This window comes from Haematobia irritans, chromosome 3, assembly GCF_050003625.1.
Source record: "Haematobia irritans isolate KBUSLIRL chromosome 3, ASM5000362v1, whole genome shotgun sequence".
In the NCBI taxonomy this organism is placed as follows: domain Eukaryota; kingdom Metazoa; phylum Arthropoda; class Insecta; order Diptera; family Muscidae; genus Haematobia; species Haematobia irritans.
In genome coordinates this window covers 23,393,029-23,537,207 of record NC_134399.1, presented here as the reverse complement: position 1 = coordinate 23,537,207, position 144,179 = coordinate 23,393,029, and the positions used below count along the sequence as shown (strand labels likewise).

At 31.0% G+C, this 144,179-nt stretch overlaps 3 protein-coding genes and 1 long non-coding RNA gene across 4 annotated transcripts; 1 reads left to right on the top strand and 3 right to left on the bottom strand.

Moving 5' to 3' along the window:
• Nucleotides 1–43,462: 43,462 nt before the first annotated feature.
• On the bottom strand, nt 43,463–91,773 carry LOC142229437 (glucose dehydrogenase [FAD, quinone]). Its single transcript, XM_075299998.1, has 3 exons — nt 90,857–91,773; nt 45,229–45,479; nt 43,463–45,170 (listed from the first exon to the last, which is right to left on the bottom strand). The coding sequence occupies exons 1-3, from the start codon at nt 91,312–91,314 to the stop codon at nt 43,789–43,791; spliced, it is 2,091 nt and encodes a 696-aa protein (XP_075156113.1). The 5' UTR covers nt 91,315–91,773; the 3' UTR covers nt 43,463–43,788.
• Nucleotides 73,266–75,322, bottom strand: LOC142229438 (glucose dehydrogenase [FAD, quinone]-like). Its single transcript, XM_075299999.1, has one exon. It carries the CDS (start codon nt 75,277–75,279, stop codon nt 73,426–73,428), a length of 1,854 nt encoding a protein of 617 aa, XP_075156114.1. The 5' UTR covers nt 75,280–75,322; the 3' UTR covers nt 73,266–73,425.
• Nucleotides 91,774–120,855: 29,082 nt separating the features above from the next.
• On the top strand, nt 120,856–122,085 carry LOC142230446 (uncharacterized). Its single transcript, XR_012720688.1, has 5 exons — nt 120,856–121,115; nt 121,209–121,272; nt 121,343–121,509; nt 121,605–121,846; nt 121,914–122,085. It is a non-coding gene; the product is annotated as an uncharacterized LOC142230446 (long non-coding RNA).
• A 17,534-nt stretch (nt 122,086–139,619) lies between these two features.
• Nucleotides 139,620–142,246, bottom strand: LOC142229436 (glucose dehydrogenase [FAD, quinone]-like). The gene is made up of 2 exons (XM_075299997.1): nt 141,491–142,246; nt 139,620–141,425 (listed from the first exon to the last, which is right to left on the bottom strand). Exons 1-2 carry the CDS (start codon nt 141,800–141,802, stop codon nt 139,857–139,859), a joined length of 1,881 nt encoding a protein of 626 aa, XP_075156112.1. The 5' UTR covers nt 141,803–142,246; the 3' UTR covers nt 139,620–139,856.
• Between the last annotated feature and the right edge of the window lie 1,933 nt (nt 142,247–144,179).

Below are 144,179 nucleotides of genomic sequence, written 5' to 3'. Positions count from 1 at the left end.
TTAAACTTTTTTCAATGAGATAAAAATATTTTTGCTTTTATATCGGCAGTTTAAACATTGACCATGCGCGTAAAAGTGATCTACGTGACTTTATTAAGGTGTCTCCTGGAGTAATGCGATCATTTTATATTTGCCGCATCATGGATCACGGAAACTCTGGGTGCGCCTGACATGTGCGATATTTATTGCATACGGAATGATATTTAAAATTCACCAAAGATATATAAAGAAATTGCAATATTTGGATACAAAATAAATATGAGAGAGTTGATAGGGTTGCATCATTTCTAAAATAGATATCAGATTTGATAAAATATTAGTAATTCTGAACCACGGTCTATAGAAATAAAATTTTGGAAAACAAAATTTGAGAAATTTTTCTATAGAAATAAAATTTTGATAATAAATTCTATAGAAATAAAATTTTGAGAAAAAAATCCAAAGAAATAAAATTTTGAGAAAAATTTTTATAGACATAATATTTTGAAAAAAAAATTCTACAGAAATGCAATTTTGACAACATTTTCTATAGAAATAAAATGTTGACAAAATTTTCTACAGGAATAAAGTTTTGACAAAAAATGTTTATAGAAATCTTTGTTTGGTAGATTTGTGGTAATTTGTAGTAATCTTCAAATTTTGTTACATTTTTTTGGCACGTGTGGTAACTATTGTTACCACACATTGTTAAAGATCAAGCCTTGCCGGCTTCTAATTTCCTAATCTAGAGCCACCAAAGTGTAAAAATTATTACAAATGGTGTTGAGTGAAAATGTCCCTACATTGTGGCCCTACGTCCTACAAGACGCTAAATATTAGATAAAACCTACATATAGGGAATTTCCCCTACTTCTAGACAGGGTTGCTAGAAGTAGTTGATATTGCACCTACGGGGTTAGTAACATATGTCACTAATATTGAGTCCATTATTAAAAAAGAGAAAATCGCTCAATTAGTGTGGGTAATATATCCAAATTTGTAAAAATCGAGCAATATTCTTATGTAAGAGCTACAAGTACGTATAAATACGATCGGCTCAAAATTTGAAATTTGAGTAACATTGGTTAATAAAATATAAATTGGTTAATAAAATATAAATAAAAGTATTATGGTCAAATTTGGCAAAATCGAGCGATGCATATATATGGAAGCAATATGTAAATCTGATCCAATTTGCATAATACTTTGCGGGTTTGATTAATACCACAAAAGGTTACCTTGTGTAAAATTTAAGTAAGATCAGTTAAGAAATTCGGCCTCTATGGTGAAACATAAGGTTATTAGGGGAAATTTTTCAAAATCGGGGCGATACATATATGGGAGCTATATCTACATCTGAACCGATTTCGATGAAATTTTGAACATACCGCTAGTACTATAGAGGACTAGATCTAGCCAACTTTGAGTAAGATCGGTTAATAAATAAGGGTTCTATGGGCAAATTTGGGAAAATCGGGCTATACATATATATGGGAGCTATATCTCAATCTGAACCGATTTCGATGAAATTTTGAACATACAGTTATTGCTATAGAAGATTACATTTGGCCAAATTTGAGTACTATCGGTTTATAAATAACGGTTTTATAGCCAAATTTAGAAAAATCGGGCGGTACATATATATGGGAGCTATAGCTAAATCAGAACCGATTTCCATGATTTTTTTGCACATATAGTTAAGGCTATAGAAGATTACATTTAGCCAACTTTGAGTAAGATCGGTTGGTAAATAAGGGTTTTATGGCCAAATTTAAAAAAAAATCGGGCGGTACATATATATAGGAGCTATAGCTAAATCTGAACCGATTTCGATGATTTTTTGCACATATAGTTAGTACTATAGAAGATTACATTTAGCCAAATTTGAGTAAGATGAGTTGATAAATAAGGGTTTTGTGGCCAAATTTGGGAAAATCGGGCGATACATATATATGAGAGATATATCTAAATCTGAACCGATTTGGATGAAATCTTGCAGACTTAAAGGGCGATGAAAAAGATTATTTTTTGCCAAATTTGGTGACGATCCGTTTGTAAAAAAGCGCAATGTAACCCCATTTGTCGAAATCGGGCGATACATATATATGGGAGCTATATCTAAATTTGATCCGATTTCTTCCAAATTCAATAGCTGTGCCCAAAAAACTCCCTGTACCAAATTTCATAAAAACTGGTTAATAATTGCAACCGGAATCCTGTAAACAACAAATACATGGACGGACGGACGGACACCAAGCGCTAAATAGATCGACTCAGGAGTGAATTCTGAGTCGAACGGTATATATTTTATGGGGTCTAAAATCAAAATTTCTGGTAGGCACATTTTTTGGCAGATCCATCTTATTATACCCTGACCACTATGTGGTTTAGGATATAAAAATGAAAAGTAAATTAATCTAAATTCATGTATGACTTTTGTTTGATTTCATGATTTTTCCTTATTTTTGGATTGCCAAGCCACCATTTTGTTATCGATGTTATTTCATGATATGTGATGTCATTGCTCCTCATAAATGGTCAATCTCTTATGTTATATTTTCATAGTTGGCTGCTCTTCAAAATTCACATCAAGATTATTTGACTCAACAAATGCATGACTATTTACACCATAAATTAATCCATTTCAATCATCAACTCCTACCGGACATACAGCTCAGCTCAGCCAAGCGAACATCTGCCTTATCATTGCTGTCCATCTTGAGGTTTACATTACAATTAGAGGTACCATCATGTTTGGCACTTGTTTCTTGTCCAACTTGTTAATAGTGCTTGCAATAGTTTTCTTTTTTTTTAATTTTAAAATATTTATTTAAGTATGACTATGGTCATATAGCTAAAGAAAACAAAAGCTTCTGTATTTTTCGATGCCAAAACAGTGGGTTAGACCTTCAATACTTTGTAAATATTTGATTTATTTTATGTTAAGTTGATTTATTTTAGCTAAAACCAGTGGTTTTTCTCTTAAATAATTACCTTCAAATATAAAGCGTTGCGCTGTATGGTTGCCTCACATTTCAGTTGTCCATAAAATAATTTCAAATACCATCAAACCATCATTCCTTGGGTGTGATGTGCATGTTCGAAGTTCCCCATATGGCCATGAGTGACGTTTTGTCACTGATAGAAGTGACGTTTTAGCAGTGGTATTTTTTTCCAAAGCGCCTGTTATGTGTCTACTTTTGTGATGCCTGGAAAATCTTATATATTTGAGCTTTGATAATTGTCTAATATTAAATTAATGATGACATTAATTGTTTCTCGCCTTGTGATAAAGTATTTTTTAATTAGAAACGACATTTGTGTTTTTTTTTTGTAGTCATATTTATATTTCTTTTGACATAATGAAAGATGTGAAATTGATTGCTTTCATATTTCAATTGATTTTCTTATAATGGAAAATCAGCTAAACATATTTAGCACTTGGTCGGTTTTGATTTTGTATGCGAAAATACACATTTTATGCCAAATTTTATATTACATCCATCGAAATATCATATTTATCGATTTTTATAAACTTCTATAACACTAAACGAAAAATACGAAATTTTGAGACTATTTTTCTACCATAACAGGTTGGTTGATAACTCCCCTGTCTAACAAAGAGAAACAATTTTTTTTTGTCAAAATTCGTTTTTATTATTCAACATAGTTCCCTTCAAGAGCGATACAACGATTATAACGACCTTCCAATTTTTTGATACCATTTTGGTAGTACTCCTTCGGTTTTGCCTCAAAATAGGCCTCAGTTTCGGCGATCACCACTTCATTGCAGCCAAATTTTTTCCCTGCGAGCATCATTTTGAGGTCTGAGAACAAGAAAAAGTCGCTGGGCGCCAGATCTGGAGAATACGGTGGGCGGGGAAGCAATTCGAAGCCCAATTCATGAATTTTTGCCATCGTTCTCAATGACTTGTGGCACGGTGTGTTGTCTTGGCGGAACAACACTTTTTATACCCTCCACCATAGGACTTTGTCATTCCGTTTGTAACACATCGAAATATTGCTCTAAGACCCCATAAAGTATATATATTCTGGGTCGTGGTGAAATTCTGAGTCGATCTGAGCATGTCCGTCCTCCCGTCCACCTGTTGAAATCACGCTAACTTCCGAACGAAACAAGCTATCGACTTGAAACTTGGCACCAGTAGTTGTTATTGATGTAGGTCGGATGGTATTGCAAATGGGCCATATCGGTCCACTTTTACGTATAGCCCCCATATAAACGGACCCCCAGATTTGGCTTGCGGAGCCTCAAAGAGAAGCAAATTTCATCCGATCCGGCTGAAATTTGGTACATGGTGTTAGTATATGGTCTTTAACAACCATGTAGAAATTGGTCCATATCGATCCCTAATTATATACAGCCCCCATATAAACCGATCTCCCGATTTGACTTGCGGAGCCTCTAAGAGAAGCAAATTTCATCCGTTCCGGCTGAAATTTAGTACATGGTGTCAGTATATGGTCTCCAATGACCATGCAAAAATTGGTCCACATCGGTCCATAATTATATATAGCCCCCATATAAATCGATCCCCCGATTTGACTTGCGGAGACTCTAAGAGAAGCAAATTTCATCAGATCCGGCTGAAATTTGGTACATGGTGCTAGTATATAGTCTCCAATAACCATGCAACACTTGGTCAACATCGGTCCATAAGTATATATAGCCGCCATATAAACCGATCACCAGATTTGACCTCCGGAGCCTCTTGGAAGACCAAAATTCATCTGATTCAGTTCAAATTTGGTACGTGGTGTTAATATATGGCCTCACACACCTATACAGAAATTGGTCGAAATCGGTCCATAATTATATATTGGCCCCATATAAACCGATCCCCAGACTTGTCCTGCGGAGCCCCTTGAAAGAGCAAACTTCATCCGATTCGGTTGAAATTTGTTACGTGATGTTAGTATATTGTATCCAACAACCATGCAGGAATTGGTTCATATCAGTCCATAATTATATATAGCCCCCATATAAACCGATCCCCAGATTTGACCTCCGATGCCTTATGGAGAAGCAAAATTCATCCGATCTGGTTGAAATTTGGTACGTGGTGATCGTATATGATATTTAACAACCATGCCAAAAGTGGTCCATATCAATCCATAATCATATATAGCCCCCATATAAACCGATCCCGAGATTTGGTTTTGGAGCCTCTTGGAGGAGCAAATTTCCTACGAGTCAGTTGAAATTTGGTACATTGTGCCAGTATATGGCCGTTAACAACCATGCCTAACTAGATCCATATCGGTCTATAGTTATATATAGCCCTCAGATAAATCGATCCCCAATCACACAAAAATTGGTCATAATTGTATATAGTTCATAATTGTATATAGCCCCCACATAAGCGACCCCCATATTTCAATTCTGGCTCTCTACGTATCGTGCAAAAAGTCCATATCGATTCGTAATTATTTGTAGACTTACCTATGCATAACTTTTTTATCTGATAAAGGGTGATACGGTCAAAATTTGGTCAATATAAACTTGACGTATTTCTTTCAAATTTACATTTAAAAAACCTGAACACCCCTCATTTTGAAGGTGTGTGTGTGTAGAATGTTGCTCCTATTTTGAGTTTGGAATTCACTCTTCAGTTGTCAAAATGCCGTCCAAGCAAGAAGAGCAGCGTATCAAAATTTTGCTCGCGCATCGCGAAAATTCGAGCTACTCGCACGCAAAGCTGGCAAAATCGCTCAAAGTTACCAAATCAACCGTTACAAATGTAATTAAAGTGTTTGGGGAACGTTTGTCGACAGCCAGGAAGTCTGGATCGGGGGGAAATCGAAACCCGGAAGCCGCTGAGACGACAAAGAAAGTTGCCGGTAGTTTCAAGCGAAACCCTAACCTCTCTCTCCGAGATGCCGCAAATAAGCTGGGTGTATCGTCTACAACCGTGCATCGAGCCAAAAAACGAGCCGGACTATCGACTTACAAGAAATATCTGGTTTGGCAAGCCATCTGTACCTGTGGCTTGAAAAGCAGCATTTTCATAGCTTCCGGGACTATCAACCAAGAAATTTACGAGAAAGAGTGTTTGAATAAACGTCTGCTGCCTTTCCTGAAGAAACACGGTTGTTACGTACTGTTTTGGCCGGATTTGGCATCTTGCCATTACGGTAAAAAGGCCATGGAGTGGTACGCCGCCAACAACGTGCAGGTGGTTCCCAAGGACAAGAACCCTCCCCACACGCCAGAGCTCCGCCCAATTGAGAAATACTGGGCTATTGTCAAGCGGAACCTAAAGAAGACCAAAAAAACTGCTAAGGACGAGCAGCAGTTCAAGGCAAACTGGCTTTCTGCGGCGAAGAGGGTGGATAAGGTGGCTGTACAAAATCTGATGGCAGGTGTCAAGCGTGAGGCCCGGCAATTCGGATTTGGAAAAGCGAAAGCCTAACTGAATATTTTTCCTGAATTTTATACTAATTGAACTTGAAAAAGAAATTTAATTTGATTAAAAAAAAAAACTATTTCAGCGATTGACACGCGTTTTCCCTTGACCAAATTTTGACCGTATCACCCTTTATATACCACGTATGGACTAACTCACAATTTAGAAAATGATGTTAAGAAGTTTTAAGATATCACAACCCAAGTAATTCGATTGTAGATGACGGTCTTTCATAGAAGTTTCTACGCAATCCATGGTGGAGGGTACATAAGATTCGGCCTGGCCGAACTTACGGTCGTATATACTTGTTTCTTCTTCTTCATATGGGGCCGTTTTGCCGCGATTTCGACCTTCAAACGCTCCAATAAGGCCATATAATAGTCACTGTTGATGGTTTATCCCTTCTCAAGATAATCGATAAAAATTATTCCATGCGCATCCCAAAAAACAGAGGCCATTACTTTGCCAGCGGACTTTTGAGTCTTTCCACGCTTCGGAGACGATTCACCGGTCGCTGTCCACTCAGCCGACTGTCGATTGGACTCAGGAGTGTAGTGATGGAGTCAAGTTTCATCCCTTGTCACATATTGACGGAAAAACTCGGGTGTATTACAAGTTAACAGCTGCAAACAACGCTCAGAATCATCAACACGTTGTTGTTTTTGGTCAAATGTGAGCTCGCGCGGCACCCATTTTGCACAGAACTTCCGCATATCCAAATATTGATGAAAGATATGACCAACACGTTCCTTTGATATCTTTAAGGCCTCCGCAATCTCGATCAACTTCATTTTACGGTCATTCAAAATGATTTTGTGGATTTTTTGATGTTTTCGTCGGTAACCACCTCTTTCGGGCGTCCACTGCGTTCACCGTCCTCCGAGCTCATTTCACCACGCTTGAATTTTGCATACCAATCAATTATTGTTGATTTCCCTGGGGCAGAGTCCGGAAACTCATTATCAAGCCAAATTTTTGCTTCCATCGTATTTTTCCCCTTCAGAAAATAGTATTTTATCAAAACACGAAAAATCCTTTTTTCCATTTTTTTCACAATTTTGCCTCACAAAAGACGCTCTATTTCACAAACTAATTGACTTACAGACGTCAAATTTTGACACGAATCATTTGAAGGTTGGTACTATATAAAAATAATATGCATTTAATACTAGCAACGTCATCTATGTGTCAGATCGGGAACTTATCAGCCAATCTGTTACAACAGACAGACAGACGGACATGCTTATATCGTCTTAGAATTTCTCCCTGATAGTCGGAGATCGATATTTCGATGTGCTACAAACGGAATGACAAACTTATTATACCCCCGTCACCATTCTGTGGTGGGTATAAAAATTATATCAGAGCAATACGTCTTATATGCTAAACAAAATTCGCATTCGTAGTTTAAAGAAAAGAAATCGTTGGCGTCACGACCAGATAATGAAGCCGCCGAGTCGCGCCGCCGATTTTAGCCGCCGCCGACTAGTTTTTACCAGTCGAAGCCATCGCCGAATTCAAATTTCAAATTTCAATTTTAGGGCAATGTTTAATAAATAAAATAATGATATAAATACCCATCATAACATGAGAAGATACTAACAGTATATGTAAAGGGTGATTTGTTAAGAGCTTGATAACTTTTAAAAAAAAAAAAACGCATAAAATTTGCAAAATCTCATCGGTTCTTTATTTGAAACGTTAGATTGGTCCATGACATTTACTTTTTGAAGATAATTTCATTTAAATGTTGACCGCGGCTGCGTCTTAGGTGGTCCATTCGGAAAGTCCAATTTTGGGCAACTTTTTCGAGCATTTCGGCCGGAATAGCCCGAATTTCTTCGGAAATGTTGTCTTCCAAAGCTGGAATAGTTGCTGGCTTATTTCTGTAGACTTTAGACTTGACGTAGCCCCACAAAAAATAGTCTAAAGGCGTCAAATCGCATGATCTTGGTGGCCAACTTACCGGTCCATTTCTTGAGATGAATTGTTCTCCGAAGTTTTCCCTCAAAATGGCCATAGAATCGCGAGCTGTGTGGCATGTAGCGCCATCTTGTTGAAACCACATGTCAACCAAGTTCAGTTCTTCCATTTTTGGCAACAAAAAGTTTGTTAGCATCGAACGATAGCGATCGCCATTCACCGTAACGTTGCGTCCAACAGCATCTTTGAAAAAATACGGTCCAATGATTCCACCAGCGTACAAACCACACCAAACAGTGCATTTTTCGGGATGCATGGGCAGTTCTTGAACGGCTTCTGGTTGCTCTTCACTCCAAATGCGGCAATTTTGCTTATTTACGTAGCCATTCAACCAGAAATGAGCCTCATCGCTGAACAAAATTTGTCGATAAAAAAGCGGATTTTCTGCCAACTTTTCTAGGGCCCATTCACTGAAAATTCGACGTTGTGGCAGATCGTAAGTCTATTTATGATGAAATGTCAAAGCATACTGAGCATCTTTCTCTTTGACACCATGTCTGAAATCCCACGTGATCTGTCAAATACTAATGCATGAAAATCCTAACCTCAAAAGAATCACCCTTTATTTGTGGACTAAAATTATTGATACTATATCAAATCCTTTAGATTTGTTGCGAGCTATATAAAGGTTTATATTCCCATATGCATGAATTTGAATGTGAATCCATTTAGACAAAATTGTATATACTTCTACAAAATCTATGTACTTAAAATTTAAATCTAACGTTATGGGAAGTAAAACAATTTTAACAAAAAATAAAAATGCAAGGAAAGTCTAAAGTCGGACGGGCCGATTATAATATACTCTGCACAACATTGTATTTAGATCTACATTTTGATAAAATCTCAAATTTTCTACAGAATCTCGGGCAATATTTGGGAAATATTTATAATTGTTTAGACAATTTCGCAAAAATGCATTTATGATTCATTCACTGAAAAATTTGAATATTTGAGTCATTTCTACAAGTTTTCGACTAAGCAGTGAGTATCATTGAGTATACAATTTTGGAAAAATTTTTGTCTAGTAAAAAAAAATAAATTGCAAAATTTTATATAGAAATAAAATTTTGTAAAATTTTCTACAGAAACAAAATTTTGACTAAATTTTCTATAGAAATAAAATTTTGACCAAATATATAGAAGTAAAATTTTGAATAAAATTTTTATAGAAATAAAATTTGGCAAAACTTTTATAGAAATAAAAGTTTGAACAAATTATCAATAGAAATACTATTTAAATAAAAATTGTGTAGCAAACAAAATTTTGCAAAATTTTCTATAGAAATAAAATTTTGCAAAATATTCTACAGAAACAAAATTTTGACTAAATTTTCTATAGAAATAAAATGTTGACTAAACTTTATATAGAATAAAATATTTCTATAGTAATAAAATTTTGAATACATTTTTTATAGCAGTGAGCATCAGTAAGAAAAAAAATTTTGAGAAAATTTGCTATAGAAATAAAATTTTGAAAAAAATTATCAATAAAAATACAATTTTAGAAAAATTTTTGTGTAGTAAATAAAATTCTGCAAAATATTCTACAGAAACAAAATTTCGACTAAATTTTCTATAGAAATAAAATTTTGACTAAATTTTCTAAAGAAATAAAATTTTGACAAAATTTTCTATAGAAATAAAATTTTGACCAAATTTTCTAATAAAAAAGTTTATTACTATAAAATTTTGGCAATACTTTCTATAGAAATAAACTTTTGACTTAAATTTTTATAGAAATAAAATTTTGAAAAAAATTTTTGTGTAACAAACAAAATTTTGCAAAATTTTCTATAGAAATAAAATTTTGCAAAATATTCTATAAAAACAAAATTTTGACCAAATTTTCTAATAAAAAAAAAATCTATTACTATAAAATTTTGGCAAAATTTTCTATAGATATAAAATTTTGACTTAAATTTTTATAGAAATAAAGTTATCAATAGAAACAAAATTTTGAAAAACTTTTTGTGTAACAAACCAAATTTTGCAAAATTTTCTATAGAAATAAAATTTTGCAAAATATTCTATAGAAACAAAATTTTGACTCAATTTTCTATAGAAAAAAATATTTCTATAGCAATAAAATTTTGAATAAATTTTTTATAGAAATAAAATTTTGACAAAATTTGCTATAGAAATAAAATTTTGACAAAACTTTTTATAGAAATAACATTTTGACAAAATTTTGTATAAAAAACAACTTTGAAAAAATTTCTGTCAATATTCCACATATGTATATGGCCTTAAAATAAAATTTAAAAAAATAATTTCGATCGTTCGAAATATTTCAAATAACATAAATTGATATGGGCATTAAAATGGATCGATCCAGCCCATCTGCTAGTCTAACATTCTAGGAAACATAAAAAGATAGCCGTAATTGGAAGTTGATTTTCATTTACAATCGTGCTGTACATTGATCGAATGAATAACGCAATGGAAACTAATTTGCGTAAAAACTTGCTTAGTTACAAAAATGTGAAGTATTTTAAAAAATTTGGTTTAGCCGGAGTCGGAGTCGAGCAAAATTTTTACGACTCCGACTCCGACTCCAGCAAAATCTTCAGACTCAGACTCAGACTCCGACTCCAAGACTCCAAGACTCCGACTCCGACTCCGGCTCCACAGCCCTGGTTGCTATAATAATTTTGCAAAAAATTGGCTCAGAACATTTGAATTATGTGTAAATGTGATTGTAAGATAAGTTGTACAACTAATCTCATTACCATTCAGATAACATCAAATTGATTTTATTATGGATAATTGTCCGCCGTCGATAAGACATATTTATATCGGCTTAGCCATCAAGCCGCCGCCGCCGGAGGCAAAAAATTAGTATTAGCCGCCGCCGACAAAAATGGGTCGGCTTCATTCTCTGCTCACGACAATATTTTTGTTCAGTGTGATTTTAAAGGGACGGGCAATGCAAGGTTATAAATATTATCTGCTGTTGAATACTGTTTCCTAAAACCAGCTTGATATTCTTCCATAATGTTATTTTCCTCCATCCAGTTAATCAGTCTTTGAAATGTGTTCAATCACAGAAGTCAATCACCAAAGTCAATTAAAAATTAAATTAAATTAATTGTTCCAATTAAAACTTAATTAATTTTTGTGATTGCTTTTTGTTTCAATTAAAACAAAAATTGTTGAACCAATGAAATTCCAATTAAAATTTTAATTGGAAGAATTTGGTGATATTTCTTTCTGTGTACCGTGCATATTCATAGGGCACTCTATCTTCGTCTGGGACTGAGGGTTTATTTCATCCGATTTTCTTGAGCGCTTGAAAGATAACTTTAAAATTTTTCTAAAACTCAAAAAAAATGGTTCTTATAAATCCAGAATCTGAAAGAAATGTTTCCATACGTAGAAAAAATATATTTAACTTCTGGAATCGTACCACTAAAATCGATCTTTTTCTTCATCGACAAAGCTTTTGAAACTATTATAGCTGATCTATTGTGGTGTCTCTTTAAGATGCGGCCTAATCGAACTGACTGTCGCACATTTGTTATAGGGTATAAATGATCGTTAGTCAGACCGAATTCACTGCTATTATTGCCAGTTGCCAATTAAGTCACATTTTGAAATTTATTTTGGAAAATCTTTTAAATTCATTGTCAAAGAATTAATGACTTTTAAAATATTTTTTGTTTTCATCTCAATGATTACATCAAGAAAATTTAAACGCAATTATGAAGTTTCTTTGATTTAAAGCTCATTTCATTAATCACTAATGTAATCTTTTGGAAAACATATATTAATCGAATCATTCAAACGAAATCACAACACTGCATTAATGTTATTTTAAATTTAAAGTAAATTGCATTACATTTACGCATGCTCAAAATGAAGAAGCTTTAAAAATGCTCCAAAAAATATTGAAAGTTGTTGTGCCACTTTATACACAAAACTTGTGGCAAACTTGTATGAATGTGGCCTTATAATAATAAAAAATATTTGACTATGCTAAAAACAAAGACCGATTTAAATCAGAGTTCAGGTAGGAAGAAGTTGATTTTTTTTGTAAGCCATGAAGTCATCCGTGGTAAAATGCGGCAATAACCGACAAACTGACATGTGGTGCATGTTGTCTAACTTTATTTTTTTTTTTTTTGGTTTTCATTATTATAACATTTGCAAATTGCAATATTTGCATTTTCCTATTCTCCTTACCGTATTGCCGGTTTCTATTACAACTTTTATTTTCTTTGGCCATGAAAACGTTTTTTTTTTTTAATTTTGTGGTTTTCCATGTTGTGATCAAAACGACAATGAAATAAAAAAAACCATAAAGAAACCATACGAGTTTGAAGTTGTGAATTAAATCAAAGCACTCTATGTTAAATATGACAATATTTTTAGTTTAGGCAATGATAGGCAACAGGGCAATAAAGGGATTACCATCACGGTTGCAAAAATTCTACCCAAAATGGTATGAACTTATTTTTATACATATTTTTATAGAAATAAAATTTTGAAAAAATTTTCTATAGAAATAAAAGCTTGAAAACATTCTCTATATAGATAACATTTTGACAAAATTATATATAGAAATATAATTTTGACAAAATGTTCTATAGAAATAAAATTTTGACAAAATTTTCTACAGAAATAAAATTTTGACACAATTTTCTATAGCAATAAAATTTTGACAAAATTTTGTATGGAAATAATTTTTTGATAAAATTTTCTATAGAAATAAAATTTTCTATAGAAATAAAATTTTCTATAGAAATAAAATTTTGACAAAATTTTTCTATAGAAATAATATTTTGCCAATTTTCTATACATGTAAAATTTTGACAAAATTTTCTATAGAAATAAAATTTTGACAAAATTTTGTATTGAAATAAAATATTGGGAAAATTTTCCTTAGAAATAAAATGTTGACAAAATTTTCTATAGAAATAAAATTTTGACAAAATTTTCTACAGAAACAAAATTTTGAGAAAATTTTCTGTAGAAATAAAATGTTGGCAAAATTTTCTATAGAACAAAAATTTTGACAAAATTTTCTGTAGAAATAAAATTTTGACAAAATTTTCTATAGAAATAAAATTTTGACAAAATTTTCTATAGAAAATAAGTTTCACAAAATGTTCTATAGAAATAAAATTTTGACAAAATTTTCTGTAGAAATAAAATTTTGACAACATTTTCTATAGAAATGACATTTTGACAAAATTTTCTATAGAAATAACATTGTGACAAAATTTTCTATAGAAATAACATTTTGACAAAATTTTCTATAGAAATAAACTTTTACGAAAATTTTCTATAGAAACAAAATGGTGCCAGGGTATTATAAGTTAGTGCATATGTTTGCAACACCCAGAAGGAGACGAGATAGACACATGGTGTCTTTGGCAAAAATGCTCAGGATGGGCTCCTGAGTCGATATAGCTATGTCCGTCTGTCCGTGAACACATTTTTGTAATCAAAGTCTAGGTCGCAGTTTTAGTCCAATCGACTTCAAATTTGGCACAAGTATGTGTCTTGGCTCAGAATAGATCCCTATTGATTTTGGAAGAAACCGGTTCAGATTTAGATATAGCTCCCATATATATATTTCGCCCGATATGGACTTATATGGCCCCAGAAGCCAGAGTTTTACTCTAATTTGCTTAAAATTTTGCACAAGAAGAACAATTAGTACTATAGTCAAGTGTGCAAAATTTTATTGAAATCGGTTCAGATTTAGATATAGCTCCCATATATAGCTTTCGCCCGATTTACACTCTTATGACCACAGAGGCCAATTTTTAACTCCGATTTAGTTGAAATTTTGCACAGGGAGTAGAATTAACATTGTAGCTATGCGTGCAAAATTTGGTTGAAATCGGTACAGATTTAGATATAGCTCCCATATATAGCTTTCGCCCGATTTACACTCATATGACCACCGAGGCCAATTTTTAGAGTAGAATTAGCATTGCAGCTATGCGTGCCAAATTTGGTTGAAATCGGTTCATATAGCTCCCATATATATGTTTCTCTGATTTCGACAAAAATGGTCAAAATACAAACATTTTCCTTGCAAAATCGCCACTGCTTAGTCGAAAAGTTGTAAAAATGACTCTAATTTTCCTAAACTTCTAATACATATATATCGAGCGATAAATCATAAATAAACTTTTGCGAAGTTTCATTAAAATTGCTTCAGATTTAAATGTTTCCTATATTTTTTTACTAACATTGTTTTCCACCTTAGTGCATTAGCCGACTTAAATTTTGAGTCTAAAGATTTTGTAGAAGTCTATCAAATTCTGTCCAGATTGAGTGATATTTTGACGGATGTGATATGGAATCGAAAATGTATATCTACAAAGTGGTGCAGGGTATAATATAGTCGGCCCCGCCCGACTTTAGACTTTCCTTACTTGTTTATAGAAATAAAATGTAGACAAAATTTTCTATAGAAATAAAACTTTGACAAAATAAAATTTTGGCAATATTTTCTATAAAACAAAATTTGGACAAAATTTTCTGTAGAAATAAAATTTTGACAAAACTTTCTATAGGAATACAATTTCGACAACATTTTCTATAAAAATAAAATGTTGAGAAAATTCTCTGTAGAAATAAAATATTGGGAAATTGTTCTACAGAAATAATATTATAACAAAATTTTCTTTCGAAATAAAGTGGTGACAATATTTAAACAAATTTTCTATAGAAATAAAATTTTAACAAAATTTTCTATAGAAATAAAATTTTGACAAAATTTTCTATAGAAATAAAATTTTGACAAAATTTTCTATAGAAATAAAATTTCGACAAAATTTTCTATAGAAATAAAATTTTGACAAAATTTTCTATAGAAATAAAATTTTGACAAAATTTTCTATAGGAATAAAATTTTGACAAAATTTTCTATAGAAGTAAAATTTTGACAAAATTTTCTATAGAAATAAAATTTTAACAAAATTTTCTATAAAAATAAAATTTTTGGAAAATTTTCTATAGAACTTTTTGACAAAATTTTCTATAGAAATAAAATTTTGACAAAATTTTCTATAGAAATAAAATTTTGACAAAATTTTCTATAGAAATAAAATGTTGACAAAATTTTCCATAAAAATAAAAGTTTGACAAAATTTTCTATAGAAATAAAATTTTGACAAAACTTTCTATAGGAATACAATTTCGACAACATTTTCTATAAAAATAAAATGTTGAGAAAATTCTCTGTAGAAATAAAATATTGGGAAATTGTTCTACAGAAATAATATTATAACAAAATTTTCTTTCGAAATAAAGTGGTGACAATATTTAAACAAATTTTCTATAGAAATAAAATTTTAACAAAATTTTCTATAGAAATAAAATTTTGACAAAATTTTCTATAGAAATAACATTTTGGCAAAATTTCCTATAGAAATGAAATTTTGACAAAACTTTCTATAGAAATGAAATTTTGACAAAAAAAATTATAGAAATAAGATTTTGACGAAACGTTTCTATTGAAATAAAATTTTGACAAAATTTTCTATAGAAATAAAATTTTGGCAAAATTTTCTATAGAAATAAATTTTTTACAAAAATTTATATAAAGCCAATATTAAGTCAACATCTTTAAAAATTTTAATTCTCGTTAGATCATACTATCATAGATCAATATGGATAAGGTCTCCCCTTTTTTAGAAGTAGCAATTTTCCCTTGTTGGAGCAAGCTAAAAATATTTAAAATTTCGATACAGGTATAATTCAAACGATATTTATACACCAAAATAAATATTCGCTTTTAGAAGTGATCATAAAATAATAAAAAAAACTTCCAAAATAAAATAGTAAATCATTTCTTTCGAAGAATAATAACCACATACATTGGATCAAAAGCTGCAAAATAAGATTTTTCATTAGAGAATTTTTTTGCTAAAAATGTCTTCAAATTTTTGTAGATTATTTTTGACCCGAGTGGCAGCCATGATTGCCAGTTCAATTGTCTTTACGTTTCGTCTTAACCCGGCAGTTTGGAAATGATAGACACTTGAGATTGGTTGCAATACATATCAGGCAGCCTGTATATTTTTGTATGTCTTATTAATTGTCGTTGATTTGGTTTCAAGATTGAAGGTATTTCAATCGTATTATTTTTTTTTATTGGACGGACCGATAACTTCTAGTATTTTTGTAAGTGAAGAAAATTGATTTCATAGAATGTACACAGTGTAGTGTAGGGTATAAAATTTAGTTATAAACTCTTAAAAGCAAATTAAAAAAAAAAAAAAAAAAACAAAACAAAAATAGATAACACCACAACTATTTATGTTGCATTTTTAGTGAATGTAGTCGTAGTTGGCAACCAATGTCAATGTTATGAAATCAAATGTGAACAGCCGGTAATAGGAGTTAATATTGAGATCTTTCTTTTTTCGTTTTACATATCATAGCATTTCGTTTTCATTACAATGTCATGCCAGCATATGTGTGATCGTTTGCATTTTGCAAAAAAAGAGTCATTAGAAAAGCGAGTAGGTCTGTTTTTTTTTGTAACTATTACATCTTTTGGCTGGTCTAAACAAAAACTCTCAAGATTATGGTACTGAGTTATATGGTTGTGAATTTATGGCCTAAAGTTTATTCAGGTCTACCTTCCTGTTGATATGAGGCAATTGCATGTTGCAAGTCCAAAAGGAAGCCGTTTGTGTTTTTTTTTTCAGAGGTTGTTATAACTCGGGAAAACAATGCATGTTATAGCATGAAGCTGCTGCTTAAAAGAAAAGCTGTGTAGACAAGTTAAAAAGTTGATATCCTGAGAGAATACTTTTTTAAATTTGACATCACTCTCAATATAGAAGAAAGGAAGAAATAAGGCACAAAAACAAACCGAGAATGCGGAACTAAACTGCAACGATGGTTAAATTTATGATGTTTTAGTATGGTGTATAGATAATAAGGTCGTTGCAAAACATATACAGATTCCTATAATGTCATATTACATTTGACTTTAATAGTGGGAGCGCAAATCAAAAATTCGGAATTTCTACAAATGTTTTGAAAATGTATTCGCAAAAAAAACTATGCCTAACTAATCAATCGAAGTATTGTACATCGATAGTCACTACTTTTTTCCATCTTCCTGGCAACATAAGAATACTGAAACGAAAACAAGACTTGTCGTTTAATTTAATCCGCGAAACGACCCAAGTTTTGGCTCTCTTATATGAACAAAAATGTTGATCAGACAGGTCAGGTATAGTTTGGTTAGGTTTGACATAGTGGCAGTCCGTTCGTCGCTCAACAAGGTTTTGGTATTTGGTCGAAGGTGGGATTGCAGGATGGTATGCGAATCTGGCATACTAACCAATGCATCACAGTGGCTTTAGTGATATTGTGGCCGTTTGTCATTTAATACTTGGCTCAATGCATCAATTGAGTTCGATACAAAACTCATTTCCTCTGTTGCGTTTAGACTGCGGTACCCAATTTCTTTGCTTTTGAATAATTCTCAATCGTTTGAATCGACGGGAAATGGATTGACGTGTAACTTTGAAAGAAGTGATGAGTTCTTATTGCGTTCCACACGAGCAGTGTTGCCAGCATATTTTCTGTCTCTTATCCACAAAGTGGGGCGATTTCATTCAAAAAATCTCCAATTAAAATTCAAATTTCTCAGAAAAATCCCCTATAGAAAATATTGTCAAAATTTTATTTCTATAGCAAATTTTCTCAAACTTATATTTATATAGAAATTTTTTGTCTAAAGTTTATTTCTACAGAAAATTTTGTCAACATTTTTTTCTATAGAAATTTTTGTCAAAATTTTATTTCTATAGACATTTTTTTTTCAACATTTTATTTCTATAGGAAATTTTCCCAAAAATTTTATTTCTATAGAAAATATTGTAGAAATTTTATTTCTGCAGAAAATTTTATCAACATTTTATTTCTATAGAAAATTTTGTAAAAATTTTATTTCTGCAGAAAATTTTCCCAAACTTTTATTTCTATAGAAATTTTTATCAAAATTTTATTTCTATAGAAAATTTTTTAAAAATATTATTATACCCACCACCATAGAATGGTGACGGGGGTATAATAAGTTTGTCATTCCGTTTGTAACACATCGAAATATCGATTTCCGACTATATAAAGTATATATTCTTGATCTGGGAGATATTCTAAGACGATATAACGATGTCCGTCTGTCTGTTGTAATCACGCTACAGTCTTCAATAATGAAGCGATCGTGCTGAAATTTTACACAAACTCGTCTTTTATCTGCAGGCAGGTCAAGTTCGAAGATGGGCTATATCGGTCCAGGTTTTGATATAGTCCCCATATAAACCGACCTCCCGATTTGGGGTCTTGGGCTTTTAGAAACCGCAGTTTTTATTCAATTTACCTGAAATTGGAAATCTAGAGGTATTTTATGACCATAAAGAGGTGTGCCAAAAATGGTGAGTATCGGTCCATGTTTTGGTATAGCCCCCATATAGACCGATCTCCCGATTTTACTTCTTGGGCTTTTAGAAACCGCAGTTTTTATTCAATTTACCTGAAATTGGAAATCTAGAGGTATTGTAGGACCACAAATACGTGTGCCAAAAATTGTGAGTATAGGTCCATGTTTTGGTATGGTCCCCATATAAAACGATCTCCCGATTTTGGGCCTTGGGCTTATAGAAACCGTAGTTTTTATCCAATTTGTCTGAAATTGGAAATCTAGAGGTATTTTCGAGTCATAAAGAGGTGTGCCGAAAACGGTGAGTGTCGATCCATATTTTAGTATATCCCCCATAAGCACCATCTCCCGATTTAACTCCTTGGGTTTCTAGAAACCGTAGTTTTTATCTGATTTGCCTGAAATTGTAAATATTCTGGTATTTTGGGCTCACAAAAAATGTGTATCGTTTATCGGTCCATTTGGTAATGCCTCCATATAGACCGACTTTACTTCTTGAGGGTATAGAAGGCGCACTGATCATGAAAATTGCTTGAAACTCAATGTAAAATTTCCAGATTTTACTTCTCGGGTGAAAATCTACAGATTTAGGATTTCAAATCAAGACGTTATTTTATAATTTTCTTGCACACTTACAAGAGATGTTAATGATTCCACTAAAACTCAAACAAAAATGGTTCTTATAAATCCAGAATCTGATATAGTCCTCATAGGTGAAATCTTTAAATTTATCTTCGGGAAGTGTCCTCAAGTCCTCAAGCCCTCCTGAAATTTCAAAGGAAACCCTAATATTTGGTTCATGGTGGTGGCTATTTAAGATTCGGCCCGGCCGAACTTAGTGCTGTATATACTTGTTTTTCTAGTAAATTTTTACTAAATTTTAATTCTTCGGAGAATTGAAATACCTCTTAATTGGAGAGGAAGTTTTCGCAAAATCTACCAACACATCAAGAATTCTTCCAATCTACCAAACAGAAAAAAAATCTACCATTTTTGCTACAATTCTACCAACTGTGGCAACCGTGCAACATTTTTTCTCCAAAAGAATAATTTTACTGTGATCTCATAGTTAAATAAAGCGACATTATAATTCCGATTAAAAGTATTTTTGTGATTCCCAATTAAAACTGTTATTGATACTATCATTTTCGTGATTGAAGACATTTCAATTAAAAAATTAATTAGATATTAGATATTGTGGCCGTTTATCACTCAATACTCGGATCAATGCATCAATTGAGTTCGATACAAACCTCATTTCCTGTGTTACGTTTAGAGCAGCTGCACATGTGTAATATCGCCTTTCGACGTCTCTCAGCTTCAACTTGTGCGGTACCCAATTTCTTTGCTTTTGAATAATTCTCAATCGTTTGAATCGACGGGAAATGGATTGACGTGTAACTTCGAAAGAAGTGGTGAGTTCTTATTGCGTTTCACACGAGCAGTGTTGCCAGTATATTTTCTGCCTCTTATCCACAAAGTGGGGCGATTTCATTCCAAAAATCTCCAATTGAAATTAAAATTTCTCAGACAAATAATTTCTATAGGAATAAAATTTAGACAAAAGTTTCTATAAAAATAAAATTTAGATAAAATTTGCTATAGAAACAAAAACTTGAGAAAATTTTCTTTCTATAGAAATTTTTCTAAAATTTTTATTTCTATAGCAAATTTTGTCAAAATTTTATTTCTATAGAAACTTTTGTCTAAATTTTATTACTATAGAAACTTTTGTCTAAATTTTATTCCTATAGAAAAATTTTTCAAAATTTTCTCAAATTTTTATTTCTATAGCAAATTTTGTCTAAATTTTATTTTTATAGAAAGTTTTGTCAAAATTTTATTTTTATAGACACTTTTTCTCAACATTTGATTTCTATAGAAATTTTTTGTCAACATTTTATTTCTATAGGAAATTTTCCCAAAAAGTTTATTTCTATAGAAAATTTTGTCAAAATTTTCTTTCTATAGAAAATTTTGTCAAAATTTTATTTCTATAGAAATGTTTGTCTAAATTTTTTTTATTTAGAAAATTTTCTCAAAATTTTCTTTCTATAGAAAATTTTCCCAAAATTTACTTTCTATAGAAAATTTTGTCAAAGTTTTCTTTCTATAGAAAATTTTCTCAGATTTTTATTTCTATAGCAAATTTTGTCCAAATTTTATTTCTAAAGAAAGTTTTGTCAAAATTTTCTTTCTATAGAAATTTTTTGTCAACATTTTATTTCTATAGGAAATTTTCCCAAAAATTTTATTTCTATAGAAAATATTGTAAAAATTTTATTTCTGCAGAAAATTTTCCCAAACTTTTATTTTTATAGAAAATTTTATTTCTATAGCAAGTTTTATCAAAATTTTATTTCTAGAGAAAATTTTGTCAAAATTTTATTTCTATAGAAAATTTTCCCAAAATTTTATTTCTATAGAAATTTTTATCAAAATTTGATTTCTATAGAAAATTTTGTCGAAATATTATTTTTATAGTAAATTTTTACTACATTTTATTTCTTCGGAGAATTGAAATACTTCTTAATTGGAGAGGAAGTTTTCGCAAAATCTACCAAAACATCAAGAATTCTTGCAATCTAACAACCGGTAAAAAATCTTCCATTTTTGCTACAATTCTACCAACTGTGGCAACCGTGCAACATTTTTTCTCCAAAAGAATAATTTTACTATGATCTCATAGTTAAATAAAGCGACATTATAATTCCGATTAAAAGTATTTTTGTGATTCCCAATTAAAACTGTTATTGATACTATCATTTTCGTGATTGAAGACATTTCAATTAAAAAATTTATTAGATCAATTAATTTTGTGATTGAATTAGAAAAAAACAATTTTTGTGTGTAGTAACCACGAACAACTACAGAATTTCAGAGCAACCTAAGAATTATTTTTTACATTTTATTTTTCAAATATTATTTTCTAGCACAAACATTTAAAAACCCTTAGGTTAAGTGGTTCATTTTGATGAAACCTTAGTTCAGTTAATTGAAGTATTACCATGTACTATTAAAGCCTTACAATCCCTCTAAGTGGTTGGAAACATTCAATTGTCTTTACAGTTCGATAATCATCAAGATCAATGTTCGCATTTATCATTGTAATAAATATGATTACAACTCCATGTTTTGTATTTAAAATTATTTAATCCAAATGCAATAACATCGCTAGTAGCTAATTAAAGTAAAAAACCGAAAAAGAGGTGTTTCTTGGCTATTTCGTTAACAAATGAAATATCGCACATCTCAAGCATTCATGCATTTCTATCGAAAAAGGAAAACAATCATACTCACGAATTTATGTCTTCAACAATGTGATGATGATTATGGCCTTAAATGGTATAAGACGAGAAAAGCTCTTCTTTACAAAACGGCCAGTCAATACCACACCATTCACATTTGTAGGTCATAAATAAAGAGATGTTCATGGTGTAAAATGATCATTATTTGGATGGTCAGGCACAATGTTTTCTGGCCGTTAATTATACACTGAACTTATGCGAGTGTATTATTGCATTTCAATTGAACATGCCAAATATCCACCCCGGCGATCAAATGGAGCTCTAGTGCGAAAATGAGAAATTCCACATTAATAGTTCATTAAATATTTTGTTAGTGGTGTGCTGATACTGGTGCAACAAAATGTTTCGGCTGAACGATTTAATATATCGGCATTATAATACCATGCATGGCTTTGCAAATTTCCACCAATAAGAAGATATTTAATTGCTTTATTATCCATCTTTGTCTGTTGTAGTTGATTTTTATTGTAACGCCTTCAGTATAGAAAATCACCGTTTTTTCTTATAGTAGGAATCATGTTTTTTTTTTATTCAATGTTCATATGTTTATTGGATACACTATTCTACAATCTTCGAAAATTTTGCATTGAATTTTCGAATAAATTTTAACTGAATAGTCGAGCATTCGTGAAGACACATGAGGAGCACCTTGGCTAATTTGCCAACCAGACTTATTGTATTAGAATGTGCGTAACAGAGAACTGCAACCGGTGGCTTTTTTTCGTATTGCAATCTTACCCACAAAATGTCGGTGGCAGTGAGTAAGACACCAATTACCATGCGATCTCTTACATTCATACAAATGTAAGAAAAAAACACCACCAGTATATACTCATGTTCGTTTGCAGTGTTTTGCGGTGTTAAACCAATCGGCATCGTAGCAATGTTCGGTAAACAAAAAGAAAACGAGTGTACATACACTTAAGTGTGATTGCACTCAAACACTACCAGCAGTTGGTATTAGCTTAAGAGAATTGAGAGAGTACCAAACTGCTGAGATATGAGATAACCAATTTGAGTGATTGTTTTTGAGAGACCAAAACTCATACTAACAATCACCGACAGTCGTTGGTTGCGTTGGATATAGGTGGTTGAAATTCATTTTACCAATTGGTGTTTTAAGATTGCAAATATTGGTATTTAGTAAATACACTGGTCGATTGCGGTAGATCGCGGCCGTTCTCTGGTGCATAGTCACATAATCGTTCTTCCGACATACATTTTGTGTCTAACATTTACAAAAAATTTACTTGGATCTAAAGATTTTGGCTTTACCTTTTGATATTGATTTCGAGCCAAATATGCGGCTTTTTTAAAATAAGGACTTTTTAGGACTTAGGTTTTGCATCCAATTAAAAAATTTATTAAAAGTCACGTACCAAATTAATTGATCCAATTAAATCAATTGATACTATTAATTTTTGTGATATATTTTTGTTTCAATTAAAAAAATTTTGAATCAATTAAATTTTTAATTGAACATTTTTTAAAACTCAATTAAAACTTTAAATGGAAAAATTTTAATGTTTTTTGCTGTGTATATATCGTAAAGTCGATAAAAAATTTTCTATTTCTGTAGAAATAAAATTTTGACATAATTAGAAATAGAAATACAGTTTTCTATTTCTATAGAAAAAAAATTTTGACAAAATTTTCTATAGAAATAAAATTTTGACAAAAATTTTCTACAGAAATAAAATTTTGACAAAAATTCTTATAGAAATAAAATTTTGAACAACTTTCGTAGGTTAGGTTAGGTTAAAGTGGCAGCCCGATTAAGATTCAGGCTCACTTAGACTATTCAGTCCATTGTGATACCACATTAACTAAAAGTACCTATTACATATGGGCACTTCTAGTTTTAACCGCTGAACCTTCTTGATTATTTTTCTTTGTTGAACCAACCAGATTGTTCCAAAAACATTAGCAGACTGCTTAAGTTAACGTTTTCCAGATCCGCCAGTAATCTGAAGCTATATGCTCCTAAAAGTTGCTTGCGCTTTACACAAAATGCAGGACACTCACACAAGAGGTGTTTAATTGATTCTTTTCCCTCCGCATCATGACAGCTCATACAATAGTCATTATACTTCGCGCCAATAGTTTTTGCAAAATCTCCTATCAGGCAGCGACCCGTTATAGCAGATATCAGGAGTGATATCTGACGTCTCGAGAACATTAGCATATCTAGTGTGCGGTTTAAGTTGAAATGGGGCCATATTTGCTTGGTGTCGTTACAACCCTTGCAATTCTCCCATCGAACATTTGCCATCATAACAGCCTTCTCACGCAGCATGAGCTTGCAGGTAGCTAGGGGCATGTCAACAAATTCTAGTTCCCCTGGAATATGTAAGGTAGTCCCTAGCCTTGCCAACTCATCGGCTTCGCAGTTCCCCGGTATGTTCCTATGGCCAGGCACCCATATTAGGTGAATATTGTACTGCTCAGCCATCTCATTGAGAGATTTGCGGCAATCGATGGCCGTTTTCGAGTTGAGGAACACAGAGTCCAAGGATTTTATTGCAGGTTGACTGTCTGAGTATATATTAATGCCCACATTTTTTGGAACATTACTTCTCAGCCAATTCGCCACCTCTCTTATTGCTAATATTTCAGCCTGAAAAACACTACAGTGATTAGGTAATCTTTTCGCTATTTGAAGTTCCAAATCATTAGAATATACTCCGAAACCCACTTGTCCATCCAATTTGGAGCCATCAGTGTAGAAATCTATATATTCTTTATTCCCCGGGGTCTGTGTGCACCACGCCTCACTGTTGGGGATTAGAGTCTCAAACTTTTTGTCGAAAAGTGGACTCGCCAAAGTGTAATCCACTACGTTAGGCACATCTGACATTGTTTTGAGGACAGAACTGTGACCGTAACCTTTTTCCGACCACAGCGATAGTTCGCGCAACCGCACAGCCGTTGTTGCAGCTGACTGTTTGGCCAAAATGTCTAAAGGCAATAGATGCAGCATGACATTAAGGGAATTTGTTCCTGTCTTGCTGAATGCGCCTGAAATACACAAACACGCCATACGCTGAACTTTATCTAAACCAGTCGGTTTCTGACTACAACACCATATAGCATTATAGGTCTAACCACTGCCGTGTATAGCCAATGCACAATTTTTGGTTTTAGTCCCCACTTTTTTCCTATTGCCTTTTTGCATGAGTACAAAGCTACAGTTGCCTTCCTCGCCCTTTCTTCAATATTAAGCTTAAAGTTCAGCTTCCTGTCCAAAATAACGCCAAGGTATTTTGCACAATCACCAAAGGGAATTTCAATACCCCCTAAGGAAATAGGCCTAACCGTGGGAGTTTTGCGATCTTTGCAGTACATGACTAATTCTGTCTTTGCGGGATTTACCCCAAGACCATTGTCTTTCGCCCATTTTTCAGTCATCCGGAGGGCCCTCTGAATAATATCTCTGATTGTGGATGGGAATTTTCCCCTGACTGCCAGAGCTACATCATCTGCGTATGCCACCACTTTTATCCTTTCTTTTTCTAGAGTAACCAGAAGGCTATTTATAGCAACATTCCAAAGAAGAGGTGATAGAACTCCTCCTTGGGGAGTGCCTCTGTTCACATACTTTTGTATGTTTGCTTGTCCTAGTGTGGCTGAAATACGTCTCTTCATTAGCAGTTCGTCTAACAGCCTGAGTATACATGGATCAACATTCAGAGTTGTCAGTCCATTTAATATGGAGCTCGGATGGACATTATTGAACGCCCCTTCGATGTCTAGAAACGCCACGATTGTGTATTCTTTGACAGATAGTGAGCTTTCAATAAAGCTGACTAGTTCATGTAGTGCGGTCTCAGTAGACCTGCCCTTCGAGTATGCATGCTGTCGTTTCGAGAACAAACTTGAATCGATGCTAGTTCTAAGATAAATATCTATCATCCTCTCCAGAGTCTTAAGTAGGAATGAGGATAAGCTGATTGGTCGGAAATCCTTCGCCCTCGAGTGAGAGGCTTTTCCCGCTTTAGGTATGAAGACGACTTTTGTTTCCCTCCACTTTCCTGGGATATATGATAAGTTGATACATCCTTTATATATCACCGACAACCAGGGGATAATTTTGTCAGTTACAGCTTGTAACTCCGCCGGAGTAATTCCATCAGGTCCAGGGGATTTGAATGGTCCAAAGCTATTTAGCGCCCATCTTATTCTAGTTTCCGATACAATTTCCTCGACAGGAAACGACCGCTGAGCAACTGTGGCACCGCCAGTACATGGTTCAACCGTCTGATTTCCAGGAAAATGTGTGTCCAATAGTACCTCCAGCGTCTCCTCACTGGACGTTGTCCAATTGCCCTCCGATGTTTTAATGAAACCTGGAGCGGAGTTGGTGGATGCTAGAACCTTCCGTAGTCTGGAAGCCTCGGACGTATTCTCAATACTGCTGCAGTAAGAATTCCAAGAGTTATGCTGAGCCTTTCTCAGTTCTCGCTTGTACCCTCTCAGAATCTTCTTGTAAGCGTCCCAGTCCTCAGAAGCTCTGGTGGACTTTGCCTTGTTAAAGAGCTTCCTGCAGGATTTCCTCATATTACTTAATTCCGTAGACCACCATGGTGGTCGATGTTTCCCCCTTGGCTTTCCTCTAGGGCATGCAGCTTTCAGTGAGATGTTGAAGGCCTTAGTAATCCGCTCCACTGCGTATTCGATATCTTGCACATTTCTCATATTTGTCTCTGGTATTTCGGGTATCATCATATTGAACGATTCCCTATACCTATTCCAGTCAGCTTTCCTTGCATTTGGCGGAAATATGGTCTTGGTGGTATGAACATCAAATTTGAAACTGATGTAGCGATGGTCTGAGAAGCTGTGTTCACTTAAAACATGCCACTCAGATATCATTTCATTCAGTTCTTGCGAGGCCAAGGTGATGTCCAAAACCTCTTGCCTGTTTTTAGTGACAAAGGTTGGTACATCTCCCTTGTTGCAAACTACCAGATTAGTACGCAAAATAAACTCTATTAGCGACTCTCCCCTTGCATTAGTATCACTACTTCCCCATATACTATGATGTGCATTCGCATCGCATCCCATAATGAGTTTCGTCTTTGTTTTCAGTGACTCCTCCACTAAGGTCTTAACGGCATATGGAGGCATCTCCCTGTCATGTCCCATGTAGACCGAAGATACCCAATATTTGCATTTGGCTATTTCTAAACTGGCAACGACAGTGTCTGTATTGCACATTGAAGGAAGCAGAAACAAGTTGAGCTCGTTTTTAGCAATTATACAGGCTCGATTTACATCATTACCACTATACTGCAATAGTTTGAACCCCGGAGTACTTAATTCACATATTTTGTTTTTATAAACATATGGTTCTTGAATAAGAACTATATCTATGTCCCCTTTCATCAGGAGAACTTTTAAGGCAGCACATGCAGCCTTACAATGATGAAGATTTATCTGGAGGATCCGTAGGACCATCGAGATTTTCAACAACCGTCACATCAGCCGCTTCAATCGAGTCATCAAGAATGTCCTCTTCAGAGATATCGGTGACTCTCGCAATAACCATAGGTTCAACTTTGGTGAGTTCTGAGGCAGTAGAAGCCTCCTCACGCATACGGTATCTATCCATGTCTTCAAATGTCTTGGTATCCCCCTCGACTTCGCAAGAGGATCCGCTTACTTCTGATTCAGACAGAGGCTTGTCCATTTCTGAATCCTTTAGCTGATCGTTTTTATACACCTTCATTTGGATATAATGAAAGCCATAACATACACGGCCCTGGGACTTTGCTAGATGTGGCAAAGACTGAGTGTTCAATATAAACACTGCATGCCGTCTTGGCCCATCCACTTCATCCAAACGGCCAACCTTCCAATCAGCTGTTGGAAGATCTGGATTGCATTGTTTCAGTCTATTTAAAATAGATTCAGGGTCAGGAGGGTTTGCAGGTATCCACGCATGTGCTCTTGGTCTAGCCGGTATGTCTTTCTTCTCGACTAACTCTAGAGCAGCTCCTTCCCAAACTTCACCAATTAGTATCAGAGCAGCTTTAAAACATTCTATAGACCTCTGGTCCTCAAATGCGACTAGCTTAAATCGTCCTTGATACCAACCAGCCTCTTGGTGTCGAGGATCTGGGCCGGGAAACTTTTCCAGCACCTGTGAGTAGACGCCAGACAAAGCATTCTCAATTTCCCCCCATTTTTGCTTTGGAACCATACCGTCCAATGCTCCTTTATTTATGATAGCCATCACAAGGCTGTCTTTAGCAACTGAGGCAAACGATCGTTGATCCCTTTTGGAGGATGGCAGCTCATCCGGTGATCGTTCCCTTTTTCCAGCCTCAAGAATTCCTTGAGCCCATTTTAAGGAATCGCTTTGTTTAGCCGACAACGTGCTTGGGTCGACTGATCCTAATTTCTTTAGGATAAACAAAGCATTTCTGCGTTCTTTGAATCTCTTTCGTGAGGGATTACCTCCTTTTGATGCCGTTACCTTAGAAAAAGTTCGACTTGTCAGTGTGTCGCCACCTGTCGACCCGTCTACAGGTCGACTAATTGGGCCTAACTCTTGGTCATTGCCCAAATCTATAACTCCAGTCGATACTCGTCCACTGGGCCCTGAAGTTAGCAACCCAGTGGATGTCTTTGAATTTCTCTGCATGGTGGCCTAATATCCCACCACACTTGAAATTCGTAGTAGGTACTTATTACGATGATTTTATCCGCTATTAAAAAAACACGTCCGTTCCGTTCGACGGTTGCAAAATTTTCTATAGAAAGAAAATTTTGACAAAATTTTCTATAAAAGTAAAATTTTGGCAAAATTTTCTACAGAATTAAAATTTGACAAAATTTTTTATAAAAATAAAATGTTGACAAAATTTTCTATAGAATTAAAATTTTGAGAAAATTTTATATAAAAATAAAATTTTTACAATATTTTCGATAAGAATAAATTTTCTATAGAAATACAATTTTTAAAATATTTCCTGTAAAAATAAAATTTTAACACAATTTTCTATAGAAATAAAATTATGACAAAATTTTCTATAGAAATAAAATATTGACAAAATTTTCTATAGAAATAAAACTTTTGACCAAATTTTCTATAAAAATAAAATTTTGACAAAATTTCCTATAGCAATAAAATTTGACAAAATTTTCTACAGAAATAAATTTTCTATAGAAATAAAATTTTTACAATATTTCCTGTAAAATTAAAATTATTTTCTATAGAAATAAAATTTTGACAAAATTTTCTATAGAAATAAAATTTTTACAATATTTCCTGTAAAATTAAAATTATTTTCTATAGAAATAAAATTTTGACAACATTTTCTATAGAAATAAAATTTTGACAAAATTTTCTATAGAAATAAAATTTTGACAAAATTTTCTATAGAAATACAATTTTGACAAAATTTTCTATAGAATTAAGATTTTAAGAAAATTTTCTATACAAATAAAATTTTGACAAAATTTTCTATAGAAATAAAATTTTGACAAATTTTTCTATAGAAATAAAATTTTGACAAATTTTTCTATAGACATAAAATGTTGAAAAATTTTTCTATAGAAATACAATTTGACAAAATTTTCTATAAAAGTAAAATTTCTTAATTAATTGTAAAATTAAAATATCATGCATTTGGACGTTAATCGCCTGTTTCGGTATCAGGCTAACATGAAAAATAAAAAATAAAATTTTGACAAAATTTTTTATAGAAATAAAATTTTGACAAAATTTTCTATAGAAATAAAATTTTGACAAAATTTTCTATAGAAATAAAATTTTGACAAAATTTTCTATAGAATTAAGTTTTTACGAAAATTTTCTATACAAATAAAATTTTGACAAAATTTTCTATCAAAATAAAATTTTGATAAAATTTTCTTTAGAAATAAAATTTTGACAAAATTTTCTATAGAAATAAAATTTTGACAAAATTTTCTATAGCAATAAATTTTTGACAAAACTTTCTATAGAAATAAAATTTTGACAAAATTCTATAGAAATAAAATTTTGACAAAAATTTTCTATAGAAATAAAATTATGACAAAATTTTCTGTAGAAATAAAATTTTGACCAAATATTCTATAGAAATAAAATTTTGACAAAAATTTCTATAGAAATAAAATTTTGACAAAATTTTCTATAGAAATAAAATTTTGACAAAATTTTCTATAGAATTAAAATTTATATAATATTTTCGATAAAAATAAAATTTTGACAAAATTTTCTATAGAAATAAAGTTTTGACAAAATTTTCAATAGAAATAAATTTTTGACAAAATTTTCTATAGAAATAAAATTTTGACAAAATTTCCGATAGAAATAAAATTTCGACAAAAGAAATAACAGTTTGACAAATTTTTCTTTAGAAAGAAAATTTTGAAAACAAATCTACAGAAAAAAAATGTACAAAATTATGTATAGAAATAAAATTGTGCAGAATAAGATATTTTTGTTTGATAGTTTCTTTGTAAAATTTTCTCCAAATTTTGTAAAAAATAATCTCACGAAATGTTTACGATTTAATTCGATTTTGTTTGGCGAGATGAATGTTGCTGCTGCTAACAACAAAAATAGCGGTCGTATGTCAAAACATTCTAGGTAGGTTAGGTTAGGTTAGGTTAGGTGGCAGCCCGATGTATCAAGCTCACTTAGACTATTCAGTCCATTGTGATACCACAGTGGTGCACTTCTCTCTTATCACTGAGTGCTGCCCGATTTCATGATAAGCTCAATGATAAGGGATCTCCTTTTTATAGCCGAGGCCGACCGGCGTTTCACATTGCTGTGAAACCACTTAGAGAAGCTTTGAAACACTCAGCAATGTCACCGGCATTACTGAATCGGGATAAACAACCGCTGAAAAACCTTTTTGGTGTTCGGTCGAAACAGGAATCGAACCCTCGACCTTGTGTATGCAAGGCGGGCATGCTAACCATTGCACCACGGTGGCTCCCTTCTAGGTATGTATATTCTCAAAACTTTCAAGCTTTACGATAGAGCAGTGAGTTGGGAGATTGCAACATTAGGGTTGCCCAATCCCGAAATATAAAAGAACTCCGTAAACTCTTCCCCATTCTTGATCCATGTTAGCATTATTACCATTTAGGACATATTATAGGCTTCCAGGAAAATTGCTTAGTTTCGTCTTGTGTAGGTTCACATTAAAGTACCTGGGTTAAGCTGGCAAAAAGAATGGCAACCGTTTTCTGGGGTTCACAATGTGGTACCCGCACAGAAAAAATGTTCACGAAAATTTTTCCAATTAAAGTCTTAATTGAGTTTTAAAAAATATTGATTCAACAATTTTTTTGTATTGAAACAAACATCAAACACAAAATTAATTGAATTAATTAAATTTTTAATTGGATCAATTAATTTTGTAATTGACTTTCAATTAATTTTGTAATTGATACTATCATTTCTATTATTGAAGACATTTCAATTTAAAATTTAATTGGATCAATTAATTTTGTGATTGAATCAACTTTTTTTTTGTGCGGGTCCATCATATGTTTACGGGTTATCTTATCACAGAGTTGTAATATTGGGCCTTTTCGACGATTTTCAACAATTTACTTCATTAAATTGTTTATAATTTTCTTGTAGGCTCTCTTATTTCCGCATATAGAATAACAATTATTTCCTCTTTTTTTGTATTTAATCAATGTTTCAATCTGTAAAGAGTTGGTGAACTTGCCTTTGCCTTATAGTCTCCTTTACAATTAAAGCATTCATTAAATCAGTTTATAATTCAAAATGGCAATTACAAGAAAATGCTTTTAATTTTTTTGTTTTTTTAATTAATTGAAGTATAATTTCTTTGAATTTTCTAAGGTATTTGCACTATCGCAAGAGCAAATAGATAAATCATAAAATATGTTTTTTTCTTTCATTTATTAAATAATTCACTCTTCTGCAGATATAGAAAAAAAAACAGTTGCGAAAAAAACTGTAATTGCCATTTCTTACACATGTTAGCCATAGCTAATGCGTTCAGTTTTTCTCCACCTTTTGCCTACAATGCGTTTTATTTTTTTCTTTTTCCTTCAAATGCCGCATTATCTGCAACTCTTGTACTTGGCATTGAATTGCTTTTTGGAAGAAAGCAAAATAGGCGTATAAATTCATGCATTTATTCTCTTTTTATTGGTCTGAATGCATTTAAACATTTTTCAGCAATTGTAATGGATTTGTATGTTATCTCAGTCTATTACGTTTTTTTTTCTTGTTTCATCACGTATAGCCAACAATAAGGAAATATCTGGAAGTGGTTACGCACAATATATATGGAAATTCCTTGCATTTGTTTCCCTGCAAACCTGCATGAATTATATGGTGTTTTCATGAAATTGCCATTGTCGGTGAATAGGCATTTTTTCTTTGATTGTAGCGTTTTACAACAATTCAATTGTAATTCGTTGCAAATTGCAGCGAATCTGCAACATTATGTTTTTTTTTTTTTTTTTTTTAATTTTGTTTAAACATTTCAGTAAGATATTTTAATACTACATAGTATGCAGGAATTCAAACTATTTTTTGCGAAAATTTGAACTTGAATGAAACTAAGACTGAACAAAGATATAGACCGATATGTTGGTTTATTCTAAATAAAAAAATAACTGATTATGATTGGTCAAAGTAAATACGTATGAGAAGGTCCATCTTGATCTAAAAGTTTAAATAAATTGTCAGCGAATTGAAATCGTAATAACCATAGGCTGGGTTAGGTATGGCAGTCTACTATTTTAGGCTCACTTAGACTGTTCAGTCCATTGTGATACCACAAATGTCATCTTATCAACGAGTGCTGTCAGCACTGACAAAAAAGCATGTCCGAATCCAGACGAATGATTTTGTTATTGATTCCGAACCAAAGAAGTGGAGAATTACAGTAAGGATACCTTTAAGACACAATTCTCTTTTAAATTTGAGTTTTGCTTACTTGATTTTAGGAAACAAGTTGGATCGATTCGTTTTTTTTTCAGCTTGTTTCTTCATGAGCTATCAAAGATATTTAGAAATAAAAAAAAAATATCATACCCGACTTCAAGTAGAAATAATGCTATGTTTCACAAAATTTTCTATAGTAATAAAATGTTGACAAAATTTCCTATAGAAATAAAATTTTAATAAAATATTTTATAGAAATAAAATTTTGACAAAATTTTCTATAGAAATAAAATTTTGACAAAATTTTTCTATAGAAATAAAATTTTGACAAAATTTTCTAAAGAAATACCATTTTGACAAAATTTTCTACAGAAATAAAATGTTGACAAAATTTTCTATAGTAATAAAATTTTAACAAAATATTTAAAGAAAAAAATTTTGACAAAATATTCTATAGAAATAAAAATTTGAAAATTTTTTTTTATAGAAATAAAATTTTGGCAAAATTTTCTATACAAATAAACATTTTGACAAAATTTTCTATAGATATAAAATTTAACAAAATTTTTTATAGATATAAAATTTCGACAAAATTTTCTACAGAAATAAAATTTTGAAAAATTTTTTATAGAAATAAATTTTGACAAAATTTTCAACAGAAATAAAATTTTGACAAATTTTTCCATAGAAATAAAAATATGACAAATTTTTTTATAGAAATAAAATTTTGACAAAATTTTCTATAGCAGTAAAAATGTTGATAAAATTTTCTAAAAAAATAAAATTTTGACAAAATTTTCTATAGATATTAAATTTTGACAAATTCTTCTATAGAAATAAAATTGTGACAAAATTTTCTATAGAAATAAAATTGTGACAAAATTTTCTATAGATATAAAATTTTGACAAATTTTTCTACAGAAATAAAATTTTGACAAAAGTTTCTATAGATATACAACTTTAACAAAATATTTTAAAGCAAAACAAATTTTGACAAAATATTTTATAGAAATAAAATTTTGACAAAATTTTCTATAGAAATAAAATTGTGACAAAATTTTCTATAGATATAAAATTTTGTCAAAATTTTCTATAGAAATAAAATTTTGACACATTTTTCTATAGGAATAAAATTTTGACAAAATTATAGAAATAAAATGTTGACAATTTTTTTTATAGAAATACAATTTTGACAAAATTTTCCACAGAAAAAAATTTTGACATAATTTTCTACAGAAATAAAATTTTGACACAATTTTCTACAGAAATAAAATTTTGAAAAATTTTTGTATAGAAATAAATTTTGACAAAATTTTCTACAGAAATAAAATTTTTGACAAATTTTTCCATAGAAATAAAAATTTGACAATTTTTTTTAAAGAAATAAAATTTTGACAAAATTTTCTATAGCAGTAAAAATTTTGACAAAATTTTCTAAAAAAATTAAATTTTGACAAAATTTTCTATAGATATTAAATTTTGACAAATTCTTCTATAGAAATAAAATTTTGACAAATTTTTTTATAGGTATACAATTTTGACAAAATTTTCTATAGAAATAAAATTTTGACAAAATTTTCTATAGAAATAACATTTTGACAAAATTTTCTATAGAAATAGAATTTTACCAAAATTTTCTATAGAAATAAAAATTTGAACATTTTGAAAATTGAAAATTTGGCAATTTTTTTTATAGATATAAAATGTTGACAAAATTTTCTATAGAAATAAAATTTTGACAAAATTTTCGATAAAAATAAAATTTTGGTAAAATTTTCTATAGAAATAAAATTTTTACAATATTTCCTGTAGAAATAAAATTTTGACAAAATGTTCGATAAAAATAAAATTTTGGTAAACTTTTCTATAGAAATAAATTTTGACAAAATTTTCTATAGAAATAAAATTTTGACAAAATTTTCTATATAATTACAATTTTGAGAACATTTTTCATAGAACTAAAATTTTGACAAAATTTTCTATAGAATTACAATTTTGAGAACGTTTTCTATAGAAATAAAATTTTGGTAAAATTTTCTTTAGAACTAAAATGTTGGCAAAATGTTCTATAGAAATAAAATTTTGACCAAATTTTCTGTAGGAATAAAATTTTGACAAAATTTTCTATAGAAATAAAATGTTGACAAAATTTTCTAAAAAAATAAAATTTTGACAAAATTTTCTATAAATATTAAATTTTGACAAATTCTTCTATAGAAATAAAATTTTGACAAATTTTTTATAGGTATACAATTTTGACAAAATTTTCTAAAGAAATAAAATTTTGAAAAAATTTTCTATAGAAATAACATTTTGACAAAATTTTCTATAGAAATAGAATTTTGCCAAAATTTTCTATAGAAATAAAAATTTGAACATTTTGAAATTTAAAAATTTGGCAATTTTTTTTATAGATATAAAATGTTGACAAAATTTTCTATAGAAATAAAATTTTGACAAAATTGTCTATAGAAATAAAATTTTGACAATTTTTTTTTATAGAAATAAAATTTTGACAAAATTTTCTATAGAAATAAAATTGTGACAAAAATTTCTAAAGAAATAAGATTCTGACAAAATTTTCTATAGAAATAAAATTTTGACAAAATTTTTCTATAGAAATAAAATTTTGACAATTTTTTTATAGAAATACAATTTTGACAAAATTTTTTACAGAAATAAAATGTTGACAAATTGTTTTATAGATATAAAATTTTGACAAAATTTTCTACAGAAATAAAATTTTAACAAAATATTTTATAGAAATAAAATTTTGACAAAATTTTTTATAGAAATAAAATTGTGACAAAATTTTCTATAGAAATAAAATTTTAATAAAAATTTTCTATAGAAATAAAATTTTGAAAAATTTTCTATAGAAATAAAATTTTGACAACATTTTCTAATGAAATAAAATTTTGACAAAATTTTCTACAGAAAAAAAAATTTACAAAATTTTCTATAGAAATAAAATTTAGACAAAATTTTCTACAGAAATAAAATTTAGACAAAATTTTCTACAGAAATTAAATTTTGACAAAATTTTCTACAGAAATTAAATTTTGACAAAATTTTCTACAGAAATTAAATTTTGACAATTTTTTTATAGAAATAAATTTTGACAAAATTTTCTATAGAAATAAAATTTTGACAAAATTTTCTATAGAAATAAAATCTTGACAAAATTTTTTGTAGATATAACATTTTGACAAATTTTTTATAGGTATAAAATTTTGACAAAATTTTCTATAGAAATAAAATGTTGACAATTTTTTTTATAGAAATAAAATTTTGACAAAATTTTTTAATGAAATATAATTGTTCAAAATAAGAATGTTTTCTTTGGTAGTTTTTTTGGTAAAATTTTCTTCAAATTTCGCATCTTATCTCTCTTATCAATGAGTGCTATCCGCACTGACAAAAAAGCATTTCCGAATCCAGACGCATGATGTTGGTATTGGTTCCGAGCCAAAGAAGCGGAGATTTAAAGTAGGGATACCTTTAAGACACAATTATCTTTTAATTTTGAGTTTTTTTACTTAATTCTAGGCAACAAACTTGAATCGATTCGTTTTTTCAGCTTTTTTCTTCATGACTTATAAAATATATTTAAAAATTTAAAAAAAATCATACTCCACTTCAATTAAAATTATGCTATGTTTCAAGTAAAAATGTCTTTAAAATTAAGTATTGAAAAACATTTTCTATTTCTGAACGCTTTTTTGCTTTGTAGTCAAGATACAAAAAATCAACAAACTTTAAGGTGATTTCATTAATTTTAAGGAATTTTTCAAAATTATTAAAGCCAAGTGGACCTTAGTCAAACAAAATGTTCTTTCATATAAAGATGTCCAGGTTTAAGTCGAATCATATCATAATCATAAGTCGTATCATAAGTCGAATCATAAGTCGAAGATATCACCACATCATTGAAAAGTTTATCGAGTTTCGGGCAGAAAAAAAATTATACCAAAGAAATGGTACGCAAATTTCGTATTTTAAGAACTTGAAATCTTTGGCCTCATGACAATATTTTAAGTGTAAAATCTCCTTAAATTTAGGGCCCATAAAACTTCATATTAAGTCAGTAGTATTATCGGTGTAAGCAAATATGAAATTTCTTTAAAATAAAACAATTTAAAAAAAAAATATCCCAAAATTCACCTAAATAGTTTAAGACGTTGAGAATGAATACGGTCTCCTTAAACATATTTCAAGAGCATACATTTTATTAAATCGTTTAAACTTATAAAAATTATAAATTTTACAAATAAAATTAAATAAAATTCTTGTAGTTGCTACCATTTTCAAACTCAATGCAGCCAATAATAACTGACATATTTTCTTTTCTTTATTACAGGTAAGCTTCATAAATGTTAACAAAAGCTTTTGTTAACATTTAACCGTGGTTTGTGTCTTGGATTAGAGGTGAGAAACTATACTGGGTGACACATAGTTTTTTTTTTTTAATATATGGAAAATATCTTAGATAAAAGGTTCAAAATAATTTTTATTAAAATTTGGTCTTTTAAATGGTTATTAGATATCGATGAATATCGGAGCTATATAAAAAAAGTACACAGAAAAAAATCATTAGTTAAACTAACGCTAAATTTAACTTATTTTTATTGGAAAAAAATCATTTGCTAGTAGCTAAATTGTATTATTTTTTTCGAAATTTTCCATAACTTAATGAAATCTTACTTTTTGTCTCAAACATTTTATGACCTAAACATGAGTATAAAGTCCAAGAAAGAAGAATTTTCTTTTCTGAGGAAATTAAAAAAAGAACATTTATTTCGAAGCTAATAATTTTTCATCGCCTATTCAAAATGCGGGTTTATTTGCTCTCATAGAAAATACTTCTTAAAAAAAAGGAAAATTCGTTGTTCCAAAATTTCGTTGCGAAGGAATGAGTTTTTGGAGTTCCTTAAGATATAAGAACAAAATTCAGAATCTTTCGACTCAATATTCAGAATCAATCAGAATCATGGCCGTGCACCTAATGTTAAGAAATCTGTGTTGTATATGAGCAGCTATAGTTGATGATGGCTGCGGATAAATGACCTTGGAGCACCACAAACATATCATTGAACCATAACGTTCTTCTTTCATAATAATTTACCATGGAGTAAATAATCATTCAAAATCGAGTTAAAATTGGAAAATCCAGGTTGCAGGAGAATTAGGAAATTCCTCTTAAAAAATGTGATGGCTAGTACCAATTTTTGATAATCAACCAATCAAACTCTTTTCGATTTTGCTACACGATTGACCTTTCAAATCCAACAATCGATCCACCGAGTGATCGAATACAAGATTCGTTACAATAACCTTGAACTAACAATAACTTTAAAATGGCTCTATCATATGGTGGGAAAAATAGTATTACACTAGGGCAACATATTTTTGCAGTAAAGAAATCACCTTTAGACAAATGAAATTCTCTTTTATTCTAAATCCTTTAGTAGTAAATAAACACCAATAATGACAAGCGTTACAACCAAATTCTGCAATTTTTATACTCTGCGCCACATTGTTACTTATATGGTCATTGAAATTGATACTCAAGTTTTTGAGACAATCCTGGAATAAAATATTTCAATAGGCTGGGGAAATTTGGAAAAATAAACTAAAAACAAAATATTTTTATACCCTCAACCACTATGTGGTAAGAGCCTATTATAAGTTAGTGCATATGTCTATAACATCCAAAAACGAGACGAGGCGATCTAGAAATATCCATCCGCCAGTCTGTCTGTGAACAAATATTTGTAACCATAGTCTAGGTCCAATCCAATAGACTTCAAACTTGACATACTTTGGGTCAGAAGAGAACCCTATTGAGTTTGAAAGAAATCAATTCAGATTTAGATATAGCTCCCATATATAATTTGTCTGATATGCACATATATACCCAGCAAAAACTCCTATTACCAGGTATGAGTACAAGTATGCCTGCGCCAAATTGGTAACAACTTCCTCGTACATATATCAGTAGTAATACTTTTACACGGGCATGACATTGGAGTAAAATACTTCCGTGCAAGCATACCAGCAGTCGAAAAATAAGTACTTCTTCGCAAGCATACCAGCTCTCCAAAAATAATATCTTTACCATAAAGATACCCAAAAAGTGCGAACTCACACCTGTTGTTTTGTAATTCAACACACTATTGCACGCTCCACGACATGGATCTATTCAATGATGTTATTTTGTAATATAAATTATGTACAATACAACTTTAGAAAACGAAGGTATATTTTATTGACAATTTTTTTCTGAAATGTAATTTGGCATTACTTATCGTACTATTAACGGTGCCCACTGTAGAGCCGAACCTGGACCTCAAGATATGATTTTGATTACCGGTATTACTGAAAGAATCACTAGTGCTTACCCAGTTTTTGCTGGGTAGGCCCAGAATTGCTTTACATTTTGTACAAGGAGTACAATTAGTAGTGTTGTTAAATGTGTTAAATTTGCTTGAAATCGATTAAGATTTCGATATAGATCGAACGCCATGGAAGTCTACGGAGTTAAGCAATATGAGGAAATCCTGCAGGAAGCTCTTTAACAAAGCAATGTCCACCAGCGGAGGATTGGGACGCTTACAAGAAGAATCTGAGAGGATACAAGCGAGAACTGAGAAAGGCTGAGTTCTGCAGCAATATTGAGAATACGCTCGAGGCTTCCAGACTACGGAAGGTATTAGCATCCACTAACTGCGCTCCAGGTTTCATTAAAACACCGGAGGCCAATTGGACAACGTCCAGTGAGGAGACGCTGGAGGTACTATTGGACACACATTTTCCTGGAAATCAGACGGTTGAAGTATGTTCTGGCGGTGCCACAGCGGCTCAGTGGTCATTTCTTATCGAGAAAATTGTATCGGACTCTAGAATAAAATGGGAATTACATAGTTTTGGACCATTCAAATCCCCCGGACCTGATGAAATTACTTCGGCGGAGTTACAAGCAGTTACTGACAGAATTATCCCCTGGTTGTCGGCGATATATACAGGATGTATCAACTTTGCATATATTCCAGGAAAGTGAAGGGAAACAAATGTCGTTTTCATACCTAAAGCGGGAAAGCCTCTCACTCGAGTGCAAATGATTTCCGACCAATCAGCTTATCCTCATTCCTACTTAAGACTCTGGATGATAGATATGATAGATATTTATCTTATAATAAGCGTCGATTCAAGTTTGCTCTCGAAACGACTGCATGTATACTCGTAGGGCAGGTCTACTGAGACCGCATTACATGAACTAGTCAGCTTTATTGAAAGCTCACTATCCGTCAAAGAATACACAATCGTGGCGTTTCTAGACATCGAAGGGGCGTTCAATAACGTCCATCCGAGCTCGATATTAAATTGACTGGCAACTCTAAATGTTGATCCAGGTATACTTAGGCTGTTAGACGAGCTTCTAATGAAGAGACGCATTTCAGCCACACTAGGACAAGCAAACATACAAAGTTATGTGAACAGAGGCACTCCACAAGGAGGAGTTCTATCACCTCTTCTTTGGAAAGTTGCCATAAACAACCTTCTGGTTTCCCTAGAAAAACAAAGGATAAAAGTGGTGGCATACGTAGATGATGTGGCTCTAGCCGTCAGGGGAAAATTCCCATCCACAATCATAGATATTATACAGAGAGCCCTCCGGATGACTGAGAAATGGGCGAAAGATAATGGTCTTGGGGTAAATCCTGCAAAGACAGAAGTAGTCATGTACTGCAGAGATCGCAAAACTCCCACGGTTAAGCCCATATCCTTAGGGGGTATTGAAATTCCCTTTGGTGAGTGTGGCGTTAATTTGGACAGGAAGCTGAACTTTAAGCTTAATATTGAAGAAAGGGCGAGAAAAGCCACGGAAACTTTTTACTCGTGCAAAAAGGCAATAGGAAAAAATTGGGGACTAAAACCCAAAATTGTGTATTGGCTATACACGGCAGTGGTTAGACCTATAATGCTATATGGTTAGATTAGGTTAGGTGGCAGCCCGATGTATCAGACTCACTTAGACTATTCAGTCCATTGTGATACCACCATGTTAAGCTCAATGACAAGGGACCTCCTTTTTATAGCCGAGTACTGAGGGGGGATAATCCACCGCTGAAAAACTTTTTGGTGTTCGGTCGAAGCAGGAATCGACCGAGGCGGACATGCTAACCATTGCACCACGGTGGCTCCCAATCGCTGTAGTGTTTTCAGGCTGAAATATTAGCAATAAGAGAGGTGACGCATTGGATGAGAAGTAATGCTCCAAAAAATGTTGGCATTAATATATACTCAGACAGCCATCCTGCAATAATATCCTTGGACTCTGAGTTCCTTAACTCGAAAACGGCCATCGACTACCGCAAATCTCTCAATGAGATTGCTGAGCACCATCCTCATAGGAACATACCGGGGAACAGCGAAGCAGATGAGTTAGCAAGGCTAGGAACTAAAGGGTGATTTGTTAAGAGCTTGATAACTTTTTTTTTAAAAAAAAACGCATAAAATTTGCAAAATCTCATCGGTTCTTTATTTGAAACGTTAGATTGGTCCATGACATTTACTTTTTGAAGATAATTTCATTTAAATGTTGACCGCGGCTGCGTCTTAGGTGGTCCATTCGGAAAGTCCAATTTTGGGCAACTTTTTCGAGCATTTCGGCCGGAATAGCCCGAATTTCTTCGGAAATGTTGTCTTCCAAAGCTGGAATAGTTGCTGGCTTATTTCTGTAGACTTTAGACTTGACGTAGCCCCACAAAAAATAGTCTAAAGGCGTCAAATCGCATGATCTTGGTGGCCAACTTACCGGTCCATTTCTTGAGATGAATTGTTCTCCGAAGTTTTCCCTCAAAATGGCCATAGAATCGCGAGCTGTGTGGCATGTAGCGCCATCTTGTTGAAACCACATGTCAACCAAGTTCAGTTCTTCCATTTTTGGCAACAAAAAGTTTGTTAGCATCGAACGATAGCGATCGCCATTCACCGTAACGTTGCGTCCAACAGCATCTTTGAAAAAATACGGTCCAATGATTCCACCAGCGTACAAACCACACCAAACAGTGCATTTTTCGGGATGCATGGGCAGTTCTTGAACGGCTTCTGGTTGCTCTTCACTCCAAATGCGGCAATTTTGCTTATTTACGTAGCCATTCAACCAAAAATGAGCCTCATCGCTGAACAAAATTTGTCGATAAAAAAGCGGATTTTCTGCCACTGATTTTGGTAATAAAATTCAATGATTTGCAAGCGTTGCTCGTTAGTAAGTCTATTCATGACGAAATGTCAAAGCATACTGAGCATCTTTCTCTTTGACACCATGTCTGAAATCCCACGTGATCTGTCAAATACTAATGCATGAAAATCCTAACCTCAAAAGAATCACCCTTTACCTTACATATTCCAGGGGAACTAGAATCTGTTGGTATGCCTCTGGCTACCTGCAAGCTCTTACTGCGTTAGAAGGCTGTCATGATGGCAAATGTTCGATGGGAGAATTGCAAGGGTTGTAACGACACCAAGCAAATATGGCCCCATTTAAACTTAAACCGCAAACTAGGTATGCTAGTGTTTCCGAGACGTCAGATATCACTCTTGATATCTGCTATAACGGTTCGCTGCCTGATAGGCGATTTTGCAAAAACTATAGGTGCGAAGAATAATGACTATTGTATAAGCTGTCATGATGTGAAGGAAAAGTAATCAATTAAACACCTCTTGTGTGAGTGTCCTGCATTTTGTGTAAGGCGTAAGCAAATTTTAGGGACATATAGCTTTAGATTACTGGCGGACCTGGAAAACGTTAACTTAAGCAGTCTGCTAATGTTTTTGGAACAATCTGGTTGGTTCAACAGAAGAAAATAATCGAGGAAGTTCAGTTAAGTGCTTCGAGCTAAAATTGGATATCCAAACATGAAAAAAAATCGTTTTACTAAGATCAACTTGACTTTAGTATTTCTGAACAAAAACTTGAAATCGTCTTTAAATTTGTTGACATTTTGCATCTTGGCTACAACGTTAAAAGGCGTTCAAAAATAGGATATGCTTTTAACACATTATTTTAAAGTTGTTTTTTTCGTGAAATATAGCATAATTTTTACTTGTATTCAAATCGAATTCGGAAATTGAAATTGTCGTTAAAACGTTTTTAAACGTTTTTAATAGCACATGACGTAAGTAGCTGAAAAAAAAAACGAATAAATTAAAATTTGTTTCCTAGAATCAAATTTAAATGAGAATTGTTTCTTAAATGTGTCTGTACTTTAATTCTCCTCTTCTTTTGGCTCGGAATCAATACAAAAATCTTTAGTGGAAGGACAAAATCTTTAGAACCGGGCATGTTTTTTTTTTCAGTGTGGTCTAAATATTTTTCCATTACTTCAAGCTTTGATATACTTACGGGTAAATCCCAACTGACCATATATCCTTTTAGTTTATTTCCAAATTTCTTTTAAAAATAAGTCTTTATTCAATGATTCTTATAACATAACTTAGAAACAGACTTTTAAAAATTGACTCACAAACACAGATATATACAACCAAGTATACACATATGTATCCAGGTAAACTAAGATTACACATAAACATATACAAAGAAAATGCTTAAACTCCTAAGTAACTTAAAACAAAACTACAGAAAAGCACTGGTCATTGAGTAGTAAGCATAGAGCAAAGGTAGATAACAATTTTGGTAAATAAATTAAATTTAAAAACAAATAATAATTGCACTAAATTAAGTTTTTGTCATTTCCTTCCATCTTAGGCCAAATGCTATGAATTGTCATTAACTAGATTCGTCTCAGTCCCACTCAAACTTTCGCTGATATTTCTCACATAACTCTCACTTAGTTCCTCTAGATTACGTTTTTGGCGATATTCTGTAGGTGTTAGCCATAACTCCTTAATCATATCGGCTCCTTTTTCGGCAATCATAATGACGGGAGCATGGATGTTGCCATTGGTTATAGTGGGCATAATACTGGCATCTATAACTCGTAGACCAGGAACACCATATACCCTCAATTGGGGATCCACTACAGCCCAAGGGTCTGTGGGAGGACCCATTTTAGCTGTACCAGACATATGATAAATGGTCATGGTATATTGCCGTATGGCGCAATTCCAATATTCATCTGTGAAATGAGGCAAGTGCCGACAGTTGGGTAATTGTTTGGACCAAAAGCGAGCACCAAATCTTTTCATGGCCTTAGTTTCTCCCACGGCTACGGCAGCTTTAACTCCCTCCCGCATAACATTAACATCATCGGGATGTGTCAGATAATTGTGATATAGCAACGGGTAACGTAAAGGATTTTTCGATGCCAATTTCATGAAACCTCTACTCTTGGGTCTTAACATCATGGGGAAGACACCAAAGACATCACGATTACTGACCTCAGAATACATGTCATCATAAAATTCCTGTGTCAAACCATGGGCTTCCTTAACTTGACTACCACCATCTGACATTACCGAGGCCGAAGTCATCATGAAGCTGATGTCAGGCCAATCATCACTGGCATTAGCATATTTGGTATTTATAAAGGCCACAGCCTCCAGACCCACACTGGATGTCAAAGGACCCTCTTCACTAATGGCATAACGTAAGGCCGTATTGACATTTACCATACGATTCATTACCACCGATACAGGATAATCGATTAGGAAAGCTATACCACCCACAGCTATGTGATCTTGAAGATTTTGTCCCACACCTGGTAAATGATGGACCACGGGTATACCCACTCTTTGCATTTCATCTGCTGGCCCAATACCCGATAACATCATAAGATGTGGTGATCCTATAGCTCCTGCCGATAAAATGACTTCTCTGGTAGCATAGGCTGTCTGTAATTTGCCATTACGGATAAATTGTACTCCCGTGGCGCGTTTAGTTTCAGGATGTGTTAATACTTTTGTCACATGGGAGAATAAGGCCACATGGAGATTTTTCCTTAAACGCACTGGCCTCAAGAAACATTTTGCTGCCGAAGCTCTAGAACCTCGTCTCATATTGAATTGATAGAAACCAAAGCCGGTTTGTTGTTCACCATTAACATCGACAATGTCATAGCCCATTTCTTCACCAGCCTGGAGAAAAGCAGGACCCAAAGGGGTATTGTAGGGAGAATCTTGAACGGTCCAGTAGCCTCCTAAAAAGAGAAATTATTTAAAAGCTTCCCTCTTCTATACTAGACATGGCACCTTTACCTGTTCCATGGTATCGTTTATTCCGGGCCAAGTAGGGATTTCTTTGGTCTTCAGATTTTCGAAAGTAAGGCAATATATCCTCATAACTCCATCCTTCATTGCCAAATGAGGCCCATTGATCAAAGTCACGACGATTTCCTCTTATATACAACATTGTATTCAATACAGAACTGCCGCCCAAAACTTTACCTCTGGTCCAGCAGCAACGTTTGTCCTTCATGGCCTGACAGGCAGTATTTTGAGGTTGAGTTCTAAAATTAAAAACAAAAGCAAATGTTATATTTCATTAAATTACATTAAAAAAATTTGTTAATATGATATAACAGTGGAAGCACTTATGTCGCCTCCAAGTTTGCATCTTAAGTCTTTTGTTTTGATGTACGGGACATTTCAAGAACGTAATACAAATTATATAAAAAAGATTAATATTTGAAGAAATCAGATACAACACGTTTGTGTCTTAAGTCTTTTGTTTTGATGTACGGTACACTTCAATACTGAAAAGAAAAATACTCAAAATTGAACGATCGATGTTTCAAGAAATCAAATAATACAAGTTCCTTTACTGTTGGTCGAAAAAGCGAATTGTTCCGCACTCATTGACACGAGAAAACTTCAGAAACTTAGATTGCTCTAAATTGTGGGATGAAATTTTTTAATTTTCACACAAATTTACACAAAAAAAATAATTTTTATTGATTTTTAATTGAAATGTCTTCAATTACAGAAATGATAGCATCAATCACCAAAGTCAATTAAAATATTGATTGATCCAATTAAAAAATTAATTGATACTATTAATTGTTGTGATTGATTTTTGTTTTAATTAAAAAAAATGGTTTAAAAAATTGAATTTTTAATCGAATATTGTTGAAAATTCAATTAAAATTTTCCGCACTCATAGACACGAGAAAAGTTCAGAAACTTAGATTGCTCTAAATTGTGGGATGAAATTTTTTAATTTTCACAAAAATTTACACAAAAAAAAATTTATATTGATTTTTAAGTGAAATGTCTTCAATCACAGAAATGATAGCATCAATCACCAAAGGCAATTAAAATATTGATTGATCCAATTAAAAAATTAAAAATTAAAAAAATTGTTGATTGATTTTTGTTTTAAATAAAAAAATTGAATTTTTTAATTGAATATTGTGGAAAATTCAATTAAAATTTTAATTGGAAATATTTTGGTAAAATTTTTTTCTGTGAATGCAGTACAAAACTCATACTTTCGAAAAAATTTAACGTATAAATTGTCATGGATCAAATTAAATTGATCCGAAAATTAAATAATGAGTGTTTTCGGTATACCCCCATTATTTGGTTCTATTTTAACTTCTCTCTTAACTTTAAGATGTAGCGCACCTCAGTCAGCATCGATGAATTTTGAAAAAATCCCTAAAATTTGTCCATATTTAGATAAATATTTAGAAAGGTGGTTGATTCCATCATTAAATAAATCGAGTAGCTAAAAACATGAAAATTTAAACCCACACACAAAACATTTTTTTCTGATTCAATCACGAAATTAATTGATCCTATTAATGTTTTAATTGAGATGTCTTCAATAAAAAAATTATAGTATCAATCAAAGTTTTAATTGGGCATGAAAAACATTGTTTAAAAAATTAATTGATTTCATTAACAAATTCCAATTAATTTTTTAATTGATTTAACTAAAAATATAAGTGATTTTGATTGCAAAATCCAATTATTTTTTTAATTACAAACATAACTATTTCCAATTAATTTCTTAACTAACTTTGTGTTTTTAGTTTGAATAAAAAGTGATTAAAAAATTATTTGTATCAATTAATTAAACATTTTGAAATTTTCAATCATTAACTTATTGTTTCAATATTGATTAAAAAGTTAATTATTTCAATCAATTTATTAATTAAAAAAATTGTCAACTTCAACCAACTTTTTAATTGGAAATATTGTGGTGATATTTTTTTTTGTGTATGTAGATCACTCCGATCCAGCAATTGATAGACGTGCGGAATTCAATTTAAATTTTGGAAAAAAACTAAGATTTTTAGAAATTTTATTTCAAAACATTTAATTATGTTTCTATAAATGTCCAAAGAGAAGAACCGAAAATAGAGTCCCATATAAACTCAATGCTAACCAAAACAAAAGTCAATTTTTTGTTTTAAAAAAAAATTATGGATTTAGGTAAAAAGCAGTAAAATTTCGTTATTATAACAAAGCACTAGAGAAATCTCGAAAAATGGAATACAATTTAATTCATTTACAGTTCACCTTTTGAAGTAACATAGTTGCTTAGTTTATATATCATGCCAGATGTAACATTCTTACTTTTAGAAGTTTAAACTTACTTTTTTTATAAGAAAAACTTTGGTATAAAAATCTGTATAAATATGGTTACAAACGATTTAATTCTAAAAAAAATATAAATTATATATTTCTTACCCCAAAACATAAAATTTAAATAATAAAACATACCAATACACATAGACCAACAATTGTGTAACGTGAAATTTAAGCCCCAAAGAAATTGATTATCGTAATGATCTGCCCATTCACTGAGTCACTCCAATATTTTGTGTGTATATTGTTTTATTAAAAAAAATGTCGTTTCCCGGTTTCGAAATAATTACACAATATTTTTACAACATTGTTTATACTAAACGCGCTGCGAATATTTTAACACCTTAAATCACCTTTTATGCTAATAAGTGTTTATGGTCATATACCATGAATGTGCAAAAATTTGACTTGTTTTTATTGATTTGATATTTCAATAATTTGCATATTAGTATAAAAAATACTACTGGAATAGGTCGAAGGTATCATATACAACATTAAAGTAAAAGGTGATGGGAATGATTTGAAGATAAACCATGTAAAATAATTCACCAAAAATAAAGAGGGTAAGTTTGTAATTTCTTGTAAAAGTCATTCAAATGTTATATGGCTATCATAGTTAATATACGCGTTTTTTATTGGGTTGAAAGGCATCTGTTGGACCGTTTTAAACACACTGTATGTACTTCAAATTCAAAGATTCCTTCTTTATAAAAATCAATTTATGTGAAAAATTAATTGTCATAATTTTATTTGTATAGAAAATGTAGTCAAATTTTACTTCTATAGAAAATTTTCTCAAAACTTTATTTCCATAGAAAATTTTGTCGAAATTGTATTTCTATAGAAAATGTTGTCAACATTTCATTTCTATAGAAAATTCTGTCAAAATTTTATTTTATATAAAAATTTTGCCAAAATTTTATTTATGCTATATAGAAAATTTTGTCAACGTTATATGCTGGCAAATTTGTTTAGGCAGTAGCCCACTATCAAACCCTTTTTCGGGAGGTTCAAATGTAGTTCACTTTGGGTTGAGTGAATTACCGGAATTTATTCTGATAATTGGTTGATAGTTTTGCTGCAAGTAGAGGATGCTGATGAGGAATGTGGTAATTCCGAAACAGCTGTACATCCAACCATCTTGCAGTCTATAGGGCTTTGCCCAAATAAATTTGACAAGCATACTTTTCCTCTGTTGGTTAAGCTACACTTGAAGTTTAGTCAATGCATGACTTTAAGCTGAGATCAAAAACAACAATAAGAAAATTTTGTCAATTTTTTTATTTCTATAGAAAATTTTGTCAAAATTTTATTTCCATAGAAAATTTTGTCATTTTATTTCTATTGAAAATTTTGTCAAAATTTTATTTCTATAGAAAATTTTGTTTACAACTTATTTCTATAGAAAATTGTGACAGTAATTTTTTTCAGAAAATTGTTTCTTCTATTTCTATAGAAAATTTTGTCAAAATTTCATTTCTTTAGAAAATTTTGCCAAAATTTTATTTTTGCAGAAAATTTTGTCAATATTTTTTTTCTATAGAAGAATTTTATTTCTATAGACAATTTTGTCAAAATTTCATTTCTACAGAAAATTTTGCCAAAATTTTATTTCTACAGAAAATTTTGTCAATATTTTATTTCTATTTATATTTTCTAAAATTTTGCCAAAATTTTATTTCTATGTAAAATTTTGCCAAACTTTTATTTCTATAGCATTTTTGTCAAAATGTTATTTCTATAGAAAATTTTGTCAAAATTGTATTTCTATAGAAAATTTTGTCAAAATTTTATTTCTATAGAAAATTTTGTCAAATTTTTATTTCTATAATTTTGTCAAAATTTTATATCTATTGAAAATTTTCTCAAACTTTTATTTCTATTGAACATTTTGCAAAATTTCATTTCTATAGAAAATTTTGTCAAAATATTATTTGTGTAGAAAATTTTGTCGAAATTGTATTTCTATAGAAAATTTGTCAACATTTATTTCTAAGAAGTTTTTTTCTCAAAATTTTATTTCTATAAAAAATATTATTTTTATAGAAAATTTTGTCAAAATTTCATTTCTATAGAAAATTTTGTCAAAATTTTATTTCTATAGAAAATTTTGTCAAAATTTTATTCCAATAGAAAATTTTTCAAAATTTTATTTTTATAGAAAATTTTGTCAAAATTTTATTTCTATAGAAAATTTTGTCAAAATTTTATGTCTTTAGAAAAATTTGTTGCTACTTCGAATATTCTGAAATATAGAAAACGTTCTCAAACATTTATTTCTATAGCAAATTTTGTCAAAATTTTATTTCTATGGAAAATTTTGCCAAAATTTTATTTCTACGGAAAATTTTGCCAAAATTTTATTTCTATAGAAAATTTTGCCAAAATTTTATTTCTATAGAAAATTTTGCCAAAATTTTATTTCTATAGAAAATTTTGCCAAAATTTTATTTCTACAGAAAATTTTGCCAAACTTTTATTTCTATAGCAAATTTTGCCAAATTTTATTTCTATAGAAAATTGTGTCAAAATTGTATTTCTATAGAAAATTTTGTCAAAATTGTATTTCTATAGAAAATTTTTTCAAATTTTTATTTCTATAGAAAATTTTGTTAAAATTTTTATTTCTATAGAAATTTTGTCAAAATTTTATTTCTATAGAAAATATTGTCAAAATTTTATTTCTATAGAAAATTTTGTAAAATTTTATTTTATTGAAAATTTTGCCAAAATTTTATTTTATGGAAAATTTTGCCAAAATTTTATTTCTATGGAAAATTTTTCAAAATGTTATTTCTATAGAAAATATTGTCAAAATTTTATTTCTATAGATATTTTTGTCAAAATGTTATTTCTATAGAAAATTTTATCAAAACTTTAATTCTATAAAAAGTTTTGTCAAAATTTTATTTGTGTTGAAAATTTGGCAAAATTTTATTTGTGTTGAAAATTTTGTCAAAATTTTATTTGTGTAGCAAATTTTGTCAAAATTGCTTTATGCGCTTAACAGACTATCAGTTATTTCGGACGACAGTACTCGTGTCGAACATATCCCATATATTGTGCACATTATAAGTTAAGAGCGAAGGCACAATCGATACTGCTGCTTGTTTATGGGATCGATAACACATTTACCGATTATTTAGTCATTGCCGACAAGTCGTATCGATCTGACACACTGTAAGATTCTTTACAAACATCGACATTCCGTCCGGAATAACTGATAGTCTGTAAAGCGCATTAGACAATTTTGTCAAGATTTTATTTCTATAGAAAATTTTGTCAAAATTTTTCTATAGGAAATGTATATAGAAAAATTTCTCAACATTTTATTTCTATAAAAAATTTTGTCAAAATTTTTTTTCATTGTTGTTTTTTTTTATTTCTATAGAAAATTTTGTCAACATTTTTCTATAGGAAATGTATATAGAAAATTTTCTCAACATTTTATTTTTTATAAAAAATTTTGTCAATTTTTTTTTTTCATTGTTGTTTTTTTTTTTTTTTTTGATTTCAGCTTAAAACCATGCATTGAATAGACTACCTTTTTCGGAAGGTTCAAGTGTGGTTTACTTTTGGGTTTAGTGGACTGCCTGAATTTATTCTGATAATTGGTTGATAGTTTTGCTGCAAGTAGAGGATGCTGATGAGGAATGTGGTAATTCCGAAACGTGCGTCCATCCAACCATCTTGCAGTCTATAGGGCTTTGCTCAAATAAATTTGACAAACATTCTTTTCCTCTGTTGGTTAAGCTACGTCTGTAGTTTAGTTAATGCATGGTTTAAGCTGAAATCAAACAAAAAAAAAACAACAATAACGAATAAAACGAACGAAAAATTTTTTTCTATAGAAAATTGTGGCAAAATGTTATTTCTATAGAAAATTTTGTCAAATTTCTTTACATAATTTTGTCAAGATTTTATTTCTATAGATAATTTTGTCGTTATTTTGTTTCTATAGAAAATTTTGTCAAAAAATTATTTTGATAGAAAATGTTATTTCTATAGAAAATTTTCTCAAATTTCTATTTCTATAGAAAATTTTCTCAAAAATTTATTTCTATAGAAAAGGCATATACTTATTGCTAACGAATTTAGATATATGTACAAGCACAATATGTATATTCGTTTACAATTTCATCTATATCAAATATAAGAGACCCAGGATAACAAGTTTGTGTCTTAAGTCTTTTGTTTGCGATAAATTGCAATTTCTTAAGAAATCCCATATTTTTCTATTAGCTTTTTGTTTGCTCTCAAAAATACAATGACGTATTGCAAGTTCTTAGATATCCGATTTACATATCGTTTACAATTTCATCTATATCAAATATGAGAATCCCAGGATAGCAAGTTTGTGTCTTAAGTCTTTTGTTTGCAATAAACTGCAATTTCTTAAGAAATCCCATATTTTTCTATTAGCTTTTTTTTTGCTCTCAAAAATACAATGACGTATTGCAAGTTCTTAGATATCCGATTTACATATTAAAAACAAAATAATTATAACTTCGGAATTAGCAAATGATTACAATGTACATTACTACATTTTACTTTCGTATTTCCTTTCGATAAGTCCTTGTTTTTACATATATGGTTAAGTTGTCATACTGACCTACATTACTGCCATAGCCACAGAAAAAAAAAAACACCACCGGACCAGTCCACCGGTTTCTGGCGAACGGCCTTTGCTAAATTGCTCTATGTTTCCGTGTGATTGCCTTAAGCGAGAAGTTGTAAATGTCTGCTGTAAAAATATCTGCATAAACTTGTTTTTTGCACAACGTGTTCGTTCGTCTGCGCTTTTTTGCTATATTTTTATTTTTTTTTTCTTCGCTTTATTTCAAGCGGCAAGCTATTGTAATAAAGTGAGTTAACTTTGATTGATGCTCATCGCTGCAGGGAGTGAGTAATATCATATGTTATTGATATGAACTTTGAGTGTACATTTTTTGTCTTTTAAGGGAATTATTAAAAGTTTAACTGAAATATTGCAATAAATCAAATTAAATAAAAAAATGTTAAATTAATTTAAGTAAACGTAGATTAACTTGAATTAAATAAATTTAATTGATAAATGTAAATGAATAAAATTAATATCAATTAAAATACACTCAAAAAAAGTGATCCCTATATGTCACGAAAGCCAATTTAATTCTTTTTTATTTCATAGAATTATTATGTGTTGAGAACGTTTCCTTTACTTTGATAATTTTTTCTGTACGTTAGTCAAACGAACTAAAAACGAGGGAAAATTACCAAGTTTTTCCTTAAAACTACAATATTTTCTTTAATAGGTGAAAAATATTAAATTCGTCTAATAAATTTTCTTGAATTTGTTGAAAATTATTTACTTTAGTTTATAAGATCGGCGTGACATCTGCATTTGTAATGCGATTTGGTAAAATTTTTCTAAAATTAATTAAATTTTCTTTCCAGGTGGGTTTACTGTTTTTTCAGTGTGAAGAAGCAAAAAAACATCTTGTTTACATTCCTGGCAAGTGACACATACTGAAAATTAAAGCTATGGAATGAGGTTATGAATTACTAATTTGCTCTAATAGTGTTGGAGTAATTTTTTCCTTCGTTTGTAAACAAATGAAAACTTTCTTATGCCATTGGAGAACAGTGCATTATTTTCGTGCCACAGTTTTCCCTAGATTACTAATGATCCAAAATATTTTCTCTTGTGGCAAAATATTTGCAAAAATTGCCCATATTTTATGCCATATATTAAACAAATACAAATTGTGTGAATAATTTTTAATTGGCTTAACGAATTTGGAAAATTATGTTATTGTACGCTTTAAAGCAAAGTAAAACAAAATACCAACAAATTTGTGTCTGCAAAATGCTAATTATTTCCGTTTATTGCTATTAAAGTTTCTTATAATTTTAACACCAACTGTTGCTTTGTTTATATTCGTAATTTCCACTAACCTCTTCCTTTTTGTGATTTTTTCACCAGACTCATTGTCAACAAACGACCGCAAATTTGTTGATATTAAGCAAAGTCGGTTTAAGCTTAATAATAACAATAACAATAATAACAAAGCCGAAATGCACGTGACCTTTTATCATGTTTCCTTTTCAAAAAGAGTTTTCTTTTAATATGGTGATTTATAAAGGGTGATTTGTTAAGAGCTTGATAACTTTTTTTTAAAAAAAAAAGCATAAAATTTGCAAAATCTCATCGGTTCTTTATTTGAAACGTTAGATTGGTCCATGACATTTACTTTTTGAAGATAATTTCATTTAAATGTTGACCGCGGCTGCGTCTTAGGTGGTCCATTCGGAAAGTCCAATTTTGGGCAACTTTTTCGAGCATTTCGGCCGGAATAGCCCGAATTTCTTCGGAAATGTTGTCTTCCAAAGCTGGAATAGTTGCTGGCTTATTTCTGTAGACTTTAGACTTGACGTAGCCCCACAAAAAATAGTCTAAAGGCGTCAAATCGCATGATCTTGGTGGCCAACTTACCGGTCCATTTCTTGAGATGAATTGTTCTCCGAAGTTTTCCCTCAAAATGGCCATAGAATCGCGAGCTGTGTGGCATGTAGCGCCATCTTGTTGAAACCACATGTCAGCCAAGTTCAGTTCTTCCATTTTTGGCAACAAAAAGTTTGTTAGCATCGAACGATAGCGATCGCCATTCACCGTAACGTTGCGTCTAACAGCATCTTTGAAAAAATACGGTCCAATGATTCCACCAGCGTACAAACCACACCAAACAGTGCATTTTTCGGGATGCATGGGCAGTTCTTGAACGGCTTCTGGTTGCTCTTCACTCCAAATGCGGCAATTTTGCTTATTTACGTAGCCATTCAACCAGAAATGAGCCTCATCGCTGAACAAAATTTGTCGATAAAAAAGCTGATTTTCTGCCAACTTTTCTAGGGCCCATTCACTGAAAATTCGACGTTGTGGCAGATCGTAAGTCTATTCATGATGAAATGTCAAAGCATACTGAGCATCTTTCTCTTTGACACCATGTCTGAAATCCCACGTGATCTGTCAAATACTAATGCACGAAAATCCTAACCTCAAAAGAATCACCCTTTAGCTTGCAATGAAAGAGATATTAATACGAATGTTTTGCTCAAAGATTTGGTGAAAATATTACTGCTCTTTTTGGATTTTTTGGTTGTGAGATTTCTCATACTCAATAAATAGTGAACCCAACCGGAAGAAAAATTTTGCTTAATTTTAGAAAATTCAGGTTTACTTTAGAAATTTTTCAGTACACTGATTGCAAACGCAATAAATATTTTTGGACAAATTCAAGAAAATTTTATAGGTGTATTATTATTATTTTTTTTTTTTAATTGTTCAAGAAAATTTCGTAGTTTAAAGCAATTTCAGTTCAAAATTGCAAAAATGTTTTTAGCGCCATTTGGAATTCAAAAAACTCTGGTAAAATTTAGAAATATTAAGAAATTCTGAGCGATTTGTCCCGGCGCCTCTTGGACATTATTGTAGAGAAGTAAAATCTGGAATTTTTACATTCAGTCTCAAGCCCTTTTCATGGTCAGTGCACCTTCTGTACCCTCAAGATCTGAAATCGGTCTATATGGAGGCCTTAACAAATGAACCGATAAAAACTAACTCATATACACTTGTGGCAACTCGGATGAAAACTACAACTTCTAGAAACCCTAGGAGTTAAATTGGAGATCGGTCTAATGGGGAGGGGGGCTATATCACAAAATGTAACGATACACAATATATTGGGCACACCTCTTTATGGTCCTAGAATACATCTAGATTTCCAATTTCAGGCAAATTGGATAAAAACTACATATAGAGATCGGCCTATATTAGGGCTATATTAAAACATGGTCCGATAATCACCATTTTCGGCACATCTCTTTATGGTCTTAGAATACCTCTAGATTTCAAATTTCATGCAAATTGTATAAAACTACGGATTCTAGAAGCCCAAGAAGTAAAATCGGGAGATCGATCAATATGGGGGCTATATCAAAACATGGACCGATACTCACCATTTTCGACATACTTCTTTATTGCCCCAGAATACCCCTAGATATAAAATTTCAGGCAAATAGAATAAAAACTTCGGATTCTAGAAGCACAAGAAATAAAATCGGGAGATTGGTCTATATGGGGGCTATATTAAAACATCGACCTATATTCACCATTTTCAGCACACCTTTTTATGATCCTAGAATACCTCTAGATTTCTAATTTCAGGCAAATTGGATAAAAACCTCGGATTCTAGAAACCCAAGAAGTAAAATCGGGAGATCGATCAATATGGGGGCTATACCAAAACATGTACCGATACTCACCATTTTCGATATACCTCTTTATTGCCCTAGAATACCTCTAGATATCAAATCTCAGATATCAAGTTTTAATTGTATTATTTTTTTTTTTGTATTTTACTATTTTATAAATTTTCTATTCTTTTTTTGTGGCGTTTAATTGTCCAAATCTAAAGTTTGATTTAAAACGGTCAAATAGTATGTTATATTTTCTACGACTGCCCCAAAAGAACTTCATCGGAAGTGGAAAAAAATTAAGGAGGATCCCTTGGTGCTTTTAAAAAGAAATGTTTGTGAAACAACTTCCAATTTTTTTTTTTTTGTGGGCAGATGATGTTATAATTTAATATTTTTAATTTAATTCAAATTTTATTTGAAAAATGAAAACAAACTCAATGTCGAATCTCATCGAAACCCAAAACAGGTTTTCTAAATCTTACACTAACTGTTTTTCAATAAATTGGAAAAGCAATTGAAGACTTGGAGCCTGAACAAGTTTTCGCAAGACCCAGGCAAAATCTTTAGTAGTCTGACACACAGAAAACATATCACCAGAATATTTCCAATTAAAAAGTTGATTGAAAATGTTTATTCAATTTTTTTCAATTAATAAATTATTTGATAAAAGTAACCTTTTAAACAAGATAGAAATATTAAGTTAATTAAGTCAATGATTGAACTTTTATAATTTTTTATTAGAAAATTAATTGATACAATTAACTTTTTAACCACACTCGGAAGACTAAGTCAAAACAAGTTTATACGGCCGTAATTTCGTCTAGGCCGAATCCTATGTACCCTCCACCATGGATTGCGTACAAACTTCTACTAAAGACTCATCCACAATCGAATAACCTGGGTTGCGGTAACACTTGCCGATGGCAAGGTATTTTAGAAGTTCTTAACATCGTCTTCTAAATTGTAAGTTAGTCCATACAAATAAAATTTCTATAGAAATTAAATTTTGACAACATTTTCTATAGAAATAAAATTGACAAATTTTTCTATAGAAATAAAATTTTGTCAAAATTTTCTATCGAAATAAAATTTTGACAAAATTTTCATAGAAATAAAATTTTGACAACATTTTCTATAGAAATGAAATTGTGACAAAATTTTCTATAGAAATAAAATTTTGACAAAATTTTCTATAGAAATAAAATTTTGACAAAATTTTCTATAGAAATAAAATTTTGACAAAATTTGCTATAGAAATAAAATTTTGTCAAAATTTTCTATAGAAATAAAATTTTTACAAAATTTTCTATAGAAATAAAATTTTGATAAAATTTTCTATAGAAATAAAATGTTGACAAATTTTTTTATAGAAATAAAATTTTGACAAAATATTCAATAGAAATAAAATTTTGACAATTTTTTCTATAGAAATAAAATTTTTGCAAAATTTTCAATAGAAATAAAATTTTGACAAAATTTTCCACAGAAATAAGATTTCGTCAAAATTTTCTATAGAAATAAAATTTTGACAAAATTTTCTATAGAAATAAAATTTTGTCAAAATTTTCTATAGAAATAAAATTTTGACAAAATTTTCTATAGAAATAAAATGTTGACAACATTTCCTATAGAAATAAAATTTTGACAAAATTTTCTATAGAAATAAGATTTTGACAATATTTTCTATAGAAATAAAATTTTGTCAAATTTTTCTACAGAAATTAAATTTTGACAAAATTTTCTATAGAAATAAAATTTTGACAAAATTTGCTATAGAAATAAAATTTTGTCAAAATTTTCTATAGAAATAAAATTTTGTCAAAATTTTCTATAGAAATAAAATTTTTACAAAATTTTCTATAGAAATAAAATTTTGATAAAATTTTCTATAGAAATAAAATGTTGACAAATTTTTTTATAGAAATAAAATTTTGACAAAATATTCAATAGAAATAAAATTTTGACAATTTTTTCTATAGAAATAAAATTTTTGCAAAATTTTCAATAGAAATAAGATTTCGTCAAAATTTTCTATAGAAATAAAATTTTGTCAAAATTTTCTATAGAAATAAAATTTTGACAAAATTTTCTATAGAAATAAAATGTTGACAACATTTCCTATAGAAATAAAATTTTGACAAAATTTTCTATAGAAATAAGATTTTGACAATATTTTCTATAGAAATAAAATTTTGTCAAATTTTTCTACAGAAATAAAATTTTGACAAAATTTTCTATAGAAATAAAATTTTGATAAAAATTTCTATAGAAATAAAATTTTGACAACATTTTCTATACAAATAAAATTTTGACAACATTGTCTATAGAAATAAAATTTTGACAAAATTTTCTACAGAAATAAAATTTTGACAAAATTTTCTATAGAAATAAAATATTGACAAAATTTTCTATAGAAATAAAATTTTGACAAAATTTTCTATAGAAATAAAATTTTGACAAAATTTTCCATAGAAATAAAATTTTGAAAAATAGAAAAAAATTGACAAAATTTTCTATAGAAAAAAAATTGACAAAATTTTCTATAGAAATAAAATTGTAACAAAATTTGATATAGAAATAAAATTTTCATTCGTTTTGTTTTGTTATTGTTGGTTTTGTTCTTTAAGCATTGTTGTTGTTTTTTAAACTACAAGTGTAGCTTAACCAACAGAGGAAAAGAATGTTTGTCAAATTTATTTGGACAAAGCCCTATAGACTGCAAGATGGTTGGATGGACGCACGTTTCGGAATTACCACATTCCTCATCAGCATCCTCTACTTGCAGCAAAACTATCAACTAATTATCAGAATAAATTCAGGCAGTTTATTAAACCCAACAAAAACCACACTTGAACCCTCCGAAAAAAGGTTTTACATTGATTTTTACTGTCAAATGATCGATTTGAATTCAGTTGACTGGGTTTATTTTGAGCGTGTCTCCTCTTCTTTTTCATTCGTTTTGTTTTGTTATTGTTGGTTTTTTTCTTTAAGCATTGTTGTTGTTTTTTATTGCAGCTTAAAACCATACATTTACTAAACTACAATAAAATTTTGACAAAATTTCTTATAGAAATAAAATTTTGACAAAAATTTTCTATAGAAATACAATTTTGACAAAATTTTCTATATCTATAGAAATAAAATTTTGGTAGATTATTTTTGGCGATATGGACAAATTTTTGTGTGATTTGCGATCGGCTATATATAACTCTACACCGTTATGGACCAATCTTTGCATGGCAGTTATCGGCCATATACTATCGCAATGTACCAAATTTCTACCGAATCGGATGAATTTTGCTCCTCCAAGAGGTTCCGGAGGTCAAATCTGGGGATAGATTTATACGGGGGCTATATAATTATGGACCGATATGGACCAATATTATATGTATGGAGGGTATGAAAAGTTATTTGAAGTAAAAATGTATTCAAAACAATCAAGTTTTTAATCAAACTAAAAACACTAAGTCAGTTAAGAAAGTAATAAAAAAAAGGTTACATTTTCAATGAAAAAATTATGTTTTGCAAAAATGAATTGGAATTTGCTAATGAAATAAATTAATTTTTTAACCAATATTTTTTTAATGTCCAATAAAAACTGTGATTGATATTATCATTTTCGTGATTGAAGACATTTCAATTAAAAAATTAATTGAATCAATTAATTTCGTGATTATATCAGAAAAATTTTGTGTGTAGTCTTCTATCAAAAGTAGGATTCTTGTTGTTGAGCTAAACATGGAATCTGCCATCATTTCTTGATAAGACTTCAGATCCTGTGATACCACAATCGAAGTTTCCATATATCTGCAACAATAGATTCCCAACATTCAAATCTTATCTAGGGATAAGGCTGCCTAGGACCCTAACCGTTTAAAGCAGTGTGCAGTTCTATGTTATGTGTGCAGTTCTATGTCTAAACATAAAACCGGGTAACACTTTTGGTTAAGGGAGAATTCTACTACCTATGCTAAACAAAAATACTCATGGATATCTAAGTGCCAGACCGATAGGCACCTTACCTAATATAGCCTAAAACATTTGAAAAAATTTTTCTCCTTTTGTATGGAACAATTACCTTAAGTATAATTTTATTAGCAGAAATAAATAACAATTTCATTTATCTGATGTTTATATACTTGTTTTTTCCTTCTTTTCTACTTTACCCTCACAACTACATGTTTATAGCCCTTAACCACCAGTTACTGCACTAAATAATCTCTGTTTTAGAAAACCAGAAATATATTTCAGTATATCTTTTATAGCTTATTATTACCCACCATATTAATTCATAAGCCCACCAACACAATTCATGAAGCACAAAGACTTTACAATTGAAGAATACTTCAAATAACTGAGCTATGAAAACAAAAGACTTAAGACACAAACTCGTGTTAGAAATTGTAACAATGACCCATACGGCAACAGGCTCTTTATGTATGATGATTTTTTGCCTCTTGTTAATAACTTCATCACTTATCAGTTAAGTATTGTTTTTTCGATGACAATTGCCGAAAATTTTCATGTGAAATAAATGCAAGAAAAATGCCGAAAACTACTTTTGTTACAAATTTAAAGTGGAAGTTAAGTCACAGTTTCGAATTCAATTGCTATGTACAAACTATCAATCATGTGTTAACTAAAAATAAATACATTTCGTTTTTTGCTATAAGCTTATATTGAATTGATTGGCTGTAAGCCATATGTAGCCAATTCGGCTATGTTTAAGACTCTTATTACCTCGCTTTTGGCCAAGGCTATTAGTGTTTACATTGCTTTTGGGTTTGGCTATTAACCAATTTGCAAATTCAAGCGCCAACGCAAAGAAATTTTTGATTCAAAATGTCAATTGAAGTGATATCACAATAAACATTAAAGACTTTATAGTAAAAAATGCCTACAGTGGAGCTTTGGCATATGCTTTTTTTTTAAATAAAATTTTGTAAAAACAAATTTTTTATTACAAAATTGTAATAACAAACAAGTTAAATCTTAATATACCATTCAGAGGCAAGTCGGCATTTATCCCTTATTGTATTTTTGTTTTTATTATTTATCAAACACCAAAGTTCTTTTGTTTATCTACGTAGGTCGGAAGTGATGAATGTATCGAATAAATAACATGGGTTAAACAAAGTGTGTCAAAATATGACAGCTTGTGCTGCTGAAATAATAGATGTCCAATAGTAGGCGTTGATGTGAGAATATTTTTCTGAAAACTAGATGTGGGTCCCAAATTAAATAATCAATCAATCGATGTTGATATTTTGGGGATATTTCACGGGAAGAAACTTAAAAAAGTGGCACATTTTTTTTTTTTTAAATTAGGTTTGTTCAACAAAAAGATATACATTGATGATGGTAACGGTAATAGGGAATATATTTTAATCCGGTTGCTATTACAACCACGTTTGCCACAGTTGGTAGAATTCAACCAAAAATGGTAAAATTTTTACTGTTTGGTAGATTGGTAGAATTCTTGATGTTTTGGTAGATTTTGCAAAACAAGCTATAGAATTAAAATTTTGACCAAATGTTCTATAGAAATAAAATTGTAGCAAAATTTTCTATAGAAAAAAATTTACAAAGTTTTATAAAGAAATAAAATTTTAACAAAATTTTTATAGAAATAAAATTTCAACAAAATTTTCTATATAAATAAAATTTTGAGATAATTTTGACAAAAATTTTCTATAGAAATAAATTTTTGACAAAATTTTCTATAGAAATAAAGTTTTGACAAAATTTTCTATATAAATAAAATTTTGAGAAAATTTTCTATATAAATAAATTTTTGAGAAAATTTTCTATACAAAGAAAATATTGACAAAATTTTCTATAGAAATAAAATTTTGACAAAATTTTCCATAGAAATAAAATTCTGACAAAATTTTTCATAGAAACTAAAATGTTGACAAAATTTTCTATAAAAATAAAATTTTACAAAATTTTCTATAGACATAAAATTTTGACCAAATTTTTTTTAACTTCAATATTTTAAAGAATTTTAATTTTGGTGTTATTTCAATCAAAATCCGTGGTGAGTAAGATCAAAAATGGTACATTTTCTACTACTTGGTAAATTGGTAGAATTCTTGATGTTTTGGTAGATTTTTCAAAACAAGCTACATAATTAAAATTTCGACAAAATGTTCTATAGAAATAAAATTAAAAAAAAAATCTATTGAAAAAAAAAATAGACAAAATTTATTATAGAAATAAAATTTTGACAAAATTTTCTATGGAAATAAAATATTGACAAAATTTTCTTTACAAAGAAAATATTGACAAAATTTTGTATAGAAATAAACTTTTGACAAAATTTTCCATAGAAATAAAATTCTGACAAAATTTTCCATAGAAATAAAATTTTCTACAGAAATTATATTTTGACCAAATTTTCTTTAAATTCAATATTTTTAAAAATTTTAATTTTGGTTTTGGTCAAAATCCGTTGTGAGTAAGATCAAAAATTTCTACTACTTGGTATTTTCAACTACTTTGTAGGTTAGTAGAATTCTTGATGTTTTGGTAGATTTTTCAAAACAAGCTATAGAATTAAAATTTTGACAACATGTTCTATAGAAATAAAATTTAAAAAATCTATAGAAAAAAATTTGACAAAATTTATTATAGAAATAAAAGATTACAAAATCTTCTATACAAATAAAATTTCAACAAATTTTTCTATATAAATAAATTTTTGAGAAAATTTTCTATACAAAGAAAATATTGAAAAAATTTTGTATACAAATAAAATTTTTAGAAAATTTTCTATAGTAAGAAAATCTTGAAAAAATTTTCTATAGATATAAAATTTTAACAACATTTTCTACAGAAATAAAATTTTAACAAAATTTTCTATGGAAATACAATTTTAACAAAATTTTTTATATAAATAAAATTTTAAAAAATTTTCTGTAGAAAGAAAATGTTGAGGAAATTTTCTATAGAAGAAAATCTTGACAAAATTTTCTATAGAAATAAAATTTTAACAAAAATTTTCTACAGAAATAAAATTATAACAAAATTTTCTATAGAAAAATTACAAAATTTTCTATAGAATTAAAATTTTAACAAAATTTTCTACAAAAATAAAATTTTAACAAAATTTTCTATGGAAATAAAATTTTCACAAAATTTTCTATAGAAAAATTACAAAATTTTCTATAGAATTAAAATTTTATCAAAATTTTCTACAAAAATAAAATTTTAACAAAATTTTCTATGGGAATAAAATTTTCACAAAATTTTCTATAGAAATAAAATATTCACAAAATTTTCTATAGAAATAAATTTTTCACAAAATTGTTTATATAAATAAAAATTTGACAAAATTTTTTATACAAATAAAATTTTGACAAAATTTTCTATCGTAAGAAAATCTTGACAAATTTTTTTATAGAATTAAAATTTTACCAACATTTTCTAAATAAATAATTTTTTGGAAATTTTTTGAGAAAATTTTCTATAGTAACAAAATTTTATATATAGAAAAAGAATTTTGTCCAAAATTTCTATAAATTCAATATTTTTAAAAATTTTAATTTTGGTGTTATTTCAATCAAAACTCCGTGGTGAGTAAGATCTCTCATTTTGTAGAAGTAGAAACTTTCACATGTTGGTGCAAGCAAAAATGGTTGTTGTTTAAAATTCGACAAATTTACAATTCGAAGGATATTTAAACATCCAAAAAATTGTTACTATTTTTTTCAAACGAAACGCAAAAATTTTTTAAAATTTACAAAATATAATTTTTAAATTTGGTAGATCGGTGATAAAATTTTCTTCAAATTTTGATAGATTATTGTTGGAACGAGTGACAACCGTGATTGCAAGCCAACAAAAAAATTTGGAAATTCTTCTAAAGGCACAACTTTAAAAACACTTCCAAAAATGTCCTCCCAATGATGTTCTTTATTTTAACTACGCAGAGAGTTTTTTTTTTTTAATTTTTTTTAGAACTAGTTAACTGGTATTTTTGTCTTTTCTTGTTTCAAATAGGTTAAAAACAGAGAGTAAGAATTAATAAAATGGTACAATTTATTTAAATTTTGTAAAAAAATCTAAATCCATTCTAGAAAAATTTCGATTTTTTTAAAATAGTTTAAATCGAACATTAGAGGCAAAAATGCATTAAAAATCATAATATTTTTTTTATACCCTCCACCATAGGATGGGGATATATTAACTTTGTCATTCCGTTTGTAACTCATCGAAATATCGATCCCATAAAGTATATATATATATATATATATATATATATATATATATATATATATATATATATATATATATATATATATATATATATATATATATATATATATATATATTATATATATATATATATATATATATATATATATATATATATATATTATATATATATATATATACATATATATATATATATATATATATATATATATATATATATATATATATATATATATATATATATATATATATATATATATATATATATATATATATATATATATATATATATATATATATATATATATATATATATATATATATATATATATATATATATATATATATATACTTTATGGGATCGATATTTCGATGAGTTACAAACGGAATGACAAAGTTAATATATCCCCATCCTATGGTGGAGGGTATAAAAAAAATATTATGATTTTTAATGCATTTTTGCCTCTAATGTTCGATTTAAACTATTTAAAAAATCGAAATTTATATATATATATATATATATATATATATATATATATATTATATATATATATATATATATATATATATATATATATATATATATATATATATATATATATATATATATATATATATATTCTGGGTCGTGGTTAAATTCTGAGTCGATCTAAGCATGTCCGTCAGTACGTCTTTAACATCCATGCAAAAAGTGGTCCATATCGGTCCATAATTATATATAGGCCCCAAATAAACCGATGCCCTGATTTGACCTCCGGAGCCTCCGGAGGAGCAAATTTCATCCCATCCGTTTAAAATTTGGTACGTGGTGTTGATATATGGCCTCTACCACTCATGCAAAAATGCGTCCAAGTCGGTTCATAATTATATGTAGCCCCTTATAAATGGATTTTGCTTGCCGAGCATCTTTGGGAGGGCATTTGTAGAAGTGCTTTTAAAGCCGTGCCTTTAGAAGAACTTCCAAAATTTTTTACTGGGATGGCCTAGCGGTGTCCGTCCGTTCGTTGATTGAAATCGCGCTATCTTTCGAACTAAACAAGCTATCCACTTGAAATGTGACATAAGCAGTTATTATGTAGGTAGATCGGATGGCATTGCAAATGGATCATTAGGCATATACCCGAAAAAAAACCGACCCACATATGTGATTTTCGGAGATTCCTGGATGTGAAATTTCATTTATTCAGAGGAGATAACCCACTACTGAAAAAAACATTTTGGTGTTTGGTCGAAAAGGGGATTTAACCCATGACCCATGTATGCAAAGCGGACATGCAAAACATTGCATCACGGTGGCTTCTTAGCTCCCATATAAACGATCACCAGATTTGATTTCCTGAACTTCATCCTATCGGCTTGAAATTTGGGACGTGTTGTCAATATGTAGCCTCTAACCACCATTCAGAGCCTTTTGGAGGAGCAAATATCATCCAATCCGGTTAAAATTTGGTACGTGGTGTTGATATATGGCCTAATGCAAAAATGGGTCCAAGTCGGTTCATAATTATATGTAGCCTTTTAAAAACGGATTTTGCTTGCCGAGCCTCTTGGAAAGCCAAACTTGGTTCATATCGATCCAATCACACAAAAATTGGACCACTGGATGGTACATAAGATTCGGCCTGGCCGAACTTACGGCCGTATATACTTGTTAATAATTAAAATATCAAATTCAATCATTCCATCCATGCCAAAATTAATTTGTTACAAATCAGCACTATATTATATTTACGTTCAAAGTTGTTTGCTTATGTGTTCCAAATATAATTATTATTTTGCAACCTATTCCATAATTTTTGATTAAACTTGGAATTTTATATTTTGAATTAAATTCAACTCTATGTCAGCCATTTATCTTTGTCATAAATTACAGAAGATCAAATTTCCAAAAATATTTAGGCTTAAAACTGTTAGGTATTTATTATCATTTTTTATTAATCTTCATCTACACCTACTAACACCTGCTGTGTCAAAACTATCAATGCTATGGATTCAATAAAATAGCTGTAACAAATTTGGTCAACATCTAGACAGCATCCATCGTGTAGACCGCTCAGGGCCACATAGCTACCCACCTTATAATAAGCTAAGTCTTTTGTGACAAAAGAAAACTAGAATATGAATGGAACATTTTTTTTTTAATGTTGCAACATCACTCTGTGAAGACATGTTTATGGTCTTGCGGCTCTTTATCAGACTACAAACGCTCCATTATTTTCCACTCAATGTCAGATGATTACAAATTTTCTACCGTTATTGATGCCTAGAGATACCCATACAATTATAATATCATCAGAAAAAAAAGAAAATGCAGATCAATATAGTTAAACAAACCAACAATAAAAATCGTATAATACTTTCCTATAGAGTTAAAGAAAACTACCATAATTTTCTTTCGATATCAAGTCACGTAGCATCCATACAACTTTCTTTCTTTCCTAAGGCCCGAGAATATAATTGTTAAGCAATCATAATGGGGGTAGGCTATTATTAAAAAAAAAAAAACTTAATCTCTTATATCTCTAAGCTTTAGTAAAAGTGGAAATAGACATTGATAGACAAATTCCTCCAAACATATGGGAGGAAACTGAAATTGAAAGTAAAAGAATTAAACTTGATTTCTTAGATTACTGTATACCATACCAAGATCATATTTGAATGATGGACACTAAGACAACATTAAAATCTTTAACCTAGTAAACATGACCAGATTGCGTCCGGGATTTTCATATTAAATATTATTTTCATATTAAATACACTTAAAAAAAATGTGAACCCCATATCTTTAATTAAATATATTTTAGTTCATGCTATTATTATATTTTGAGAAAGTTTCCTTGACTTTAGTTATTTATTTGTGTTCATCAGTTAAATAAACTAGAAAAATTTTACACAAATGAAGGCTAAAGATTCAATAATTCCCACAAAATACTTCAGAATTTCTTAAAATTTGTAAATTTTAACAATAATGCGTCCATCTTGAACTTGGCATGGTACTATGTACATACCAAGTTAACGTATAAAATGACCCGGGGTCATTTTATATGTTAAGAGGACTATATACAATTATGAACCGATAGGTTTATCTGGGGACTATATATAACTAAATATGGACCAATTTTGGCATGGTTTTTAAAGACTAAATACTTAGACCACGTACCAAATTTCAACCGGATCGGGTGAAATTTACTCCTCCAAGAGGCTCCAAAGTCAAATCTGGACGATATGGATGAATTTTTGCATGGTTGTTAGAGACCATATACTAACACCATGTACCAAATTGCAACCGGATCGGGAGAATTTTGCTCTTCCAAGGGGCTCCGGAGGTCAAATCTGGGGATCGGTTTATATGGAGGCTATATATAATTATGGACCGATATGGACCAATTTGTGCTTGATTGTTGCAGACCATATAGTTACACCACGTACCAAATTTCAACCTGATCGGATGAAGTTTGCTTCTCCAAGAGGCTCCGGAGGTCATATCTGGGGATCGGTTTATATGGGAGCTATATATAATTATGGCCCGATATGGACTAATTTTTGCATGGTTTTTAGAGACCATACAATTACTCCACGTACCAAATTTCAACCGAGTCGTATGAATTTTACCCCTCCAATAAACTCCGGAAGTCAAATCTGGGGATCGGTTTATATGTCTGCAACAATTTGTGCTTGATTGTTGCAGGCCATATAATTACACCACGTACCAAATTTCAACCGAATCAGATGATGTTTGCTTCTCCCAGAGGCTTCGGAGGTCAAATCGGTTTATATGGGGGCTATATATAATTATGGCCCGATATGGACCAATTTGTACTTGATTGTTGCAGACCATACAATTACACCACGTACCACATTTCAACCGAATCGGATGAATTTTACCCCTCCAATAAACTCCGAAAGTCAAATCTGGGGATCGGTTTATATGTCTGCAACAATTTGTGCTTGATTGTTGCAGACCATATAATTACACCACGTACCAAATTTCATCCGAATCGGATGAATTTTACCCCTCCAATAAACTCCGGAAGTCAAATCTGGTGATCGGTTTATATGGGGGCTATATATAATTATGGACCGATGTGGACCAATTTTTGCATGGTTATTAGAGACCATATACTAACACCATGTACCAACTTTCAGCCGGATCGGATGAAATTAGCTTCTCTTAGAGGCCTCGCAAGCCAAATCGGGGGATCGGTTTATATTTGGGGCTATATATAATTATGGACCGATGTGGACCAATTTTTGCATGGTTGTTAGAGACCAAATTATTACACCATGTACCAAATTTCAGCCGGATCGGAGGTTGTTAGAGACCATATACTAACACCATGTACCAAATTTCAGCCGGATCGGATGAAATTTGCTTCGCTTAGAGGCCTCGCAAGCCAAATTTGGGTGTCCGTTTATATGGGGGCTATACGTAAAAGTGGACCGATATGGCCCATTTGCAATACCATCCGACCTACATCAATAACAACTACTTGTGCCAAGTTTCAAGTCGATAGCTGGTTTCGTTCGGAAGTTAGCGTGATTTCAACAGATGGACGGACGGACGGACATGCTCAGATCGACTCAGAATTTCACCACGACCCAGAATATATATACTTTATGGGGTCTTAGAGCAATATTTCGATGTGTTACAAACGGAATCATAAAGTTAATATACCCCCCATCCTATGGTGGAGGGTATAAAAAGTGTTGTTCCACCAAGACAACGCACCGTGCCACAAGTCATTGAGAACGATGGCAAAAATTAATGAATTGGGCTTGGAATTGCTTCCTCACCCACCGTATTCTCCAGATCTGGCCCCCAGCGACTTTTTCTTGTTCTCAGACCTCAAAAGGATGCTCGCAGGGACAAACATTTGGCTGCAATGAAGAGGTGATTGCCGAAACTGAGGCCTAATTTGAGGCAAAACCGAAGGAGTACTACCAAAATGGTATCAAAAAATTGGAAGGTCGTTATAATCGTTGTATCGCTCTTGAAGGGAACTATGTTGAATAATAAAAACGAATTTTTACAAAAAAATGTGTTTTTCTTTGTTAGACCGGGGACTTATCAGCCAGCCTGTTACAGGATGTAACAAGTTTGTGTATTTGTATGTAATGCCCAAAAAGGGTCATCTGAAGACACATTTTTAAATATATATCGATTATCTTAGAATGAAATTTTGAATCTGTCTGTGTCTTCATGTATTTTTACATGAATAACACGAACTGCGAGATGCTCAACGTATATATACATACATTTATTTATATTTTCCACAAAAAAAAAGTATTAACTACATGACGTTAAAATCACAATTCATGTAGAATTCATTCATTTTACCTTCTTGTTTACCTCAAAATTCTTAGCTAACAAAATCATTGTCAAGGTGACTAAAAACGCTTAAATACTTGTCAACACGCCTCATGCAGCACTTAGAATAATTTATGCTATTACATGTGAAACTATGACGCCACCTCTGTATGTATAGTTAAAAAATAACTCAAAAAACAAAATGTTCTTTAAAGCAAAGCTAGCAATAATTTGCGATAGTGGCTTGTCTTACTTGTCAACAAGTGTCTAAAACTTAAGACTTAGGTAACAAACTTGTTACTAAACAAGGCAGACAAAATTGCGGAAAACTGGTGTCTAGCATCAGAAACGTTTGTTAAAGGTTGTTTGCCATTAGAAGACATGTTGAAAGGTAATTTTGAGGAATTGATAGTTATCTTTAATTTTTTATTTCGCCTTGTAAAACATTTTAAAAATAAATTTCATAAAAATTATGTCTTATTAAATTATTTTTGGTCGAAAAAAATTCTAACACAATCTAGAAGCTCAAGAAGTAAAATTACAAAATAAATTTGTAAGTGGGTTAAATCTAGTGTTGGGTAATTCATCAAAAATCGACATAAATCATGCTCTGAAAATAATATCTTTGCGAATTACACCTTAAAACGAAAGACTTAAGAAACAAACTTGTTTGTGATATTTGTTATACTCTCCAAAAAAAAACCAAAAAGAATTTCCTACAAAATGCTCTGTTTATTATTTGACCATAACCACAGAAAGGTCATGGAAAATTAGAAGCGTACACAACGAATTGTATTTGAAACCCCTATGTGATAACAAACACTAGGAAATAATGTAAAACTGACCCCAAAAAATGTGACTCAGAAATTTCCAACAAATGAGAAATAATTTTTGGAGAAAAACAAAAACTCACTCAAACTCTCTCAGGTCTTGAAAAGCCATCAAGTAAATACTTTAAACTCATAGAGAAGCTATTAAAACAATCTTACTCAAATCGAGTTTTGCTCATTTTTTTATGAATAGGCTCGATACATTATGCAATAAGTGGCTAATATCTTTTTGAGTTTTGGGTTCTTTTTAAAAATTACTTTGACTTTTATTTGGAGTTGTTGGTGTGGTTTTTGGTTTGTTTATAACCACGTCTTCATATCAGGTGCACGCTCAACTCTCAACGCTGTCCATAATGGCATGTGAAGACTGGTATTTCCGAAGTCTCTTTGGACTATGAATGGCCTAGTGACGAAAACAAAAAATACAACTGCAAATGCATTGAACTATGTGAATTACCTCATTGATGTTAATGTAACTCTTTATTGTTTTTGTAATTTCGTTTTTGTTTTGATATGAATTTTCGCTTTTAGTTTTTCTTTCGTTAATGTCTGATAAGGAAATATAAAGAATTGCATTACACATGAAGTATCCCATTCGTTGTAATGGAAAATTTTCTTTTCAAAAGCTCTGATAAATATTAATAACATATATGCGTGTGACTGAAATAAAATTAAATTAAAATTAGATGTAGGTTTTTCTATTTTCCAAAGATAGTGGGGTGACAATATTTACTTTTTGTAAGATATTAGAGCAAAAGGAATTATGTAAGCAATGTAAAGGAATGAGTTGTGAAAACTTATTGAACTTTGTATGTGGGAAATAATTAGCAATTAGGTTCAGTTTTCAATACCGGATTTATTAGTATTTTTTATGATTGAATTATTTTTTTATATTGAATAGTCGATGGCTTACCATGGCACAATAAAATTTTGAAAACTCCTTAGAAGTCATTTTTTTTAGAGCTAGTCTTTAATTTCCTTCCATAAAAAATGTATTTCAGGTTCAAAATAAAAATCATTTGATTTGCTCCGATTTAATTATTAATACATTTTCGGAAATTATTAATAAATTAAGTATACGCTAAACTATATAGGGGTCAGGGTATAATAACTTTGATCTGCCAGTAATATTGAGTTTAGAGCCCATAAAATATATACCGATCGACACAGAATCACCTCCTTAGTCTATCTAGCTCTTGGTGTCCCTCCGTCCGTCTGTTAATGTATTAGTTGTTCGCAGGATTCCGGTCGCAATTATTAACCGATTTTGATGAAATTTTGTACAGAGCATTTTTTCGGACAAACGCTGTTGAATTTGGATCAAATCGGATCAAATTTAGATATAGCTCCAAGGGTGCCACAGTTGGTGGAATTCTACCAAATATGGTATCGTATTTACTGTTTGGTAGATTGGTAGAATTATTGATGTTTTGGTAGATTTTTTCACAATTTTTTTATAAAAAATACAATTTTGACAAAATTTTCTACAGAAATAAAAATTTGAGAAAATTTTCTATAGAAATTTAATTTTGAGAAAATTTTCTATAGAAATACATTTTTGAGAATTTTTTCTATAGAAATAAAATTTTGATAAAAATAAAATTTTGATAAAAATTTCTATAGAAATAAAATTTTGATAAAAATTTCTAGAGAAATAAAATTTGACAAAATTTTCTATATAAATAAAGTTTTGAGAAATTTTTCTATAGAAATAAAATTTTGAGAAAATTTTCTATAGACACAAAAATTTGAGAAAATTTGCTATAGAAATTAAAAATTTGAGAAAATTTTCCATAGAAATAAAATTTTAATAACAATTTTATAGAAATAAAATTCTGATAAAAATTTCTATAGAAATAAAATTTTGATAAAAATTGCGATGGAAATAAAATTTTGACGAAATTTTCTATAAAATTAAAATTTTGACAAAATTTTCTATAGAAATAAAATTTTGGCAAAATTTTCTGTAGAGATAAAAAATTTGAAAAAAAAATTAGAAATAAAATTTTGAGAAAATTTTCTATTGAAATAAAATTTTGGGAAAGTTTTCTATAAAAATAATAATATTTGAGAAATGTTTCTAGAGAAATAAAATTTTGATAAAATTTTCTTTAGAAATAAAATTTTGGGAAAATTTTCTATAGAAATAAAATTTTGAGAAAAGTTTGTATAGAAATAAAATGTGGACAAAATTTTCTACAGAAATAAAATTTTGACAAAATTTTCTATAGAAATAAAATTAAGACACAATTTTCTATAGAAATAAAAGTTTGAGAATATTTTCTATAGAAATTAAAATTTTGAGAAAAATTTCTATAGAAATAAAATGTTGACAAATTTTTTTATAGAAATAAAATTTTGAAAAAATTTTTTATAGAAATAAAATTTAGACACAATTTTCTATAGAAATAAAATTTTCAGAAAATTTTCTGTAGAAATAAAATTTTGACAAAATTTTCTATAGAAATAAAATTTTGTATTTACTCAACACGAAATTCTTTTTTTTTCATTTTTTTCACAATAACAAAAGTTGCTTCACAAAAGACACTCTATCTCACAAACTAATTGACTTACAGACGTCAAATTTTGACACGAATCATTTGAAGGTTGGTACTATATAAAAATAATATGCATTTAATACTAGCGACGCCATCTATGTGTCAGACCGGGGACTTATCAGCCAACCTGTTACCAACCCTCTTTCCGAGAAGAAAAGTTGAATCCATTAAAATCTAAAACACTACACACAATAACATTTTTTTTCTGATTCAATCACGAAATTCATTTAATTTTTTGATTGAAATGTCTGCAATCACGAAAATAATATTACCAATTACAGATTTAATTGAACATTAAAAAAATACTTCATTAAAAAATTAATTAATTTCATTAGTAAAATTCAATTAATTTTTTAATTGCTTCAATTAAAAATTTAATTGACAATTGCAAAAATTTTTAATCAAAAATGCATTTATTTCCAATTATTTTCTTAACTGACTCTGTATTCTTAGTTTGATAAAAAAATTGATTGTTTGAAATAATTCTTTAATTAAATATTAAAAAAAAATTTCATCACTGTTTTTTACTCGATTTAGTCTTCAGAGTTTGATTAAAAAGTTAATTGTATAAATTAATTTATTAATTGAAAAAAATTTCAACTTTAATCAACTTTTTAATTGTAAATATTTTGGTGATATTTGTTTCTGTATACTGCGACTGTCCAACCAATCGCACGAGAGTATAATAAATAAAAGAAACTTTTTATTAAACAAAACCATAATCTTCTTTAATCATATCGGCTGCTTTTTCCGCAATCATAAAAACGGGCCCGTTAGGATGACCAGCAATTACATTAGGCATAATACTAGCATCGACCACTCGCAAATTACGAATACCATAGACTCTAAGACGTGCATCCACCACAGCTTCTCGATCTGTTGAGGGACCCATTTTTGCAGTACCCACTTGATGATAAATGGTCAAGGTTAAATGGCGAGCATAACATTCTAAATAAGGGCGCGAGGTAACATTTCCATATTTGCGACATTGAGGTATTTGTCTTTCCAAAATACGGGCATTAATTTTTCTCATCGCAGGTTGTTGTGACAAATCCAAAGCTTTTTCCATAGCCCTTAGGACCACATCAAGATCACGGGAATTATTAAAATAATTTGGATATATTAGAGGATATTCTTGGGGATTTGTATTTTTAAGCATTATACGACCCTTGCTGTGAGGTCTTAGAATCATGGCAAATATTAAAAATACATTTGAGTCTTTTTTCGCTATATCACCATAAAGAGCTGTGTAGATTGTTTTTGTAATGCCAAAGCCTGGAGCATTAATAGGATCTATACCACCACTAGCAAGGAAAAGTTCAAATTCTGGCCATATATCAGCAGAGGTTTTATTCTCTAACCCATAAAATCCTATGGCTTCAACTCCACCAGGACATGACAAAATACTCTCGTTTGAAAAGAGTTTCAGAAATTCTTCAACATTCAAGACTGCTGCTCTATTCAACGACGAGGCATTGGTATAAAAAGTCAGAGGTGCTGCCACATGATCCTGCAGATTATAACCAACAGCCAAGTCCACCAAAGGTTTTATTCCAATTTCTCGTAAATGTTTACTAGGACCCACACCACTTAACATTAAAAGTTGAGGTGTATTAATGGCTCCCGCTGAAGAGATCACCTCCATACTGGCTTGAACCTCATAGGTTTTGTTATCGCTTTCAAATCTTACACCATAAGCTGTTTTGGTCTTCGAGTCTATAAGAATTTTGGTAACCAAAGCATATTTCCTTATATGAAGATTTGCTCGTTTTCCTTTGAGGGGATATAGATAGGCACGATTGGAACTCCAGCGATAAGTTTGATCGGTGGTGGCTTGTAAAAACGAAATGCATCCTTGATCCTTGCCATTGTAGTCACATTTAGGTTGACCTTGTTCTTGGCCAGCTTTAACAAAAGCTTCGGCTATAAGTGATCGCCTTTGATGATATGAAATCTTGACAGGACCCTTACGACCCACATAATCAATGTCTGCATCTGGTATTAGAGAGCCTTCAATTTTTTTAAAATATGGCAAAACATCTTTATAACTCCATCCTTGATTGCCCAGAGCAGCCCATGAATCATAATCACGACGATTTCCTCTGGTATACATCATAAAATTCAACACCGAAGAACCTCCCATTATCTTGCCTCGGGGAAAATTACAGCGTTTATCTTTTAAGCCCTGGCAAAATCTCACAGATGGTTGTGTTCGATAAGCCCAATTGATATCACGATTCAATTGAAGTAGATATGCAGCCATTGGTATATCCATGGGTAAAAGTTCAGGACCACCCGCCTCAAGAAGCAAAATTTTCCAATTGGGATTTTCCGAGAGGCGAGCAGCCAAAGCACAGCCTGCAGTACCAGCACCCACTATTATGAAATCGTATTCTTTTAAAATGTTCACATTTTCATCACTTTTCTCTAAATCCAATTGATGCTGACCTTTCCGCAGAAATTTCCATAGAAATTCCAAAATATTTGATTGATGATATTGGCTATTGATAACTTGGAGACAGCTTACAAAAGTGAAAATTAAAATAAAATTCCATTTCATTATGTTTAATAAAAATGTATAAGCCAATATGGATGTGTTATCATCAAACTAATGGAGAAATAATACTGACGGCTAAACTATTGCCACTTTACTCTTTGTCTCGAAAATTACAAATAATCAACCGCAGGAAGTCCATAGTTCATAAATCAGTGAAACATAACTCTAACGGAAGCAATATACACTATTTGTAAGGTGAGAATTCTGGTTGTTAGGGAAACTTAAATGTAAATTATACTTTCGTTTCTAATAATCGTATCTTAATATGGCCTGACTAAGTTAGATCGAAAAGAGGAGGACAGGTTGCCCTGACTCATGACTAACTTCTTGTTTCAGTCGCATCCTTCTTTCATTCAGGGAATTTCCCAATTTATTTTTTATCTCTGTTTCTAAGCTGGGCCAGGTCTCGAATAACTTCTTCCCTTATATGGTTAACTCTTTGCCTACACTCAAAAAAAAAGTTTACTTGGATTCAAGGATTTTGACTTTCCTTTAAGGATTATGGTATTGATTCCGAGCCAAAGATGCGGGTTCTTTAAAATAAGTTAATTTTTTGCGACCTATCTGGTTTTAAATATAGGATCTATAAAATTAAAATTAGGATACAGATCTCATTTAAGGAATTTTCATTCTATTTTTCCGGTATATTAATAAAGCTATTCACGTACAAAAAAATGTCAGTTTAAAAATCCAAATTATGACGGATACTTCGAAGTACAAAATATTTTCTTAATTCCAAAAGAAAACTTTAAACCAAAGATGCTAAATCCTCAAAATAAGTCTTTGCCTATATTTGAAGCGTTTTTATCTTAAATGTAAAGATTCAATATTTCAGATAATTTACGGACATGCCTTAGTTTAAAGACATGTAACGAAGGGACGCAAATTTTCAAAATGTGTGTCCTAAATTTAATGAAAAAATTTTTGAAGCAAAGATTATAAACATTCCTTTAATTAAAATTTCATATTTTTAAAGAAATTCTGTCCTTAATAGTTTGTAAATTGCTCATAATAAAATTGAGGTTGCGTAATCTTTAATAGCACCTAAATATTATTTTTAGTTTAGGTCGTTGACAAAGGTAGTGTTCCATGGACACATCATCCTAAAATCACGCCCTACATGCCCCAAACTCTTCTGCTTCTATTTGGCACAGATATGATATCAATTCTAGATGCCCGGTTATTATTTCCACATCCCTTAATGGTGTCCCGTGGCCATTTATCCAACTCGGCCTCATTGCCTGTATTTGCTTTGCGTTCTGTGACCTAACTGTTATAGCCAGTTCATTTACCTTTATTCCGGCATAAACCGGAACTCAAATGATAACCTTTTTACATCGCGATCGAACCGTAATGTCCTCTATTGCCTTCATGGGGCCCAGAACTGACACAAGAGAGAAATAGCTTCTGAGCCGATTGATCGAAGATGAGCGTTAATGTGTTAAATGACTCGGAAATAACACGAGGCCACCAAATGTGAACATTTTCACAGGCCACAAAACGTGAACATTTCACAGAAATTGTCTATAAAAAATGTAGTCAAAATTTTATTTCTATAAAAAATTTTCTTAAAATGTTATTTCTATTGAAAATTTTGTCAACATTTTATTTCTATAGAAAATTTTGTTTCTATAGAAAATTTTGTCAAAATTTTATTTCTATAGAAAATTTTGTCAATATTTTATTTCTATAGAAAATTTTGTCAAAATTTTATTTCTATAGAAAATTATTTCAAAATTTTATTTTATAGAAAATTTTGTCAAATTTTTATTTCTACAGAAAATGTAGTCAAAATTTTATTTCTATAAAAAATTTTCTTAAAATGTTATTTCTATTGAAAATTTTGTCAACATTTTATTTCTATAGAAAATTTTGTTTCTATAAAAAATTTTGTCAAAATTTTATTTCTATAGAAAATTTTGTCAATATTTTATTTCTATAGAAAATTTTGTCAAAATTTTATTTCTATAGAAAATTATTTCAAAATTTTATTTTATAGAAAATTTTGTCAAATTTTTATTTCTACAGAAAATTTTGTCAAAATTTTATTTCTATAGAAAATTTTGTCAAAATTATATTTCTATAGAAAATTTTGCCAAAATTTTATTTCTATAGAAAATTTTGTCAAAATTTTATTTCTATAGCAAATTTTGTCAAAATTTTATTTCTATAGATAATTTTGTCAAAATTTTATTTCTATAGAAAATTTTGTCAAAATTTTATTTCTATAGAAAATTTTGTCAAAATTTTATTTCTATAGTAATTTTTGTCAAAATTTTATTTCTATAGAAAATTTTGTCAAAATTTTATTTCTATTGAAAATTTTGTCAAAATTTTATTTCTATAGAAAATTTTGTCAAATTGTATTTCTATAGAAAATTTTGTCAAAATTTTATTTCTATTGAAAATTTTGTCAAAATTTTATTTCTATAGAAAATTTTGCCAAAATTTTATTTCTATAGAAAATTTTGTCAAAATTTTATTTCTATAGCAAATTTTGTCAAAATTTTATTTCTATAGAAAAATTTGTCAAAATTTTATTTCTATAGAAAATTTTGTCAAAATTTTATTTCTATAGAAAATATTGTCAAAAATTTTATTTCTATAGAAAATTTTGTCAAAATTTTATTTCTATAGAAAATTTTGTCAAAATTTTATTTCTATAGAAATTTTTGTCAAAATTTTATTTCTATAGAAAATTTTGTCAAAATTTTATTTCTATAGAAAATTTTGCCAAAATTGTATTTCTATAGAAAATTTTGCCAAAATTTTATTTCTATAGAAAATTTTGCCAAAATTTTATTTCTATAGAAAATTTTGTCAAAATTTTATTTCTATAGAAAATTTTGTCAAAATTTTATTTCTATCGAAAATTTTGTCAAAATTGTATTTCTATAGAAAATTTTGCCAAAATGTTATTTCTATAGAAAATTTTGTCAAAATTTTATTTCTATAGCAAATTTTGTCAAAATTTTATTTCTATAGCAAATTTTGTCAAAATGTTATTTCAATAGAAAATTTTGTCAAAATTTTATTTGTATAGAAAATTTTGTCAAAATTTTATTTCTATAGAAAATATTGTCAAAAATTTTATTTCTATAGAAATTTTTGTCAAAATTTTATTTCTATAGAAAATTTTGTCAAAATTTTATTTCTATAGAAAATTTTGTCAAAATGTTATTTCTATAGAAAATTTTGCCAAAATTTTATTTCTGTAGAAAATTTTGTCAAAATTTTATTTCTATAGAAAATTTTGTCAAAATTATGTTTCTATCGAAAATTTTGTCAAAATTTTATTTCTATAGAAAATTTTGTCAAATTTTATTTCTATAGAAAATTTTCACAAAATTTTATTTCTATAGAAAATTTTGTTAAAATTTTATTTCTATAGAAAATTTTGTTAAAATTTTATTTCTATAGAAAATTTTGTCCAAATTTTATTTCTATAGAAAATTTTGTCAAACTTAATTATATACGTATTTAATCGGCCTTTTTTTAGTTTAATATATACTACGTAATATATACTACCTTGCAATTAGGAAGACGGTGTTAGGAAGTTTTAAGATACCTTGCCATCGGCAAGTGTTACCGCAACCCAAGTAATTCGATTGTGGATGACAGTTTTCAGTAGAAGTTTCTACGCAATCCATGGTGGAGGGTACATAAGCTTCGGCCTGGCCGAACTTACGGCCGTATATACTTGTTATTTCTATATAATTCTGTAGTTGATACTATCATTTTCGTCATCGAAGAAATTTTATTTAAAAAATTAATTGGATCGATTATTTTTTTAATCGCGATTTTTTTCTGTGTACATAGCCTATTTAAGAAATCATATAGGTACTCATCAAATTATACTTAAAGAAATCACATTTACCATTTAAAACTGACCGGTATATCTTTACCTTAACTACTCATAACGAAATGCCACTTCAACAAAACAACAGAAAACGGCACCGACATATTTTCATCTTAAACTACGGCATCATCACTTGAAAATTTCAGTTAAAGAAGCCAAGAAAAAAAGACCTGAAGGTCGTCTGTAATAAAGAAATACATACAACTACTTGGCCCTCTGATAAACAAATGTGCATGGTATGTGTATATGTGTGTGTAAAAAGTAATTGGCATTTATAAAACTATAAGTCATGACAATGTTCACGTCTGCCCTGTTTGTCCAAGTAACAGACTTTCAGGTGTGAAGTACTTGTGGAGCTAGAAGAAAAAAAATACTGGTCAGTTATAAAAAAAAACAATTTAAATTTTGTAATAAAATGAATGACTCTCTGTCTACAATCGTATGTTAATAAAAAACAACATATAACATAAAAATTGACATTGAACTATATATGTAAAAAAAATAACAACAAAAACAAAATACTGCAAGCAACAAAAATCTAATAGACAAAGAGATGGTAGCTAAATCTAAAAACAACAACAAACTGCGAATAAAGATATAACTAAAACTAATTTAAATAGATTTATAGCATATGCTATGACCTAAAAGGTTAATAAACTTTTGTAATAAAAATGTGTAGTAGTATGAGGAAAAATAAAATCAAAACATAACGAAAATTGTTAGATTTAATAACGTCAAGCTTGAATGCAAAACCAAAACAAAAGACTTAAGACACAAACTTGGTTTTGAATTACTATATGCAAGAATTACACAGTAAAGATAAAAGCTCAGGTAAACTTAAATCATATATAGATAGTGTCAATTATATAACTATTAATAGAATTATCACAATTTAGTAATTTCATAAAGAACTGTGCTATGCACAAGTGCCTCTCGCTAGCATTCGAAATGGAAATAAAAAAACATGCTGAGGCCCTAAACCAGATTTTAAAGTCTACACTTGACTTGTCTGCAACGACAACAGACTCTAATTTCAGGCAACACGGGTTTTAGTTGAGCGAAAAATCTATGGGCTTGTCCACAGTGTGGCTGATATGTATTGCAACCAATTGCAGGTTGCTATAATTTCTAAGCCGCTCGTCTGACAAATGACAGCTTTATTCTAGAGACAGTTAATTTTATTATTTACAAGCTTACAAAAGCATAAATTTATTCGTTATGGAATTCAAGCGTGATAGAGAATTTATTTATATTTGGTTGGGTATCGTTAGAGCCCTCCTACGTTTATACACTCAAAAAAAAGTGAACCCTATATTTCACTAAAGCTGATTTAATTCTCTTTTAGTTCATGGAATTATTACGTTTTAAGAAAGTTTCCATGCCATTAACAATTTTTTGCGTACGTAAGTTAACTTAACTAAAGCAGAAGAAAAAATTATACACAATTGAAGTATAAAGATGAACTAAATTCGTGTCTCCCACAAAATAGTTCAGAATTCCTTAATATTTGTAAATTTTACCAATAATGCGTCCATCATGAACTTCGTATGGCACTAAAGACATTTTTGCAATATTGAACTCCAATTTTTTCCTTCAAACTACGAAATTTTCTTTAATAAGTGAAAAATAATAATTTTGTCTGATAAATCTTCTCAAATTTGTCGAAAACTTTTTACTTGTTTTTGCGAAATCGGTGCGACATCTGCGTTTATAATACTGTTTAGTTAAAATTTTCTACAATTAATCAAATTTTTCAACAATTAACTAAAATTTTCTTTCCTGGTGGGTTCACTGTTTTTTCAGTGTATGCGAATTAAGCATTTATTTCTCGTACCATTACTCATTACCGTGATACCGGCAATCTTGCATCGCACCCAAAAAGTGGACGCAAAAAACGTTAACAAACAAATTTAAATGATCGAATAAGCGAAGGCCAGATTTGATCGAAATTTGAGGTACAATTTTAGAAAACTTGCTCGTGATCTTAACATATCGCGGGAACCGAAGCCACACATATTTAAACATTAACTTGGCCTTAAGTCATTCCAAAAGAGCTCACCAATGCACAAAGAAACTTATACTGAAAATAGCCAAGGAGTCGCTTCGCATACACGAATGTGGCCAGTTACCGAATTTGGTTTGGTTTCATCCACAATTAAATTACTTGTTTTGCGGCCGATGGCAAGGCACCTTAAAATTTCTTAATATCATCTTCCAAATTGTAAGTTAGTCCATGCGGGATATATAGTAGACAAAAGAAAAGTCGATTAAATACTTATTTATTGAGTTCTTGACCGGTATATAGGGAAGAAATAATTACGAACCGATATGAACTTTTGTGCGGTAATTATACAGCCTGAATTGAAATATGGGAATCGCTTTATATGGGGGCTATATACACTTATGAACACGATTCTGATTCTGAAATGGCAGATTTTTTACTGTTTGGTAGATTGGTAGAATTCTTGATGTTTTTTGAAGATCTTGCAAAATATTCCTCTCCAACTAAGAGGTGCTTCATAAATTTCCTATAGAAATACAATTTTGACAAAATTTCCTACAGAAATTTGAATTCTGAAAAAATTTTCTATAGAAATTTTGACAAAATTTTTTACAGAAATAAATTTTTAACAAAATTTTCTATAGAAATTATGTTTTGACAAAATCTTCTAAAGAAATAACAAGTTTACCTAATTTTCCATGGCAATAAAATTTTGGTATATTATTTTTGGCTCGATTGGCAATCGTGATTATGAACCGAAAAGGGCCAGTTTTCTATGACTGGGGATTGTTTTATCTCGGGGCTATATATGACTATAGATTGACCAATTTTGGCATGGTTGTTATCGTTCATATACAAGCGCAATGTACCAAATTTCAACTAACTCGGATGAATTTTGCTCCTTCAAGAGCCTCCGGAGATCAAATCTGGGGATATTTTTATATGGGGGCTATATATAATTATGGACCGATAAGGACCAATTTTCGCATATTTGTTAGAGAACATATACTAACACCATGTACCAAATTTCAACCGGATCGGATGAATTTTGCTCCTCCAAGAGGCTTCGGAGGTCAAATCTGGGGATCGGTTTATATGGGGGCTATGTATAATTATGAACCGGTATGGACCAATTTTCGCATAGTTGGTAGAGACCATATACTAACACCACGTACCAAATTTCAACCGGATCGGATGAATTTTGCTCCTCCAAGAGGCTCCGGAGGTCAAATCTGGGAATCGGTTTATATGGGGGCTAACATATGTATAATTATGAACCGGTATGGACCAATTTTCGCATAGTTGTTAGAGGCCATATACTAACACCATGTACCAAATTTCAGACAGATCGGATAAAATTTGCTTCTCTTAGAGACTCCGCAAGCCAAATCTGGGGATCGGTTTATATGGGGGCTATATATAATTATGGACCGATGTAGACCAATTTTTACTTGATTGTTGGAGACCAAATACTAATACCATGTACCAAATTTCAGCCGGATCGGATGAATTTTGCTCCTCCAAGAGGCTCCGTAAGTCAAATCTGGGGATCGGTTTATATGGGGCTATATATAATTATGGAGCAATATGGACCAATTTTTGCATGGTTGTTAGAGACCATATACTAATACCACGTATTAAATTTCAGCCGGATCAGATGAAATTTGCTCCTCCAAGAGGCTCCGGAGATCAAATCTGGGGATCGGTTTATATGGGGGCATTATATAATTATGAACCGGTATGGACCAATTTTCGCATAGTTGTTAGAGGCCATATACTAACACCATGTACCAAATTTCACACGGATCGGATGAAATTTGCTTCTCTTAGAGACTCCGCAAGCCAAATCTGGGGATCGGTTTATATGGGGGCTATATATAATTATGGACCGATGCGGACCAATTTTTGCATGGATGTTAGAGACTATATACCAACATCATGTACCACATATCAGCCGGATCGGATGAAATTTGCTTCTCTTAGAGGCTCCGAAAGCCAAATCTGGGGATCGATTTATATGGGGGCTATATATAATTATGGACCGATGTGGACCAATTTTTACTTGGTTGTTGGAGACCATATACTAATACCATGTACCAAATTTCAGCCGGATCGGATGAATTGTGCTCCTCCAAGAGGCTCCGTAGGTCAAATCTGGGAATCGGTTTATATGGGGGCTATATATAATTATGGACCGATAAGGACCAATTCTGGCATGGTTGTTAGAGACCATATACTAACACCACGTACCAAATTTCAGCCGAATCGGATGAAATTTGCTTCTCTTAGAGGCTCCGCAAGCCAAATCTGGGGATCGGTTTATATGGGGGCTATATACTATTATGGACCGATGTGGACTAATTTCTAATTTTGCAACTTTTTAAAATGTTTCTGTCTACACTCAAAAAAATGAACACTCTATTTCACTAAAGCCAATTTAACTTTAATTTATGTCATGGAATTATTATGTTTGGAGAAAGTTTAATGTATTAAAAATTTATTTTTTTAAGATGTGGAAAAGAAAAATTTTAAACAGTCGAAAAATCGAAATAAAGAATTTTTCAACTTTTTAAAATTTTTCTTGCTACACTCAAAAAAAACGAACCCTCTATTTCACTAAAGCCAATTTAACTTTAATTTATTTCATGAAATTATTATGTTTGAAGAAAGTTTAATGAATTAAAAATTTATGTTTTTAAGATGTGGAAAAGAAAAATTTTGAAAATTTTAAACAGTCGAAAAATCGAAATAAAGAATTTTTCAACTTTTTACAATTGTTCTGTCTACACTCAAAAACATGAACTCTCTATTTCACTAAAGCCAATTTAACTCTAATTTATTTCATGGAGTTATTAAGTTTGGAGAAAGTTTAATGAATTAAAAAACCTGAAAAAAAGATTTATGAAATTCGTATTTCTCACAAAATATTTCTTTAAATATTTATTTCTTTAAATTTGTAAATTTTACTACAAATGCGTCCATGTATGGTACTAAATAGTTTCTTGCAATTTTGAACTCCAATTTCTGTTTCCTTGAAACTATAAATTTTTTTTTGACAATTGAAAAAGAAATTAATTATGTCTAATAAATTTTCTTGAATTTATCGAAAAATATTTACTTATAACTAAACGCTGACATCACGCCGATATCACAACGGCATGATGTCAGCGATTAGTTAATTTTTTTATTTAATTTTCTAAAAATTTAGTTAAAATTTTCTAAAAATGATCTACAATATCTAAAATTAACCAAAATTTTTCTGTCTGATGGGTTTACTGTTTTTTCATTGTATATACATACATCAAATAATATAAACTTTTCATTTATAATGCATAAGAACAAAGAAATTCAATATTTTGCAGTTTTATAATTTTTTATGATACATTGATATACATTGTCAAAGAAATATGTCACAAATATTGTAAGAAAATATCTTAATTGGAGTTGAGACCAAATTGGATAAGAAACCAAACCAAAGAAACAAGATGCCAGTAACAAGGAATTGGCTCAAGATGAAAATTTTCTTTGCAACATGAATATAAAAACTTGGTGTTCTGCTTTAAATCTTATGAAAAATCCATAGTCTACTGTGACAATGTATAAGTTTAAAACAAAAGACTTAAGACACAAACTTGTTAGAAACCATAGTAATTGCAATATCATTACCACAATAGCAAAAGCTTAATAGAACACTAGAATTATTAAGATACTCTTGTTTTAAACTAGGCTTTCTCCTAGATAATTATTTTTTCTTTTTTTCCTTTAATTATCTTACTTTCTAAATACAGAATGGGTAATTTTCTTGATTAGCTATATGGGTCAATTCGAATCCCACATGGTGTTATAAAATTACTGCATAATATTTTAATATCATTTTTAAAAATTTTATACCTTTTTTATAATTTTAATGAGCACTTGTTCATCTCAATTATATGGCGCCCAAAGTAAAAACCCTGTGTCTTTTTGGTAAAAAAAAAATACTACATTATCTCTTAATATGGCTTAAAAATTTAAAAACTAAGGAAGATGTGAGTTATAAATAATTATTATGGCTTTATAATACGATTATAACATACAGACTATTGGAAGTCATAATAGGAGCTTTATAAAAAAACATAAAATAGATGAATATTAAATAGTTTTTTTTAGGTTTTAATTATTATTCCATTGGACTATTATGGCTCCATGTAAGCCCTTAAAAAAGAAATAAAAAAGCAGATATGAATATCCATTGAATGGTTTTGATGATTTTCTATTTTCTATGAAATATTATTGACGTATTTGGTTTTATTCCAAAATATATCAATTTTACAAAATTCCCACAAGACTTTATGAGTCATAATACCTGAAAAAAAAACTTAATGATCCTATACAAAATGTTTTTCATTTATTGCCGAACTGACCACGGGTAACATTGGTGCGTTTATAATTGGTAATAAACAAAAGACTGAAGACACAAACTATTCAACCACAACCAATGAACTCCCCCGGTTAGGTTATACCTACAAATCAAAGGCTAAACTAAATGACTAGGGTGAAAAACAAACTAAAATAGCTAATCAAAAACAAAAAAGCAAAGAAATAGACAAACTTATGCATTCAATAATTATTTAAATTATTGCATTCATTTTTTTCCGCTTTGCACTAAATTAAATAGCTTTTAACACATTTGCTACAACAGCTACTGGTTTTTATACCCTTCATTAGGGTGTAGACATGTGGTCATACCATTTGTAACATATGCGGATATTAGTCTCGGATTGAAAAATAAAAACGTGTTTGGTCAACAATGCATCAAAAGGAAAAAATTACACATGCTTAGAAAACCCATTTTCTGATTCAATCACGAAATTAATTGATCCAATTAATTTTTTGCTTCAATCACAAAAATAATAGTATGAATCTGTGAATTAATAAATTAAATAATTAATTGGTTCAATTAAATTTTTCCTTAGATTTAGTGGATTTAAAAATGGGTTTATTTACTTAAAAAAAAAACTTTAGAATTGAGGTCAATTTTTCCTTAAAAATTGGACAAAAATTCATCGTCTTTAAATTCTATGAATTTTGTAAAAAAAGCTAACAAGTATATACGGCCGTAAGTTCGGCCAGGCCGAATCTTATGTACCCTCCACCATGGATTGCGTAGAAACTTCTGCTACAGACTGTCATCCACAATCGAATTACTTGGGTTGCGGTAACACTTGCCGATGGAAAGGTATCTTAAAAACCGTCTTCTTAATTGTAAGTTAGTCCATAGGGGTATATACCAAAAAACTGCTGATTAAATACTTATATAATTCAGTTCTTGGCCGCGATTTATATAGGGCAGTCTACAAATAATTACAAACTGATATGAACTTTTGCGCGGTAATTAGAGAGCCAGAACTGAAATATGTTGATTATGAACACGGTTGTCACAGTTGATAGAATTCTGCCACAAAGGCCAGATTTTTTACTGTTTGGTAGTTTGATAAAATCCCTGACGTTTTGGTAGATTTTGCAAAATATTTCTCTCCAACTAAGAGGTACTTTGTTAAATTTTCTACAGAAATAAAAGTTTAACAAAATTTTCTATACAAATAAAATTTAAAAAAAAATTTTCTACAGAAATAAAAGATTAACAAAATTTTGTACAGAAATAAAATTTTAACAAAATTTTCTATAGAAATAAAATTTTGGCAAAATTTTCTATAGAAATAAAATTTTGACAAAATTTTCTATAGAAATAAAATTTTGACAAAATTGTTTATAAAAATAAAATTTTTGGCAAAATTTTCTATAGAAATAAAATTTTTTACAAACTATTCTATAGAAATAAAAGTTTGACAAAATTTTCTATAGAAATAACATTTTGACAAATTTTTTTATAAAAATAAAATTTTTGGCAAAATTTTCTATAGAAATAAAAATTTTTACAAACTTTTCTATAGAAATAAAATTTTGCAAAATAGTTTTTTAGAACTATAATTTTGACAAAATTTTCTTTAGAAATAAAATTTTGACAACATTTTTTTTTATAGAAAAATGTTGCCAACATTTTTTAATAGAACTAAAATTTTGAAAAAATTTTCTATAGAACTAAAATTTTGACAAAATTTTCTGTAGAAATAAAATTTTGACAAAATTTGCTATAGAAATAAAATTTTGACAAAATTTTCTATACGATAGAAATAAAATTTTAACACATAGAAATAAAACTTTGACAAAAATTTTTATAGAAATCAAATTTTGACAAAATTTTCTATAGAAATACAATTTTTTACAAAATTTTCTATAGAAATAAAATTTTGCCAAATTTTTTTTATATAAAAATTTTGCCAATATTTTTTTATAGAAATAAAATTTTGACAAAATTTTCTATTGGAATACAATTTTAACAAAATTTGCTATAGAAATAAAATGTTGACAACATTTTTTATAGAAATAAAATTTTGCCAAAATTTTCTATAGAAATACAATTTTTTACAAAATGTTCTATAGAAATAAAATTTTGACAAAATTTTCTAAAGAAATAAAAGTTTGAAAAAATTTTCTATAGAAATAAAATCTAGACAAAATTTTCTATAGAAATAAAATTTTGACAAAATTTTCTATAGAAATAAAATTGTTTACAAAATTTTCGATAGAAATAAAAGTTTAACAAAATGTTCTATAGAGATACAATTTTGACAAAAGTTTCTATAGAAATAAAATTTTGACAGAATTTTATATAGAAATAAAATTTTGACAAAATTTTCTATAGAAACAAAAGTATGACAAAATTTTCTATATGTTAGAAATAAAATTTTGACAAAATTTTCTATAAAAATAAAATTTTAAGAAATTTTCTACAGAAATACAATTTTTTACAATATTTTCTATAGAAATAAAATTTTGACAAAATTTTCTATAGAAATAAAAGTTTGAAAAAATTTTCTATAGAAATAAAATCTTTACAAAATTGTCTATACAAATAAAATTTTAACAAATTTTTCTATAGAAATAAAATTTTGACAAAATTTTTACAAACTTTTCTATAGAAATAAAATTTTGCAAACATTTTTTTTAGAACTATAATTTTGACACAATTTTCTATAGACCTACAATTTTGACAAAATTTTCTATAGAAATAAAAGTTTGACAAATTTTTCTATAGAAATAAAATTTTAACAAAATTTTCTATAGAAATAAAATTTTGACAAAATTTTCTATAGAAATAAAATTGCTTACAAAATTTTCGATAGAAATAAAAGTTTAAAAAAAATTATAGAAATACAATTTTGACAAAATTTTCTATAGAAATAAAATTTTGACAGAATTTTATATAGAACTAAAATTTTGACAAAATTTTCTATACAAACAAAAGTTTGACAAAATTATCTATATGTTAGAAATAAAATTTTGACAAAATTTTATATAAAAATAAAATTTTAACAAATTTTCTATAGAACTAAAATTTTGACAAAATTTTTTATAGAAATAAAATTTTTGAAGATTATTTTTGGCTCGAGTGGCAACCATGATTATGAACCGATATTGACCAATTTTTGTGTGATTTGGGATCGGCTTTATATAACTATAGACCAATTTTTGCATGGTTGTTAGCGGCCATATACTAGCGCAATGTAGCAAATTTCAACCGAATCACATAAATTTTGTTCCTCCAAGAGGCTTCGGAGTTCAAATCTGGGGATCGTTTTATGTGGGGGCTATATATAATTATGGACCGATATGGACTAATTTTTGCATGGTTGTTAGAAACCATATACTAACAGCACGCACCAAATTTCAACCGGATCCGATGAAATTTGTGCCTTCCAAGAGGATCCGCAAGCCAAATCTGGGGATCGGTTTTTATGGGGGCTATATATAATTATGGACCGATGTGGACTAATTTTTGCATGGTGGTTAGAAATACATATACGACCACCATGTACTAAATTTCAGCCTGATCGGATGAAATTTGCTTCTCTTAGACGATCCGCAAGCCAAATCTGGGGATCGGTTTATATGGGGGCTATATATAATTATGGGCCGATATGGACCAATTTTTGAATGTTTGTTAGAAACCATATACTAACACCATGTACCAAATTTTAGCCAGATCGGATGAAATATGCTTTTCTTAGAGGATCCGCAAGCCAAATCTGGGGATCGGTTTATATGGGGGCTATTTATAATTATGGACCGATGTGGACTAATTTTTGTATGGTGGTTATACGACCACCATGTACTAAATTTCTGCTGGATCGGATGAAATTTGTGCCTTCCAAGAGGATCCGCAAGCCAAATCTGAGGATCGGTTTATATGGGGGCTATATATAATTATGGGCCGATATGGACCAATTTTTGAATGTTTGTTAGAAACCATATACTAACACCATGTATCAAATTTTAGCCAGATCGGATGAAATATGCTTTTCTTAGAGGCTCCGCAAGCGAAATCTGGGGATCCGTTTATATAGGCCCAATTGCAATACCATCCGATCTACAGCAATAGCAACTACTTGTGTCAAGTTTCAAGTCGATAGCTTGTTTCGTTCGGAAGTTAGCGTGATTTCAACAGACAGACGGACATGCTTAGATCAACTCGGTGTTTCACCACGACCCAGAATATATATACTTTATGGCGTCTTATACCAATATTTCGCTCCCATCCTATGGTAGAGAGTATTAAAAGTATTCGAAAATAAGAGATGCCCTTCAAGACTTCGTTTTAATCACACTTTTTACTTTCATAATTTGTATTTAAGTCGAGTTTGAATTTGAAATTTCAATTTATGTTTAACACGTTTATGACGGACTTTGATATTATATGACGAAAACATAGAGAAAAACTAATAAATTAAGAATTATGTCCTAGTATGAAGCACGCTATTGACAAATTAAAAAAAGTAAATATTGTATTAAAATTTCGCTGATCTTTTTGGTCGTTACTACGCGAGTTGGGTAGGCTATACTGTAATCGTTTTAGACAGACTTTTTTAGTTTTTTGACTTGTTTTATAATATGGTATTTTTTGTTATCGCGTTTCTTTAATGGTTGGGAATCAATATGAAATAAAAAAAATAAAAAAATAAACTCCAATAAATTAACAGAGATGTTTATTTTCCATAATATTATCGTTATGTCTTTTTGTGACATTTATTATAAATTTATTGTAATTGAATGCAAATGTTGAATCAGTTTAATGTGGAAGTGACAAATTTAACAGAATATAATTCATCGATATTAAGAGGTTAGACAGGTGAGAATGGCCCCATCATTTCTCTTGAGAAAAATCTCTAATAGAACACATGAACTTCATATAATTTAGTTTTATGTTATTTATTTATTTTAATTTTTTAACTTAATGCCGTTTATTATAGTTTATTTTTAAATTCAATATTAATTTTAAATTTATTTTTAAATTTAAATTTAATTTAATCCAATTTAGTTTGCTTATATTGAATTCAGTTTAGTCTTGTTCAATTATTTTAATTGAATTTAATTTGATTAAGCATGGTTTAATTGTATTTAATTTCGAGGGCTATAACATAATTAAATTTTATTGTATTTAATATAATTTTATTTACTATCTCTATTTAAAAATAAACAAAAATTGGATTTTCTAAATCCGGGTTATTTTATTTTTATATTAAGAGTTTCAGCATTCTCCCTTATTCATGATGAAAAGCCTGATTTATAAATTACTCTCTTGTGTGATTAATTTACTCTCCTCTCCTTTATGCACTTACCTGTATTTCCAATCCATTTTACTTTTATGTAAATACAATGACAGCAAAGGTACATCCGATATTTCCGTTTCATGGCCACCAGCTTCCAAAAGTAATACCTTCCAATGAGGAATTTCGGAGAGACGTGAGGCCAAAACCGAACCCGCCGAACCACCGCCAATAATAATAAAATCATAGACACGATCAACTTCTTTCACATTGAAGGGACGATTTTCAGGATCAAATAAATCATAATTGTAATAGGCAATAGCGGCTATAAGGAATGGAATAATGGCTAATTTGCCCACACCGATAATAGCGGTGGCCACTTTAACAGCTCCAGCTATAGCTAAACTTAATTTGGAGGCTCCAATGGCAGCCACTCCTGCTGTAGCAGCCACAGAAGAGGCAGAACTGGCCTTAAATAGAAGGCCCGCTACCGATGAAGCAGCAGCACCCAAAGCGGGAACCACAACCATTTTTTTTTATTTGGTTTTGTTATACTTCAAATTCTTAAAATATTTTTTGCTTTTCTGTATATTTTTTTTTTAATTTTTGGCAATTTAGCCAATTAAGATTTCATAAATTTTCACTTTTTTCCACAAACTTTTTATTTTCTTGGCAAAATTTCATCACGTTTTAGATTTATTGAATTTTTTCCTTTTTCTGTTATTTTTTTTTTCTTCTTCTGGATTTTATTTTTTGTGCAATTACTTTGTTCGTTTAATTTCCATTATGACCCAACACTGCAATAACCACTTTGTGTATTTTATTTGAAATCAAAACTAAAAAAGCAATGCAAAGCTCTTGAAAGATAATAAAATACGAAAGGTTTGCTTTAAAGCGTTTTTCGAATGTCTAGAGACCCGTCTAAATAAGCGTCGGCGACAACAGCCGGTCTATTGATGGTAGGCATGCGCAAAGTCTACCGTCGCGTATTAAAGTTTGTCGACAACTGAGTGGAATTTGTTTGGGCTTGTGTTGGCTTTCGACAAACGACAAAAATTGGCTCAAAAACTCTGGCACTCCATTCTCAATGATGGTTAAAATGGTAAGACTGCACATCGTCACAAGGGAGTCAGGGCAGGCTGTCAACAAAGACGATTGCTGCAAATGTGTGGAACAGGCTCCAGTTGCTATCTACTGGACAAGTGAGGAGTTCTCAGCACTCAATGAGGCATATGTGCATGGAGATGACGATAAAGATGATTGCTGCGGCAAAACAGTGGGATTGAATTGAAAGAAGCTATTATGACACCGTGTATTAAACTGATTAGCTGTAATTATTAAAATTAATTTTGAAAATAATTTTATTTTATATTTTTAACAATTTATTTAATGGTTTATCAATTCAATAATTTATACATAAAATCCCAGTTATGTTTTTTTGTTTGTTTGTATGCTCCGGGTAAGCTCGGAAATCAATTAACCAATTTACTAGAAATTTTCAGGGAACGTAAAGGGTGATCATGTGGTGAAAACTGGTTTCTTCTTTCTTTCCCCATTGATCGACTTTTTGAAAATTGGACCAAACTTCTCCGATTTGCTTGAAATTTTCGGGGAAGGGGTGGCGTCTTGACAAAGATCCGATACTTGGCCGGAGAGGGGATCTTCCTTTTGCCAGACTATTTTTTTAAAGTACAATGAAAAAACTAAACTTCTCTGATTTACTTTAAAATTTATAGAGGCCATGGGTGGATGTTACGAAGCTAATATGGGGTACATTATTTTTTTATACCCTCCACCACAGGATGGGGATATATTAACTTTGTCAGACATCGAAATATTACTCTAAGACCCCATAAAGTATATATATTCTGGGTCGTGGTGAAATTCAGAGTCGATCTGAGTATGTCCGTCCGTCCGTCCGTCCGTCTGTTGAAATCACGCTAACTTCCGAACGAAACAAGCTATCGACTTGAAACTTGGCACAAGTAGTTGTTATTGATGTAGGTCGGATGGTATTGCAAATGGGCCATTTCGGTCCACTTTTACGTATAGCTCCCATATAAACGGACCCCCAAATTTGGCTTGACGATCCTCTAAGAGGAGCAAATTTCATCCGATCCGGCTGAAATTTGGTACATGGTGTTAGTATATGGTCTCTAACAACCATGCAAAAATTGGTCCATATCGGTCCATAATTATATATAGCCCCCATATAAACCGATCCCCAGATTTGGCTTGCCGAGCCTCTAAGAGAAGCAAATTTCATCCGATCCGGCTGAAATTTGGTACATGGTGTTGGTATATAGTCTCTAACAACCATGCAAAAATTGGTCCACATCGGTCCATAATTATATATAGCCCCCATGTAAACCGATCCCCGGATTTGGCTTGCGGAGCCTCTAAGGGAAGCAAATTTCATTCGATCCGGCTTAAATTTGGTACATGGTGTTGGTATATGGTATCGAACAACTGTGCAAAAATTGGTCCACATCGGTCAGTAATTATATATAGCCTCCATGTAAACCGATCCCCACATTTGGCTTGCGGATCATCTAAGAGAAGCAAATTTCATCCGATCCGGCTGAAATTTTGTACATGCAGTTAGTATATGGTTTCTAATAACCGTGCAAAAATTGGTCCACATCGGTCCATAATTATATATAGCCCCCATATAAACCGATCCCCCGATTTGGCTTGCCGAGCCTCTAAGAGAAGCAAATTTCATTCGATCCGGCTGAAAGTTGGTACATGGTGTTGGTATATGGTCTCTAGCAACCACTCAAAAATTGGTCCACAGCGGTCCATAATTATATATAGCCCCCATATAAACCGATCCCCGGATTTGGCTTGCGCAGCCTCTAAGGGAAGCAAATTTCATCTGATCCGGTTGAAATTAAGTACATTGTGTCAGCATATGATCTCTAACATTCATGCACAAATTGGTCCACATCGGTCCATAATTATATATAGCCCTCATATAAACCGATCCCCACATTTGGCTTGCGGAGCCTCTAAGAGAAGCAAATTTCATTCGATCCGGCTGAAATTTGGTACATGGTGTTGGTATATGGTCTCGAACAACTGTGCAAAAATTGGTCCGCATCGGTCAATAATTATATATAGCCTCCATATAAACCGATCCCCCGATTTGGCTTGCGGAGCCTCTAAGGGAAGCAAATTTCATCTGATCCGGCTGAAATTTGGTACATGGTGTTAGTATATGGTCTCTAATGACCATGCCATTATATATAGCCCCATTAAAACCATTATATATAGCCCCATTATAACCGATCACCAGATTTGACCTCCGCAGCCTCTTGAAGACCAAAATTCATCTGATTCAGTTGAAATTTGGTACGTGGCGTTAATATATGGCCTCAAACACCAATGCAAAAATTGTTCGAAATCGGTCCATAATTATATATAGCCCCCATATAAACCGATCCCAGATTTGACCTCCGGAGCACCTTGAAAGAGCAAAATTCATCCAAATCGGTTAAAATTTGGTACGTGATGTTAGTATATGGTATCCAGCAACCATGCAGGAATTGGTTCATATCAGTCCATAATTATATATAGCCCCCATATAAACCGATCCCCAGATTTGACCCCTGGCGCCTTTCGGAGAAGCAAACTTCATCCGATCTGGTTGAAATTTGTTACGTGGTGGTAGTATATGATATATAACAACCATGGTAAAAGAGGTCCATATCGGAATATAGCCCTCAGATAAATCGATCCCCAATCACACAAAAATTGGTCCATATCAAGTTCATAATTGTATATAGCCCACATATAAGCGACCCCCATATTTCAATTCTGGCTCTCTACGTACCGTGCAAAAGTACATATCGATTCGTAATTATTTGTAGACTTACCTATACATACCTTTTTGTCTAATATATACCACGTATGGATACAATTTAGAAAACGATGTTAAGAAGTTTTAAGATACCACAATCCAATTAATTCGATTGTGGATGACAGTCTTTCGTAGAAGTTTCTACACGGTTGAAAAAGACTGTTTTTCATATGTTTGGCTATAAACATTATATGTTTGGAACACAAATTTTTAAACACAATATTTTTGAGTGCAAGCATATAATGTTCATAAACTAGCATAACATGTTTGGGACATATATGTTAATATGTTAGAACATATTATGTTTGGGACATAAAATGTTTGTAAATATAATATGCTTGAATGCAAACATATATTAATTTAGAAATAGCCTATAAACATATATGTGTTTAGTAGCTTGGAGCGCTATTTAACAGGGAGCGATATTGAATTAAGTTGGTGGTTGTTGCTTGTTATTACAAAATTAACATTTTATTTTTCCTTGGGCAATTGATCAGCTACTTCTTTGATCCTTACAAACTGTGTGGTCCGCTGTTCGAATCCCCGTCCGGCAAAAGGTAAAATTAAAATAAAATAAAAAATCATAAAATTGAATAATTTCTTCTACAATGTTTGTATTACAGAAAAAGGTGCTAAGAACTAAAAAATCTCGTGGAAGTGAGAAAGATGTCGGGGAATATACAATTGGTCAGAAACAAAATTTTGAGCATTCAGGTTGAAAACCTATGTTGTTAGCACCTATATTACCTGTTTATTTTCATAATTCATTATGATTGTAAATATATAAATAAATAAATAAAATTTTGAGCACAATATTGTTTGGGAGAATTTTTTTTAAGCATATAATATTTTTAGGTGCAAAATGCTTCCAAACATATTATATGGTCACATAATAACATATTGTTTTTTGGAAGATAACATTATTGAATTTGGATGCAAAAATACAAAATGTTTGGAACTTAGACTACCCAAACATATATTGTTTAGACCAATATGCTTTCAAACATATTATATATTGGTAGAGATCAAACATATAAATGTGTGGGCAATACCCAAAAATGTATATGCTTGAAGCAAAATATGTTTGGGAGTATATGTTACAGAAGCGATTTTTTGTGAGGGTGTACGCAATGCATGGGAGGGTACATAAGATTCGGCCTGGCCGAACTTACGGCCGTATATACTTGTTTAATATTTAGGTAGAAAAGGGGTCCTCATCCTTGCCCGACTTTTTGAAATGTGGACCAAAGTTCTATTAACATTTTCAGAGATGGTTGAAAGTGGCATCTAGACAAAGATCCATTATTGAATTTTGCGAGATTTAGTCGCTTAGGGGGACTTCTCCTTTGCCCGACTTTTTTTTTGTTTTGAAGTAAAAGTACAAACTCCTCCGATTTACTTGAAATTTGCAGAGGATGAAGTTAATATGGGGTACCTGATTTTTTATATTTAGAGTCAGAGGGGGGGCCGTCCGTTTGCCCGACTTTTTGAAAATTGGACCAAAGTTCTCCGATTTCCCTGCAGGGAAGATTAGGGTGGCATCTAGCATTTGTGGCATCCGGTGCTTTATTTTTGATAGTTAATCGTGGAGGGGGACCTTCCCTTTGCCAGACTCTTTATTTTATAGCGGAGAGGAAAAACTGAGCTACTCCGATTTTTTTCTTAAAGTACAGTGTAAACAATAAATAGCTCCGAGTTACTTGAAAATTTACAGGGGTACCTGATTTTTTTTTTTTTTTTTTTTTTGAACGGGGACCTTTTAAGTTTTTGAATGGTGGACCAAGTTTTCCGATTTTCTTAAAATTTCCAGTTGAAAGTAGCATCTAGACAAATATACGCTACTGTATTTTCCAAAATTTGGTCAGGGAGGGGGATCCCTTTGCCATATAATTTTTTTAAGTACAATGAAAAAAAAATAATATGGGGTACCCGATTTTTTAATATTTGGAGAAGAGGAGGACATTTTGACCTTTCGAAAAGCGGATCAAAGTTCTCTGAATTACTTAAAATTTTCACAGATTATGTAAAATGGTGTCTACACATAGATCCGCTAAGTTATTTTTCAAAATTTGGTTGGGGAGGGCATCCTACCCTTTTCCCGACTTTTTTTAAAGTGCAGTGAAAAAACTAATTTACTTCAGATTTACAGAGGACGCGTAGAAAGGTTATGAAGGTAATATGGGGTACCTATTTTTTTAAAATACTTTTTTTCGGGAAGGAATACCTCCTCCTTGTCCGATCTTTTGAAAATTAGACTGAATTTCACTGATTTGCTTTAAATTTTTAGAGACGTTTGAAAGTGGCGTCTAGACAAAGATTCGCTTCTTTAGTTTTCTAAAATTGGTCGCGGAGGGACACCTTCACTTTGCCATACTATTTTTTAAAGTACAGTGAAAAGAGGGTGGTCTCTGTATGGGAACTGTACAGTAGGTGAAGCTCCTCCTTGTCATAATTTTTTTTACTTTAAATTTACTTTTATTGACTGACAACATAGAGTGTGTTTCATTTTCGGAAAGTCGTCCTTCCCGTGACCGACATTTTAAAAATGTTGTTATCATAATTTTTAAGATTTTTTTATAGTTACTTCCTCTCAGGAAACATATAAAATTTTTATGCAATTGAAAGAAAATACTACCCATGAATTCCACACAAAAGGAAGAAAAAGGTTACTTCGAATTCCAAAATTTACATTTTATCAAATTTTAGTTAAAATTTTTATCAAATGTTGGTCAGAGAAATTTAAATACAAAATATATGAAACTTTTCCATGAGTGAAGTCTTTCACAAAAATAAGTACTGTCCAATTCTGCTGAAGTACTAATAATGCTATTTGGGTGGCACCACTAAACCACAGCTGAATGAAATATTTTGTTTATGTTATGAGGGTTTTATCGTCTTCCTAAAAGGCAGCGATCAATTCATCTAATAAATTGAAATTCGAAATATTCATATTGACTTAGTTTATCCAAAATGTTCTTTAGAAATATTTTTTTTTTTAACAAATAGTCTATCAGTTTTACAAAAATCAGGAATATTATATTTTTAATTTAATTTATTTTCATTAAATAAATAATTATATTTACAAATATCAGCTAATGATGATAATTAAAAACATAATTTAGTTTTTTTCCAGTGTATATGCTACAAATAAAATCTCCTTAATCACACCCTATTGTGCAGTAGCGGCAGCAAATTGCAATGAATCTCATGTTTTTACAACTGAGAGTTATAATATCTCTTCCGAGATGGCCTCTTTTCATTATTGACATATTTTTGAGAGTTTTTGCTTTTAATGTTATTTTTATTTTGTCCATGGATGAATTAATAAATTCATCATCTTCGAGCTACCTAAACATTTTTGTTATAGGGGAAATTTCCCCATTGCAAAGTTTAGTTTTTTAATTACGAGCATATGTTGGATTACGCCATGGTATTTATATGGATGTTTACGTGCCAATTTTAGCGTAGTTTATGTTTTGAACAAATAGTAAACCAATCTGTCATAACACCATCATTAAATGTTTATATTTCTGGTATTAAATAAAAGCATAAATTGTCATTTGCCTATGCCAAATAATAGAACAATAAATGGTGGCATTTTAAATAGAAATAGGAATGTGAGGAAAATGTGACAACAGCCTGTATGGATCATGTGGAATTGAAAATTTCTTGAACAATTACCAAGACATGGGCTATGTGTACTTGCTTAAGTTAAGAAACAGATTTGGTGTCCCTGTCCCTCTATTTTAAAGGAAATATTAACGAAACATCACAAACACGGCCAAAAATAATCTAAAATTTTCTCAAAATTTTATTTCTATAGAAAATTTCGTCAAACTTTTGTCTATAGAAAATTTTGCCAAAATTTTATTTCTATAGAAAAGTCTGTAAAAACTGTATTTCTATAGAAAATGTTGTCAAAATTTTATTTCTATAGAAATTTTGTCAACATTTTATTTCTATAGAAAATTTTGTCAAAATTTTATTTCTATAGAAAATTTTGTCAAAATTTTATTTCTATAGAAAATTTTGTCCAAATTTTATATCTATAGAAAATTTTGTCAAAATTTTATTTCTATAGAAAATTTTGTCAAAATTTTATTTCTATAGAACACTTTTTCAAAATTTTATTTCTATAGAAAATTGTGTCAAAATTTTATTTCTATAGAAAATTTTGTCAACATTTGCTATAGAAATAAAGTTATAACAAAATGACCTATACAAATATTTTATACAAAATTTTCTCAAAATTTTGTCTAAATTTTATGTTTATAGAAAATTTTGTAAAAATTTTATTTTTATAAACAATTTTCTCAAAATTTTATTTCTATAGAAAATTTTGTCAAAATTTTATTTCTATAGAAAATTTCGTCAAGCTTTTATTTCTATAGAAAATTTTGTCAAAATTTTATTTCTATAGAAAATTTTGTCAAAATTCTATTTCTATTGAAAATTTCGTCAAACTTTTATTTCTACAGAAAAATTTGTCAAAATTTTATTTCTATAGAAAATTTTGTCAAAATTTTATTTCTAAAGAAAATTTTGTCAACATTTTCTATAGAAATAAAGTTATAACAAATTGTTCTATGCAAATCTTTTATAGAAAATTTTCTCAAAATTTTATTTCTATACAAAATTTTGTATAAATTTGATGTTTATAGAAAATTTTGTAAAAATTTTATTTTTATAAACAAATTTCTCAAAATTTTATTTCTATAGAATTTTTTTTTTTAATTTTATTCTATAGAAATTTTTTCAAAATTTTATTTCTTTAGAAAATTTTGTCAAAATTTTATTTTTATAAACAATTTTCTCAAATTTTTTGTTATAAACAATTTTCCCAAAATTTTATTTCTATAGAAAATTGTTTTCAAAATTTTATTTCTATAGAAAATTTTTATCAAAATTACATTTCTATACAAAATTTTGTCAAAATTTTTTTCTATAGAAAATTTTGTCAAAACGTTACTTCTATAGAAAGTTTTGTCAAAATTTTATTTCTATAGAAAACTTTGTCAAAATTGTCTATAGAAATAAGTTTTTAAAAAAAAAAAATCTATAGAAATATTTTATAGAAAATTTTCTCAAAATTTTATTTCTATAGAAAATTTTGTCAAAATTTTATTCCAATAGAAAATTATGTCAAAATTTTATTTCTATAGAAAAGTTTGTCGAAATTGTATTTCTATAGAAAATTTTGTAAAAATTGTATTCCAATAGAAAATTTTGTCAAAATTTTATTTCTATAGAAAAGTTTGTCAAAATTTTCTACACAAATAAAATTTTAAAAAAATTTCCTATAGAAATATTTTATAGAAAATTTTCTCAAAATTGTACTCCTATAGAATATTTTGTCAAACTTTTATTTCTACAGAAAATTTTGTCAAAATTTTATTTCTATAGAAAATTTTGTCACAATTGTATTTCTATAGAAAATTTTGTCAAAATTGTATTTCTATAGAAAATTTTGTCAAAATTGTATTCCTATACAAAATTTTGTTAAAATGTTATTTCCATAGAAAATTTTATCTAAATTTTATTTCTATATAAAGTTTTGTCAAAATTCTATTTCTATTGAAAATTTCGTCAAACTTTTATTTCTATACAAAATTTTGTCAAAATTGTATTTCTATAGAAAATTTTGTCAAAATTGTACTCCTATAGAAAATTTTGTCAAACTTTTATTTCTATAGAAAATTTTGTCAAAATTTTATTTCTATAGAAAATTTTGTCACAATTGTATTTCTATAGAAAATTTTGTCAAAATTGTATTTCTATAGAAAATTTTGTCAAAATTTTATTTCTCTAGAAAGTTTTGTCAAAATTTTATTTCTATAGAAATTTTTTTCAAAAGTTTATTTCTATAGAAAATATTGTCAAAATTTTATTTATATAGAAAATTTTGTCAAAATTTTATTTCTATAGAAAATTTTGTGAAAATTTTTTTCAATAAAAAATTTATGAAGTACCTATTTTGCAAAATCTACCGAAAAAATTCTACCAAACAATAAAAAATCTACCCTTTTTGATAAATACCAGCTGCGGCAACCGTGATTGCAAAATTACAACAAAAATTTTTATAGAGCTGGTTGCATGCAACCAGTTTTGCACAAATATTTTGGCAACCAGTTTTGCACAAATATTTTCCTATTTTTCCCCCATTTAATTAAGGTCGTTAAGATGTTAGTCTTCTTTTCCTATATAATATAATTTTTATCTCCACATTTTTGTAAACTTGGCTTGATACAGTAACATTTCAAACATTTTAAATATATTTGCCAAGCGTTTACTAAAATAGACCACCACATTAATAGTTCGGAAGTAATTATAACATGGGATAAAAATCGTATATTGCCAAATGAATAGAGCAGAAAAAGCTTCAACCCAACATTTGTACTTAAAGATTTTAAAATGTAATTCATATCAAATATGTACACTCAAGAAAAAATTTTAAGTCAATTTAAAAAAATACATTGTAATTTATAATGAATAAACATTAAAGTTAATGCTTTAATTTTTATTCATTATAAATTTAATTACATATTAACAAAATATTCTATAGAAATAAAAATTTGACAATATTTTCTGATTATTAATTTTGTTCGGCTTGAGGTCATAGAAACAATCAATTATTGATTTGTTTTAATATTTATTTCCACTTTTGACAAAATTTTCTAAAGAAATAAAATTTTGACAAATTTTTCTATAGAAATAAAATTTTGACAAAATTTTCTATAGAAATAAAATTTTGATAAAATGTGCTATAGAAATAAAATTTTGACAAATTTTTCTATAGAAATAAAATGTTGACAAATCTTTCTATAGAAATAAAATTTTGACAAAATTTTCTATAGAAATAAAATTTTATTTCTTCTATATTATTTCTATAGAAAAAATTGTCAAAATGTTAGTTATAGAAAATTTTGCTAAAATTTTATTTCTGTAGAAAATTTTATCAAAATGTTATTTAAATAAAATTTTGTCAAAATTTTATTTCAATAGAAAATTTTGTCAAAATTTCATTTCTATAGAAAATTTTGCCAAAATGTTATTTATAGAAAATTTTTTCAAAATTTTATTTATATAGAAAATTTTGACAAATTTTATTTCTATAGAAAATTTTGTCAAAATTTTATTTCCATAGTAAATTTTGTCAACATTTTATTTCTATAGAAAATTTTGTCAAAACTTTATTTCTATAGAAGATTTTGTCAAAATTTTATTTCTATAGAAAATTTTGTCAAAATTTTTTCCAATAAAAAATTTATGAAGTATCTTTTATTTCTATAGAAATAAAATTTTAACAAAATTTTCTATAAATAACATTTTGACAATTTTTTCTATAGAAATAATATTTTTGCAAAATTTTCTATGGAAAAAAATTTTGTCAAAAGTGAATTTATTTGAAAAATTTAATTTTCGTGTTATTTCATACACATTGTTTTTTTTTTTAGTCTATGCTACAAAGGTAATTATTTGCACATACTCTACATATGCCTGTACATTCATTACATTGACAAATTTATTACCATGTGAAGATTTGTAGATTTTAATTGTACTATATTGTGATTGTTTTCTTTCTTCAAATAATGCTCCGCCTTTTGTTTAATGGAATGGCCTAAATAGTCATGAAAATCTAGTTTAAATTAAAGAGTAAACAAAAGAGATTTGACAAAAATATAGGTATTTTCTCAGACCCCACAACTTATCAAGATCATGTGTAATCAACGGAGACATGACATTTCTCAGAAGTTGCAACTATTACATTAATTTAGTTTAGATTGCCAAGAAAAAATCCATTTGGAAAATATTTAAAATAAATTTGCAAAACCAAAAAAAAAAAAAAAAAAAAACAATGAAGACAAGCAATTAAATTAAAATTCCAAACATTTTTTTGTACACTCAGAAACAAAGTAACTATATTTTGAAGGATTTTGGTATTGATTCCGATCAAACTATGCAGTTTCCTTTAAATAAAGACATTTTAGTCTTGATTTTATAAAAAAAAAAAAAAACAAGTAAGGAAAGTCTAAAGTCGGGCGGGGCCGACTATATTATACCCTGCACCACTTTGTAGATCTAAATTTTCGATACCATATCACATCCGTCAAATGTGTTGAGGGTTATATATAAAGGTTTGTCCCAAATACATACATTTAAATATCACTCAATCTGGACAGAATTTGATAGACTTCTACAAAATCTATAGAATCAAAATTTAAGTCGGCTAATGCACTAGGGTCGAACACAATGTTATTTAGTAAAAAAAATATGGGAAACATTTAAATCTGCACCAATTTTAAGGAAACTTCGCAAAAGTTTATTTATGATTTATCGCTCGATATATATGTATTAGAAGTTTAGGAAAATTAGAGCCATTTTTACAACTTTTCGACTAAGCAGTGGCGATTTTACAAGGAAAATGTTGGTATTTTGACCTTTTTTTGTCGAAATCAGAAAATAATATATATGGGAGCTATATCTAAATCTGAACCGATTTCAACCAAATTTGGGACGCATAGCAACAATGCTAATTCTACTTCTTGTGCAAAATTTCAACTAAATCGGAGTTTAAAATTGGCCTCTGTGGTCATATGAGTGTAAATCGGGCGAAAGCTACATATGGGAGCTATATCTAAATCTGAACCGATTTCAACCGAATTTGGCTCGCATAGCAACAATGCTAATTCTACTCCCTGTGCAAAATTTCAACTAAATCGGAACAAAAAATTGGCCTCTGTGGTCATATGAGTGTAAATCGGCCGAAAGCTATATATTGGAGCTATATCTAAATCTGAACCGATGTCAACCAAATTTGGCACGCATAGCTACAATGCTAATTCTACTCCCTCTGCAAAATTTCAACCAAATTGGGGTAAAACTCTGGCTTCTGGGACCGTATTAGTCCATATCGGGCGAAAGATATATATGGGAGCTATATCTAAATCTGAACCGATTTCAATAAAATTTGGCGCACTTGACTATAGTACTAATTGTTCTTCTTGTGCAAATTTTAGGCAAATTAGGGTAAAACACTGGCTTCTGGGGCCATATAAGTCCATATCGGGCGAAATATCTATATGGGAGCTATATCTAAATCTGAACCGATTTCTTCCAAAATCAATAGGGATCTATTCTGAGCCAAAACACATACGTGTGCCAAATTTGAAGTCGATTGGACTAAAACTGCGACCTAGACTTTGATTACAAAAATGTGTTCACGGACAGACGGACAGACGGACAGACGGACATCGATATATCGACTCAAGAGCCCACACTGAGCATTTTTGCCAAAGACACCATGTGTCTATCTCGTCTCCTTCTGGGTGTTGCAAACATATGCACTAACTTATAATACCCTGTTCCACAGTGTGGAGCAGGGTATAAATATGGGAAACGTTTAAATCTGAAGCAATTTTAAGGAAACTTCGAAAAAGTTTATTTATGATTTATCGCTCGATATATATGTATTAGAAGTTTAGGAAAGTTAGAATCATTTTTACAACTTTTCGACTAAGCAGTGGCAATTTTACAAGGAAAATGATGGTATTTTTACCATTTTTTTTGTCGAAATCAGAAAAACATATATATGGGAGCTATATCTAAATCTAAACCGATTTCAACCAAATTTTTCACGCATAGCAACAATGCTAATTCTACTCCCTGTGCATAATTTCAACTAAATCGGAGTTAAAAATTGGCCTCTGTGGTCATATGAGTGTAAATCGGGCGAAAGCTATATATGGGAGCTATATCTAAATCTGAACCGATTTCAACCAAATTTGGCACGCATAGCTACAATGCTAATTCTACTCCCTGTGCAAAATTTCAACTAAATCGGAGCAAAAAATTGGCCTCTGTGGTCATATGAGTGTAAATCGGCCGAAAGCTATATATGGGAGCTATATCTAAATCTGAACCGATGTCAACCAAATTTGGCACGCATAGCTACAATGCTAATTCTACTCCCTCTGCAAAATTTCAACCAAATTGGGGTAAAACTCTGGCTTCTGGGACCGTATTAGACCATATCGGGCGAAAGATATATATGGGAGCTATATCTAAATCTGAACCGATTTCAATAAAATTTATCACACTTGACTATAGTACTAATTGTTCTTCTTGTGCAAATTTTAGGCAAATTAGGGTAAAACACTGGCTTCTGGGGCCATATAAGTCCATATCGGGCGAAATATCTATATGGGAGCTATATCTAAATCTGAACCGATTTCTTCCAAAATCAATAGGGATCTATTCTGAGCCAAAACACATACGTGTGCCAAATTTGAAGTCGATTGGACTAAAACTGCGACCTAGACTTTGATTACAAAAATGTGTTCACGGACAGACGGACATCGCTATATCGACTCAAGAGCCCACACTGAGCATTTTTGCCAAAGACACCATGTGTCTATCTCGTCTCCTTCTGGGTGTTGCAAACATATGCACTAACTTATAATACCCTGTTCCACAGTGTGGAGCAGGGTATAATTATATGGGAAACGTTTAAATCTGAAGCAATTTTAAGGAAACTTCGAAAAAGTTTATTTATGATTTATCGCTCGATATATATGTATTAGAAGTTTAGGAAAGTTAGAGTCATTTTTACAACTTTTCGACTAAGCAGTGGCGATTTTACAAGGAAAATGTTGGTATTTTTACCATTTTTTTTTGTCGAAATCAGAAAAACATATATATGGGAGCTATATCTAAATCAGAACCGATTTCAACCAAATTTTTCACGCATAGCAACAATGCTAATTCTACTCCCTGTGCATAATTTCAACTAAATCGGAGTTAAAAATTGGCCTCTGTGGTCATATGAGTGTAAATCGGGCGAAAGCTATATATGGGAGCTATATCTAAATCTGAAGCGATGTCAACCAAATTTGGCACGCATAGCTACAATGCCAATTCTACTCCCTATGCAAAATTTCGACTAAATCGGAGTTAAAAATTGGCCTCTGTGGTCATATGAGTGTAAATCGGGCGAAAGCTATATATGGGAGATATATCTAAATCTGAACCGATTGCAACCAAATTTGGCACGCATAGCTACAATGCTAATTCTACTCCCTGTGCAAAATTTCAACTAAATCGGAGCAAAAAATTGGCCTCTGTGGTCATATGAGTGTAAGTCGGGCGAAAGCTATATATGGGAGCTATATCTAAATCTGAACCGATGTCAATCAAATTTGGCACGCATAGCTACAATGCTAATTCTACTCCCTCTGCAAAATTTCAACCAAATTGGGGTAAAACTCCGGCTTCTGGGACCGTATTAGTCCATATCGGGCGAAAGATATATATGGGAGCTATATCTAAATCTGAACCGATTTCAATAAAATTTGGCACACTTGACTAATTGTTCTTCTTGTGCAAAATTTTAACCAAATTAGGGTAAAACTCTGGCTTCTGGGGCCATATAAGTCCATATCGGGGAAATATATATATGGGAGCTATATCTAAATCTGAACCGATTTCTTCCAAAATCAATAGGTATCTATTCTGAGCCAAGACACATACTTGTGCCAAATTTGAAGTCGATTGGGCTAAAACTGCGACCTAGACTTTGATTACAAAAATGTGTTCACGGACAGACGGACATGGCTATATCGACTCAGGAGCCCACCCTGAGCATTTTTGCCAAAGACACCATGTGTCTATCTCGTCTCCTTCTGGGTGTTGCAAACATATGCACTAACTTATAATACCCTGTTCCACAGTGTGGCGCAGGGTATAATAAATCATTTAAATACTTATTTCAAAACAATAAAATAAATTAAGCTCTTCCTCTCTACTTAAGTGGATATACACTAACAAAAATATTAACGCAATATAAGCATTATTAAGGACAAATTATTTTAAAATAAATAAATTTTAATGAAAAGAATCTTTTCTTCTTGATTTTAATTTTTTTCACTAAAGTTATGACAAGGCAAATTTTCTTCAAATAAAGAATTATATTTTTTATTTTCACACTTCCAAAAAAAAAAAACGTTACTTGAATTCAAAGATTTTGACCCTCCCTGAAGGATTTTAGTTTTGATTGCATCGAAGTAAACTTTTTTTTGAGAGTACAAAGTAAAAAAATTTTATTATTTTACTTTAAAGAAATTTGTGCTTAATATTTTGTAAGTTACGCATTCTAAAATTTAGATTTAGTGTAATCTTATAAAATATCATGTAAATATTATTTTCAGTGTATTATAATTACGTGAATACCTTTGTATTATAATTACGTGAATACCTTTGTTTAGGTATGACAAAAAGAGAACGAAAAAAAAATCAGATCAGTATCCTAATTTTAATTTTATATAGCCTAAATTCAATGATAGCTATCTTTAAAAAAAGTCTTTGGCGCGGACTCAATTTAAAACTCACTAAATTTGGGTCAAAATCTTCCGATCCAAATAAATTGTTTTTTAGTGTATATAAGAAATCTAATCTAATAGTTTAAATTAGAATAGGTTTACAAACGTCTTTTAAAGAGAGGATGATATTGACAATCTTTCTTTTTTATTTTAATAATGGTCATAGTCAATTCCCAATAGCTTAACAAATATTCGATATATCTGCATAAAACTGTCTTACATAGCTATTCTTCGACACACGTGTAGTTTCTTATATATAGAAGATAACTTACAATAATGTAAAATTCCCGCAAGTCACGGCAAGGCCTTTTGATTAAGGTTTTAGTTTGTGGTATACCCCATATCAATATTTTTCTAAACGATGAAATAACCTTTAACTACTCTAGTCATTCTGTACTTCAAAATTTGACCATTATTAGACCATTTATCTTATATGTAAGACCAATGACCTTGATCTGATTTTCAAAGAAAAAAACAAAACACGTATGTCGCTTTTCTTCAATCATCATGAGTTATCTAATTTTTCATACAGAGTGACCATAACATTTACCACCTTATCTTAAAGCAAGCAATCAAAATAAATAAACCCTACAAAAAGGCGTTAACAGTTTTAAAATACCAAATATTTACGATAGGCAAAGTGGTATTTCTAACGTTTTTTTGTATAAATATTTTTAACCTAAAATCCATTAGAGGTGTACTATTTTAAGTAATTTCCGTTACATATGCTTAATCATTAAATTAATTTTTTTTTTAAAACATGGTAAACAAAAATACAAGTGAAAAAGTGGCTTTAAATCTCAGGCCACTTACCATAGAGCAATGTAATTACCATCAAAAAGGTCAACTGTAGCCATATAAAGGATGTGTGTGTTTGTGTATTTTTAGTTTTAGTCACGTTGACCATCTTAATGGTCATTTTAAAATATTGTTAAAATCTAATTGTTATAGCAATGCCCTCCAATTACTCTTTTGCAAAACTAAATTGATTTACTCTAATTGTTAATAAAAAAATCTGTTAATGTAGGTATAAAATATTTGCTAAAGCTAAGACTTGTTTTTTATTAATTAATTTTCTAGTTAGTTTTATTTCTCTGACAAAATCCCCCAACCTTGTTACCTTTTATTGTATTTTGTTTTTAATTTCTTCCGAAATTATTAGCTATTTGCAGTCTTGTTACTCTGATTTCTTTCAAATTCAATTTCAAACTCATTCATTTGTCTATTTAATTTGAGTCTTTCTTTTTTTAAAATGTTAGTCGTACCCACGTACGTACCCACACGCAGTGTTTTTTTTCCTTGCACTTTTGTTTTTCGGAAGCCAAACATTACAAATTATTATGAACACATTTGATTCAAAAATCATAGATATAATCTTTCACACGCAAGTTTAAATTGTTCACATAATTATAATGACGAGGAGGGTATAAAAAATGGAGACAATTTTCATGTAATTGTTTCAAACCTTTGCTATAACGATTCACTGTGTTAGCATAAAACAAAAGACTTAAGGCACAAACTTGGAAATACGCAGCGAAACATTGAAGTACACACACATTTGACCACGAAAATCCCCAGTCTTAAAATTTATTATAGACCAGTATGAGAAAACTACTGACCCTATAACAAAGATTATACAACCTATATTTTAGTACATTCAATTTTTACAACATTAAGGCCAAATTTCTTTCAAATAATAAAATAGTAATTAAACAAGTAAGTAAAGTAGAAAGTCCGGCGGGGCCGACTATATCATACCCTAAACCACCCTTACTGAATTAGTAATCATAAGCATTTGTGAGGTAACATAGATATAAGTATGGGAGATAAACCGCAGTTGCATATTTAAGTAAATTAAGAGGTCATGTTTATGGGTGCTTTGCCTCAATTTGACTATAGCTCATAGTCAGTGTTGCCAGGGAAAATGTTCGGTTTACCCTACAAGGAAAAAAAATCCCTACTAAACAAATTTTACTAAACAAAAATGGTTGTAAGTACTTTATTATCATAAAACATGAATATGCGTATATAACTTAGAATATAAATTTGTATTACCACCACGGTTGCCACAGTTGGTAGAATTCTACCAAAAATAGTATTTTTTTTTGTTAAATCTCTATAGCAATGAAATTTTGGAAGAAGTTTCTATAAACAAATTTTTGTGAGAAATTTTTCTATAGAAATAAAATTTTGAGAAAAAATTTCATAGAAATAAAATTTTGAGAAAAATTTTTATAGAAATAATATTTTGAAAAAAATTTCAATAGAACTAAAATTTTGACAAAATTTTCTATAGAAATAAAATGTTGACAAAATTTTCTACAGGAATAAAGTTTTGACAAAAATTTCTATAGAAATATTTGTTTGATCGATTTGTGGTAATTTGTGGTAATTTTCAAATTTCGTTAGATTTTTTTTGGCACGACTAGTAACTGTTGTTACCACACATTGTTAAAGATCAAGCCTTGCCGGCTTCTAATTTCCTCCTCTAGAGCCATCAAAATGTAAAAATTATTACAAATTGTGTTGAGTGAAAATGTCCCTACATTGTGGCCCTACATCCCTACAAGACGCTAAATATTAGAAAACCCTACATATAGGGAATTTCTCCTACTTCTAGCAACACTGGCTGTAGTTGATATTGCACCTACAGAATTAGTATGCCACTAATATTGAGCCCATTATTAAAAAAGAGAAAATCGCTCAATTAGTGTGGGTAATAAATCCAATCGAGAAATCGAGAAATTTTCTTATGTAAGAGCTACAAGTACGTATAAATACGATCGGCTAGTATCAAAATCAAAATTTGAAATTTGAGTAACATTGTTTAATAAATAAGAGTATTATGGCCAAATTTGGGAAAATCGAGCGATGCATATATATGGAAGCTATATGTAAATCTGAACCAATTTGCATAATATTTTGCGGGTTTGATTAATATCACAAAAGGTTACCTTGTGCAAAATTTGAGTAAGATCCTTTAAGATATGAGACCTCTACGGTCGAACATAAGGTTGTTAGGGGCGAATTTTTCAAAATCGGGCGATACATATATATGGGAGCTATATCTACATCTGAACCGATTTCGATGAAATTTTGCACATACCTTTAGTACTATAGAGGACTGGATCTAGCCAACTTTGAGTAAGATCGGTTAATAAATAAGGGTTATATGGCAAAATTTGGGAAAATTGGGTATATATGGGAGCTATATCTAAATTTGAACCGATTTCGATGATTGTTTGCACATATAGTTATTGCTATAGAAAATTACATTTAGCCAACTTTGAGTAAGATAGGTTGATAAATAAGGGTTTTATGGCCAAATTTCGCAAAATCGGGCGGTACATATATATGGGAGCTATAGCTAAATCTGAACCGATTTCGATGATTTTTTGCACATATAGTAAGTGCTATATAAGATTACATTTATCCAACTTTGAGTAAGATCGGTTGATAATAAGGGTTTTATGGCCAAATTTAACAAAATCGGCCGGTACATATATATGGGAGCTATAGCTAAATCTGAAACGACTTCGATGATTTTTTGAACCGATCTTAACCGATTTCGTTGAAATTTTGCACATACCGTTAGTACTATAGAGGGCTGGATCTAGCCAACTTTGAGTAAGATTGGTTAATAAATAAGTGTTCTATGGCCAAATTTGGGAAAATCGGGTATACTTATATATGGGAGCTATATCTAAATTTGAACCGATTTCGATGATTGTTTGCACATATAGTTAGTGCTATAGAAAATTACATTTAGCCAACCTTGAGTAAGATCGGTTGATAAATAAGGGTTTTATGGCCAAATTTAGCAAAATCGGGCGGTATGGGAGCTATAGATAAATCTGAACCGATTTGGATGAAATTTTGCAGACTTGAAGGGCGATGAAAAAGATTACCTTTTGCCAAATTTGGTGACGATCCATTTGAAAAAAAACCAAACGTGACCCCATTTGTCGAAATCGGGCGATACATATATATGGGAGCTATATCTAAATTTGATCCGATTTTTTCCAAATTCAATAGTCCTTGTGCCCAAAAAACTCCCTGTACCAAATTTCATCAAAATCGGTTAATAATTGCGAATCCGGAATCCTGTGACCAACAAATACATGGAACGCTATTGAATTTGGAAGAAATCGGATCAAATTTAGATATAGCTCCCATATATATGTACCGCCCGATTTCGACAAATGGAGTCACGTTGCGCTTTTTTACAAACCGATCGTCATCGAATTTTGCATAATAAACTTTTTCATCACCCTTTAAGTCTGCAAAATTTCAGATTTAGATATAGCTCCCATATATATGTATCGCCCGATTTTCCCAAATTTGGCCATAAAACCTTATTTATTAAGCGATCTTACTCAAACTTGGCTTATTCTAGTCTTTTATGGTACTGACAATATGTGCCAAAAATAATCGAAATCGGTTTAGATTTAGATATAGCTCCCATATATGTATCGCCCGATTTTGCCAAATTTGGCCGTAAAACCCTTATTTATCAACCGATAGTACTCAAAGTTGCCTAAATGTAATCTTCTATAGCTCTAACTGTATATGTGAAATTTCATCGAAAGCGGTTCAGATTTAGATATAGCTCCCATATATATATGTATCGCCCGATTTTGCCAAATTTGGTCGTAAAACCCTTATTTATCAACCGATCGTACTCAAGGTTGGCTAAATCTAATCTTCTATAGCTCTAATTGTATATGTGAAATTTCAACGAAATCGGTTCAGATTTAGATATAGCTTCCATATATATGTATCGCCCGATTTTGCCAAATTTGGCCGTAAAACCCTTATTTATCAACCGATCGTAACCAAGGTTGGCTAAATGTAATCTTCTATAGCACTAACTGTATGTGCAAAATTTCATCGAAATCTTTTCAAATTTAGATATAGCTCCCATATATATGTATCGCCCGATTTTGAAAAATTTGCCCCTAATAACCTTATTTTTGACCATAGGGGCCTCATTTATTAACTGATCGTACTAAAATTTTACACAAAGTGACCTTCTATGGTATCAATCATACCAGCAAAATATTATACAAATTGGTTCTGAGTTAGATATAGGTCCCATATATATGCATCGCTCGATTTTGTCATATTTGGCCATAATACTCTTATTTATTAACCTATGTTATTCAAATTTCAAATTTTGATGTACTAGCTGATCGTATTTCGACTTACGTTACATGTAGCTCTTACATAAATCTATTGCCCTATTTGCAGAAATTTGGATTTATTACCCACAACTAATTGACCGATTTCCTCTTTTTTAATAATGGACTCAATATTAGTGTCATACTAACTCTTTTGGTGCAAAATAAACTATAGCTCCTAATATTAGACATGTCAGCTCAGATTGTGACAAGACACCCATAAACATGTACCCCCCTTTATGTTCTCCAAAACCTATACCAATGATACTCCAAAACCTATACCAATGATACCCCACAAATGCTTATGTTTACTAATTCAATAGGGGTGGTTTAGGGTATGATATAGTCGGCCCCGCCCGACTTCCTACTTTACTCACTTGTTTTTTTTTTAATTTTTCTCCAGCCAATGAAATTTACTTTAAGTGTGTCTCAAAAATTTTATGTTTATAACAAATGCTAACTAAATATGAAGAAATTTTTCATATACTTGTCAAAAACTTTTTTTTTAATTTCGGTCGAAGTATTTTTCTCATTAAATAGCAAACTTTTTTCTAAGAACTTATCAAGAATTTTTCTTAGTTATAAGAACATTCTAGAACAAAATTTTTTAATTTAATGTTTTATTTCTTTTTCAGGTAAATTTCCAAAATCTATCAACAAAAATCTGAGTATGTATTCCTCAATCTAATGGCTTGGAGAAAAGCAAATACTTCCTAACACTTAAAGTCTAGAGCACTTATGTAGAAAAATACCAAGTAAGACATTACAATTATCTTTAAAATTAAGTTGTCAAAATATAACAGTAACTCATAGCATTAATTGAATTTGAAAAAAAGAAAAATAGAAATTTAATTCAAATAACCATAAAGCAAATGTGGTCTTATCACAATAGTATAACAAATTTGTTTCCACGGTAAACAACAAGATTTCATAAAGAAAAATTGTCGTTACCCATTATGCAATCATACATCGCATGTATATACACAAATCATACTCACCAAATCATGGGGAAGATCCATTTGCCCAATGGTAAAAATCTCCAAAATTCGAATGGGGAGAAACGGTCTACTTCAAATATTTAAAAAAAAAATCAAAGCAACGTCACGAAGCCATATGAGCGGTAATGAGTATTCATTGACGCAAATGTGTGAAATTTACAATATCCAAAAACCATAATGTAAATTGTCAGTATTCATTAAACGTAAATACATTTCTTTAAAGTTATTACATGTCACCATGTTGCAAGGGCATTTGTTTCAGGATGGCAGAGACTAATTTATCCTCCACCATGTATTTGAATATTACGACTTTGGATCTAAGGCTGATTCTTCTTAGTGTAAGACTTATAATACTCTGTGTTATAATAGTGGCGAAGGATCTTCATTTCTAAGACCAGGTCTGCACTCTAAACTCTCAATGTTGAAATCCTTAAGCTACTCCATAACAAAGAAAATAACCCAAAATAGCGACAGATTCGGCACAATTCGTCTCGATGTGCGTCTAGCAATAGTCAAGGAAAAAGATGGCTATAACTAGCAAAAGTGAATGGATTCTGCCTTTTTGATTACTTCCACGCATTTTTATCAGTTAAGTCAATGAAAAAATATTTTCACTAAAATATAGGGCTTATGAATATAAGAGTCGAGAATCGACTTCCCACTTTTTGTTAAAAAAGTTAAAAAGTCGACGTTTTTAATTTTAAACAAGTATATACGGCCGTAAGTTCGGCCAGGCCGAAGCTTATGTACCCTCCACCATGGATTGCGTAGAAACTTCTTCTAAACACTGCCATCCACAATCGAATTACTTGGGTTGCGGTAACGCTTGCCGATGGCAAGGTATCTTAAAACTTCCTAACACCGTCTTCTAAATTGGAAGTAAGTCCATACGTGGTATCTATTAAATTTTAACAAAATTTTCCATAGAAATAAAATTTTGACAAAATTTTCTTCAGAAATAAAATTTTTACAAAATTTTCTATAGAAATAAAGTTTTGACAAAATTTTCTATAGAAATAAAATTTTAACAAAATTTTCTATAGAAATAAAATTTTAACAAAATTTTCTATAGAAATAAAATTTTGGTAGATTATTTTTGGCTCGAGTGGCAACCATGATTATGAACCGATATGGACCAATTTTTGTGTGATTGGGGATTGGCTATATATAACTATAGACCGATATGGACCAATTACTAACACCACTAACACCACGTTCCACATTTGAACCGGATCGGATAAATTTTGCTTCTCTAAGAGGCTCCGGAGGTCAAATCTGGAGAACAATTTATATGGGCGCTATATATAATTATGGACCGATGTGGACAAATTTTTGCATGGTTGTTAGAGACCATATACTAACACCATGTACCAAATTTCAGTCGGATCGGATGAAATTTGCTTCTCTTTGAGGCTCCGCAAGCCAAATCTGGGGATCGGTTTATATGGGGGCTATATATAATTATGGACCGATGTGGACCAATTTTTGCATGGTTGTTAGGGACCATATACTAACACCTTGTACCAAATTTCAGTGGGATCGGATGAAATTTGCTTCTCTTAGAGCAATCGCAAGCCAAATTTGGGGGTCCGTTTATATGGGGGTATACGTAAAAGTGGACCGATATGGACCAATTTTTGCATGGTTGTTAGAGACCATATACTAACACCATGTTCAGCCTGATTGGATGAAATTTGCTTCTTTTAGAGCAATCGTAAGCCAAATTTGGGGTCCGTTTATATGGGGGCTATACTGACCGATATGGCCCATTTACAATACCATCTGGCCTACATCAATAACAACTACTTGTGCCAAGTTTCAAGTCGATAGCTTGTTTCCTTCGGAAGTTAGCGTGATTTCAACAGACGGATGGACGGATGTGCTTAGATCGACTCAGAATTTCACCACGACCCAGAAATATATACTTTATGGGGTCTTAGAGCAATATTTCGATGTGCTACAAACGGAGTAACAAAGTTAATATACCCCCATCCTATGGTGGAGGGTATAAAAATATTTGCAAATATAGGGCTTATAGATATAAGAGTCGATAATCGATTTTCCGACTTTTTGTTGAAAAAGTTAAAAAGTCAACTTTTTTTAATTTTAAAAAATGGTTAATCGGCTTTTAATTTTGTTGAAAATAGACTCCAATTTTGGTGCTGGTTCAAATCGACTAATCGATCGTTAATGAGAGATTTTAATGAGAATAAAAATGTGATTTTCGTTTAATTTTTTAATTTTAAAAAAGTCGATTTTCGATTATTCAAAGTAGACTAGCCTTAAAAATCCCAAAAGGATTGATTGTTAGTAAAAAAAATATGGGAAACATTTAAATCGGAAGCAGTTTTAAGGAAACTTCGCAAAAGTTTATTTATGATTTATCGCTCGCTTTATGATTTATCGCTGTATTAGAAGTTTAGGAAAATTAGAGTCATTTTTACAACTTTTCACCTAAACAGTGGCGAGTTTACAAGGAAAATGTTGGTATTTTGACCAGTTTTGTCGAAATCAGAAAGACATATATATGGGAGCTATATCTAAATCTGAACCGATTTCTTCCAAAATCAATATGGTTATATTCTGAGCCAAAACACATACTTGTGCCAAATGTGAAGTCGATTGGACTAAAACTGCGACCTAGACTTTGAGTACAAAAATGTGTTCACGGACAGACGGACATGGATATATCGACTCAGGAGCCTGTTCCACAGTGTGGCGCAGGGTATAAAAAGGTATTTTTTATATATACCACGTATGGACTTTATTTATAAGATACATTGACATCGGCAAATACGAGTATTATCACAACCCAAGTAATTCTATTGTGGATGACAGACTTTCATAGAAGTTTCTACGCAATCCATGGTGGAGGATACATAGGATTGGGCCTGGCCGAACTTACGGCCGTATATACGCATTTTTTAGCTGTACTTGAATGTTATTCACACACACACACAAAAAATTTTCTGATTCAATCACCAAATTAATTGATCCAATTAATTTTTTAATTGAAATGTCTTCAATCACGAAAATGATAGTATCAATCATAGTTTTAATTGGGCATAGAAAAAATGCTTGATTAAAAAATTAATTGATTTTCAAATTAATTTCAATTAATTTTTTAATTGATTCAATTAAAAATTTCATTGATGTTGATTGCAAAACTCAATTAATTTATTAATTAAAAAAGGTAACTATTTTTAATTACTTTCTGAATTGGCTTAGAGTTTTTATTTGGATTAACAAATGGTTGTTTGAAATACATTTTTAATTAAAAATTAAAAAAAAAATCGGCACTTTTTTTAACTGAATTAGTCTTCCGAATTTGATTAAAAAGTTAATTGTGTCAATTAATTTTTTAATTAAAAATTTAAAAATTTTCAATCATTGACTTAATTAACTTAATGCTTCTATCATGATTAAAAAGTTAATTGTATCAATTAATTTATTAATTGAAAAAATTTTCAACTTCAATTAACTTTTTAATTGGAAATATTTTGGTGATATTTTTTTCTGTGCAGTTATTCAGTTATTACTACCAATTAAATGAATTATTTCCGTTTAGGTATGATATATTGAAGAAGTAAGGTAATACCATAAAAAAATTAACTCCAAGCTCCCCATGACGACAATATTGCTTCCCTCTATTTTCCCATGCTTAGCCCTTTCGGGGAATCCAAATGTCAACCATTTGTGCTACAACAAAGATAATCACTAGATAGCCTAAGGCATAGACATTTGACAATACGTGCTGATGTTGGTGCAGACCAAATCGATTACTACACCATCGTGATAAAATTCCAAAAACAAAAACAAAAAAACAGAAATCGTTATAATGTTGTTAACAATTAATCACTTTTTCAAAGCATACGATTAAATCCAGTAACACCACCAATAATTGTTAGTTAAATTTTACCTAAGCAAAAGATTATGCGTTAAAGCTAACGCCCCTTACGAGTCAAGCCATTTTGGCTAACCTTTAATGCCTGCAAGGCGTGTATGAATTACAGAAACGGTGAATATGAAATTGCCAAAAATAAGCATAAAAGGTGAACGATTATTTTTTCCCCTATATTTTGTTGAATGATTTGTTTTCCCTCCTTGGCTAAAATCGAGTTCGATTGAAATTTCGTTTTGATTTTGACAAGTGCCGAAAATTTGTTGAATTTTATTTGTTTTACACTCCACTCCCTTACTCTTTTTGTCATCACCTAGAAATGAATGGGCATTGAACGAGCGTTCGTACTCTTGGTTAATAGTGAAAGTGTCTCTGTGCTAGGGCATATCGACCACTTTGTTGGGTTGTTAATATTCATCCATGAACTTGTAAAAAATGACAACTAGCCATGCATTGCATGCAGAGTCATTGAAGTTTATTAAGTAATTCCAGCCCGCCAAACTCATTTGAAGCAGAGAGGGGGAGAAACCATCAATGAATTTATTTAGTTAACCCAATAATGAAAGATATGTTATCACACTCAAATTCAAATGACAAATCATAATTTAGCAATGTTTTTTTGTGTAAAAAAAAAATTAAAAAATTTACATCCATATTTATTTTATAAAATAAAATATTTTGGCAATAACCACTAAATTCCTTAATTGGAAAATATTTGCTAAATTAATAGATAGGTATGCCTAAATCTGAAGCGATAGGCCCCAAGGTATAAACTAGGGAGAGGTTTCATGAAGTACACACAAAAAAAAATTCTGATTCAATCACAAAATTAATTGATCCAATTAATTTTTTAATTGAAATGTCTTCAATCACGAAAATAATAGTACCAATCAGAGTTTTAATTGAGCATCAAAAAATTACTTGGTTAAAAATTTAATTGATTTCATTAGCACCTTTCAATTAATTTTTTAATTGATTTAATTAAATTTTTAATTAATGTTGATTGCAAAATTCAAATAATTTTTTAATTAAAAACAAAACTTCTTTTAATCACTAGGTTAGGCTAGGCGGCAGCCCGATTTATCATTGTGATACCACATTGGTGAACTTCTCTCTTATAACCGAGTGCTGCCCGAGTCCATGTTAAGCTCAATGACAAGGGACCTCCTTTTTATAGCCGAGTCCGAATGGCGTTCCACATTGCAGTGAAACCACTTAGAGAAGCTTTGAAACACTCAGAAATGTCACCAGCATTACTGAGGTGGAATAATCCATCGCTGAAAAACTGTTTGGTGTTAAGTCGAAGCAGGAATCGAACCCATGACCTTGTGTATGCAAGGCGGGCATGCTAACCATTACACCACGGTGGCCCCTTTAATCACTATAATATATTTCAATATTTTTAAAACTATTTTTAATCTTTTCCAGTATGATTCAAAAATTTATTGTTACAAAAAAAAAATTAAATTAAATTAAAGCAAGTTTATACGGCCGTAAGTTCGGCCAGGCCGAAGCTTATGTACCCTCCACCATGGATTGCGTAGAAACTTCTACTGAAGACTGTCATCCATAATCGAATTACTTGGGTTGCGGTAACACTTGCCGATGGCAAGGTATCTTAAAACTTCCTAACACCGTAATATATACCACATAGTCCATACGTGGTATATATTAAACTAAAAAGGCCGATTAAATACGTATATAATAAAGTTTAAAGTTTCTATAGAAATAAAAATTTGACAAAATAAAATTTTGACAACATTTTCTATAGAAGTAAAATTTTGGAAAAAATGTTCTATAGAAATAAAATTTTGACAAAATTTTCTATAAAAATAAAATTTTGACAAAATTTTCTATAGAAATAAAATTTGGAAAAAAATTTCTATAGACATAAAATTTTGACAATGTTTTCTATAAAAATCAAATTTTGGTAGATTATTTTGCCTCGAGTGGCAACCATGATTATAAACCGATATGGACCAATTTTTGTGTGATTGGGGATCGGCTATATATAACTATAGACCGATACGGACCAATTTTGGCATTTTTATTAGAGGCCTTATACTAACACCACGTTGCAAATTTCAACCGGATGGGATGAATTTTGCTCCTCCAAGAGGCTCCGGAGATCAAATCTGGGGAACGGTTTACATGGGGTCTATATATAATTATGGACCGATATGGACCAATTCTTGCGTGTTTCTTAGAGACCACATTCTAACACCATGTTCCAAATTTCAGCCGGATCGGATGAAATTTGTTTCTCTTAGAGGCTCTGCAAGCCAAATCTGGTGATCGGTTTATATGGGGGCTATATATAATTATGGACCGATGTGGACCTATTTTTGCATGGTTGTTAGAGACCATATACTAACACCACGTATCAAATTTCAGCCGGATCGGATAAAATTTGCTTCTCTTAGAGGCTCTGCAAGCCAAATCGGGGGATCGGTTTATATGGGGGCTATATATAATTATGGACCGATGTGGACCAATTTTTGCGTGGTTGTTAGAGACCATATACTAACACCATGCACCAAATTTCAGCCGGATCGGATAAAATTTGCTTCTCTTAGAGGCTCAGGAGGTCAAATCTGGTGATCGGTTTATAAGGGGGCTATATATAATTATGGACCGATATGGAGCAATTTTTGCATGGTCATTAGAGACCATATACTAACATCATGTACCAAATTTCAGCCGGAACGGATGAAATTTGTTTCTCTTAGAGGCTCTGCAAACCAAATCGGGGGATCGGTTTATATGGGGGCTATATATAATTATGGACCGATGTGAACCAATTTTTGCATGGTTGTTAGAGACCATATACTAACACCATGTACCAAATTTCAGCCGGATCGGATAAAAGTTGCTTCTCTTAGAGGCTCTGCAAGCCAAATCGGGGGATCGGTTTATATGGGGGCTATATATAATTATGGACCGATATGGACCAATTTTTGCATGGTTGTTAGAGACCATATACTAACACCACGTACCAAATTTCTGCCGGATCGGATAAAATTTGCTTTTCTTAGAGGCCTCGCAAGCCAAATTTTGGGGTCCGTTTATATGGGGGCTATACGTAAAAGTGGACCGATATGGCCCATTTGCAATACCATCCGACCTACATCAATAACAACTACTTGTGCCAAGTTTCAAGTCGATAGCTAGTTTCGTTCGGAAGTTAGCGTGATTTCAACAGACGGACGGACGGACGGACGGACGGACGGACATGCTCAGATCGACTCAGAATTTCACCACGACCCAGAATATATATACTTTATGGGGTCTTAGATCAATATTTCGATGTGTTACAAACGGAATGACAAAGTTAATATACCCCCCATCCTATGGTGGAGGGTATAACAAGTACACACAAAAAATTATCACCAACATTTTTTCAATTAAACACTTAATTGAATTTGGAAATGGATTCAATTAATATGTTAATTGATTCAATTAATTATTTAATCAAATCCGAATAAAACCCAATTAAAAAAATAATTGATATTTGTTACGTTTCCAATTAAAATATTAATTGATTCAATCAATTTGTTAATCAATTCGGAAATAATTTTCAATTACAAACGTGATTGAAATTTTTACCGTTTCCAATTACACATGTGATTGATCCAATCACTTTTGTGATTGAAATTCAATAATTTTGAGCAATGGAAAGAGCGAAAAGAGAACAAGAGAATGGGTATTTATTCAACATTGTATGATGGAGAGATCAGTCTGTATAAGTAACTTGTAACGAACGGTTGGGTTTTTGTTTTTCGCGTAAATTGAAAAACATGATTGGCGACATTCTGTCTGCTGCATTGAAAATGTGTACATAAATATTTTGAACGCAACAACAAATCATAGCAAAGGGTTGAAATAAATAAAATGTGCAACAACAAATGGCCACGTGATAAAGGTTTGAAAAAATATATGAGAGAACGCATTTGAAATTACCTGTGTTTGTGTTTTGTGGTATTGTAAAAATGGAAAACAATCTACATTTATTGAAGGTAAGAAATTGTGAAATGTGAATACCGTTTTCCATTGAAGCCTGTTTACATTAAACGGACTAAAATAATATATTTTTTATTCATTTCTTTTAGTAACCAATTTTATTTCGTGAAATTGACCAATCAATCCCATCGACTCCATCATTTTATCAAATATGTAAGAATATGTTTGCAACAAAAAAGTACCGTATTGATCTTTTAAAATTATAATTTTTTTTCACTCCTAGTTTTCTTAAAACCAAGAGCGGTATGGGTTTGTTGGAAGATTCACCTTGAAGTTGCAAAGTGGCGTTGGCATTAAATTGTATTTTTGTTTTACCTGCCTTTTTCAGTTTGAACCCAAGTAGAGATCAGTATATCTGATATATAAACTAATGAGCTGAATTATGTAATGGTAAAAAAATCTTTCTTTTGGATTTAAAAATATGAAAAATATCCGAAAATAATAAAAATATGTATTTCCCATTTATATATTTTTTCTATTTTTAGAATTTGCAAAGTATCATCAATATAATACCAAATATTACATTGCTTTCCCATTATTTTTGTCTATGATTGGTTCAAATTTTAATAGACGATTTCAATGTGCGGAAATTTTGGAAAGGAATTGTTACTAAAATTAAATTACCGAGCTCCTTAATACACCTTTTTATGCTAAAAGACTACAACTGCAAAAGAAGATTATAAATCTGCAACCTGGAACTAAGAATTGAACTTGATATTCTATGCAGGTAATGTTTAACAAAATTAACTTTTAATTTAACAAAATTAAATTCGAATTATTCTGTTTACTTTCAGAAAAACTAATTTAGCTTACAGGCTGCTGATTTATTGGAAATCTAGGCGCATCTACATATTAGAAGGACCATGCTAACATGGTAATTATTATAAGGAAGATAATGATTTATATAATTTATGTAATTGTATTTGTAAATTATGTTAGAACAAACCACAAATGACAAGAACCAAATTTATTTGTCTATTGCATAATTCAAAAAATAATAAAATATTAAATATGTTTTATAAGAAACACATATTTTCTTTTATTTCAAATAAAATTAAATACGATTTTGGGGTCGCAATATATACATTTTTTGATTGAAATTTATAGCCAATTTCAATTAATTATTTAATTGAATGAATCAAATAGTTTATTGTTTTTTGTCGCGAAATTAATTAAAATTTTAATTGATTCAATTAAAACTGTGATTGAATTTTATGTTAAAAATCAATCACGTTTTTAATTGATTCAATCACACAATTAATTGATTCCGTGACAAAAGTCAATTAAATTTTTAATTGAAAATCGTGTTGGTTTTCAATCAAAATGGGTGATTGATACTATCATTTTCGTGATTGAAGACATTTCAATTAAAAAAATGATTGAATCCGCGATTTTCGTGATTGAAATCAAAAAATTTTTTTTTGTGTGTATATACGGCCGTAAGTTCGGCCAGGCTTATGTACCCTCCACCATGGATTGCGTAGAAACTTCTACTGAAGACTGTCATCCACAATCGAATTACTTGGGTTGCGGTAACACTTGCCGATGGCAAGGTATCTTAAAACTTCCTAACACCGTAATATATACCACATAGTCCATACGTGGTATATATTAAACTAAAAAGGCCGATTAAATACGTATATAATAAAGTTTAAAGTTTCTATAGAAATAAAAATTTGACAAAATAAAGTTTTGACAACATTTTCTATAGAAGTAAAATTTTGGAAAAAATGTTCTATAGAAATAAAATTTTGACAAAATTTTCTATAAAAATAAAATTTTGACAAAATTTTCTATAGAAATAAAATTTGGAAAAAATTTTCTATAGAAATAAAATTTTGACAATGTTTTCTATAAAAATAAAATTTTGGTAGATTATTTTGCCTCGAGTGGCAACCATGATTATAAACCGATATGGACCAATTTTTGTGTGATTGGGGATCGGCTATATATAACTATAGACCGATACGGACCAATTTTGGCATTTTTATTAGCGGCCTTATACTAACACCACGTTGCAAATTTCAACCGGATCGGATGAATTTTGCTCCTCCAAGAGGCTCCGGAGATCAAATCTGGGGAACGGTTTACATGGGGGCTATATATAATTATGGACCGATATGGACCAATTCTTGCGTGTTTCTTGGAGACCACATTCTAAAACCATGTTCCAAATTTCAACCGTATCGGATGACTTTTGCTGCTCTAAGAGGCTCCGGAGGTCAAATCTGGGTATCGGTTTATATGGGAGCTATATATAATTATGGGCCGATGTGGATCAATTTTTGCATGGTCATTAGAGAACATATACCAACACCATGTACCAAATTTCAGCCGGATCGGATGAAATTTGCTTCTCTTAGAGGCTCCGCAAGCCAAATCGGGGGATCGGTTTGTACTGGGGCTATATATAATTATGGACCGATGTGGACCAATTTTTGCATGGTTGTTAGAGACTATATGCTTACACCATGTACCAAATTTCAGCCGGATCGGATGAAATTTGGTTCTCTTAGAGGCTCCGCAAGCCAAATCGGGGGATCGGTTTATATGGGAGCTATAAGTAAATATGAACCGATATGAACCAATTTTTGCAAGGTTGTTAGAGATCATATACTTACACCATGTTCCAAATTTCAGCCGGATCGGATGAAATTTGCTTCTCTTAGAGCAATCGCAAGCCAAATTTATGGGTCCGTTTATATGCAATACCATCTGACCTACATCAATAACAACTTCTTGTGCCAAGTTTCAAGTCGATAGCTTGCTTCGTTCGGAAGTTAGCGTGATTTCAACAGACGGACGGACATGCTCAGATCGACTCAGAATTTCACCACGACCCAGAATATATATACTTTATGGGGTCTTAGAGCAATATTTCGATGTGTTACAAACGGAATGACAAAGTTAATATACCCCCATCCTATGGTGGAGGGTATAAAAATATCCATAATTTCATTAAAAAGTTATTTGTATCAATTAATTTTTTATTTGAAAATTTAAAAAAATTTCAATCATACATATCAGCCACCCTGTAGGTAGTAAGTAGTATATTCATTTTAGTTCTTTAAGTTGGATTTTTGCTTGTTGTACTGTTCGTATAGATTGAATGCTGTTTTGTTTTCTAGTTGAAATACCTTTGTTATACAGTTTGAGAATCTCTGGTTCCAAAGGTTTGTGAACGTGATAATTGGTGTTGGAGGTGTGGTCAAAGATATAAATTTCCTAAAGACGCCTTACTTCAGATGTATAATATAAGCAAAAGAGGTCTCTAGTGAATATGGTTCCAATCTTTCAATCATTGGAAAAATTAATTTCTGAACTTGCACCAGAGAGAATAAAAACACAAGAGGACGAAAATTTCTCTTCTAGAAAAACAACAAATGTCAACCGTATAGATGTCGTACAATGCTTGCAGCTTTGGTATTACCGACGTTGCGGTCGAAGCGTTGTTTTGATAAATTATTTATAAAGGCATCGGCAGTTATAATTTCAAATTGTCTGCCAAAAAAATTTAATAGAATGAAAGGATATAAAAGAAAATTTTTTACTACAATGTAGGTTCTAAATCCCATTTTTCTTACGTTTCATAAGGCCGGCAGAGAACTGATCTGGGTGAGGCCGACGCAAACCGTATGATATTTGAGAGAAGCGTCGACAAAACTGCATGATATTAGAGAAATTTCCTCGTGACTGCCACCTATGTTACTGTCGCAGTTTCGCCAGAAAGTTTCGTTCTCTTGTTTTCTTAATACTCTCTGCTTGCACAAAGATAATTGAGTATAATAAGATTAACCATTGTGCTCTTATAAAGAGAAAACAAATGTCAAGGTGTAGAGGGCTAAGAGAAAAAAATTGTTTTATTTGTCAATTTTTTCCAAAGCAGCTCTGCCCAGGAATAAATTTAAAACGTCAATATTCACATAAAACCATAATGAATATTCGCTTTACAATACTCATACGTTTTATTTTAATTTTCTACAATCGTTTTGATATTGCTTTTGTGGGTTTTTATACGCAAACGGCAGTACATTTGAGAGACATGTCGACGCAAACTTTATGATATTTTGTTGGCAGAGTCCTCTATTTTCCTATGACAAGACTGCATCTTCTTCTCAATTATCTTTGGCTTGCACTCATGACAGTGTTGCCGTAGTGCTAATCCGCACTAAATAGCCCAGATACATTTTTAAAATACGGGCCTTTTCGGAAACGCAGTGTTGCGCTGCAATTGCTGCGCAACATTGATTTTGTTGCGCAGCTGTTGCAGCTGCTTTTTTGTTGCATATTTTGTTTGCAATTTAGAACGCAAAACACCACAAATGGAAAAAATAAAAATATTAAAAACATATAATATAATAATTAAAAAAAAAAAACTAAATTGAAAATTTTAATACTTACTCATTCTCTGCATCAGCCATTTTTATACTGCGTGTTTTTTATTACGTTTGCGCAACATATGCTACATTGTTGCATTTTAGAACATATGACGCTTGCAGTGTTGCCGGATGTTGCAATTATGAATGTGATGCGCAGCAGTTGCAGCGCAACACTGCGTTTCCGAAAAGGCCCTACCTTTTGTGAAATTTTTATCTCACTTTTATATCAAGTCAAATCTTGATGTGTCCAATTGTTACAAAGATAATAGAGCTAAATTTAAATATCACCAAAGCTTAGCACGATTATCACTTAAGGAACTATTTCAGCTCCGTAGATTGGATGCATCGCACGCTCCCTGTACTAGCTTTAGTGAGTTTGTATTGGCGTTTATCTAGGGTTGATTTGGGTATTGTTATACAATTACCATATAGTTTTAAATATTTATCTTGAATCCCGTTAGGTTTGCGAATGTGAGCAGAGCCTTAACAAAAATGGTGTTGTTGTGTGTCCAATAAACTATAGCATTAGGTATAGAGAATTTATTTAAAAACCACGTACCGTAAATGGGTAATATATAGTTTCTGAATAGTGATGCTTGTAGACTTACAGAAGATATTTCTTTTGTCAGGAACGATATTTTAGACCAGAGCTTCCCAACCCAATTTGCTTCGCGTCCCCCAAAAAATGTATCAATGTTAATGAATATTAATATAAAACAGTTTATCAATTAGTGGGAAATTTGGCAATTGTTCCTTCCAGTAGCTAGATTTTTAATATTTGGTACTATTACTGATAAAGTACGCCTCAAATCAGTTTCAACCGACATTTTGACTTTATGTCTAAAATGACGAAAATGGTTTCAAAATGTTTAAAATGTGTGAATACAAAAGTGGGTACTGGTTCTGATATTTTAGCAAGAAATTTAGCCGTTGCAAATAAAGTGAACGACTAATAATGGAAAACCTACAACAAATTATAGAATTGCATGTAACTTCTATTCTTTTCTCACTGTGCTTATAAATGAACATTTCGAAATGTACGAATGGTATACTCGTTTGTAGTATATTTTTGATGTTTTGTTGAACTTAACAATTAGTGTTATTTTAACAAATTTAATGATACAAAACCTGCTCAATAAAAAATGACGCTGCGCCCCCCTGGAACCTCGTGGTGCCCCCTAGGGGGCGCACACCCCCATTTGGGAAGCTCTGTTTTAGGCAAACAACATTTTTCGATTGACCTTAAAATTATTCGCAACTAAAGCTGGTTAGAGAAAAAAATATATATTCTATCTAGTACATTTGGTGAAAACGAAAATACTTTATGAGACATTTTAAATTTCGTCCTGGAGGAAAGATTTTTTTCTTCATGTGTATGACACTAAGTTTAAGTTTATACATATTTGTTGCTTTGCATAGACTATAATGGAATTACTATAATTTAGGCATTAATTGTTCCTGCGATATAACTCCCTATGACACCACAATATATTAGCAACGGCAACTTTGGTTGTTTATTATAATGTAATTTTCCTTTGTAGCATACTTTTTGGCTCTTATTTTAACTCAATTTGCTATGGAGTGTGTCTTCGATAAAAACACCTCAGTGTTTTACACAAGTAGTTCTTATTGATGTAGGTCGGATCGTATTGCACATGGGCCATATCGGTCCACTTTTACGTATAGCCCCCATATAAACGGACCCCCAAATTTGCCTTGCGAATTTTTGGTACATGGTGTTAGTATATGGTCTCTAACAACCACGCAAAAATTGGTCCACATCGGTCCATAATTATATATAGCCCCCATATAAAACGATCCCCAGATTTGGCTTGCGGATCCTCTAAGAGAAGCATATTTCATCCGATCCGGCTGAAATTTGGTACATGATGTTGGTATATGGTCTCTAACAACTATGCAAAAATTGGTCCACATCGGTCCATAATTATATATAGCCCCCATATAAACCGATCCCCCGATTTGGCTTGCGGAGCCTCTAAGAGAAGCAAATTTCATCCTATCCGGCTGAAATTTGGTACATCGTATTAGTATATGGTCTCTAACAACCATGCAAAAATTGGTCCATATCGGTCCATAATTATATATAGCCCCCATATAAACCGATCCAAGATTTGAACTCCGGAGCCTCTTAGAGGAGCAAACTTCATCCGATTCGGCAGAAATTTGGTACGTGGTGTTAGTATGTGGTCTCTAACAACCATGCAAGAATTGGTCCATATCGGTCCATAATTATATATAGCCACCATATAAACCGATCCCTAGATTTGTCCTCCGGAGCCTCTTGGAGGAGCAAAATTCATCCGAAACTGTTGATATTTGGAACGTGGTGTTATATGGTCTCTAACAACCATGCAAAAATTGGTCCATATCGCTCCATAATTACATATGGCCCCCATATATACCGGATACCCAGATTTGACCTCCGAGGCCTCTTAGAGGAGCAAAATTCATCCGATCCGGTTGAAATTTGGTACGTGGTGTTAGTATATGGTTTCTAACAACCATGCAAAAACTGGTCCATATTGGTCCATAATTATATGTAACCCCCATATAAACCGATCCCCAGATTTGGCTTGCGGATCCTCTAAGAGAAGCAAATTTCATCCGATCCGGTTGAAATTTGGTACATCGTATTAGTATATGGTCTGTAACAACCGTGCGAGAATTGGTCCATATCAGTCCATAACTATATATAGCCCCCATATAAACCGATCCCCAGATTTGGCTTGCGAAGCCTCTAAGAGAAGCAAATTTCATCCGATCAGGTTGAAATTTGGTACGTGGTGTTAGTATATGGTCTCTAAAAACCAAGCCAGAATTGGTTCATATCGGTTCACAATTATATATAGCCCCATATAAACCTATCCCCAGATTTGGCTTGCGGAGCCTCTAGGAGAAGCAAATTTCATCCGATCCTGTTGAAATTTGGAACAGGGTGTTAGTATATGGTCTCTAACAACCGTGCCAGAATTGGTCCATATAGGTCCAATATTATATATAGCCCCCATATGAACCGTTCTCCAGAGCCGTTCTCTTCCGGAGCCTCTTGGAGGAGCAAAATTCATCCGATCCGGTTCAAATGTCGAACATGGTGTTAGTATATGGTCTAACATCCATACAAAAATTGGTCCACATCAGTTCACAATTACCCAGCAAAAAAAGTGTCGCCAAAAAAGTAATGAGAATGTTCTTTTTGGATCCGGAAGTGGTGCAAAATTTACGCAGAAGCGAACATGGGCTTGTCATAGGACGGAAGTCCTCCATTTCAACAGTCGTTGCACTGAATTTGCATCACTTCTTTAGGTGTGAACCGAATTCAATGTTTTGGATGTAAATAAAAAAAATTCTGTGATATTTTGTCAAATAAATAATTTTTATAATTTTTTATAATTTTTAATAGTGAGGGGGATCAAACCAAATGTGATTGGCTGATCAAACCAAATGTGATTGGCTGTTTCGCAGGTTCTTTCGCAAAACCTGCGAAAAGAACCTGCCTAATTCAGCGATGGAAGCACTTGGAGAGTGCAATAAAGAGATATTTCCAAACGTGCATATTCTTTTAAAAATTTTGGTCACTTTGCCAGTTACTCAGGGATGGAAAATACAATTTTTAAGAAAGTACAAAAAAGGTATTTTTTGAGCGGAAAGGTACTTTTTACTAAATTTCAACAAAAATTTCACTGGAAAATTATTGTCAAGAGACTAAATTTTAAAGAAAATAAAATTTTGACAAAATTTTCTATATAAATAAAATTTTGCAAAAATTTTCTATAGAAATAAAATTTTGCAAAAAAATCTGTAGAAAAAAAATGTTGCAAAATTTTTTCTATAGAAATAAAATTTTGCAAAAATTTCCTATAGAAAAAAAATGTTGCAAAATTTTTTCTACACGGATGAAAAAGGCTGTTTTTCATATGTTTGGCTATAAACATTATATGTTTGGAACACAAATTTTTAAACACAATATTTTTGAGTGCAAGCATATAATGTTCATAAACTAGCATAACATGTTTGGGACATATATGTTAATATGTTAGAACATATTATGTTTGGGACATAAAATGTTTGTAAATACAATATGCTTGGATGCAAACATATATTAATTAAGAAATAGCCTATAAACATATATGTGTTTAGTAGCTTGGACCGCTATTTAACAGGGAGCGATATTGAATTAAGTTGGTGGTTGTTGCTTGTTATATCAAAATTAAGATTTTATTTTTCCTTGGGCAATTAATCAGCTACTTCTTTGATCCTTACAAACTGTGTGGTCCGCTGTTCGAATCCCCGTCCGGCAAAAGGTAAAATTAAAATAAAAAAATCATACAATTGAATAATTTCTTCTACAATGTTTGTATTACAGAAAAAGGTGCTAAGAACTAAAAAATCTCGTGGAAGTGAGAAAGATGTGGGGGAATATACAATTGGGCAGAAACAAATTTTTGAGCATTCAGGTCGAAATCCTATGTTGTTAGCACCTATATTACCTGTTTATTTTCATAATTCACTATGATTGTAAATATATAAATAAATAAATAAATAAAATTTTGAGCACAATATTGTTTGGGAGAATTTTTTTTAAGCATATAATATTTTTGGGTGCAAAATGCTTCCAAACATATTATATGTTCACATAATAACATATTGTTTTTTGGAAGACAACATTATTGAATTTGGATGCAAAAATACAAAATGTTTGGAACTTAGACTACCCAAACATATATTGTTTAGACCAATATGCTTTCAAACATATTATATATTGGAAGAGATCAAACATATAAATGTTTGGGCAATACCCAAAAATGTATATGCTTGAAGCAAAATATGTTTGGGAGTATATGTTACAGAAGCGATTTTTTGTGAGCGTGTATAGAAATAAAATTTTGCAAAAATTTCCTATAGAAATAAAATTGGTACAAAATTTTCAATTGAAATAAAATTTTGACAAAATTTTCTATAAAAATAAAATTTTGCCAGAATTCTGTATAGAAATAAAATTTTGACAACATTTTCTACCGAAATAAAAAATCGATAATATAGAATCGCATTCTTTTTTCGACTAAAACATTCTTGAAGTTCAATAAAATCCTGTTTTTGACAATGTCTTTTACAAAATCGAGATTTTCTTCCCACATGAACATGTCTGTTTTGCCATATTTGTAAAAGACTATTAGCAAATAAGGTTGATAAAGACTTTCTCAAAATATTAAAATATTTTGTCAAAGCTATTGTACCATAAATCTGATATCGACTCAAAAATGTCTACACAAAAGGTACTAAATCATTCGCGGGGGTACTACGGTACTGGCCGGGGTGAAAAAGTATTGAAAAAAGTACTATAGTACTGCATTTTCCATCCCTGCAGTTACTACGTACTCATCCGAACTTTCATTTTCAACAATGAAGATATTAAAGACGTATCTTTGAAATTCGACTAGCGAGAGTAGACTCAATGGATTGGCATTAATGTCGGTTCATCGCCGAATAAATGTGCCGACTGAAGAAGTAATTGATTTATTTGCTGCCCAAAAAGCCCGTCGGCTCAATTTAATATTATAAAAATATTGTATACATACCTATGCATAAATAAAATTTTCTACACATGAGATTATATGAATATTTTTTTTTAAGTTGTTTTTAAGTTTTTTTAAGTTCATAGTCATGGTTGCCACTCGAGCCAAAAAAAAATCTACCAAAATTTTATTTCTATATAAAATTTTGTCAATTTTTATTTATATAGAAAATTTTGTTAAAATTTTATTTCTATAGAAAATTTTATTAAAATTTAATTTCTATAGAAAATTTTGTCAAAACTTTATTTCTATAGAAAATTTTGTCAAATGTTTATTTCTATTGAAAATTTTGTCAAAATGTTATTTCTATAGAAATTTTTGTTAAAATTTTATATCTATAGAAAATTTTGTCAAAATTTTATTTCTATAGAAAATTTTGACTAACTGAATTATATACGCATTTAATCGGTCTTTTTTAATTTAATTATACCATGTATGGATTTGCTTACAATTTAGAAGACGGTGTTAGGAGGTTTTAAGATACCTTGCCATCGGCAAGCGTTACCGCAACTCAAGTAATTCGATTGTGGATGGTAGTGTTTAGAAGAAGTTTCTACGCAATCCATGGTGGAGGGTACATAAGCTTCGGCCTGGCCGAACTTACGGCCGTATATACTTGTTTATTTCTATTTTTATATTTTTTGGAATCGTTCGAACATTTTGCTTGGTTTTAGTCTACATTGAAAATATAGTGAAACCTTAAAGGAGAACAGCCACGGCCGCTTAATTTTTTTCCAAATTTGGGAGGCGTCCACTTATGAGTAGTTAATTTTAATGTAATTATATAACAAACGTCTCACGAAAATTGTCCACGTTTGAGAGGTGTCCGCGTTTCAAAGTGTTTCACGACTATTGCATTTTATAATCACGTATAGTTCGCAAAATGTTTGAGACATACTTGGAATAAGAAAAATTTCATTGAGCTCTGTAAAAACTTGTGAAAGAATAAAAGTAAAGTAAACCCCAATAACTATTTAACCTTTTAATTTTTTTTTGTTTACTATATCTGCTAGATTAGTTTGTAAGGATTTTTTCCGCTGACCAAATATATTTATTCAATAAATGAATTGTCGATGTGAACTTGAAATTTCAAACTGTCGCTTGAACCTCACTTTACTCTATATCATATTAACGGTATAGATCATAAAATTCCTGTTGCTAAAGTTCATTGATATGTAGTTCATTCTTTTTCGCGAATGACCTCTAAGAACAAGTTTGATATTATTTAATGATATTTGAACAAGTTTGATATTAAATATTAACTGACTTTAAAAATAAACATAAACATGTGCATGCTTTCGATTAATTATAAAAAAAAAAAAATAAACCTTAATTTGCGACTAATAGCTGTCAACAATTTTAAATAATGTTGGTGATTTTAGTATCACTAAAATAAATACGATCTATAAATCACATTTAATGAAGATATATTTGAATTATGTGTATATTGATCAATAGAGATTTCTAAAAGAACCTCATAATCTTATTATGTTATCGGCTAGTAAATCATTTAAGGAGATACTCTATATTCGTTGAAATAATTAATCCACAAGCTCACAAACCCAAATTTAAGAGTGGAATTTTTAGCATATATGGATAAAAAAATGTTTACACTGAAAAAACAGTGAACCCACCAGGAAGAAAACTTTTGATTAATTTTAGAAAATTTTGAATATTTTTAGAAATTTTTAACTAAACAGTATTACAAGCGCAGGCATCGCGCCGATATCACAAAAGCAACGTTACGGTGAATGGCGATCGCTATCGTTCGATGCTAACAAACTTTTTGTTGCCAAAAATGGAAGAACTGAACTTGGTTGACATGTGGTTTCAACAAGATGGCGCTACATGCCACACAGCTCGCGATTCTATGGCCATTTTGAGGGAAAACTTCGGAGAACAATTCATCTCAAGAAATGGACCGGTAAGTTGGCCACCAAGATCATGCGATTTGACGCCTTTAGACTATTTTTTGTGGGGCTACGTCAAGTCTAAAGTCTACAGAAATAAGCCAGCAACTATTCCAGCTTTGGAAGACAACATTTCCGAAGAAATTCGGGCTATTCCGGCCGAAATGCTCGAAAAAGTTGCCCAAAATTGGACTTTCCGAATGGACCACCTAAGACGCAGCCGCGGTCAACATTTAAATGAAATTATCTTCAAAAAGTAAATGTCATGGACCAATCTAACGTTTCAAATAAAGAACCGATGAGATTTTGCAAATTTTATGCGTTTTTTTTTTAAAAAGTTATCAAGCTCTTAACAAATCACCCTTTACAATTAGGCAGAAACAACATTTTGAGCATTCAGGTCGAAAACCTATGTTGTTAGCACCTATATTACCTGTTTATTTTCATAATTAATTATGATTGTAAATAAATAAATTTTTGAGCATAATATTGTTTGGGAGAATTTTTTTTAAGCATATAATATTTTTGGGTGCAAAATGCTTCCAAACATATTATATGTTCACATAATAACATATTGTTTTTTGGAAGACAACATTATTGAATTTGGATGCAAAAATACAAAATGTTTGGAACTTAGATAACCCAAACATATATTGTTTAGACCAATATGCTTTCAAACATATTATATATTGGAAGAGATCAAACATATAAATGTTTGGCCAATACCCAAAAATGTATATGCTTGAAGCAAAATATGTTTGGGAGTATATGTTACAGAAGCGATTTTTTGTGAGGGTGTATGGAGACTACAACAAAACAAGGAATGATACGCGCCTTATTCGGCACAGCAATTTGTAAATTTAAAATATCTCTACACACAGAAAAATTTAAACCCATCATAAAAGAAAATGTGGGGTTTTATTAGAAAATTTTAACATAAATACTTTAGTAATTGCAACTTGATACAAATAAGTTAATAATTTTTGTCCGATTGAAGAAAATTTTTTTAAAAATAATATTTTTTCTGTTGTTTAATAAAATTTCATATTTTGGAAGAAAACACTACAATTTAAAACGGTTAAAATGTCTTTAGGGCGATATTAATTTCTAGACAGACACAATTTATGTAAAATTTACTTATTTGAGAAACTCAGTTTCAGCAAACTTCATCCCAAATTTCAAAACGAGAACTCCATTATGGAATGGAGTAATGCTGATGACATTTCTGGGGGTTTCAAAGCTTCTCTAAGTGGTTTCAGTACAATTTGGAACGCCGTTCGGACTCGGCTATAAAAAGGAGGTCCCTTGTCATTGAGCTTAACATGGAATCGGGCATGTGGTATCACAATGGACTGAATAGTCTAAGTGAGCCTAATACATCGAACGATGTTGAGTGATCTCAACAGACAGACAGACGGACATAGCTAGACCAACCTAGACCCTGATAAAGAATGGAAAAATTTCTTTAAATAAAAACAAATTTATAAAAAGAAAGTTTATAAGTTTTGAAATCTGTTGATTTAAATAATTGCTCTTTAATTTAACTGAGATATTGAAACTTTGGATATAAGATTTGTTTAATGCTTTATTAATTTCATCTATCTTAGATTGATATTTACATTATTCTTGGTTTTACAAATTTTGCTTCAATTACCCAGTGGTCAATCCATAAAATATATTAATTTAACTCTGGAAATTTATCCTTATTTTTTTGTACACTAAGAATACACAATCGTGACGTTTCTAGACATCGAAGGAGCGTTCAATAATGTCCATCCAAGCTCGATATTAAATGGACTGACAACTCTGAATGTTGATCCAGGTATACTTAGGCTGTTAGACAAACTTCTAATAAGGAGACGTATTTCAGTCACACTAGGACAAGCAAACATACAAAAGTATGTGAACAGAGGCACTCCCCAAACAGAAGTTCTATCACCTCTTCTTTGGAATGTTACTATAAACAACCTTCTGGTTTCCCTGGAAAAAGAAAGGATAAAAGTGGTGGTATACGCAGATGATGTGGCGCTAGCAGTCAGGGGAAAATTCCCATCCACAATCAGAGATATTATACAGAGAGCTCTCCGGATGACTAAAAAATGGGCGAAAGATAATGGTCTTGGGGTAAATCCAGCAAAGACAGAACTAGTCATGTACTGCAAAGATCGCAAAACTCCCACGGTTAGGCCCATTTCCTTAGGGGGTATTGAAATTCCCTTTGGTGAGTGTGCAAAATACCTTGGCGTTATTTTGGACAGGAAGCTGAATTTTAGGCTTAATATTGAAGAATGGGCGTGAAAAGCCACGGTAGCTTTGTACTCGTGCAAAAAGGCAATAGGGAAAATGTGGGGACTAAAACCAAAAATTGTACATTGGCTATACACGCAGTAGTTAGACCTATAATGCTATATGGTGTTGTAGTCTGGTGGTCGGCACTTCAGAAACCGACTTGTTTAGATAAAGTTCAGCGTATGGGGAGCTTATGTATCTCAGGCGCATTCAGTAAGACAGGAACGAATTTCCTTAATGTCATGCTGCATCTATTGCCTTTAGACATTTTGGCCAAACAGTCAGCTGCAACAACGGCTGTGCGGTTGTGCGAGCTATCGCTGTGGTCGGAAAAAAGTTACGGTCGCAGTTCGGTCCTCAAAATAATGCCAGATGTGCCTAATTTAGTGGACTATACTTTGGCGAGACCAATTTTCGACTAAAAGTTTGAAACTTTAATTCCCAACAGTGAGTCGTGGTGCACACAGGCCCCGGAGAATAAACGATATATAGATTTCTACACTGATGGCTCCATATTGGATGGACAAGTGGGTTTCGGAGTATATTCTAAAGATCTTGAACTTCGAATACCGAAAAGATTACCTAATCACTGTAGTGTTTTTCAGGCAGAAATATTAGCAATAAGAGAGGTGGCGAATTGGCTGAGAAGTAATGTTCCAAAAAATATTGCCATTAATATATACTCAGACAGTCAACCTGCAATAAAATCCTTGGACTCAGTATTCCTTAGCTATAAAACGGCCATGGACTGCCGCAAATCTCTCAACGAGATGGCTGAGCAGTACAATATTCACCTAATATGGGTGCCTGGTCATAGGAACATACCGGGGAACTGCGAAGCAGATGTGTTAGCAAGGCTAGGAACTATTAGCAAGGCTAGGAACTACTTTACATATTCCAGGGGAACTAGAATCTGTTGGTATGCCTCTGGCCACCTGCAAGCTCTTACTGCGTGAGAAGGCTGTTATGATGGCCAATATTCGATGGGAGAATTGCAAGGGTTGTAACGACACCAAGCAAATATGGTCCCATTTGAACTTAAACCGCACACTGGATATGCTAGTGTTCTCAAGGCGTCAGATAGCACTCCTGATATCTGCTATAACGGGTCGCTGCCTGATAGGCGAATTTGCAAAAACTATAGGTACGAAGTATAATGACTATTGTATAAGCTGTCATGATGTGGAGGAAAAAGAATCAATTAAACACCTCGTGTGTGTCCTGCTTTTTGTGTAAGGCGTAAGCGAATTTTAGGAGCATATAGCTTTAGATTACTGGCGGTCCTGGAAAACGTTAACTTAAGCAGTTTGTTAATTTTTTTGGAGCAATCTGGTTGGTTCAGCAAAAGTAAATAATAGAGAAGGTTCAGTGGTTAAGACTAGAAGTTCCCATATGTAATTGGTACTTTTAGTTAAATGTGGTATCACAATGGAATAGTCTAAGTGAGCCTGAAATTTAATCGAGCTGCCACTTTAACCTAACCTTGTACACTAAAGTCATCCTTCGGCCTATTTCAAGGCTCTATAAATTGCCCCGTGAACAAAAATGACAACCAAATATTTGTTTACTATGGTACTCAGTTCAATTTGTATACCCTGCGCCACACTGTGGAACAAGGTATTAAACTTAGTGCATATGTTTGCAACACCCAGAAGGAGACGAGATAGACACATGGTGTCTTTGGCAAAAATGCTCAGGGTGGGCTCCTGAGTCGATATAGCCATGTCCGTCTGTCCGTGAACACATTTTTGTAATCAAAGTCTAGGTCGCAGTTTTAGTCCAATCGACTTCAAATTTGTCACAAGTATGTGTTTTGGCTCAGAATAGAACCCTATTGATTTTGGATTTTGGAAGAAATCGGTTCAGATTTAGATATAGCTCCCATACATATCGTTCGCCCGATTTACACTCATATGGCCACAGTGGCCAATCTTTTACTCCGATTTAATTGAAATTTTGCACAGGGAGTAGAATTAGCATTGTAGCAATGCGTGCCAAATTTGGTTGAAATCGGGTCACATTTAGATATATCCCCCATATATAGCTTTTGCCCGATTTACACTCATATGACCACAGAGGCCAATTTTTAACTCCGATTTAGTTGAAATTTTGCACAGGGAGTAGAATTAGCATCGTAGCTATGCGTGCCAAATTTGGTTGAAATCGGTTCAGATTTAGATATAGCTCCCATATATATGTTTTTCTGATTTCGACAAAAATGGACTGGAAGAACATTTTTGGATGTACCTTGTATGAAATGATTTAGGAAGAACTTTCAAATTTTTACTGGGAGGTTTCTTTTAACATTTTTATTGATTTTCACTTAATTTTTGCGTCATTTAATTGTCCAAAATTTAATTTTTCGCATTTTAAATTTTATTTTCTGTAAACAAATCTTCACCGGAATTGAAAAAAAAATTAATGGAGGATCCCTCAATGGGCTTAATGGGAGCCACCGTGGTGCAACGGTTAGCATGCCCGCCTTGCATACACAGGGTCTTGGGTTCAAACCCAGTTTCGACCAAACACCAAAAAGTTTTTAAGCGGTGGATTATCCCACCTCAGTAATGATGTTGACATTTCTGAGTGTTTCAAAGCTTCTCTAAGTGGTTTCACTGCAATGTAGAACGCCGTTCAGACTCGGCTATAAAAAGGATGTGCCTTATCATTGAGTTTAACATAGAAGCGGGCAGCACTCAGTGACAAGAGAGAAGTTCACCACTGTGGTATCACAATGGACTGAATAGTCTAAGTGAGCCTGAAATATCGGGCTGCCACCTAACCTAATGGGCTTAATAGTTTGGGGAACAACTACCAAATTTTTGCTGGAAAACCATACGTAGGGGGCGCTAAAAATAAAATGTAAACTACTTAGTTCAAACATAAAAAATACGTGATATTAAATTTGGCACGCATAGCGAAAATTTGGCACGCATAGCGAAAATGCTAATTCTACTCCCTGTGCAAAAGTGCAACTAAATCGGAGTTAAAAATCGGCCTCTGTGGTCATATGAGTCTAAATCGGGCGAAAGCTATATATGGGAGCTATATCTAAATCTGAACCGATTTCAACCAAATTTGGCACGCATAGCTACAATGCTAATTCTACTCCCTGTGCAAAATTTCAACTAAATCGGAGCACAAAATTGGCCTCTGTGGTCATATGAGTGTAAATCGGCCGACAGCTATATATTGGATCTATATCTAAATCTGAGCCGATATCAACCAAATTTGGCACGCATATCTACAATGCTAATTCTACTCCCTGTGCAAAATGTCAACTAAAACGGACCACAAAATTGGCCTCTGTGGTCATATGAGTGTAAATCGGGCGAAAGCTATATATGGGAGCTATATCTAAATCTGAACCGAATTCAACCAAATTTGGCATGCATAGCTACAATGTAAATTCTACTCCCTGTGCAAAATTTCAACCAAATTGGGGTGAAACTCTGGCTTCTGGCACCGTATTAGTCCATATCGGGCGAAAGATATATATGGGAGCTATATCTAAATCTGAACCGATTTCAATAAAATTTGGCACACTTGACTATAGTACTAATTGTTCTTCTCGTGCAAAATTTTAAGCAAATTAGGGTAAAACTCCTGCTTCTGGGGCCATATAAGTCCATATCGGGCGAAATATATATGGGAGCTATATCTAAATCTGAACCGATTTCTTCCAAAATCAATAGGGATCTATTCTGAGCCAAAACACATACTTGTGCCAAATTTGAAGTTGATTGGACTAAAACTGCGACCTAGACTTTGATTACAAAAATGTGTTCACGGACAGACGGACATCGCTATATCGACTCAAGAGCCCACCCTGAGCATATTTGCCAAAGACAACATGTGTCTATCTCGTCTCCTTCTGGGTGTTGCAAACATATGCACTAACTTATAATACCCTGTTCCACAGTGTGGAGCAGGGTATAATGAAAAATCGATAAATAAAATCTGTATTCTAATTTGAATTTTTTGATCCTATATTTAAATCCACATAGGTCGCTAATAATATCTCTATTCTAAAGATGACGCAACTTTGGCTCGATATCAATACCAAAATCCTTAACATAAGGGAAAGTCAAAATCTTTGGATCCAAGTATTTTTTTTTTTTGAGTGTAGCTGCTTCTAGGCTATTGAAATGAATTTGATTTTTTTAAACGCGAAATTGTATTTTTAGTTAAAAATTTCATAAATTAAAAAAAAAAATAATAATAATCTAAAATCTTATTTCCTGGCGGATTCAAGTTTTTTGAGCATATATAGAAATATTTTAAATTGGGTAATATTTTGTTGTAATATAAAAAAAAATACGACTGAAGGTATTTAATTTTTTTTCATTATTTTTTATAATATGTTTATTTTTATAATTTTACGAATAAAAAAACTTAACAAGTATCTTTTTCTAAACCAATATGCAAAAAATATTGGTGATTTAATTATACGTTCATACTTACAACAACTCTTATGTACTAAATCTTTTATACAGGATAATGGAGAAGATCACACAAAACCCTTCTTCATATTTTATAAATGATATTAATACGCAATCTCATTTTTATCTCCGAGATGGTTTTTTGTCCAACCAATCTTCGGCGATTAAATCACCAGCCTTTTCAGCAATAGCCAAGGTGGGAGCATAGGTATTGGCACTTGTTATCAAAGGCATAATTGAAGCATCAACAACACGTAAATTCTCCACACCTTTTACTTTTAATCTGTCATCAAGAACGGCATTGGGATCTTCTGGGGAACCCATTTTGGCTGTACCCACAACATGATGATAACTTGAACTCAAAAATTTCAAATAACAATGCCAATAGGATTTAGATTTAAATTCACGATGTTTACAATCTTTCAAAGGCAGCTGAACAACGTTGGCTCCTCTTTCTACAAAACTTTTGGTTTCCATAAATTTTTCCATATATTGAAGACCTTGAACCAGCATTTCACCATCATTCATATGATCAAAATAATTGGCTTCAATCAGGGGATTATCTTGATAATGGGAAGATTCTATTTTTATAGATCCTCGGGATTTGGGGTGAGATAGTAGAATGAAAGCTAGAAATATGGCATGTTTCTCTTGAAGTTTTAAAAGAAATTCTTTGATGTCATCTTTCACATCAAATCCACTGAGGAATGTTTGTAGTGCTACGGTATCACCTCTTCGAAAGATATTATGAAGTAATTGTAAATCAGGTTGCTGATCCAGACGATCGGTGCTATTCAATTGTATAAAACCAGCTGTTCCCAAATCACCAATGCTACTCCAGGGACCCCTGTTATAGACAAGATATTGATAGAGATTTTCCATCATATCCATATTTTCCACAGGCTCTGCTTCAAGTTTGGCAAAGAACATAGCTCCAACATGATCTTGAAGATTTTCACCCACTGGTAAATCATGAAGTTGAGTAATATTCAAAGGCATTAGTACCTCGGAACGACCTATACCTGAAAGCATAAGTAATTTCGGAGTTTCTATACTACCAGCAGAGAGAATGGCTTCTTTGGCCACTTTCACAGTTAAATTATGTTGCTGTCTTAATACAAAATCTATGGAAATGAGACGTTGACCATTCGGATCGAAATTCAATTTTGTTACTTGGGCTTTCTTGATAACTTTTAAATTTCTACGTTGCTTCACTCTAGCCAAATGCCCCTTTCCAGAAGTCATACGATGGCCCTCCTCCACAGTACCCATAAGACGGGAATATCCCAAAATGTTGTCAGGCTCAAATCCACCTATAATGGATTTTTTCATTTCACTTGCTGCTCGAAATATCATAAAAGTAACATCTTGATCAAAGGGAAAGAAACTGTTTACTGGAACATAGCCCATAGGGTGGCTAGGACTTCCCTGGGGCGTTGTAGATTTCTCGAAATAAGGCCATAAGTCATCGAAACCCCAACCGGTGTTATTTAATGCCAGCCAATTGTCATAATCCTCACGAGTACCAGGAACATATACAAGATCATTTATCATACCAGAACCCCCTATGCCTTTGCCCCGAGGCCAATAGCATTGACCTTTACTAGAAGCTTTACAATATTTCTCACCAGGTTCCACATAATAGTTGTAGGTATAGGGGGTATGATGTAGAGCATGAAACAAGCTGGGAATCTAAAGAGAAAAACCAATTCCGATCAGTTTTTCTCGATTATTAAAAGACCACAAAAACCCCTTACCTCTGATTCTTGTGGTGGATCTCCTCCCGCTTCCAATACCAATATTTTCCATTCCGTATTCTCACTTAAACGACTAGCCAATACTGAACCCGCCGATCCAGCTCCAACAATTACAAAATCAAATGAATCCAAACCTTTTTGCAAAGCCTCATCAGCATAGTCATCGATTAAAGTTGCATTGTTCTCCACATTGCATTGAGCTGTCAAGATGGTTTCCACTAACATGGAGACTAAAGTATTCAATACTCCCACACTTGTTGTTGGACATTGTGCTGCTAATGTTGAATTCATGGCTGCTGTTAATGCCGACATCTTAACTGCTGGCGTTTCAATCTTCAACTGTTTCAAACAAATGCTTAAAACTTAAGATTAAGTCTGGTTCTTAGGTTGTCTAACTTTGGCTTGGTCACGAAGCTGGGGAAAATTGATTTGCAAATGTTTTAGAATTATACAAGATGAGATCTCTCTCTCTCTCTAAGCTAAAGGCTAATCCATGTGTTGCGTTTTTTTTTTCGAAAAATGTTTATGTTTTATCTCAATATTCAAATGGCCGGTTGTTTGATCCCACGATCTTTATTTAAGCTTCCGCAAATATTATGATTTAGTTTTCAAGCATTATTGATTTTTATTAATATTTCTTTTTGTATATTTTCTTGTTCTCTTTTCAGGTAAACTACTTTCGTGGTCATCTCACATATGGCAAGATTTGGCATGATGTCTCCCATAAATTACCATATATAAAATTTTGATAAACTTGAAGTGACAAACTTATGACTTTAAATCAAAAGGTATTCCCTGTGAATATTTTTTTAACCACATGCCTATGTCTGCTGTCGATTTAAGACAGACTGTCACAATGGGCTAAAACAAAAGAAAAGATTGAAGAACGTTTCAGATATATTGGAAATAAGCTCTTTATTGCATATTTGAAATGTTCGTAAACCTATAGCGCTTCAAGATGTTGGACTACATCGGCACTGATACCAGTGTTACCATTGATAATTTTTAAAAAAGTGGCACAAAAATAAAGGGTGGCGCAAAAAGTATCATTCATAATAATAGATGGCACAAATGACGGCACACTTTTTTCAAACGAAAAATTTACAAATTTATTAGCAATTATATGAGATTTTCCTATGGAATTGAAAGCCTATTTTTCAATTGGATCTATATTAATTTTTTGTTGCGTGAATTAATTTGGACATCGAGGTATTTTTTAGTAATTTTTAAATGTTAATGTACTGATTTTTAGTTTTATTCAATTCATATTTTGAAGTGACATTATCTTTACGAGGAGACTCAAGAAGTAAAATCTGAGGATCGATTAATACGGGGGCTATATAATTATAGACCAATATGGACCAATTTTTATTGTTAGAGGCCATAGGCTCAGACCACATATCACATTTCAACCAGATCGAATAAAATTTGCACCTCCAAGAAGATTCGGAAATCAAAACCGGGTGCTCCTCCTAGAGGCTTCTCAAGCCCTATGGCCCATACCATCTGATCTACAGCAATTACACCCTCAAAAAAAAAATCACCTCTGCAACTCCCATATACTGCTGCAAGCAGAATAGTAAATTCCTTTTTTTATTATTCTCACCACCATAGAATGGTGATGGTGGTTTAATAAGTTTGTCATTCCGTTTGTAACACATCGAAATATCGATTTCCGATTACTTTTTTGATCAGGGAGAAATTCTAAGACGAAGAGATGTCCGTCTTTCTGTCTGTTGTAATCACGCTACAGTCTTCAATAATGAAGATATCGTGCTGAAATTTTCCCTAAACTCGTATTTTGTCTACAGGCAGGTTAAATTCGAAGATGGGCTATATCGGCCCAGATTTTTATATAGGCCCCATACAAACCGACCCCCAGTTTTGGGGTCAGTGAGGATCTATACATTCCTCTATTTATCAGATTTGTCTGAATTTCAAAATCTATAGGTATTTTGGGTGCAAAATTATGTGTGCGGTCCATGGTTTCGTATAGCCCCTATATAGACAGATCTTCCGATTTGGATTCTTGGGCTTCTAAACATCGCAATTATAATCCGAAATTCAAAATCCTGAGGTATTTTTGTTCCATAAATAAGTGTGCTGAATATGGTGTATATCGGTTCATTGTGTTGTATAGCCCCCATATAGCGGTTGTACTTCTTGGGCTTCTAGACACCGCAAATTTTATCCGATTTTCGTGAAATTCAAAGTCTGGAAGTAATTTGGGTTCATAAACAAGTGTGCCGAAGATGGTGTGTATTGGTCCATGTTTCGGTATAGCCCCCATATAGCTCCATCTCCTGTCTTCACATCTTGTGCTTCTGGAAATTGCAGTTTTTACTCTATTTGCCTGAAATTGGAAATCTAAAAAAATTTTTCAAAATGTTATTTGCATAGAAAATTTTGTCAAAATTTTATTTCTGTAGAAAATTTTGCAAAAATTTTATTTCTATAGAAAATTTTGTCAAAATTTTATTTCTATAGATTTTTTTTGTTTTAAAATTTATTTCAATTTTTCAAAATTTCATTTCTATAGCAATTTTTTTTTTTCAAAATTTTATTTGTCAAAATTATATGTTTATAGAGATTTTCCTCAAAATGTTATTTCTATAGAAAATTTTGTCAAAATTTTATTTCTATAGAGAATTTTCTCAAAATTTTATTTCTTATATTTCATGTTAGCCTG

Excerpts from the sequence above, each read along its gene's own strand:
- LOC142229438 (XM_075299999.1), bottom strand. The coding sequence starts at position 75,279 with ATGAAATGGAATTTTATTTTAATTTTCACTTTTGTAAGCTGTCTCCAA.
- LOC142229437 (XM_075299998.1), bottom strand. The coding sequence starts at position 91,314 with ATGGTTGTGGTTCCCGCTTTGGGTGCTGCTGCTTCATCGGTAGCGGGC. Across the intron at positions 45,480-90,856 it reads AAAATGGATTGGAAATACAG|AACTCAACCTCAAAATACTG; the intron begins GTAAGTGCATAA and ends TTTTAATTTTAG. Across the intron at positions 45,171-45,228 it reads TAAACGATACCATGGAACAG|GAGGCTACTGGACCGTTCAA; the intron begins GTAAAGGTGCCA and ends TTCTCTTTTTAG.
- LOC142229436 (XM_075299997.1), bottom strand. The coding sequence starts at position 141,802 with ATGTCGGCATTAACAGCAGCCATGAATTCAACATTAGCAGCACAATGT. Across the intron at positions 141,426-141,490 it reads ATCCACCACAAGAATCAGAG|ATTCCCAGCTTGTTTCATGC; the intron begins GTAAGGGGTTTT and ends TTTTCTCTTTAG.